Source organism: Scleropages formosus, chromosome 8 (genome assembly GCF_900964775.1).
Source record: "Scleropages formosus chromosome 8, fSclFor1.1, whole genome shotgun sequence".
NCBI lineage: Eukaryota > Metazoa > Chordata > Actinopteri > Osteoglossiformes > Osteoglossidae > Scleropages > Scleropages formosus.
Genome location: NC_041813.1, coordinates 16,569,868 through 16,683,946, shown reverse-complemented (window position 1 = coordinate 16,683,946; position 114,079 = coordinate 16,569,868). Strand labels below are relative to the sequence as shown.

The 114,079-nt window shown below is 44.6% G+C and overlaps 7 protein-coding genes across 9 annotated transcripts in view; 4 read left to right on the top strand and 3 right to left on the bottom strand.

The window, feature by feature from the left end:
• Positions 1–1,957: 1,957 nt before the first annotated feature.
• On the bottom strand, positions 1,958–6,843 carry qtrt1 (queuine tRNA-ribosyltransferase 1). Of its 2 annotated transcripts, none has more exons than XM_018754606.2 (9): positions 5,850–6,843; positions 5,708–5,776; positions 5,254–5,392; positions 4,922–5,116; positions 4,197–4,335; positions 4,038–4,113; positions 3,707–3,816; positions 3,079–3,163; positions 1,958–2,934 (listed from the first exon to the last, which is right to left on the bottom strand). In XM_018754606.2, exons 1-9 carry the CDS (start codon positions 6,210–6,212, stop codon positions 2,782–2,784), a joined length of 1,329 nt encoding a protein of 442 aa, XP_018610122.2. In that variant the 5' UTR covers positions 6,213–6,843; the 3' UTR covers positions 1,958–2,781. The 2 variants fall into 2 exon arrangements, with proteins under 2 accessions (XP_018610122.2, XP_018610123.2); XM_018754607.2 differs by having other exon boundaries at positions 1,959–2,934; positions 5,943–6,843.
• Positions 6,844–10,515: 3,672 nt separating this feature from the next.
• LOC108935749 (dynamin-2) lies at positions 10,516–34,481 on the top strand. Of its 2 annotated transcripts, XM_018754591.2 has the most exons (21): positions 10,516–10,962; positions 17,973–18,046; positions 18,193–18,342; positions 18,539–18,742; positions 18,842–18,940; positions 19,069–19,229; positions 19,483–19,625; positions 19,734–19,869; positions 20,035–20,102; positions 20,467–20,605; positions 22,392–22,478; positions 22,610–22,680; positions 24,599–24,650; positions 25,562–25,573; positions 28,487–28,597; positions 28,855–28,964; positions 29,126–29,237; positions 29,799–29,963; positions 30,199–30,425; positions 30,524–30,763; positions 31,019–34,481. In XM_018754591.2, exons 1-21 carry the CDS (start codon positions 10,802–10,804, stop codon positions 31,086–31,088), a joined length of 2,592 nt encoding a protein of 863 aa, XP_018610107.1. In that variant the 5' UTR covers positions 10,516–10,801; the 3' UTR covers positions 31,089–34,481. The 2 variants fall into 2 exon arrangements, with proteins under 2 accessions (XP_018610107.1, XP_018610108.1); XM_018754592.2 differs by lacking the exon at positions 25,562–25,573.
• A 622-nt stretch (positions 34,482–35,103) lies between these two features.
• On the bottom strand, positions 35,104–37,840 carry LOC108935775 (transmembrane emp24 domain-containing protein 1-like). Its single transcript, XM_018754636.2, has 4 exons — positions 37,506–37,840; positions 36,170–36,267; positions 35,871–36,057; positions 35,104–35,774 (listed from the first exon to the last, which is right to left on the bottom strand). The coding sequence occupies exons 1-4, from the start codon at positions 37,692–37,694 to the stop codon at positions 35,556–35,558; spliced, it is 693 nt and encodes a 230-aa protein (XP_018610152.1). The 5' UTR covers positions 37,695–37,840; the 3' UTR covers positions 35,104–35,555.
• A 6,200-nt stretch (positions 37,841–44,040) lies between these two features.
• tnfsf14 (TNF superfamily member 14) lies at positions 44,041–52,534 on the top strand. The gene is made up of 5 exons (XM_018754632.1): positions 44,041–44,082; positions 47,380–47,588; positions 49,885–49,924; positions 50,534–50,608; positions 51,339–52,534. The coding sequence occupies exons 2-5, from the start codon at positions 47,382–47,384 to the stop codon at positions 51,737–51,739; spliced, it is 723 nt and encodes a 240-aa protein (XP_018610148.1). The 5' UTR covers positions 44,041–44,082; positions 47,380–47,381; the 3' UTR covers positions 51,740–52,534.
• A 10,503-nt stretch (positions 52,535–63,037) lies between these two features.
• Positions 63,038–65,596, bottom strand: LOC114911046 (uncharacterized). Its single transcript, XM_029253998.1, has 3 exons — positions 65,280–65,596; positions 64,807–64,840; positions 63,038–64,283 (listed from the first exon to the last, which is right to left on the bottom strand). The coding sequence occupies exons 1-3, from the start codon at positions 65,466–65,468 to the stop codon at positions 63,883–63,885; spliced, it is 624 nt and encodes a 207-aa protein (XP_029109831.1). The 5' UTR covers positions 65,469–65,596; the 3' UTR covers positions 63,038–63,882.
• Positions 65,597–72,547: 6,951 nt separating this feature from the next.
• ppap2d (phosphatidic acid phosphatase type 2D) lies at positions 72,548–87,202 on the top strand. Its single transcript, XM_018754629.2, has 6 exons — positions 72,548–73,125; positions 84,336–84,493; positions 84,689–84,972; positions 85,297–85,354; positions 85,797–85,973; positions 86,112–87,202. Exons 1-6 carry the CDS (start codon positions 73,008–73,010, stop codon positions 86,214–86,216), a joined length of 900 nt encoding a protein of 299 aa, XP_018610145.2. The 5' UTR covers positions 72,548–73,007; the 3' UTR covers positions 86,217–87,202.
• Positions 87,203–111,878: 24,676 nt separating this feature from the next.
• LOC108935774 (uncharacterized) overlaps positions 111,879–114,079 on the top strand; it is a 5,070-nt gene continuing 2,869 nt past the window's right edge. The window contains exons 1-3 of the mRNA XM_018754633.2: positions 111,879–111,982; positions 112,681–112,805; positions 113,352–113,441. Of these exons, the coding sequence (XP_018610149.2) occupies positions 111,910–111,982; positions 112,681–112,805; positions 113,352–113,441 (288 nt within the window). The 5' untranslated portion in view covers positions 111,879–111,909. The remainder of the gene's footprint in view (positions 111,983–112,680; positions 112,806–113,351; positions 113,442–114,079) is intronic.

Genomic DNA, 114,079 nt, shown 5'->3' with positions numbered 1-114,079 from the left:
AACAGCAGTGCTGAGAGGAAAAGGGAACCCGAAGCTGTCCTTTCAAACTCTATGTATTACTAAATACAATATCGATTAACAGCTGGCACTTAACCCCTCCTTTTCCCTCACTATCCGCGCTCCCTTGTGGCCGTGCACGGAAGCATCATCCAGCTCTAACGACCTGCACGTCCTGCAAATAAAGCATTCATTGCACAGTGCCTTGCAAAAGTATTCGAGCCCCCTGAAAGTCAGCACTATTTTCTGTATTTAAAATGATACATTCAAATGTTCTCCCAATCAATATTTTCAATGAGATCTATTTTACGCTAATAGTCCAATTCAAAAGCCAAAATGAGTTATTTATCCTCCAATATTAAAAGTAAAATGGAAACACTGAAATGTGCTTCTTGCCATAAGTAAGTATTCAAACGCCTGTGCTCCAAAACTTTAAAGTGGCAAATTGTTCCAAAACAAGACATTTATTTACCTCTTATTTGGACATAACTGAATAATTACTTTCTACCAGTGAGCAATTAAAGGTCACATTTTCTAGATGTAAGAATCACTCTGTACAGAGGTCGTTAGCCAGGCAATGAACACGAAGCCTAAAAAGAGCATACCATGCAAGCAAGAGATCATGTGATCCAAATGCAGAAGCCAGGAAAATAGTACAAAGAAGTGTCAAAGTGCTTGGATGTCTCAGTGAGCACTACTGGATCCATCATCTTAAAATGGAAGGTGTATCACACTATGCAGCTGCAGTGTAAACCAGTCCATCTGTCAAAACATGGCACCCAAGCAAGACATAAACTGGTAAAGGAAGCAACAAAGATGCCAGCCATCATTTTGAAGAAACTACAGAAGTCAGTTGCTGAAATTGGGGTACATGTACATGAGTCCAGAATATCAAGAGCTCTCCATAACATTGGCCTATTTGAGAGGGTGCAAGAAAAATGCCATTGTTCAACAATATTACATTAATTCATTTAGCTGATGCTTTTCTCCAAAGAGACTTACAATGTTAAGCGACTTATAATTACTTCACCATTTATACAGCTATGTAATTTTACTAGCAGTTTAGTATAAGCACTTTACTCAAGAGTACTAGAAATGAAGGTGGAATTTGAACTGGCAAACTTTGGCTACAAAGTCAGCAGCTCTAATCACTACACTACCAGCTATCCCTAGAAAAGGTACATCTGCAGTTTAGCACAATGCATGGAGACTCAGCTAGGATGTGGGAAAAGGTGTTGAGGTCAGCTAAAGCCAACATAGAACTTTCCACCAAAATTCAAAGCACTATGTATAACTCAAACCTAACACTGCCCATGACTCAAAAACCCCATCCCTACTGTGAAGTACGGTGGTGGCAGTATAATGATGTGGGGATGCTTTTCATCTGCAGGGAGTATGAATCTTAATATGTATGGAACTAAATACAGCAACTGAGCGCTAGGAAGAGATTTACCTTCTAAGCAACAACCCCAAGAACAAGGCAACATTGCAGTAGCTCAAAAACAAAAAAGTGAATGTCCTAAAATGACTTACCGAAAGTCCTGATCTCAACCCCACTGAGAATCTGTGGGACTTTGTAAAAATTGCAGTCTAAAAGCACCATTCTTCTATCCTGAATGCTCTGCAGAAAATATGCTGTGAAGAATGGGACAAAATGACTCCTGCGTAGCATGCAAAACAGTTTCGATGTACCCCAAAAGCCTAATGGGTATTTTGGAGAAAAAGGAGGCTTAGTTAAATATTGCATGAAGGTTGAATACTTATGCAAGCACCATTTCTCTAGTTTTTATTAAAAGATCAAAAAAATCTTTTGACAAATTATTTACTTTGAAAATAAAGTATTAGAAACTTAGGTTCATAATAAAAATAATTATTAAAAGAATATGTGTATGTATCTTTTAAAAAAAAAAAAATGGTACCAACTTTCCAGAAAACTGAATACTTCTGTAAAGCACTGTATATTGTATATCCTAGGAGAACACTTTTCTTGCTTTTTCTGCTCATAATCAACTGATGCCTACGTAGAGAATAATCTCTAGGACACCTATTTAACCTAAAATTTATTTTAGCAAAATAAAATTGTAACAATTTACAAAAGCATAACACTTACATACTCATGGTTGCACATCCTTGATGAAAAGTTAAACTGAGAGGTACAGTATAGTACTTACATCGATTAAGAACACCACACCTAGGTAGACTTATTCTCAAGTAAAATTTAATTCTGTGACTGTTTAAATGGTGAAGCTATGATGTACCACATCCTTTGATCCACACTAACACATTTCCAGCTGAAAATGGAAAGGTGAAATAAGGCTTTTCAAAGCAGGTATTTTCAAATGCCCTGGCTGGTCAGGTAACCATGGCAACAATGCCACATGCCCAAATTATTACTGAAAGGAGTGGTGGCCCTGTGAAACTGCTGTGTCGTTAAGTCAGAATTAACCTTGGAAAAAATAATTTCAGCAAACACTGACTTTACATATTCAAAACATTATATCATAAAACCAGACAAGAGCTTTTTAATAGGAGCACTTCTGCAATTCAGCTGTAAAAAATACAAGTGGGAAAAAAAAAAAAGAAATGAGATAAATAACCAACATGCAGACACAGAAACTGTGAGGCTCTGTGCCTGCTGAAAAATCCCTGGTAAGAATTCTTTAAAATACATTAATATAAAGTTTAAAAAGAGAAGTCGGTCCTTTAGAGCTGCCAGTGGCCCCAGCCAGCGCTTCCCCCTCCACCCAATGCAGTTGGTCCTCTGTGTTCCTGGTGTATCACAGTTCAGTTCAGAGTGATGCCGACAGAGGCCAGGGCGTCCACGGCCCAGCGGGGATACTGCTCCCGTGAAGGAAACATGCGGTCCATGAACGCCCGCACAAACTGGGGGAAGCACCCGTCGATAATGCTTTGGCGCACGGACTGCATCAAGGAGAGCTGGGAAGGTGGACACACGCACATACCAGTGAGACCACATCTTTGCACGCACACACACACATACATACATATATATTATATATATATATATACACACACACACACAAAAGATGACACCAGTCATATTCTCTCCAACACACACACCTGGTACGAGATGTTGTGGATGGTGATGTGGTGCAAGGCTGCTGTATCACACTTCAAGAGTGCATGAAGGTATGCTCGGCTGTGCCTAGGGAAGCAAGACAGAAACACAATAAGGAAGCGACACAATCGCCTAAAGAAGTAAACTTCCAGGCAGCACAGTGCAGGTTCAAATCCCAGAAAAAGTACAAATGACATAGGCTCCTAATTCCAATCAGCATTTACAGTATATACAGATTTACTCATTTAGCCGATGCTTTTCTCCAAAGCACCTTACAGCATTAAGCTACTTACGGTAACTTACCCATTGATACAGCAGGGTCCTTTTTAGTGGAGCAATCAGGATAAGTACCTTGAGCAAGGGTACTAGAGTAAGAAGAGGGACTCAACCCTAGACCATTTAAGTTCTAAATGCAGCTTCTCCAACTACTATGCCACCTGCTGCCCCTTTACGGAATAATCATTCTGTTCCACAAAATATGTATAATTGTAAATGAATTTTTCCCCAAACTGGTCTCGGTGGACTGTGTTGTAGCTGATGTGTGTTTCTAGCAAGTTCCTAATTGTTTTACATAAATAACCACTGCCAGCTGACTGCACCCCAACAGGGAGCTGCTGCAGTTCTGCTCACCTCCTGCAGGTGGGGCACGTGCACTCTGGGTCTATGGGCTGGAAGTCCTTGGCATACTGCTTGTGTTTGAGCTGCAGGGAACCCCAGGGAACCAGAGCAGAGCCGAACCTCTGGGGGGATCAGCACAGACATCACAGGCTGCGTTACAATCAGGGTGCTGATCCACACACACACACACACACACACACACACACACACGCAGGCTGCAGGTATTGACTCTGCCCCCTTACACACCAACATGGACGCTGAGTGAGAAACTACTGCACTGGATATAGCTGCAGGGTATGGAGGACAGTGAACCCACACAGGCATAGGCAAGTGAAGTGCTTACCGCGGTGCGGGTGGGGAAGACACAGTCAAACATGTCACAGCCCAGGGCCACGCACACCACCAAGTCCACGGCATAGCTGGAAGACAGGTGGTGAGAAGCACTCAGCGCTACCTGCTATGATGTTGTAAAGCTACTCGTGTTTGGGGAGGGACCTCATACCCGACACCCATCAGGTAGCGTGGTTTTTCCCGGGGAAGGTGGTCTGTGCTCAGTGTCACCATCTTCCAGAAGTCATCCTTCTCCTCACCACCGCTTAGGCCTCCAATGGCGAAACCGGGAACATCCCGCTTTGTCATCTCTGAAGGGAGAGGAAATCACTGCTCAGCTGAGTGCTGCTCTGATATTATTCACCCATCACACATTATCAGCAACCACTGATCCAGCGCAGGGTCACTGTGGTCTGGACCCTATCTTGGAAGCATAGGGTGTGAGGCAGGATGCAGCCTGGTTAGGATGCCAGTCCATCAAAGGGCAATCACTCACTTTCTCACTCGCACAGAGGCACAACTTCACCTGAAACATACTTCTTTGGACTGTGGGAGGACACAAGAGTGAACAGAGGAACATGCAAAAAGCACACAAACTGAGTTGGATTCGAACCAGGTCCAAAAAACACACAGACCAGAAATTGTGAGGCAGCAGTGATTTCTGCTGAACCTCCATGCAGCCCTTGCTCTCATATCACAACCTAACTTATAACGGTGTAGTTGATCTTAGAAGTTCACCAGCACTGTGGATCACTAAACACCTTCGCTGGTAAGTTGGGACTCCGAACACTGCCAGGGACTGGACTCGTGTGTGAATATATAGCAAGGATTGAACGACATGATGAAGACGGTGCCTGATTGCAGCTCCAACATCATGAAGTCCAGGCGTGCTCTCACCTTCCAAACAGATGTGCCGCAGCTCTGAGTTCAGGCCGCCTTGGATGATGGCAAACAGATTCTGGCTCTCAGGGTTTCTGTTGGCGGCAATGCAGCGATCAAGCCAGCGGATCGAGCGCCTCATGGCCTCCTCGACACGGGGTCCCGTCACAGTGCTGCTCACCACGTCGTCCAGTTGCATCATGATGTCCGAGCCTGCGAGCACAGACAGCCAACCCGTGGGCGCAAACTCAGAGTTGACCACTCTCTGACCACACAGACAAGACCGCAAGCGCGGGTAACCAGGCGACAAGCCACTGACTTTCTGACTGGGCCACTGCAATCATCCTCACCAAGGCTGTTCTGGATGGCGATGGATTGTTCTGGGCTGAGCAGGATCTCCTTGTTGTCATAAGGAGAGCGAAACTTCACTCCTTCCTCCGTCACCTGGGACAGCTCCACCAAGGACACCATCTGGAAGCCCCCGCTGTCCTGCTCCCAGAAGGGGAAGAGTGGGATCAGGAAACATCACATCACCAAAGCGACATTGACCACTTCTCATGCAACATCAACACATGATATGGTCAGTATTGTACAGTGCTACTGTAGATTTGTACAATTCCCTTCAGGACCAATGAAGATTTTATGTTATATTTCCATCCATCTATCCATAATAACAATGTGTCCCATAGCAGCAAATCACACACTTGCACTGATCACGCTGGTGGTCCCAAGATTTCAGCTCCTCCTCTGTATGTCCGATGCAACCTTCACTGTTTCAAGGTGACTGAGTCTCTTACATCTTACCGTCAGCAGACTGCGCCTCCAGTTCATGAAGCCGTGTAACCCCTTGGCCTTCTCGATCAGCTCAGGACCCTGCAGAGGGGGACCATTATGAAGGCAGTCATGAAATCAGCGCAGACGCAGAGGACATTCTGTGTATCGTTACCACGGTGATGACGAGAGCACATCCATGATCCATCCTGTGCTCTCTTTGTTCAGCCTGTCTGAAACTTCCCAGAAGTGTTGCAGACCCGCTCACCGGCCTCATCCCGAGGTGGTACGTGTTGCCCAGGCAGATCTGGCAACCCAAATTCTCCAGCTGCTCCGCCGTGACTCCCTTCATGGTGCCCTGTGTGCCCACGGGCATGAACACCGGCGTGTTCACCGTGCAGTGCGGCAGGGTCATGTCGCACGCTCGGGCTTTGCTGACCGGACATTCGGCCAGGATGCGAAGCACCAAAGGAGCACCGGCGATTGCTCCTCTACTGGCTGAATTCATTTCGGCTTCCCCAACCGTGGAAGCAGCCATATTGGAGGCGGAAAACCACGTGGAACGACAGTAACCGGGAGGAAACGGTGAATGTGCGCATGCGCGTAATTACTGTATGTAAAGAGGCGGAAGAGTGGCTGTACTCGTTTCTCTTTTGTTTGGATTTCACAATGTGATAGAGATGACGATAGGTGCAATATAATTAACCTTGTCTTTTTATTAGCCAAATATTACATACATAAGTGTAAATTTTGTAACTCAAAGCCTTTCTTTCCCCCCGTTTGTAAAAGAGCACTGAGTAATAGCTGAGTAAGAACGCTGTGTAAGTAATGTGTGTTGACAGAAATTACTACAGAATAAAAGTAATCCAAATGCTATTAAAATATTTTCAAATAAACATATGAATCTGAAACGACCACGAACGTAATTTAATAACGCTCGTGCGCGCACAGCCACCTTTACTTCCTGTCCGCATCATGCGCGGATCATGGATACTCTGTGACTGCACTCAAAAATCACGTGTCTGCCTCCAAATCGCTGCTTCTGTCGATGCGTTGCGCTCTTTCTGTTGTTCCAAGATGTCCGTCGCTTAGGGGAAAAGCGTCCACTAAATGAAAAGACACTTTTAAGTGTATGCGAACGGCGGCTTTTCTTTTAATGAGTCGCAGTTTTGCGCATGCGGACAATGTGTTTGTTTGTTTATTTAAACAAACTTTATTGACAAAAGGCAGTAATTACAAAAGTCAGGATAATAAGAAAACACGGAAGCAGTTCCAAATATTAAAACAAACAACAATGCCAGGACGAATAAAGAAAACAACATTTAAAAAATAAGTAAATACACAAATTAAAAAGAAATATAAAAACTAACATGTACAGAAATAGATGAAATAAAAACTCACTTGACTTAAAAAAAGTAAATAAAGACTCATTCCTCACCAATGAGGTAAGATGTCAGTAGAAGCTCAGTTCTCACACCTTGGGGTTTTTACAAAGTAGAATACAGAGCCGGTCCCTTTTCACATATGTGCACCTTATTTCTTTGATTTAGGACAGAGGTTATTGAAAATGAATGTTTAGATAGTAGTGATATTATATTGCTAAAAAGAGCGGAGAGAAGGGAACCAAGGTAATATCCCAACTCGCCTTTCTTATCCTCCCATGAAAACCTACTTGATGATGATGGAAAGAAAAAGTACATAGATTTACAAAATGAATATTTATCGTTTCAAAGAGCCTTCCCTTTTGTTATACTCTATCATGAAGACGGATATAACAGCGAGAGCAAAATTCATCTTATTTCTTCAGGTTAGAAAAATGTAATTCTCGGAGCTCTACCAAGCAAATGAATATTGACAGTGAGAAAACAATCAAAAAAGATATCCTTGTCCTGTGTGGAATTCAAAAGTAACCTTTATAGATCTAGATGCACTGAAGAATGGACCCTTATTCCTGCATTTAGTTAAATATTGCAGAAGTATTGTAGAAGATGACAATAAGGCTTGCAGTAATGTTATTACTTGTTATATTACTGCAATAATGTTATTTAGATAAGGTAAAAAACTGTATAATGGTCTTGAAGAATAATAATGGTCCAGGAAATGATGGAATGACATCTGAATTCTATGAAATGTTCTCTGAACAACTCGTTCCCTTTTTGCTCCAAGTTATCTTGAAAATGTACAAAACGGCACTTTCACCAACTATGATGCAAGGTATTATTACTTTCACCCCTGAAGAAAGATTTAGCTTCTTTAAAAAAACTGGCACACTATTTAAGTTTACTCAGTAATGATAACATACTTATACCCTCCATATTTGCTAAAAAGTATTAAGATGTTTTAGCTTAATATTACAGATGAAACACAAAACTTCTTCTTGAGATCATGGCATATTGCTAATAATGTCACATTAGTACTGGATTTCAATCCAATCCACTTGTCCTGAGGAGGGTCAGGTTGAATCAGAGCCTATCCCGGAATCACTAAACACAATGCTTAGAGGGGTACACCATGGATGAGACAGTTAGTATTAGATTTATTGTATGATAATGAGGGGGGCGCGGTGGCACAGTGGGTTTGACCGGGTCCTGCTCTCTGGTGGGTCTGGGATTCGGGTCCCACTTGGGGTGCCTTGCGACAGACTGGCGTCCCGTCCTGGGTGTGTACCCTCCCCCTCCAGCCTTTTGCCCTGTGTTGCTGGACTTGGGCTTCGGCTCTCCGCGACCCCTCATGGAACAAGCGGTTTCAGACTGTGTGTGTGTGTGTGTGTGTGTGTGTGTGTGTGTGTTACAGACGATGATAACTACCTTATCTTTTTAGATTTTTATAAGGCTTCTGATTTGTTGAAGCCGAAACTGATTTTGAAAGCATTTGAAAAATGGGGCTTTTGAACTTTTTCTACAATACTATCAATATTTTATACTGTACAAGAAGTACAATAGTTGTATTAACCTGAAATACAGTACACCCCTAAGATTCAGTCCATATTGTAGGATTATACAGTGCTGTCCAGTCTCCCCAAGTCTTTTTGTGTTCTGTCTTAACTTGTTACAACCCACATAATAGAGAGTAAATTACAGGGTATATTTATTGCCATCTAAGAGATCCTTACCAACCAAAACATCAGGGCTTCACTAAATATCAACAAATCTGAACTAATGGCTATCAAATGTCATGCAGTGTCCTATATATGTGATGTTCCAGAAAATGAGTAACAGTAATTGTATTGGAGGTAACTGGGTGTAACTATAAGGAAAGATGACAGTGTAAAATGTTCCTTAAATTTAAACCCAATAATTGAAAAAACCCTTTCAAAATCAAAGTTAAAGTCCTGGTTACAAAGACATCTGACATTAGGAGGAAGAATTCCACTAATAAAAGCAGAAGGCGCAACTAGGCCAACATTCACGGCCCTTTCTGTGCATATCAATAATGCCAAAACTGGCCAAAACAACTAAGATCCTGTTCAATTTTGTATCGAAGAACAGGTCACATTATGTTTGGAAAAAATCTGTTGCAATGAACACAAATGCATGTGGTGGTATGAATTTCCTTGACTCTAAAACCACACCTTCAGGATAAACTGGCTCAGTTCCTTAATATTCCTTTATCTGGAATCTCAACACACAGTATATTTTTTCTGAGATAGGTGGCCTCAGAATTCTTTTTATGTCTAATTACACTGCTCATAAAATCGCCACTAAACTGTGCCGTTCCCATAAGCAGATGCTCTTAGCCTGGTCTCTATCGAACAAACATAACTTCTAACCTAGTATATAACAGAAAGAACATGGTCTCTAGAGGATTAATTATAAGAATATATGGAAGGAAATAAGTTGATGGCTTTGTTCTTCTCAAATAAATATGCCAGGATTTTCAGTGGTTTAATCTAAAAAGTTTCCTATTCAACAAAGATGGTATTTAAATTGAGATCAAGATAATTTACGGATTGAAATTGTATTTGGGATGTGCGCCCCCTAGTGGTGAAACCGGTTTCATCATTCATTCGAACCCTAACGGCAGGACAATTTATATTTTGACCCTTGACCTCTGCTGGAGGAAGCCTGAAAACTAATACCTCGGCTACAGTTTCAATGGCTGCAGAAAGCAGAAATACTCCAGGTAAGAAGAGCAGTGCGAAACGCACACACGTGAACCTGCTTAATATATCGTGGGCAACCAAAACCAGAATGCAACAAGGCTTCATTTACAGCGGTTCGCACGGGAAGCGATTATTTCGGGCTGCTTGTGATGATGTACACTGTGTATATATTTACTTACCAGAACTGTGAGCAAACATTCCCCAAGCAGTTAACAGTTGCGATCACTTTCAAATACACTCAGTAATTTAACTGAGTTTTGAGGGCTCACTCTTCACGGAACTTCAATTTCGTAAATGTGTAATTTTAAAGTAATATAATCTAGTTTTCTAGATTTCTACTTTGATTGTTTAGTGTAACCAGAAAAAGATAACAGCCGGAAAGTATGCACTGTGACACTATAAATGGAATAATTGTAAGTGACGCAAAACGGAACGAAGTCCAGTGACCAAACAGAACGACGTCACCTACACACTTCAATGGAAAGCGGTGGGAACAAGGAAGCGTTAGACTTTGATTGACACTTAAAATGTCCATTGAGAATAACTCTTAACCTCCACCTCTCGATACTCACGACCACGCCCTTTCTCCAAAGAAGGCGCTTGAGCTCAAAACTGACCAATGAAATCCCAGATTACGTAGAGAGGCAGCAAAACCGACCAATGAATGCTCTGATATTGGTTGACAGAGGGTTTGGCCACCAGCGGAGGTCGGTGTCGTCCGGCCGGATGGTGGAAGTTTTGTTTAGTGAGTTCCCCCCCTCCCCCCTATTATCCGTTTGTTTGAAGTGTAGTTTTGTTTTGCTCTCCCGGTGAAGAGCCGTCATCCTGTAGTTTTGTCTGCAACTAAATCATTCCCGTTGGCACTATTCGTCTTCTTTGACAGAAATTGGAGTAATCTTTAGGTTGAGAGGGAAGCGTTGAAGACTAGTATATTAATACCCGCGTTCGCGACTCGAGCAGATCCGAAATCGCCGCGCCGGTTTGATACGCCACGGTGGACCGGGCGAGCCCCGTAAAGCCGAGCCATGGGGAACCGAGGGATGGAAGATCTGATTCCCCTCATTAACAGACTCCAGGATGCGTTCAGCTCCATCGGACAGAGCTGCAATCTGGACCTACCGCAGATCGCCGTTGTGGGTGGACAGAGTGCCGGAAAGAGTTCCGTACTCGAGAACTTCGTCGGCAGGTATCTCTTTCACTTAGCATGTTTATTTATCAGTGTATTAACTAAATACTCAACAGACGACACCACCAGGTTATTTCGTGTCGTTATTCTGCGGAGATGCCCCGTTCCAGTACTACTTTGTCACTATCGTGTATTCGATGTCTGTTTCCTAGTTTTCAGTTGGTCTTTTTCCGTAACCCGGCCGCCATTCACGGATGTTAGTTACGCACTTGTCGCAGGTGCACGACGGGAGTGCGGACTCTGCGTACGCAAAGAGCGTAAGCAATGTAGCTGGACGAGCACAATGGGCGGTATTGAGTCTTCCTCTGCGATGGTGAGCTTTCAAAAACGGGCTTAAAATAGTCTTTTAGTTTTAAGAAACAACTTATTATGTATGGTTATGTTTTACAGAAGACTGTTAAAAAATTGGATGTCCTCGTTGTCCTGATTCCTAATTGGTTCGTTTAGTAATCAGCATGGGACCCATAATGCACTGCGCTCTGCTGCTCCCCCCCCCCGTGTATTAATCATTACCCTAATAAAGATGAAAGCTTTGGACCATTAAGCATGTTCCCCTGTTGCTTTCAGAGTCAGTTCTGCAGTGCCTGCCTGTATTGTTGCTGGTGTTATTAATTTGGATTAATTTTTTTTTTTTTTCACAGGCACCAATACAGTGTTAATCAACTTTACAGCATTTAGCCAGCAGGGTAGGTTTTACACGATCAGTTCAGTGTCAATGCCTTTATTAAAAGTTTTACAACATTAAACAGGATTGAAGTAGGGACTGTTGTATTCTAAGGTAAAACCCCTAACTAGTATGCAGCCTGCTGCCCCTTTGTTCTTATCTCATGTGTGAGAGAATACTAACCTCTTTCTCATGGGTACCCAAACACACACACTCCAATGTAAAGTCATATCGAGATGCTTGTAGTATAACACTCAAGCCGCACACCTACATAGTTTTCCGTTGTGCTGAGAGAGAGAGAGAGAGAGAGAGAGAGAACAGGTTTGTGCACAGTCTGAAGGTGTGATTTGCGACATACTTCCCTCCTGCTCCCCTCTGTTGTTGTTCTGAGACCTCAGTATTTCTGTAAATTCACCCTTGTGCCTCTGTCCTGTGCAGTTATGGGTTTCTCTGCAGGTTATTCAGTTTATGCAGGTAACTCGGGCCACGGGTTTAAAGTGTACTGTAGTCCTGGAGCCGCATGGAATCGCGTGCTGTGGTGCGGGCCAGGTGTGTACAGGGAATTGTCAGCTGTCATTAAAAATTGCAGTCAGCCTCCTGAGAGAAGAAGCTCCCTTTGAACTGAAACATATTCCTCAGAATATGAATTTCACCTGAATGTGCCTTTGGAATCTTGGCTCATCCCTGAAATTGTTTACTTCTTTAATTAGATTTTTGGCTGTATTAGTTTTATTTAGATCCCTGCAGGCCAAATTTCCGTCTGGGACCCAGATGGTTTAGCATGTCAGTACTAGTTTTAGCATGTGGGGGATTCCCAAAAAAGTCTTTCTCAAGTCTTTACATAAATCACCTTTTGCCGTAGCTGTTTTGAAGGGAACTGATGGAGCATTTTAAGGAATCTTTTGTCTGTTGCAGTACGGTCCCCTTTTAGAAAGCGCTACAGGCTGGACTGATATTGAGAAAGCAGCACCGTGGAGAGCAGCACAAAACCTTGGATTGCTTTAGCCATCCAGCTGTGTGTCTGAATGCTGCATGTTACGGAAGTATTTGTGGATGTTGGCACAGATGATGTGGTAACTCCGGTTTGTGCAGAGGGATCAGGATCAGCAATAATGGATTCAAGTCTTTCGAGAAATTCAAGCTGTGGGTGAAAAATGTGAGGATTTTTCAGGTTCTCCTGGTCGTTTCCTTCAACCCCTCCAGCGTGGCAAATTTGGAGCCGGTTGAGCTCGTGAGATCAGGAGTCACGATTACATTTCCTTAGAGCACTGAAACTGCAAGATATCCCTTGAGCTGTGCTTCGAGCCATTGTAACTTGTTTGTAGAAGTGGCTTTCTAATCTAATCAGCGGTAGCTGTGGGGACGTATCCTGAGTCAGCAGACAGCAAAGTATTCTGTCTGCCTGCGTGTGTGCGCTTACGTGCGGGGCCTGCTCTGGATTTTTGTCTTCTGTGTGGGCACTGTATTCAAGTTTCTCTTTTTATGCTTGTGTGTGCATGTGTGTACTTATGCTGCTCATGATGCAAGGCATAAGAGTTAAGGTGGTGTTGTAATCTGACCGCTGTTCCCAGCAGTTCCCCCGAAGCAGGCCGAGTCTGGACCCTGGGTCTGCCCTCAGTTCTACGTTGCTGACGGTGGCTGGAGATGATTGTTGAGGGGTTGTTTTTAAGTGCTCTACAAAATCAAAACCTGTTTCTGGAGGGAGCTGCTTATTCAGAGGTTTGGCTCCAGCCCACTTGTAAACTATAACCTTTTTTTCGTTGCTGGATTTATAGTGAAGGAGTGTCGTAATGTTCTCAAGGTTACACGATCATGACTTCTAATGGGACTTCCAAGTCACAAGCATGATGCCAGTAACACATTTACCCAATACACACATTTACCTTGTACTGCCTGGTAAGCAAGATGCTTTATAAAAAGACACTAAAAGAGAGAACATGCAAACTGCTTCTAGGACCAAAACAAGTTTTTATTTCATAATGTGTGGGTTTTTTTTCTTTTTAAATAGTATCCACAACCCAGATGAACAACTTATTTTTCTTAGGTGAAAGGAGAAAAACTGGGATGAAGTAAATGTGTTTTGTGTGCATAGTGGGTATAGTGTATTGTGGGCCTAGAGGGAGACTGAGTTTCTGGAGGAACGGATGTATAATAGATGTTGGCCTGTTCCATCATTAATAATTTAGGTGATTCTAGCCATCTCTTTTCACTGGAACTGTGCAACCACGCGTGTACCCAGTTCAGAAGTAAAACATGCAAAATGAAGTGAATGTAACTTGGTGGTATAATCGTTGACACACAGTTCCTCTCTATGCCTATGTGCTCACCATATGGGAAGATTTACACTTAAGAAAAATGTCAGCCCTGCAGACAGAGCTTTGTCCCAATTGCATATATAGTTGGCAAAAAAAAGCTTTATGGTCATGTATTAAGCAGATTTTGGGGCATCCCTTTGTTCTGATTTGACTGGAATCTCAAGAGAATCTATTAAAGTTCAGGGGTTCATTTTGTTTTGTAAATTTTTTTTATGTGGTGCCACCCTGTTCACATCACCTGTCATAATTCTTGCAGTTGTGATCTTGACATGTTACACTTGCATGTACTTTCTCTTTTTTGTCACTGTCATGTTGTTTCTTGTAGTTCATCTTCACAGATTTTTGTCCGTGTAGGACACTCTTCAGGTCTGTTTTAGTTTTGTCTCGTCACTGCAGCTCCCTGAAAAAAGCAGAAGTTTGCAGGCTACAGTCAATTTTTTTTGGCCTCTGAAGTGTATTTCCTCTGTCGTGTTCAACTTACTCGCCCTTGTTCTTAGACATGAGTCATGGCTTGCAGGGACATTGAACTAAGTATTCCTAAAACATTGACTGAAAATTCTGCATTTGCACACATTTCAAAGGAGCTTCTTTGAGATTTTTGTCTCGTAGATGCTCGTTTATTCTTGCAAATTTCAAGTAATGCTTAAAACCTTGTTCTTACATCTTAGTTTACATTAATTTTTGCTGGTTAGTTTAAAAAAAAAACTGAAGTGAGAAGCAATGACTTATTGCTACTGTTAACTGCAGGAATCCCTCGACTTCTGAAATTAATGCATTCCTGGAAACGGTACTGCTGAAGAAATTTAAAATAGTGGAAGCCTGTTTCCCATTATTGTAACTGGGAACACACATTCAGCATACGCAGAATGAGATATTACATTGTGTGTGTATGTATCAATGGCTGTACACAAGGCCGAGTTCCACCAACCTCACCACCTTGTGCATAAAGCCCCAGAAAAAACCTCAGGCGATTCCATCATACGTCCCCATGACTCAAGACCAAGCCCTGTAATCTCCTCCCCCAACCACCACATCAACTGACAGGGTACAACATGGGTGTTTCGTTGAGGTTAAGTGGACACCTCCGTTCATCAGTGTTTCGTTGAGTTAGGCTTACGATACCTCAGGAAGACTCAATAGTGAAGTACGGCATTCCAGACCCACCCCCTTCCACACACAGGAAACGCACCAGTTGCACAATCCCAAACTATCCCATTCAACACCATCACACCTCCATCCATACTACCAAAAAGCTGCCCACCGTTGCAAGCCCTATCCAGCCAACCTTACTGAAATGTTACGAGCTACCCGCTGACCTGCAACCCTAACTACCCTGCTCTGTCATTCATAACCATGACTAGCCTTCTCAGCAGCCTCAGAGAGCTCCTTCGCTTGCAACTCAAACACAAACTCTTCCTCCTCCCGCCGTCTAGCAAAAGGTACCGAAACATTCGGGCCCTTACGGCCAGACTGTGTAATAGTTTCTTCCGCCAAGCCATCAGACTCCTCAGTGCTCAGGGACTGGCTGGACTGACACTGGAACTTGCGCACTGGTCAGTCCTGAGCTGTCCGTTATTGTGCCTGTGGTCCCGTTTTTAGTAATTGTTGTAATGTCTTGGGCTGTTGTGCACGTGTTCAAGACTTGTACATTTATGTAGTCTGTGTCGGTAACTCTGTGTTGTTTTATGTAGTACCATGGTCCTGGAGGAACGTTGTTTTGTTTCACTGTATACTGTACCAGCTGTATATGGCTGAAATGACAATAAAGCCTCTCGACTCTTGGCTTGACTCTTGAACCTTAGCAAGCAGCCTCTAGCATCAAATTCCACCAGGCGTGATGTAGCTGATTTAGCCACAAACCCCCTAACTCCTTCTTCTACTGGTCTCACGTGAGCTTACCATCCGCAGTCCCTTGCTTCCGCCACCAAATCTGCTTTCATTTTCTATTCAAATGCCTCTGCTGTAGCATCCTTGGATGGCACTGTTAACTCTGTAAAGTTCACGATCCATTTGCTCTTGCAATATAACACCATGTCAAGTCGCAATGTAGTAACTACAATAGCCTGTGGCACCTGGAACTGCTTGCCCACATCAGCCAACAACTTCCAGCCTCCTGCCTTACCCCATGTACCAAGACACGGTCCGCTCTTGTAGCACGTTACTTTCTACCTCCCGCACAAAAGCAAACTTACTATTTACATCACCAATGGGGAAAAAAATTCACCGTAATATGCTTGCTTTCAGAAATTCCACCTACACACCTGGTTACGGTGCCAAATATAATGTGCCAAACTAACATTACAAACAGAGAAAATGTGTTTCAGCGTTCCAACACTGTAATGTTTTTCCAACCCATCCAAAAACCCACTTAAGTTGTCCCAGATATCCCCGGAACAGTGTAAAATACCGATAAAACATGATTTCAGCACAACGTGAAACACTTAGGTTTGGTTATTTAGCAGGCGCTTTTCTCCAAAGCAACGCACATCTCAAAAGCAATACAGAAGTGCAGTTATACCTGTTACCTTTACTGCCCTACTTCCGGACTGCGCTTGGAAACCGTCAGTTTTCTGTCTCGCCGAAAACTCTTGCGCTGGAGGTACTGAGCACTGCTGCTAAAATGTGAATACACTCCACAACATCACTTGCTAAACTTTTTTTTTTTTTTGCCACTTGTTCTGTTGTCTCCGCAATCATTCAATTAAATAACACACCCATTATGGTTGACAGGCATTCCTGTGGAATTTCATACACTTTCCAAAATGCCCCACTCTTAAATCACCACAGGTGGGACATCTGGTAGTGTAGTGGTTGTAGCTACTGCCTTCGGACCTGAAGGTTGCAGGTTCGATTCCCACTTCTGGCTGTAGTACCCTTGAGCAAGGTACTTGCCCTGGAATTGCTCCAGTAAAATTACCCAGCGGTATAAATGGGTGGATAATTGTAAATTCCTTATCATTGTAAGTGACTTTGGAGAAAAGCATCAGCTAAATAAATAAATGTGATGTAAACTCTCACATTCCTAACATGCCAATTACAATAATTACTGCACTTCTAATTCACTTGCATGAGGCATGAATTTCAAATTTTTTTGTACATGTTTCACACCACCCAGGCACTGCGAGAAAGCAATGCTACTCGCTGTACCACCGTGCTGCCCCACACTTTGGATAAGTTTTCTTTTACTGTTCTTTTCATTTGTTGTCCCATTACTCTGAAACTGCCATTATACCAAAATATCAGATAAAGGGAGTTTGTATGTCTCGGGATACCTGTATTCTATTCTGAAAATAATCTGCACCGCTGTGCAGCAGGGAAGTTTTGAATAAAGGAAAAAAAGTCATTGAGTGTCAGTGGCGACTGTGCCAGCATCCTGTGGCATATTTTGCTTCTATTTCATGTTTTCTGAAACATCACCGATACAACCAGCTATGGTTTTTGACCACCGGATCTCTTTGGCATTTATGTGACTTATTTCCTGTATGTCTTTCCTCATGCAATTGTGCATGTTTTCTTTAGCTTTTATGAAGTAGGGTAGTCTAGATTAGGTAAGCCTGTCAAGGTTGATATTTGCCTTTTCACCTTGAAGCCTGATAATTCCTTAGTGCTAACACACCCTTGTGACTCACCTGCACCACACCCAGTGTGCTTGTACTTTATAGTGTCACCTGAGCTTTGCACCAGCTCACAGAGCACATTGTTGGTGCAGCTACCTGTGCTGAAGTGTAGTTACTGGTCACAAGCGTTGCAAGGTAACCTCTATAAAACAATGAAGACCCACCCATCAGTGATCTTGTCCTCTGCACCCAAGCACCGTAGTGGTGACGAGTATTGTCCATGCACTAATGAACCAACTGTGTTATGTTTACTTTGGGTTGACATGTTTGATCTTGTCTTATGAGGTTGATGGCTGTGTTGCAGATTGGCATCTAGACACATCACTTAGCTCTTAGGGTATTTGTGGTTCCTCTTTGCTCATGAGAAGTCACAGACCAATTCCTCAGTGGTGTCTGTTTCTGTTTCCTCTCTAGGGACTTCCTTCCTCGAGGATCAGGCATCGTCACCCGAAGACCCCTTATCCTCCAGCTGATCAACAATAAAGCAGGTGGGTTCTTCAAGTGTGAACCTCTGTTGCTGTGTTGGTTTTTTTTTCTTGCAAAGTGCAGGTTCATGTACACACTGGCCTCTTCAGATGAATGTGTTTCTTGTAATTTTTTTTGTCCCACTGTGCTTGTCCGTATCCCTCTGTAGAATATGCCGAGTTTCTGCATTGCAAAGGGCGAAAGTTTGTGGACTTCGAGGAAGTGCGGCAGGAAATTGAGGCGGAGACAGATAGGATTACAGGATCCAATAAGGGCATCTCTCCCATTCCTATCAATCTGAGGGTCTACTCCCCACATGGTACTACACGCATGTCTCCTCTTTATCAAGCAGCCTTAAGGTGTTCTTCACACATCAGAGAACACACACTGCTACCAGCCTGAACAGTAGTAGTCACTGTCACATATGGTTGTTGACATACATTTTATTCAATTATCCTTATTCTGTAATGCTCTTAGTTTTTCACCATTCTAATTACATTCCACTCTGCCACCAGTGTTGAACCTGACACTCATTGACCTACCGGGGATGACTAAGGTTGCTGTGGGAGATCAGCCTCAAGACATTGAGCAACAGATCAGGGACATGGTGCTACAGTTTATCACAAAGGAGAGCTGCCTGATCTTGGCTGTGACACCTGCTAACACTGACCTGGCCAACTCTGACGCTCTCAAGGTTGCCAAAGAGGTTGACCCACAGGGTAGGTCCTACAAGTAATGGAGATATTATGTATATCTCAACCGTTAGGTGATGGTTTGGAGCAGAACGTTTCAGTATTTTTTTTTTAAATCCTACCCAGGCTTGCGCACAATTGGTGTAATTACAAAGTTGGACCTTATGGATGAGGGGACTGATGCCAGGGAGATCCTGGAGAACAAGTTGTTGCCACTACGCAGGGGTAAGATGGTTACACATCTGCTTGTTTCCACAAATACAAATGCATATACAAGGTCCCCTAAGCTGCCTGTCGTGTGTGTGTGTATATATATAATATTCATGCTTCATTTTGATTGTTTTATCTTTCAGGCTACATTGGGGTGGTGAACCGCAGTCAGAAGGACATTGATGGGAGGAAAGATATTCGTGCAGCCCTGGCAGCAGAGAGGAAGTTCTTCTTGTCACACCCAGCCTATAGGCACATGGCTGACCGCATGGGTACCCCACATCTGCAGAAGACACTGAATCAGGTAAGGTGGAGGTTGGTCCACTGCTCTGTTGGTTCCCTGGCTAAGTTTGGAATTGCTGTTGTAGGTCATGCAAATGTAGAACAGTAAACATCTATGTCAAAAGGTTAAAAATGCATAACTCTGGGCTAAGGAAGTGTAGGGAAATGAGTATTTGCTAGGAAACAGATTTAGTATAATGCTGACTATCCCAAAGTCATCTTGCCTTTTCCTTACTGCTTTGCTCTGCTTTTCACTGCCCTTATTGTCTCTGTAGCAACTTACGAACCACATCAGGGATACTCTGCCAGGGCTCCGGAGCAAGTTGCAGAGCCAGCTTCTATCTCTGGAGAAGGAGGTGGAGGAGTACAAGAATTTTCGGCCCGATGATCCCACACGCAAAACCAAAGCCCTGCTGCAGTAAGTAGTGCTAGAGTACAGGTATCTCTGACTTGTTGAGTCGGCTCTCTGGTGTCAACCAAGTTTACTTAGTAGGCTAAAGGTATCTGTGTGATGACTGCTTCCCAGGATGGTGCAGCAGTTTGGCGTGGACTTTGAGAAGCGCATTGAGGGCTCTGGCAACCAGGTGGACACTGTGGAGCTTTCAGGCGGAGCCAGGATTAATCGCATCTTCCATGAGCGTTTCCCATTTGAGCTTGTCAAGGTACTCATCGCTGCAGCACTGGGTAGACTTGATAGCACTGTACTCCAACCACACATGGCTGAATCTGTGAAATCACAAGTCCTTCAAAAAAATAGTTTTTATTTATTTTTAAATTTACTTTATAAATGATCCAGACTTCAACTGCTGTCTTATTGTCTCATTCAGATTGTTTTTGATGAGAAGGAACTGAGACGTGAGATCAGCCACGCCATCAAGAACGTCCATGGTGTGAGGCAAGTCATGGGCAAATATCTGAGAAACCTGTTACTGAGATCTCTGAACAGAGGCCTCAGTGGCTATCTCTTCATTCCCCCATTTGTTTCTGCCAGCCCTCCAGTCTCTTTTCATACCTCTTTCTGAGTATTACACTAATATGTTGTTGATGTATCATGTGGAAAACGTAACACACAGTTGATATTTCTTGTTACCGCAAATGTTTAAAAGTCTGCATTCACTCAGAAAATGTTTCTTCTGTTTTTGTGAAATATTAACGTCTCATTCTTTTTCATTTCTCCAACCCTATACCGGCACTTCCCCTTACCCACTCCTTAACCTTACTCTTTGTGAATCTGTGTACACATGCGCATGTCTGTGTAGAACGGGGCTTTTCACTCCTGACATGGCGTTTGAGGTCATCGTGAAAAAGCAGGTCATTAAGCTGAAGGAGCCCTGCCTGAAATGCATTGATCTGGTCGTTCAGGAGCTCATCAACACGGTCAGGCAGTGCACCGACAAGGTACTTCTGGAAGGGAGTGCTCCTGTGAGGGAGGGAGCAGATGGGGGCAGCACTGTCCCAGAACACAAAGTGAAGTGGGTCAGAATGCATGTCATTGGTTGAATTACATTTACTGGTAAATTTTAGTCACCATAGTAACATACACTCAGTGTGTTGGCAGAGCTGGTGTCACCCAGTACAGAGATGGGTACAGTGCACCCTCTGTCTGTTCTCTCCCAGTCCACCTCCCTCAGCCTTCTGTATGCTGGTGTCATGTTTTGGGGTGCTGTAATTATAGATGAGGCACTTTCTGGAACTTCTCCGTGCAGTGTCACTTTCTCACAAAAGAGCTGCAGGTTCCCGGGTTCCATCATTCCCAGGAACCTATGGCTTGTCGTCTGGTTTGATTCTTTCCTCACCTGATACTGGAAAAGCTGCCCGCCTTATCTGAATGTCTTGTCTTGAATTTCACTTGCTCTTCTTCCTGTCCTATCTCTCTCAAATTTTCGACCCTGTCCACTTTTCAACCCTTACCTTTCTTTACGATCCGCGTTGCTTCAGAACGGGCCTGTTCACTCCTGACCTGGCCTTCGAGGCCATGGTGAAAAAGCAGATCCTCAACCTGAAAGCTCCCAGTTTGAAATGCGTGGACCTAGTCGCGTCCGAGCTTCACACGCTCGTTGGGAAGTGCGTCGCCAAGGTAAAGGAAAGCACGGAGGTGCTGGAAACAGGAGGAAGAGAGAACATCCTTCCTCCCATCCAAAGTGTGTAGCGTGAAATTTCTTTGTAGCTGCACTCCCAGCTCCCTATAATACCATTTCCACTCCATGGGGCATTTGTGTCTCTGGGTGCGGTAATTCTCCATCTCTCTCTGTTGAAGATGCCACTACCCATTTCAGAACAACCACCTCTTTAAATATGGCTTTGGGTCACAACCCTTTTTTTATTTTTATTTTTAATTGTGTTTGACACAAAAGTACTTCCTTGAGTGTGGTAATCCCTATAATTTTAATCTGGGAACTCCTATTTGAAGAAAATGGTACATGTACAGTGTGGAACTGAACAGGGTTTTTGGAGAGGTGGTATTCTGTTGGTGTTTTGACATTGCTTGATTCAGAATGTAGGTCTTGTCAAGTCATTTCCACAATGGTGCCCCCCTCCCTCCACCCGCTATAAATATTTGTTCATTTGTATTTTTTGAGTGGTCACAGCCAGTTAAATGCTATGAACATAGCTGGAGAAGCAGCTACAGCAGAGCCTTAGAGTCCCGTAGGAGTTCAGGAGCCTTCCACAGTGGTAGTTATGGCATGAGAAACACCTTTCGCTTGTTTTAGAGGCAGTAGCAATTTTAATGACGCTCACAATTTTTCTCAGTATATCCGCATAGTGATCTGCTGTGGATCTGCTACCCTTACCACTTTCAGTACTCAAAATTCAGTGCTAAAATCCTAGCCTTCAGAATAAATTCATCTCACTGTCATCTCAGAATGGCGGTTTACACCCATACCTTCTTACCTGAAGTTATGTAGTTTAGCAGCATCGATCCTTGTTTCCTGTTAGACTTTACTGTACTACTCGTACTACCTGTTCAAAACCAGCCTTCTCTGAGATGACAATGTTTACTCCTTTACACTGTCTTCCACATAACCTGCACTCTTTTACCTCTCTTCTCAGTGTGTCTGACCGTGCCTGTGATAGAAAGATGGCTTCTGGATGTGTGTTGTTTCTTGGTTTCTATCTACCTGTCTGTTTTTGTAAAAACTCTCAAGAGACAGTACGTGCAGTGGTGTCGATTTGTCCCCCGCAGCTGGGTTCTTACCCCCGACTGAGAGAGGAGACCGAGAGGATTGTCAGCACTTACATCCGAGAACGTGAGGGGAAGACCAAGGACCAGGTGAGAGTGGAGCCCAGCATAGGATTGCAAAGCTTGCTTTTTACCTATTAACGTGTTTAAATTTGTTTTTGTGTGTGTAAATAACTGTGATCTGTTTTGCACTGCAATACAAAAAATTCTTTCTTCAACAGATCCTGCTTTTGATTGACATTGAGCTGTCTTACATCAACACAAACCATGAAGACTTCATTGGCTTTGCCAAGTATGTGAACTTCCGCCCTCTGCCTTTCTAGCACATGGCTGAGAGTGCTCCAGGGTGCCCCACTAATTCCCCTGCCCCTGAATCTTGATTAATCCTGCACACACATTTTTTGTTTTTAAACGTTATTAGGGTGCGTGTGGGGTGTGGAATGCGGCATCACTACTTAGCCCATCACCATCACTGTTGCCCAGAGAGGATCTAGGAACCACCCAGCCCTACCCTTGTCCAACAGGCCAACCCACCACTAACATTATTCCTGCTGCCGTTTACTGGGTCACATGATGTAGTCCTTTCTAACCTCCTGTGGATCTTTAGGCAAGAGTACAACTGCAAAATATGTAGTGATAGATGGGTACCAGGTTATGATCTGGCAAATGTTGCTGCGTAGCACTCTACTTCCTTCACATGAAGCTTGTTATGCTAATATACACGCTTCCCACAATGCCCAGTTAGTAACCTGGCACTCCAGTTGAGTGAGGACCGAGCGTGTAGAGCCCTGAATTCCTTTGGTGTTGTCTTATCTTTAAGCGGTTGATAGAATACAAACTCCACTGGAGACCAGACCTATATAGTTAGTGCATACAGCCAAAATTGGAAGGGATTGTGATTGTTGCATTTACAGCTGTTTGTGTGGTTCCATAAGAATTTGTGGAATTCATTCAGAGCTCATCTGTAAATCCTATTAGAGCTCTGAACTGTAGCTGTATGCATGAGCGTTGTGCTTGGTGCATCTGAAACAACAATGTCTGGAATGCACTCGTGGCTTCCAATCGGAGCATGTTCTTCTCGCCATGGGTTGTGTTATAGGCTGCTCAGAGGTGTGGAGAGCTCTTCTACTAACTGTTTGGAAGCCCAGGTCTTTAGAGGCAACCAATCCGGTTTGCTCTTAAGCCAATCAGAATTTTTCCTTCCAGCTTGACGTAATGCTAAGCTGTTGGCTCAAACATGCTAGTGCATTTGTTAATGTAAAGGGGCTCGGTTTTTGTAGATGTTATTGCTGAGCAATGAATGGCTAAAATTGCACACAACTGATTACAGTTTGTTTGGATATAACATAGTTGGCTAGCTAACAGGAATGATGTTCAGTCTGCATCTTAATTTTAATAGCGCAGCTTTACTATAGAGTCCCTCGGCATTGTTTCTGTATTCAGCATATTGTCCAGTTTGTGCTTGAGTAGTGTTGTGTTCATGGTATTTTATTCCTGTGTGACTACTGTTATGTTTCTTCATACTTGCTCACACTGGGAAGCTGCACCTGCCTGTAGATTAGTGAGGATGATATTGGAGAAGACGGCTGCGGACAGCATCGTGTCACACAGGGGTGTGAGACAGGCCGCGGGAAGGAACCGCATGTCCTCCTTGCTGCCTTCTAACAGCGCGTTTTCCGAAGCATGCATGTGGTGATTCAGGCGTCCTGGCTTTCTCTTCGAGACCGTTTTGTGTACGTGTCGGCTCATTCGGCTGGCCCGTGGTTTCTCTTTTGCATGGAGGAGCAGCCGTTTCCTACACAAGGCAACGTTCAAGCGTTAACCGTTTTCGTGGCGTCACTTTCAGTCTTGACTTCAGGAGGATGGACGACAGTCCGCCATCAGGGTACAGCAACAACAGGTGGGCTGCGAGAGACTCGCCCCTGCCCCCGCCCCTACCCCCATACTTTACCTTTCAGCCTTCACTTACAAGGGAAACACTGCTGTGACCCATCTGTCACCATTAGCCCCCAGTCGTGCTTAGAGGTGCACTTTTATCATTTTATTATTTTTATGGTCTGTAACGTCATGGTGTATATTAATGTGCTGAGCTCGACAGTGCAGCTATGATTTTTGGTTTGCCATTAAAGTTCTTACTTTTAGGAATATGATTAACCCTTAGGTCAGTCTTACAGACACTCTTATCTGTAACTCTTTTCTTCCACCAACAGTGCCCAACAGAGGAATGCGCACATCAACAAGAAGCGGGCCATTCCGAATCAGGTACCCTCCTCACGTCTCACGTCACCTTTTCACCCACGCACTTACATGGTTGCAAGGTAGATCCCACCCCCCTCTCTTACCTCACACCAGTTTGTCCCTTAACCCTCTGTGGTCAATTCAGACACTCCTTTCCTTGTTCATCTCCTACCAAAACAGGTTGTCTTCAGTGTTTGATCCCTCCCCCACTACTGAACACACTGCCCTGTCTAGCAGAGTTCCAGCGCTACATTGCCTGCAGGCAGCTCGATGACAGTGGAGTTCTCATTTCAAAAAGTGTCTTTGTCCCTCTCCTTTCTTTTGTGTTACTGAGTTCCTCAAAGCCTCTGTTCCAGCCTGATAGAGAGAGAATATAGAAACCCCTGGTACATTTTGAGGGTAACCCAGGTATAACTCCTGTTCACACTTTCAGTGAACTGGGATCATGGACAGTGAGGCTGTGTCCCTCCCAGTCTTTCTGCATGGACACATGCAAGCATGTCCCACACGTTTTTATATGATACATTTCTGCATGCAACACATCACATGGCATGATTTTACATGATAGTGTATTCAGCGTATTTTCTGCTGTTTTTGGTTAGATTTAACGGCAAGCTTGCTTTTTATTGCATTTCTTCAGTGTGCATGAGATGAAGCGAATGAAAAGACCAGTGTGAGATAACAGGCCTGAAATGCACAATTAATCTAATTGCATGTACCTTTTCTGTTGCTCTCTTGTTGCTGTCTTTCTCCTCCATTTGTTATATTCCCTCTATATATGTTTATTTCCCCCTCCTCTGTTTTTGTCCCTTTCTGTCTTTGTTCTTCACACCATCTCTTGCTTGCCCATCTCTTTCCTTCTTCCTTGTAATTTAAATTGCTTGACTACACCCTCTCCCTATACCTCCCTACCCTCTCCCTACCTCCCTTTACAGGGTGAGATTTTGGTGAGTACCCACAATCCCCTTTGTCCATTACTGTCCTTGTTAGTTGCTAATTCCCAGCAGCAGGGCAGCTGGGGGGGTCACGTTGTCAGGGAACTGAGGCCAAATGGACAGCTACCACAGATCATCAGTTTACAAGGAGCCATTCAGGGTGGCCAGAAAGCCTAGTTCTAGTGCTACTTCGGTCTTACTGTCCCTGCTCTCATTTATTTGTTCCTGTGTATTGTCCTGCAGCACTGGGGGCTGACAGAGCAGGAAGATGAGCAGGTATAGCCTTGGTCAGCCTGTAAAAACAGATTGCAGATGTATCTAAACTGAGGCTCAGTTGTTATCTTGATGGTGCAGTTTTTTCTGACATTACCAGTAATTGGAAACGGTGTGCTCTGTAATTGCCTTGTGTGAAATTGTCCTAACAAGTTAGTAATTTATGGAATTTGACCTGTCGCTCTAAAATTCCTGACATTTCAAACTCACAACTTCTGCAGACATTTTCATCAATTTCCCCCCACTTGATTTATCTCTAAATAATGTAACAAGGTTTCCAAAAGTATGCACTAAGGATGATATAAACAAGTGACATCGTCTGTAAAAATGTAAGTGAAAGTGAAAAAACAGTGAACCCTTGTGACTCTATCTGCTGGTGGAGTGTGGTATTACCGTGGCCTCAGTTCTGCGTAGGAAGCCACCCCAGCTGGCCTAGGCGGGTATCCCATGTCAGAGTTTGCCTTGTGGAGAGCCATCCTGATTGAAACAAGGAGGATGGGGTTGCTAAATCGGGGAGGTGAACCTAAATTTAGTAATTTCGTTAATTTCTGTGCGAATGTCTGTCTGTCTTCAGTATGGTCTTTGCATGCATGTATGTATCTGTATCTGTACCCCCTTATTTTTAAGCAGTCAGAATCTTTTCACGATTGAATGAATGAAATTTCAACAGAGGCAAAAATTGTGTTCTGATGATCAATAACTTTTGATGACTAGCCAAGACTGATCAGCTCAGCTGCTACATGACGACTCCTATTTCCTTCACTCTGTCTGATTTGCACATATTTGGGCTGAAGATGATAGGAATCACACCTGAGTTTGGTCCTTTCTGAGTCCTGCCTGATTTCCCTAAGAAAAATAGACATCGCTGGTGATGCTGAGTTGTCTCACTCCAAGAGATCGAAACAGACATCTGTGTTCAGTTTAACTGCTTCTTCTTGATCTGGGTGTGCTGCTGTCCTTGTTCCAGGGTCACTCTAACAAGTCACAGTAGTGTAGTGACAAGACATTCTCTCTTCCATCCCCTGAAGAAACTGGTCTGTTACTCCCAGCCAGCCTTCTGTTTAGACCACGGGAATTTCTTCCTCAGTGAATAAGTAGCAGCCCTCCCAACCCTTGGGATCATTTAAGGTCACAGTGATCTTCTCTTCATGAGCTTGTTTTTTCCTATGGTTAGTTTTAGGACACTACTATGATAAAGTGTGTGCTGAGTTCCAGGAAAGTGTTTGTGGGAGGAGAGCCGATGTGGAGTCGTTTCAGCGCAAAAGCAGTTTCATCCCAGTGTTGAAATGTGTTCTGCTGCAAGGCCAAGAGTGGGGGATTTGGTTAGCAATCATATTCACCCTTACTATGAGACCAAAAATTCATATCTTGTCTTTTTTTTTTAAAACATTTTTCCAAATTCTGGGGCAATTAACAGTCTAATTATTTCAGCTGACCTTGTTGGAGAATATTCGCTTTTTTTAGTATTGGTTTAATTTCCCATTAATTGCCTGACAGTGTCCCCTCGCATCTTCCGTCGCAGTTTCCCACTGGGCAGAGTTATAGCTGCATATAAAAGTGGTCTTGTCCTGTCTCTCTTGTGTGTGAAAGCTGGCTCATTTCGGACTGTCTGTAGGATTCACGCGTTTCCCTCACAAGGCAAACTTTTGGCTCTGTGTTCTTTTTTGTCCCCCTCCTTCTTCCATTTGGATTTCTTTCAGGATAAGGAGAGAATCCTGGATCTGCTTTGAAATAAAATGCGTGCATCAACTTTGTGAGCTAAAGATCCAGACTTGTTTAGAACTGGTTGTTCTTTCCTTAGAATCCTCATTTTTCTCCATCCAGAAATGACACACCCAGTTGACTCATCAGCTTTATTTAGTCTCTTTCTCTCCCCTTTATTCCCACCCCGAGTCTACAGTGTGCCTCCAGTCAGCCTCACTAACTCCGCCTGTCCTCTAACACCCTGTAGGCTAGCTTCTACTGACCTCAGTGTTCAGTGTCACTGACTGCCGTCCACTAATCTCAAGTTGTGGACCACCTGGACTGGGTGGAGCTGCTTGGCCTGCCACCTTAGTGCTCAGCCAGTGTCATTTATGTTGACAAATAAAAATAATAAAGTTTGGCATTTTTGTTGCGTTTTGTGTTTCTTGCTGTACTGAATGGAATGGCCCCAGTTTGTTTTTAGAATATTAAACCTTGAGGATAAGACATGGGGAAATGCAGTTATTTTGATTTGGAACCTTTTTATTATGTTGTATGGTGAACATAGGTTTGTATAGAGTGTGATTTAGCTGTGAGCTGAACTATGCAAGACCTGCAAACCACTTCGCAGAAAGTTAAGACTTTTATAGTAGTTTCTAGGGAATGACTGCATGATCTGAAGAACATTCAGTATCAGCAGGCCATGCTTGTGTGAGGCCCTTGATCCACAGTGACCCGGTGGTGAGTTTGTCCTGGTAAGAGAAGAATTGGTAGGTGAGTGAGTCCTGGTCTCTCTGCACCAGCTGTCTTGTCCAGAAAGGAGAGGTGAGCTAGCCACCAGCGTCCAGGACAGTTTTTATCCTCCAGTTTGAGTTTTGGGGAGAAGCCCAGGATGTAGAGGTTCTAGAATTTCTTTGAGTCCAAATGTCTGGTCTCAACCCCACCCTCCATTCCACCCTCTCTGAACAGGTGATCCGGAAAGGCTGGCTCACCCTCAACATCAGCATCATGAAGGGCGGCTCCAAGGAGTACTGGTTCGTGCTTACAGCCGAGTCACTGTCCTGGTACAAGGACGAGGAGGTGCGATGGGATGCCATTGGTCTGCCTTAGAGCTGCACTTATATTAAGTTTAGTGCCTTAACTGCTAGTAGAAGTCAACCGATTGTAGAACATTCTCCTATTTAAATACTTCATGTCCTTGAACAAAGTAAAATTACAGCATCTTCCCACTTGAATGTACAAGCTTGGAAGTGGCTGCGATAGCTGGGGCCACATGTCCTATGTTTCATTGTACCTGTGTGCGTAACCCTGCGCATCCTGGTTATGTTTATTTCTAGGAGAAGGAGAAGAAATACATGCTGCCCCTGGACAACCTGAAGCTAAGGGATGTGGAGAAGGGCTTTATGTCTTCCAAGCATGTCTTTGGCATCTTCAACACAGAGCAGAGGTCAGGCAGCGTGTGTGGGTACACTTGATGGGATTAGGATTGTTTCTTCATGACCACTTAATGAAATGTACTGTTAAGTAGCATCGATAAGAGGCTGTGTCATGCATGTTGGAGTGTGCACCTTCGAGTTCTACCAGTGTGTCTGCTGTTCACGAGTGCAGGAATGTTTACAAGGACCTGCGGCAGATCGAGCTGGCCTGCGAGTCCCAAGAGGATGTGGATAGCTGGAAAGCTTCCTTCCTTAGAGCGGGAGTGTACCCTGAAAAAGACCAGGTTAGTTAGTCAGAAATGCTCAAAAATGACTTGGGTATGTTTGCATTTTTAACGCGTTTCTCTAAAGTTGTTTACAGTGATGAGCTGCTTGCAATGATTTAGCCTTTTATATTGCTGAATAAATTTTACTGGACCAATTTAGGGTAAGTATCTTAATCAGGGGCACAACAACAGTAGGTGGGACTCAAACCTGCTACTTTGGGATTTGAGTTGGCAGCTCCAGCTACTGTGCTACACATCTAGTATGTGGCTATAAATACCAGACTGTTCAACAACAATTCTGCTGTGGTACCCTGTGGTACCCTGCGTATGAAAGTTGTCTTGTCCTGTCGCTCTTGTGCGTGTGTTCCAAGGCACAGTGAAAATTACCCTGCTGCATAAATGGGTAAATTACTAACTAGCTTCGTGTGCAAACCCAACATTGTAAGTCAGTTTGGAGAAAAGCGTAAGATAAATGAGTAAGTAATTCAGTTATCTCAATGTGCAACCACAAACCCATCATATAATTCAAGTCCAGTTCCATAACCACTCTGCCATCTGCTGGCCCTGTTTTCCCACCAGGTCGAGAACGATGAATCTGTCCCAGTGGATACCTTCTCCATGGACCCTCAGCTGGAACGGCAAGTGGAAACCATCCGTAACCTTGTGGACTCCTATATTGGCATTGTCAACAAGACCATCCGCGACCTCATGCCCAAGACGATTATGCACCTCATGATCAACAGTGTGAGTGCACGGCCCAGCATGCAGCGGGAATGGGAAGTTCTCCTTCCACAGGCTAGGGGAATGTGATACTGATTTTATGTTGAAGCCACTGTGGAAGACCAAAGTGATTCATGATCCTAGTAGAAGTGTTCCTTATCCAACTCTTCCTGTGGAGAATCTCTGCCTTTCCTCCCACTTCATCTCTTCTTTCCTCAATCCTCCCCTCATATTTCACTCTGTCCCCCCCCGGCTTTAGGCGAAGGACTTTATCCACTCAGAGCTGCTGGCCTACCTGTATTCCTCGGGCGACCAGAATGCATTAATGGAGGAGTCTGCAGACCAGGCTCAGCGACGAGATGATATGTTGCGGATGTACCATGCGCTGAAGGAAGCACTGCAGATCATCGGTGACATCAGCACGAGCACCGTGTCAGCGCCTGTGCCCCCGCCTGTCAATGACAGCTGGTTACAGAGGGATCCCAGGTGAGGCAAGAGGACACTGCAGTGCACATACACAGGCCAAAAAAACAACATTCAGCCTTAGCAGTATCCTAATGTGGGATCGGTTTCTCTCTCTCCAGCCCTACCCCCCAGCGCAGACCAGCAGCCGCAGCCCCGCCTCCCAGCCGACCGCCTGCAGTGAGGGGTCCCACCCCGGGACCTCCTCTGAACCCCAGTCCAGCATTTGTGGCACCTCCCATCCCCTCACGCCCAGGGCAGCCAGCCAACCCTTTTGGCAACCAGGATCCGTTTGGCGCTCCCCCACTGATCCCATCTCGGCCTGCCCGTGTTCCCCCAGGTGTGCCCCCCGGCGTCCCCAGGTGAGTTTGCTGCCACCCTGTTCAGGACACACAAAACCAGGTGTTAGTGCTTTTTGTTTCAGTGTTGGTTTGCTCATCTGTTGACCTCAGAGCTTACACCATTCATCAGGGTGATGACTTCCTTTTAATTTGTTTTCTTATTAGTTTTTCTCTTTTGTTATTTTCACTGTCCTCCACTCTTTTACTTTTTTCTTCTTTTCCATCCCTCCATCTATCCCTCCTTCACATCTCACTGCTCTCTTCTCTCCCTTACAGCCGAAGACCGCCTGGTGCTCCTCTCCGTCCCACCATAATCCGCCCCTCCGAGCCCTCCTTACTAGACTAAGCCTGAGGGCAAAGGGTGGGGCTGGGGTGCTGAGACAGAGGGGCTCATAGGTAGATGGGGATACTAACCACACACACACACACACACACAGAAGCATAGAAGCAAGCAAGCTCTCACCCTGCCATGGGGTTGATGAGAAGCTACCTGTTCACACCTGAGGTTTTTATTTCCTGCAAAACAGATGAACTCTGCAGGTGTTTTTAAAACATGTCTCAAGTTAATCAGTGATGAGCAGACCCCTTACTGAGACAGCCTCCAGCACCATCTGAGCTCACACCCAAAGGGCCAGTCTTGCCGTTTTTTTTCTTGACTTTTTTTTTTTTCCCCTAACTTGATTCAAACTGGAAATAGAATTTATTATTTTGTTACTATGGTGATGAATTTTTTTTCCTTCATTTACATTTGAGGGAGTGTGTACTTTTTAACTGTATTTAGCTTTAAAAACTTACTTAAACTCACCTGACGTTGTAAGATAAATTAATGGAGTCGAGGGACAGAGAGATGCATAGTTTGGTTTTTGTCTGCTTGCTACTGACCTCTCATGGACACCCCTTACAAAGACAGTGGGTCTCTTCCAATCATGCTAATACCCACATCACGCGAACCTCCCACTTGGGAAGAGTTCAGTCTGCACTGCCGATCAGTTGGGGGCTTGAACAAAGTTTCAGTTGTGAATAACTGTCAAGCGATTTGGTTGCATTCGGAGAAAACCCCCAACAGTCAAGGATAAAGACTGAACCTGGTAGGGGCTCGGAGGGGTGAACACAAAAAGGGCTTTAGCTACGCAAAAAGCAGTTACTCGAATGCCACCCTGCATAATGTGTCCCTTTATGAACTGTTTGGGAAAACAACGAAGCACTCCAGCCTATTTAACATTTTCCCGCAAGATTCTAACCTCCAAGAGCCTTCAGAGAAGAACGTGTTTGTGTTGGTAGGCAGACATACAAGTCTACAGAACATCAACACGGTAAAATGTTACTAATGAATTGTTAGTGTGTTCTGGGCACCTTGTTGCCTTTCACATAGCCCTCCTCAGAACTGTAACTTTACACCAGTGAATGCCAAGGGCCTTCGAGTCAAAGTGCTGGATGCAGAGGAGTCGAGGTTGGAGCTACAGTGCTTCATTGGATCCCAGCCCCCTTCAGCTGGTTGGGAAAAGAAAATTATTACATGAAAGGAATGAAAACGGGGGAAAGTGGACACCTCTTTGCAAGATACAAAATTAACTACTGTGACTGTTCCTTCTTTGCTGCTTGTGTCCTGCCAGGATACAGGGAGTCCCGAAGTTTCTGTAACTCTCCCAGCTTGCAGTTTTTGATTTTTCTGGGTTTTTTCCCCTGAAAAGAAGAACTCTTGTTAGGTCCTCTGGCTTTGGAAGGCCCAGCCACAACGCTCACAGGGGGAGGAATCCACCTCCTGGGTGGTCTGCACCAGGTCCTGCCTTTTGTGGTCCCGGCCAGTAACTGTCATAAAGTTACTCTCTCCCGAACGCCAGAGGCAGTATTTTGTTTTGTTCCCCGTTTCCATGTCATAGCATCCCAAAACCTTGGCTTCTGGGGATAGAAGTTAGTCTGTGGACTGTGGCTCAGCCTTCCTTGACTTGAATCTGTAGTCTGTTTGACCATGTTTCTGATTTGGGGTTTGGGATGGGAATTTGAGGGAGTGGCTGAATTCTGGTTGTTTTCCCTTTTTTCATTTAATTATGATATATGGGGGTGGGGAGGGCTGTACATCCTGCTCAGAGACTTTGTGTGGAGTCATAACTGGGCCTTTATGAGGCGATGGCGGAGGAGTGAAAGCAGTCTCAGAGAGACCTGCAGGAACTTCTCTCAAAACCACACAGACTCAATGCGATGGATCATAGCTGGTCTGGCCAGGGGCAAAAGGCTAGAATTCAGCACACTTCCAGATATTGCCTGTAACAGTAGAAAACCTTACTCAGGGTTGAATATAGAGGTTCTGTGTGAATTACCTTTCCTTCCTACCCTGTAGACCACATGCACTCCTTGACTTCTGTTAAGTGCCTCTTGCTCTGATGGGAATTTAATAAATAAGAGAACTTAAAACAAGAGCATTAATAAAAGGCGACATGTATAATAAAGGGACTATTTTTGGTGGTTGGTGTCTGATCTGTGTCTTCCTACATGGTTTTTCTCTTTGCCCACTTATGTGGCATCACTACTTTCTGCTGTGTTCATTTCCCTCCATTCAAAAGCCCCTCACACCACAGCCTCATAACACCTGAGCAAGGTAAATGCAGAGATCTGATTGGCTGAACCTGGATCTCATTTCCATGGCATTGAAGAGACAAGGCTTTTGGATGGTTGTGGAGCTTGGCTAAAGGGTCACATTCTTCAGTTCCTTGTTTATCGTCTGTCGAGACAGACCTTGCTTAATCACTGCTTAACTAAGCAATAAATAAGCATAACTGTAGGTTTGGAGACTGTAGAATAACGTGATGGAGTTCTGAAGGTGCCGTAGTGGTTAGAGCCACTGCCTTTGGACATGAAGGACCCAGGTTTACATTCCACCTCTTGCTACTGTACTCCTGCAAAATATAATTACTCTGAAGTTCCTGCAGTAAAAATTGCTTTGGAGTTCCTTTAGTGTCAACTAAATAATGTAATGTACTGGTGCCTGTGAGCCACTATCAAACATTACAGAACTCCCCTACATTGTGCAAAGATGAGTGTCATGTTAAATATGCTTTAGCAGCTGCATAGATATTGCAATGCTGCTAAATATTTTGTGCAGAGCATTTTTCCAGTGTGCTTGCTGTAGACTTTTCACTGAATCAGCTTTGCAGCTGTCTCAGACCCAGCCAGTTGGATGTGGAGTCACACAGATTTTTTTTATTAGATAGCCAGTGCAAGCCCCTGCTTACCCTTTGTTACTCGCATATTTCACCATCATGTAATTATCCCTCGTCCGGCCACCATGTTATACTGCTCAGTGCTGCTTTGGTGCTCCAAAGATGCTAAATGATTTGTCCTTTTATTGTGAGCAGACGTCCTGGCCCTCGGAACAAGTGGTGAATGGACCAACCCACCCTACAAGCTAACTATCAGATGAAGACAAAAGGGCCAAAACCCAGGAACACACATTTTCAGATTTTAAAAAGCAGAGCAAGTCAGAGGAGAGTTTAAGTTTTTGTGCATTGCAGCGGACTTAAACTTACCCGATACCAACCTAGTAGACATTTAAAACAATCAGGGATGTGTTCCTCAAAATTTTAATATGCAGTTTCTTTTGATTTTTAGTTACAAAAGTGTCAGGTTTCATGTGTGCAGTCACCTTAGGGTTGTGCTATGTATTCACTGTGCATTCCAGTATCATAGTAAACCTTAATTGTAACAATTGTATATGCTTATTAAATGCCAATTTGCAACTACAGTTCTTACAAGACAACTTTTCTAATGCTTCCTAATATCTGAGGTCAAGTCCAAATTAACATATACATCCTGCTTTTTTTTGCTGCATGTTAAAGTGGAAATAACATTTGGAATCAAAAGGTGCAAAGCCACATACTGCCATGTCGACTCCCAGAAGTGAGTAGTACTGTTCACCACCTGGGGGTAAAATACAAAGAAATTTATTACATCTGTCAGAGAAAAAAAAAAAAAAAAAAAAAAAAAGTATGACTGCCTAAATTAAGCAACCAGGGGGAGGGGAATAAATATCAGCACAACTGTTCAAGTTCAGAGGTAGTTAGCTCTGGAAATGTACTTTACAATTTACCACTTTTAAGTGACACTTCTACTTTTGGAGGAAAAAAGGAAAAGTGTGCAAGTATAGTATAATTTACTTTTAAGCAATTAATTTCACAATATGTGGTTATATACTAAGAACTAGTGTAATGTTATAACACAATTCTCTCCAGTTTTATTAAAAATATTTACTACTCAAGCTCATGCCAAATCACTACACAATTTTTCATATATAATTTTAATCACAAGGCTGAAGCCATACATTTAGAAAACATTTAAAAAGTACCCTTCAGTTCCTAGTAAAAATTCAGTTTGTCACCAACAAAAGGAAGGAGAAAATTTTCAGTCCATTACAATCAAGAAGAGCACACAGGCACTTAAAGACAATCATCTTAAAGATGGCAGGGATTAACCGAGAACCCTGGGTGAGAGAGGTAAACAAGATAGTTATCAGTTAACTATGGATTTAAGGGAACCGATGGAGGTAAATAAAAGGCACGTCAAGGCAGCAACTACAGGTTGTCAAGAGCGCACTGGGATGTATGAAAGCGGACAGAATCCAGTTAAAGTCACGTAGGTTTAGCAAAGGAAGGGGACACTGGTGCAGGCAGTTTATCAGGGTTCATGGGTTCAACAATGGGAGTGAAGAGGAGGCCTTCAAGTGCGACGGTCACATTTTTCACATTATCCACTGCCTTGCTTAACCTGTCAGAGACTTCTAGGCTCCACACAGAGTCCTGCTGCCTGTTGCTGGAAGGCGCTACGTGCGAACTCTCCTCCTGTCATCAAAGAGGCGCCGCACGGTGTACACTTGCGTGAATGCCACGCCCAGCATGACCAGCATGTTAATACAGGACCAGAAGGAGACACGCCACAGATTGTCCTCCAGCAGGTTGCGGTCTCGCGCTTCAAATGCTCGTAGCATAGTTTGCATCTGGCGGCTGCGCTCCAGGCGCCGGTGGACCGACTCTATAGACTCCTGGACAGAGGAAGGTTTGAGAGAATGACCAATGAGACCGGGATGAGATCAAAAGAAAAGAACAAAGTTTTAAAGGTGGCGGTGTGGTGCTCTTACTCGGATGTCCTCCAGCTTGTATTCCAACAGGCTCTCGGGTTCTGCCATGGCAGCCCAGTCATCTTCCTCACTGGTGTCTCCTGCCTGCCCCTCCAGAATCACCTCGAAGAAGACCATCTTCTCTGAGAACCTGCTGAAGGTGTTGTCAAAGCATACTTGGTAGTCGCCGTCCTCTGTGGGCTCCACCCTGGTTACAGGACAGGCGCAGTCATAAGTCGGGTTACTCTGAGGCACAGGCAAACCAATGGGACAGAGGTGTGAGCCTACTGGATTTTATACTTGTTGGGGGGAGCACTCACGTGTGTATGCCATCAGACTTGCGAAACTCAGAGATCAGCATGTATCCATGGGGGGAGGTGATGGTGAAGTCCACATCCATACCTGCCCCTGCAATCACCTGGACAATGACAGGACTGTTTACAGACCAAAGCATTTCTCCATCACACAAAAAGAGGAAAGAAAGAAGGATTTTTTTTTTGCACATACTGGCCTTTTCAGAAACAGCCTTGATGCATCTACTATCAGCATTATTGCTCACTGTATTCAGTTACTACTTTCATTCCCAGTTTGTACATCTGCTCAGGCTTCATGAAGCATCTTTCATTTAGACCACACACTGCACAGGATAGACTGGAGATACTGGACTGCAGTGCCCAGAAGTACAAGAACATTCTCCACTGTGACTGAATTGGAGTGTGACCTCAGTCTCTGGGGCCAAATACAGATCATGCGGAAGAGTGTCCTCAGCTGTTCCTGCAGGTTGGACACAGCCAACAGCAACATCTCACAACATGGGTCATAAGCACCTTGCTCAAGGGTGTTATAGCTGAAGGTGGGAATTGAACCTGCAACCTTTGGGACCAACGATAGTAGCTCTAAGCTTTGTAACAATAGGAAATATTGTTATATGCTGTAACTGTTGCAACAGCTGCCAGTTTTAGAGTGTGCACCAGGAGAAAGCTAGCTCAGACAACATGAGTGTGTAAGTATTCCAAGTTCATTAAAAACAGTCATAGAGAACTGGGATTGTCTGTCTTAAGAAAAAGACAGAATAAAACAAGCATATAGACTACCAGGTGCCCCTTTTAAAAATAACTCCTTGGTTAAAGTTGCAAAGAATTCTAACAATAATAGAATTGCAAAATAGTTTCACCATGACCACTGATGTCTGTTTTTAGCACCCTGATTAAAGGCGCGTATATACTGACAGCGACGACTGTTGACACTACGCAAGATACGTAATTACGTCATTTTATTCGATAGACACAACGCGGTCTGCGCGCGGTCATGATGTCGATGAGGGGCGGGGCCTTGCCGTCCCGCAGTTTCACTGTCGTGGCAAATTCACATTCGTACAAACTTCGGAAAAACAACTTAAAGCAAAAGCAAGTTTAAAAGGGAAGCGCTACAGTGTGTCCTGCAAGTTCATAATGAAAATATGTGCCTTTAAGAAGTCCCTAGTACATACATGTCAGTCACTAATGAGAAATTAAGAAGTAATAATGAACGTTGAGACACGACGCTGCACGCGACACTGACCCGACGTCACACCTCTTCCCCCGGCTGCCGTTCTGAGCTAGGCCAAGAGGTATTTTTCATCCTGAACGACCCCTGACCCAGTATGTGTATTTTTACCTGGTATTCCACCTCCATCGAGCCGTTCTTCGCTGCTGTTTGATAGAAACATTCTCTCCTTCCGGCAGGCAACAAAAAGGTGAATTCCGAATCCTGCTGGCTCTGTGCAAACCCTGTTATTACATCAAAATACAAGACGAAAACCGCTGCTACACAGCCGCAACTCGTTCTCCTTTTGTTGACACCCATCTAAAAGAACGTATGGCAGACTGCTTAACCAGCGCCAGCGGACATTGAAACCTGTCAAAGCGGATAGCAACCGCCTAGCTAGTTTTAAGTTAGTGACTTCCTATTGTACTCTTTTGAACTTTCACGGTTCATGATTGGCCGCTGAGTTTATCGTGATTGGAGAGTTTCTACTGTCAATCAAGACGTATACGCCTCTGATTTGTATATTGTAGAAGCAATTTATATACCTCGGAAAGAGCAACTTCCGCTTTCTCTTGTAAACTCTCCTGTACTTGCACAACTCATGATGGTTATGATTGGAGGATGTCTGGTGTCAATCAAGTAAAACACGCCTCCGTTCATACTGTGATTAGCATACGGTAGAAACGAAGAGCGGTACGGGTACAGTTTATGCACGTTTCTGAATGCCCTTGATATTTCAGAATTCATTAATGATCCCCATGCTTATTGTAACTGTTGAACGGTTCTGTCAATCGTATAAGACACACCCCCATTTTTCCTGTAATTTGCATACGATGGAGATTAAAGGAAAGCTGCACACATGATGGGCCGTTCCGAGCGAAGTAATTATGCAAAACAAGGAAGAAATAGTGTGGGTAGTTTGTCTCTCAGGTAATATTAAACGTATTAAAAGTGCTAGTTAATGAAATAGATGAGTTTCTCACCGAAAATGTGTTGTTTTGTATTTTACATCTCGAGAAAGCACTAGTCTCAAAGAGACGTTAGAGTTTATATTTGTATACTATTTTTGGCATGGTAGGATTGTTTGCTCATTTCTAATAATATTGCGCGCAGAGTTTATGTCAGAACTTGAACACATAAAATACGCCAGATAATCAACGTCCCTAGATGGCGCTGTGGATGAAGAAATAAAACAGCATTGACTGATTGAGCGGCCCTTACCGTAAAAGCCTTACCGTATAATACGGATTTTGCGCACAGATAAACCATGGTTTCATGGATCTTGACTGCATGAAGTCTTTATTTTCTATGTCGAGTGCTGTTTATGGGAGGCGCAGCTCCTGGGTAGTGCGAGAGATCGTGTGTTTGATCCCAGTGGCGTCATTTGGGGTGCGGGGGGTGCGGACCGCACCGGGTGACACCATCAGAGGGGGTGACACCAAAACGACTGTCTATAAAATTTTAGTTTCAGTAGAAATGTATTATTTTTAATAAAAATATCCCTGTAGTTATTCATAACAACAAAAACATTTTTTGGAAGCCCAGCTTACACGTATTAATATACCTACAAGGAGAAAACTCAGTGCTAATTTACTTTTCGAACCTCCTAATGCACTTCGGTCACAGCTGTCATTATTACCCAATTGCACTCGCGCTTGGAGCGCGGTTTCGCCTGTATTGGCTATGCCGTGACGCGTGTTTTTCCCCGGCTTCCGTGGGTTTCCTCCTGGGACTCCGGTTTCCTCTCGCAGTCCAAAGGCATACAGTTCAGGCGGATTGCTGACGCTGAATTGTTCCTTAGAGTGTGACTGAGTGAGTGAGCGAGCGAGTGACTGTGCGGCTACCCTGCTGCGATGTGCTGGTATCCCGCCCAGGGTGTATTCCCCCTCAGTGTGGCGCCCAAGCGGCTGGTGAACTGGATGGATGGATCAATGGAGTGCTCTTTTCTTTACTACCTGCATTAAAGATTAACATATGCTCTGCGTTTAATAATTTTGAACATTACCTTTTATGACATGCTGTTTATTTGATTTTTTTTTTTTTTCCTCATGGCCAGTTTGGATTTTATGCTTGTCCAGTTTGCACATTTTGTGCAATAAAATAATATTTACTGGACAAGATGGTACCCCGTACTCTCTTAAATGGAGATTTTAACGTGGCTAAGAAATAATCATATAATGACTTAGATGATTCGTGTAACAGCTCTTGTTTGAAATACAATAAATTCCTTATGTTTAATGGCGATTTACAAGAAAGCCCCGACTCACTTGGAGCTCTCCTTAAGGAATCTGTTAAACATTCAAGATAACAGGACAAAATGTTGTACCCCATCCGCACGTTACAATGGCTGTACACAAGGACCCAGTCGAACCAACCTCACCACGAAGCCACACAGAACGACATCCAACATTTCCAGCATACACCTACGTGACTTCTGATCAAGAAGCTTAATTTCCCTCCGTAACCAACACAATAACAGGGTACCAACATGGGTATATCATTGAGGTTTTCAAGTGGGCTTCTCTCTTTATCAGTGTTTCATTGGCCCATGACGCCTCCGAACAGTGCAGTCTGGCGTCCCAAACTCCCCCTCCACACTTGTTAGATACCCTTCACCCTCAACGGATACCGCAACCCCACATGCTCAACTACCCCAGTTAAACCACAGATGATGGAAATTTTGTCTTTAAAATGTTTCTTCCCTTATGATCTTAGCATCAAGTGCAACACAAGGCGCCTACTGCGCTTGTAGAAAAGTGCTAAGGAGGCGGATGAAGGAAAGACCCATTTCAAGAAGCAGAAGAAGACAGGAAGTGTCATGTGCATCTTTGCAAACACCAGAAGGAAATTCTTTTCCCCTTGTGGGGCGGAGCACGGTGGCGCCTGGTTTCCAGGTGTCACGGAATTCGTTGATGGGGGAACAGGTTTCAGAAAGGGACCCTTGATCGGGATTGGAAACTTCCTCAGCCCGAAATAGACTCTCGTAGCTATAATGAATAAGTGGAGGTGGATGCTACTTTCATATTAGAGACATGGTGGTTTGGATTCTTTTTAAGTTTTCAGTAAAAGTGTGTATGTGAATTAATGTGTTGATTTTATGCCTATTGTACATGAGTAGAGCCTTGCCATGGTGTTACAAAAGTCTACTGAAGAAGGCTGACTCAGAAGCTCATAGCGTGCTGATCCCAATTCATCTTAGTAACTCCCCACTTCTTCACAGCTCTCTTCCTCTCTCTTAAGTGTATTTTTTAACAACTCTGAAGAAAACCGTCACGGTTTAAGAGTACTGTATAGTCAGCATCTAATGACTGACATTAAACGATACTGTTTAACAGTGTAGAAAAATGGTGTTGTGCAAGATCCCAGGATTTTGAGGTCACTTACAAAACCAGAGCAATCACAAATGATATTTTTCAGGATAATTTTTCTCATTTTTTTCTTTGAAATCTCCCTGTGGCATGTGACTTAAGTTCAGTCTCTTTCCAAACTGTGCTGCTGACGCCCAGCCCCAGACTTGTAGGTTTGGATCTGGGACCAGGTGTGTCCATGTCAAGAGTCTACATGTTCTCTGTTGAATTCCTCCTGCAGCTCAGTGATATATTAAGCTGAATTACCATCTTAGAACTTGCATGCTTATGTAGTTCCTAACTTGTTCTGCTTACAGTACCTTCTGACTTTATGTCCTTTGCTTCCAGCTTTAATGTCAAAGTTCTGGGAATGTAACTGAATAAGCAAGAACTATAAATACATTGACTGGTCTTCTAGACTCCCAGTTTCCTCTGTACTGCAGAAATTCTATCTCAGGATGATTTCCGTGTTATTTTGGGGCACCCTAGAGTAACAAGAAAAATGCACACGTTTGCTGTTGTTGGGTCTTCACTCGGTCTGTTTGGTGGCTCAGAAGATCGTCTCGCTAGTTGTTTTGATACGAAGTGTGACATCAGCAAATGAAACCTCGGAAGCAGGCCACACACACATTTTCAGAACCGCTTGTCCCACACGGGGTCACGGGGAACCGGAGCCTAACCCGGCAACTCAGGGCATAAGGCTGGAGGGGGAGGGGACACACCCAGGACGGGACGCCAGTCTGTCACAAGGCACCCCAAGCGGGACTCGAACCCCAGACCCACCAGAGAGCAGGACCGTGGTCCAACCCACTGCACCACTGCACCACCACACCCCCTGGAAGCAGACCACTGAAATTTATTTTTGTATGTTTTCTCATGTGTCAAGCACCATGTAACATGCCCTCCCAGAACCTTGAGGGTTAAGATGTTGCCTAAACATGAACGTGACCTTCCACTGCGTTGTAGTTTCACCTAGGTGTGAAATCTTGCAGAGCCCAGCTTCAAAAGGATGTGGACCCTTATAGTGACTCAGAGCAAGTTTTTTTTTAAAGACCAAGTAGATGGACAAAAAAAGAGTTCCACTGAGGAAAAAATTAGTGGTCATGACAGTAACGGTGACTAAATGTAGTATTATGATGCAGCACCACAAGCAATAAAGTTTGAGTACACTGTACACCCAATTAAATGTGGGCAAAGTTTTGGACCGCATGAATCCGCTTTGTGTTGAATTTACATATTTCAACATTTATTTTATTTATTCATTCATTCATTTAACAGACACTTTTCTCCAAAGCGATGTACATCTCATTGAAAATACAATGTGTGCATTACATTAACAGAGAGACACTTAAATATACATGTGTGATTCTAAAGTACAGTTAATTTACTTTCCACCATATGAACCAATGTACATCACAGGAGTAGCTCCATAAAAGTTTTTCCGAATATTGACAATTCCTAATTACAACCCTAATTTTTTTTTTAAAATAAACATTTACATTACATTACATGAGTAGCTGTGTGAAGGTTTATCCATTGTTCAACAGATATGATTTCAAAGTTATAGAGCATGAACCTTTACGTGAACTTTAGAGATCATGGGAGAAGTGAGTTCGGAAGAGGTGAGTTTTAAGACCCTTTTTAAATGTGGACAGAGATTCAGTAGTTCTGAGTGACGGGGGAAGGTCGTTCCACCACACCGGAGCCAGAACCTAAGACCTTCATGCTTTTTCTTTAGGACCTTTCATGCGTGGGACCACCAAGCTGGCAAAGGTGGAGGAGCATAACAGTCTGGTTGGGGTGTAGTCAATGATCAACTCTTGTAAATATCTGGGAGCTGTTCCATTGATGGTTTCGTAGGCCATAACCAGAGTCTTCACTTTGATTCAGGCAGCTGTTGGAAGCCAGTGCAGAAAGACGAGGAGGAGAAATGCACGGGAACACTTCGGCAAGTCAAAAACAACTCGTGCAGCATCAACTCGTTCTTTATCAACGCAAACGTTAACTTACTGATGTTTCATGTTTTATGGAAATCAAAAGGAAAGAAAATATAAAATTTTAACACACACAGTGGCCTTTAAAAATAAAGTGAATTTGATTTTATTTGACTGTATTTCTAAATGACTCAAAGTTGCTGTATTTGTCCAATACGAAGGCAAGTGAAGTGACTCTCAGAGCTGCTCTCTGGTGGGTCCAGGGTTTGAGTCCCGCTTGGGGTGCCTTGCGGCGGACTGGCGTCCCGTCCTGGGTGTGTCCCCTCCCCCTCCAGCATTGCGTCCTGTGTTGCTGGGTTAGGCTCCGGCTCCCCCCAACCCCGCTCGGGACAAGCAGTTTCAACCACTGTGTGTGTGAAGTGACGATGACTGGAACAAAAGGAATAGTGGCAACATAAAGCTTATTCAGAGCACATTATGTTACAGGTAGAAAATGCCTAGTCACTCAGAGAGGCGTTTGATAAATTTAAACAGTTAAACATTCACTAAACCGGTAAATGCACTGGAACAAATTGTAAATAGATTAAATTTTAACTTTTAACAGCTTTTAATTGATTCCTTGTTATAGTGAACTGTGTTCATCAAGTCTGCACTGTATTCATAATAACATAGCATCAATCTCGATGTGTTGCACCTCCATTTATGATGCGTTTCTGAAAGCTTATTAAGCCATATCTGACCTATTTTTGAATAAGTGTTAGTGAAACGTTTTTTTTCTTTCCTTGACCATTTTTTTGTGGTTGAGTGTCAGGGGCCTCCCCTTCCTGCTTTGTTGGTAAATTGTCATATCCCCTGAACAGGGACCTAGTTTTGAGCGGCTTCTACTCCTCTGTGCCAAAGAGGCGGGCGACACCCATTCCTTTGAGTGGGTGAAATGTCTGAGGTTTTCTCCAACTTGCTGCTCGCACACCTCCACGGAGATGGGTGCCTGTATGCCCTGCGGGTGTAATGTGTTGAAAAACGCTTCTCAGCGCATGTGTTACTTTGCATGATTTAATGTGCAACCTATGGTGTGATATGAACAAGGTGTTTGACTATTTTCAGCCCACATGGGTTTGGGTTGCCATTGTGCAAGGCAAGTCAGTTGGGTAATTGGTCAGAAAAATGAGAAACACAAAAATAAGCTTTTACTGTTTGACACAGAGAAGGCCTCCTTTTCATCCTATCACTTAAATGCTCCCAACACAAATTTTTAATGACAGAAGTAACTTTTCTATTTGTTGGACGAGGTGATGTGTTCCCTGATTGAAAAATTTCTGCTCCAAGTATTCTTTGTTGATTTTTTTTTTTTTTTTTTCTTCAGTCAGCAAGATTTATGCGCTGACGTATGGATTTTTACTGCTGACCTTCCATTGTTTAGTAATGGTAAGTGACAAAATTCAGTTTGAGTCGCATTGTTTTTAGGGAGCACTCTTCTCAGCAGAGTGATGCAGGGCGCTGAAGAATAAAGGCAGGAAAGTCACACAGAGGTCATAATGTGAGGCATTGTGATGTGCAATTCAGATTAGGATCGATGACAAGAAAACGAAAAAAAAACTCCCAGTCACAGCAAAGAGGAAAATAAACCTCTGGAGATCCAAGTTCCAGTGGCAGTCCTCCCCTCCTGGGCATCCTAATGTGGTTACAGGAGTCCTGTATAGGCATGACTGTAGTTAAAAGACCAGTGCAAGGCTACACAGAGCCATGTCTTCTGTCTGTGGAGACAGAAGTCCACGTCCAGGTGGTTGATCCATTGGGGGATCGCGAGTGGTCATTCATTCCCGACACCAGGAGGCATCTGGAGGGCGTTGGTAAATTGGCTCTACTGTTGGCTTCCCAGGGTATTCAAGTGTTCTCAAGAATGCTGTGATTTTCCCGGGGATATAGGAAGAGACAGAACATCTGGCATCCAGAGTATTCATGGTCAACTACTGGAAAGCTAAAAATGGGTTTTCAACCTAGATTTGGAAATGGCAACAGATGGGGTGCATTTTGTGGAAGAGGGCAGTGTGTTACGTACTTCAGGCACTTGTTGTCCAATCCAGAAAGCACTTTAATCTGGAGATATTCCTCAGGCGGAGGAAAAAAGAAAACAAGAATGATTGCTCCGGTTCGAAGAATACATCAGGAATCCTGATGCAACATTAAAATGTCGCGCTTAACTGAGAGACTTTGCTGTTGGGTATTTTAAGCCCCAGCAACACGATCTGTTTCATGTTCATTAGAAGAAAGATAATTAGTGCTTTTCCAGCCTCTAATGTTGTCAAGGCAGCGCAACAAATGCATCATAGCGAGCCAGTTTGATGGCTTGACGGACAAGTAGAGTTGTGTAAAATCAACACAGGAGTTGAAATCAGTTTTATTTTTACAAGGGATATATCAGCTAATGGTGGTGTATATAAAGAGGCCAGCAGTGGCCTCAACACTGAACCCAGAGGTATGCCATATATGACTGGAGAAGTTGGTGTTTGGTGAGCTTGCTTTGAGATGGAGGTGGTCTCGGTTGTGTCAGACACATTGAACAAGGTGTAGGTTCGGGCCTCATCGTGGGAGAAGTGTGTCAGCATCAGCACTGTGGGCAGGGCAGCCGTCAGGTGGGTTTTCCTTATTTCTTATTTTCTTGCCTCTCCTTTCCAAAAACCCCCTATGATGTGTTGGGCTGATAATATATAGTCACTCTCGAGTGCTCTGAAACAAATCTGAACTCTTCCTCTTTGTTAATCAACAAATTAATTTATTTAGTCTTTAAACTCTACATTTTCTGACTCGATGATCCATGTTGGCTTTGCCAGAGCAGTACGAGTGGCTGTGTTCTATTTCATAGAGGTTCTGCCACGGCACACTATCACTTGGCTCATTACTAACTGCAGGATGCGGTAGATTTCATCCTGATGACCTTTATAGGTGCGGTTTTGCAGACCACCACACCAGCAGTTGTCACACTGGTTATAGTGAAAAGGTCAGCAGCTTCCAGCTGTGGTGGAGACAGGGGCTGTCCAGCAACACATTAAACCTTGTTAACTATCCATCCATCGTAAACAACCGCTTGTCCCGAGCGGGGTCGCGGCAAGCCGGAGCCTAACCCAACAACACAGAGCGCAAGGCCGGAGGGGGAGGGGACACACCTAGGATGGGGCGCCAGTCCATTGCAAGGCACCCCAAGTGGGACTCAAATTCTAGACCCACCAAAGAGTAGGACCTGGCCAAGCCCGCTGCACCACCATGCCCCTAGTGTGCTGACAGGATGTGATTAATTTAGGTCTGTGACTCTCCAGCGAGTCTAATACAAACCAGTATCCTATCCTGTGTAGACAGTGAGATGGTGACACAGCAGGTAGCACTGGTGCCGCACAGCTCCAGGCTGTGGGTTCGCCCATGGTTTTGAATTCAGCTCAGTCTGTGTGGAGTCCGCATGTTCCCTCCGTGCTCATTTGCATTTCCGTTCACAGTCCATGACGTGTTTCAGACGGAGAGGTGACTCTAAATTGCCCCGAGTGAGTGAGGGAATGAGTGTGTGTTGCATTCCTCTGTTGTGAGGGTGGGTAGATAGTAGTTAGTTAGTCAAAGGCATCAACTGAATATGTGATGATGATAATAATAATGATATCACATCTCGGTCACAGTCAACTGCAGCAAATTTATCCTTGAATAATGGTGCTACATACATCAGAAAATGTACTGCTCTGTATGTATGTATAGTTTATGTTAATAAGGGGTGAGCAGCTATTATACCTTTAAGCAAGGCATGTTAGCATTTAAAATATTGGAACACTGAAACAAATGAAAGTTTCTTGAGCAGGAATATGTTGTTTCTGAAGAAAACTTTGAGTAAATTCTGAAATTAGAGACATCTTGAAATACTGTAGGCATAAGGTGCTGGTTCGAATCACAAGAGGTTTCGTGCTTTTGTACGCCTGGGCAAAATGTGTGATATGAGTTGATTTAGTGGGGTCTTCCAGTGCTACCAGTATTTGTGGTAAAGCATATTTTCTCCTGGACTAATGAAGTTTTTACTAGTTCTGAAGTTGCGGCGTGTGTGAGTTGCTTCGGTTTGAAAAAAAACTTTTTTTTTCTCCGTTTTAAGGCCCCGTGTACTGCGCCGTGTCACACGGGAAGGGTAATGCAGTTGTTTCTTTCAGGTTCTACAGCGGAGTTGACGGAGTCTTCTGTGTGCATCTTTCATTTTCGTGACCCCCGAGCAAATGTTGTGCAACTGAAAAAAGACTGAGAAGATGAACGAGAGATAGAGGAAGTGTCAGTGCGGTACCTACGCGCCGCGGGGTAGTGGGATGGTTATAATAAACGAGACACACGCTCACACGCAGACCTGTGCTTAGGGGTCCTCCTTCTCACACCCGTGTAGACGCAGCAAAAGACTTGACAGCTGAATTCAAGAGGGAGCGAGACAAATCGAGATTCTTTTCTGTTTTCTTTTTTCTGATCAGAAATTTTCTCACATTTGCTTGTGTTTTTGTGCCTCTTTTTGAGAACTTTTGGCCTTCGAGTTGAGCCTCTCTGCGGGTGGAAGAAGCACGTTTTCTCCTTTTTCTGTTGCATGTGCGGCCTGCCTGAGCGTAGCGTCGACCCGTGTGCTTGGCCCCAGAGTGTTGTTGCTCTACGTTGCTCTACCTCAACAGCCAACGGCCTAGCAGTCACCTCTCGGCTCCATCCTGGACCTCACAGGCATGACCTCCGGCATGGGAGACGGCGGGTTGGCCTACCCACCTGTGTTCGTGGTGGACAGTCAGGCTCGCTACCTGCCACCCCCCGGACCTCGTCCGTACCAGAAGAGCCCCAGACAGACCCTGCTATATCTGCTGGTGACTTTGGCACTTGTCGGCATGGCTGTGGAAGCCTGTTTCATCTACCATCTCTACCAACAGGGAACCACGGTGAGTAACTCCAAGCTGGAGTCCCACCGGAGCCCCTGGGATAAGCTCTGCCGCTCTCTGCCATGTGCCAATAATGAGCGATGCATCAGTGGTTGCCTCTAATACTGCCTTGAAGACATACATAGTTAAACATCTTCCTCACAATACATGGGGTTTTTCTGTCTTTTATGCACTTGCAAAGTTTACACATTTTTGGTGTGTATTCATCTGAAAAACTAATATGGATCTGTGAATATGCATAGATTATATTTTTTGCAGAACAGCAGTTTGGTTCTTCTTGTAATCATTGTGTCGACAGTTCATCTGAATAGAAAAAAATATCAGTCTAAATTTAAAATTTAAAACTTTCACCGAGGTGAAAGTTCTAAAAGGACATATAGTGCTACTTGAAAGTTTGTGATCCCCCTGTGTCCCTTAGATTTACCATGGAATTATTCATTGTAATGAGAATCAGTCATTCTGATCTTACATGGCAGATGTGTTATTATCAATTCCATATGTTGTTTTAGGGGAAATCATGTGTGCAGTAGAAAAAAATGAAGTATTGCAGTTGTAAAACTAAGTGAACCTCAAGTTGCATTGGTTAAACTAAGTATGTAAGTAGAATCAGGTAAATCATAATCATTTCTTAATTTTTTCAGTTTATTGCAAGGTAGTATGCAGAAATAATCACCATACTTTCAAGCGGAACTCTACATATATATATATATATATATATATATATAGAGGATAGTCTGCACATAAGTGACATAATTCATGGTATGTAAAAATGCATTCATATTGCTGAAAAGGATGACAATGAGCTCCACAAAAGAGGACTCTTGGACTTAAATTATTTTGAGTGACTTTAGATTCTGATCAAAATCGTTCAAGGTACACAGGACAAGATGTTATACACCATGCGTGTATTACAATGGCCGTACAACCGTTAACTGAAACTTGGACCGATTCCCTCTTTAATTAGCATTAATCAGCAGGGGTTTAGTTCTATGGTCAGTCAGGTCTGAACACCCAAAATACCACAGAGGAAGGAAAAACCGTTTTGTCGACTCTGAACGAATAGAATGTTTCCTCTTGAGAAAGGGAATGGAAACCGCTAGTGGTCAGCGAGGCTGGGAGTCTGTTTTCCTAGAGCTTCGAACCCAGATCAGCGCTTCCTCTTTCCCACCTCCATCATAGCAGCTGCCAACGTGAGGAACAAGTGATCCATGGTCCACATTCCTGAAAACAGTTCCATCTTAGGATTTACACTGGTTGCCAGTGTAAAAATAGCCCATTTGAACATGTAACGTTTGTAAAAACAAGTATTGTGCAGTATTTTCACATGCCTTTCTAACAGAAACTGATTTAATCATAGCGAGAGAAATTGAAAGTGGAGGTTAAGGTGCACGTCTTGGAACCACAATCTGCAACGTGAGTCACTGAGCAGTTTCCAGCTGTTGCATTTTAATGGGGTTCTGAGCAAAGGCATAACCTATTACCTGTATGCAAAATACCATAGGCATGTTGCATACTGCATTTACTCTCTGTCTTTAGTGCTTTTCCAGGTTGCACAGCTTGATGAAAGTGCAGTCATCTCAGGTCAAACTGCTGTTCAGCTCACTCTCTTGTACAGTTTGAAAATGATTGTGATCACACACATCTGAGAGACCCAAGTTTCCACTCTGATGTCTGAAACTCCTTAAGCTCCACCCCTGCCGTCATTCTATTGTCGGACCCAGCAAAGCTGTGGCAATTTTGCCATGGACTCCGGAACGTGACCATTACTCCGTGAAGCTCTGGGCCCCTCCAGCAGCACTTCCCTTTTTCTGTGTGACCTAGGATGCGAAATCAGCTGCGGGAAGTGTGATTTACTCTGGCCCTCCAAACACAGTGGCATAAAGGGAACAACAAATACACGTTCAAGCCTTTATAGCACATGCCCACCCTCTGCCCCTCAGAACGGCTGAATCCCTTTGGTCTTTCAGCAATGAGTGCACTGCTCTCCTTATCTCCTAACTGCTACCTACATTTACATCAGACCATCTGTCATGATTGTTTTTGTATCTCCTGTCTGACACTTATAGGCAGCTACTTGTGTAACGTGTGCCAGCAGAAATGGTAGTATCAAATCAACCGTGCTTTGATAAACCCATGTCTATCTAAAACTCTTCATTTCTCCTGAGATGTGTTTCTGTTTATCCTTGAGACGCCCGTCGCTTTTGCGTCTGCTAAGAGGATAAATGTAAATGTGGACATGCCAACATTGCCATCACTTCCATCCACAGCCTAAGTGTAATGGTTTCTGTTTGTTCAGGTGCAGAAGGACACCATGAAAGCAGAGAAGTCCACGCAAGGTATGTCAGGCTTCCATCTCCACTAAATCCACACGTCCACACGTCTACCTTGACGTGTGTGTGGTTGTGTGTCTCCTCTGTGCTATTTTCCACAACTTGCTAGCACACTAGTTAAAACACCGGAAATCTGTGTGTCTTGCAAGAGGTTGGGTGCTGTAGGCTACCCTTTAACAAGGAACTCAACCTGAAACACCCCTCTTTTGCTGAGCGATAGGAAAATAATAACTATAGTTTCAACACACTTATCTTGCACTCTGGTGAAAACTCATGAAAGGTATGAAAACTCTCTTGAAAGGTATAAAAACATTCCTGTCCTCTGCCAGGCGTCCCTTTCCCTTGGTCTTGGTTTGATGTACATGTTAGAATGAATTCTAGTTGCGCACTGATGCACTTGACTGAAGCGATGACGGTGTTAACCAAGCTAATTTGCTGGTATCCCTCAGCTCTGAAGTTTTTGCTGGGATCCCTCAGCGCTGAAGTTTTTCAGCTGGGCAACCCCAAAACCGTACACTCCTCCATAACCAAGAGCAAACACCTTTGTTCTGTAGCAGAATGAGCTCCTCAACGCTACAGCTAAGCATCAACCTTGTACCGTTTCATTTCCGACAGATTTAAGTGACGTTGAAGTCCCCTCGAAAAATAAAGCGGCCATGAACCCCCCCATGCCTTCCGCACACTTAACAGGTAAGACATTTTTCTCACGACTGCAGTTAGCGTACTTGTAAAAGACATAAAAGTAAGTCTAACCGAGCCCTCTTAGGTGTGTGTAAAAGGAGGGGGTGTGTTATTTAAACATTTGTGACATTATATATGGACTTGTACAACCAGATACACGTATACAATTACCAAGTGGTATGTGAAAGTTACTTTTGATACCAAAATGCTATGCTTTGTGAATGTTAATTTTGTTTGCGACTGGAGCTGTTTTTCCTGTTCGTAGAGGGAGCGATCACAGTATGTCAGAATTATTCATTTGCATAGGTATTTAGTGACCTTGTTTTGCCTTCGGGTTCTTGAGTAGGGGACAAGAATAGGTGCAGATGTGATAACATGACTGTGCAAGCGTGAGCGAGTGTGCGGTGCGCGAGCCTCTCAGAAGTGCCTTCTTTCGGAGCCTTTCAAGGACGGATGGCTCATTTCTGTTTTCTAAGGGCCTTTGAGGTGGCCTGGGGTGCGGAGAAATAAAGGGCGCTCGCAGCTCCGCCCACATCAGGCCAGTGGGGGGGGGGGGGGGTATGGGGGATGCAAACTTAGAGTCGTGGAGTGAGGGGGGCCTTGCAATGTCACTATGAGTCTTACATTCTGTCTTTGCGGTCGAGGCAGGCGGTAAATGGAAACGCCTTAGCTTAACGTGTCGAAAAGGGCGCTCTGCAAACTGACGGTGTTCTGTTTGCTTTTGCTGCTGACATTCAAGGCAGCTCACACCTCCCAAAAGATGACGGGATTCTGATTTGGGACACAGACGGAGGAGATTCGTTCATCCATGAGATGGACCACATTGCGGGCAAGCTCTACATCAAGAAGGAGGGATTCTACTTCATCTATTCCAAGGTCTTCTTTGCCGAGACGCCTGTTAAGGTGTTTGCCCACACGGTCATGAAGAACAGCCCTCGACTTCCTGGAACCAACCAGGAGGTGATGCGGTCCCGGAGGTACCCGGGCCAGACCAAGGACCTCTCTGGTGTGCACAACAGCTATCTGGGAGGGGTCTTCCTCCTGCATGAGGGTGAGGCCATCTTCGTGGTGGTTCAGAACCACACCTTGCTCCGGAGGCAGATCCCTGCCGACAACTTCTTTGGAGCCTACATGATATAGGTGGGGAACCAGTAAGAGGGTCTGGAAATACCCTGGCAGTGGAATTTTTTTTAAGCATCAAAATCTTAAGCATGTGGGACACTGCGGAACAAGGCAGTGTGTCGTTCTGTAAAGGACCATCAGAACGAAACATGAAAATGAATACTTTAGTGGTCTCAGTGCTGGTGGGATTGACACCAAGTAATAAGTGTGAGTCTCAGCAGCAGCTCTTTTCAAGGCCTGCTTGCCGCATGCAGGCTTTGCTTGGGCTTCCGGAAAATTCTGACTTTTCCCTAAAGGCAGGGCATTGCACGTGCTGCATTCTGGGCTGTGGGGATGAAGGTTTCAGCACCCAGAGGGACATTAATTAATTCTTCCACCGGATACCACGATGCCAGCTGTTGTGTGGACATCCAGTTGTATGGGTGGACTGTAGACTGTATTTAAGAAAATAAGTGCAGCCCTAGTTAGGAGTTTCTGCTTTATCAATAAAATGATTGCACTTTTATAACTCATTCATAACTTTATTTGTAAACATAAATTCAAAAGGCAAATGATCTGAAAATCGGACTTTAGGCTTTAATCGGTCTAAGATTTGTGCAATACAGCAGGGTGTCAGACTGTACTGTAAAAGGTGTGAACGTTGACAAGACGTAAAAATGACTAAAAGGAAAGTTACGACTGACATCCTGTTTAACGAAATTCATCAATATATTGTAATTTGAGGTTGAAATTCACAAGAATAAAAATGCTCGTAAAATAATTGTGCCTGCTACTGCAGCTTTATTAAATTCAAATAAATATATAATATGCTTGCCAACCATTTCTGTCCATTTTTGACCATAAACACACTTTATAAAGACATATACATGTTTAGCAAAGTAAATATTAAATCAATAAAATCTGTTTTTATTTCAGTAAACTAAAAAAGCAGCAATAACAAATATAAAAACATTGAAATTGTCATAAGTATTAAATATTTTCACACAGCTCTGTAATTTACATTTATTCACTTAGTAGATGCTTTTCTCCAAAGCAACTCACAATGAACTCTATGTAGTCTTATCAGCCCACACATCTTATTCACCAAGGTGACTTACACTGCTAGATACACTACTTACAATGGGTCACTCATCCATACATCAGTAGAACACACTCTCTGTGTCACACACTATGGGTGGGCCTGAACAGCGTGTCTTTGGACTGTGGGAGGAAACCAGAGCACCCAGAGGAAACCCACACAGACATGGGGAGAACATGCAAACTCCATACAGACTGAGCGGGGCTCAAACCCACATCCTCTCATACAACCACTGTGAGCCACCCAGCATGCCGATCTTTTTACAACAGCTGTATTCGCTGCAGTAAATATTACTACTGTGGAAGAAATTCAACATAACTCAAACAAAGGACCCTAGAGAGGAGAGAATATCTTACTTTATTTCACCCCAGTAGGAGGGATAGTTCCTTGTCACCTGTGTCAGGGTCTAGGGAGTCTCCCTGAGCATCCACACACACACTTTCTGAACCACTTCTCCCATTTGAGGTTGCAGGGAGCCAGAGCCTAACCCGGCAACACAGGGCATAGGGGGACACACTCAGGACAGGACGCCAGTCTGTCACAAGGCACCCCAAGCGGGACTCGAACCCCAGACCCACCGGAGAGCAGGACCCGGTCCAACCCACTGCGCCACCGCATCCCCCCTGAGCATCTAATACACACATATTATATAGTTCCAAAATCACATGTTACATATATGATAACATTTCTCATCGGCTTTCTTTCTGCGTGATCAACACGTGCTCAGCTCATGCATGCTTCTAATTTGTTACTTACCTACTACATTTCCTGTAGGCTACAGTAAGTTATGCGTATCGTACAGCAGGAACCCTACACCCCTTGAGCTTATCGCTCAGCCTGCCAACATTATTTATTTTCTTGTTTTTCAGTGTCAGCCAGTGTCGGTTACCCCTTAGAGTTGTGGGTGCAGTTTCGGGACATTCCCGATCCTTGCGCAATAGGCCTTCTGCAGCAGTTAAGAAGACCTCAGTTGTACATTCAATGCAATCATTCCCACTACATGTTCTTATTTTTCTCTCACACTACCCATTGGAAAAATACATTTTTGAATTATTTCTAAATATTTCCTCGTTATACTCTGCTTGAGGAGGGCGTGGTAGCGCAGTGGGTTGGACCGGGTCCTGCTCTCCGGTAGGTCTGGGGTTCGAGTCCCACTTGGGGTGCCTTGTGATGGACTGGTGTCCCGTCCTGGGTGTGTCCCCTCCGGCCTTGTGCCCTGAGTTGCCGGGTAGGCTCCGGTTCCCCACAATCCTGTATTGGACATGCAGTTCAGAAAGTGTGTGTGTATTCTGATTGACCTGTTCAACTGACGATCACTTAGATGTTCAGTGAGAAAGGTGGTCAACTTGGCTATTAGCTAACAATGGAAAATGTCCCCAACCAGAACTTTTGGCTTTTTAATATTTTCACTTGTATTAGATATGTAATAAATGTGAAGTATTTCATGTAAGCAGTCCCTCCCCTCCCCCCAAAGATACAGATGTTGAGATATACATGTAAATACACAAACTCATAAATTCACATTTATTTTAAGTGGAGGATTTCCTGTCTGCATCCTCTGTGCGGGTTTAGTGGGGTCATTTTCTCACTGCACTGTAGTCGTCTCAGACTTTCTCTCAAGCCTCTCCTTCCACGAAGCAGCACACAACTGGTGCAACTGAAGATGCTCCGAAAGTACCACAAGCATACCACCACACAAAGATTTTTACGAAGGCCACCTGCGCGAAGGAGAGATGGGCGCACGTTTACAGCCGAGCACAGAACATGTCATCTGAGGTTCTCGAGAACGTCTTGGCCTAAGGATTCCAAGAAACGCGAGCCCCCTTTTCGCTCCTGTGGCTTAGCAAGTGGCCGCAGTCGCTTTCTCCACCCACGCCCGCACATCACTTGCTGCGCTCACTCCGCTGCACCAAAAAATGCCGCTTGGAAGGCCAGCTACACAGCTGGTGAAAATCACGAGTCCCCCATGAGCGAAGGAGCTTACAGGAAGGCCATGAGGCAGCACCCAGTGGGACTTGCCAACAAAGAGGCGGACGGATGTTAAAGATTTACTCTGTTAAATGCGCGTCGGTTAAGGGAGATCGTTTTGATCTTTGAATTCCGAGAGTGGAACTCGTAAGCAGGAATTTGACGCTCAAATAGCCGGAATTCCCTGCTGGGACCACTTGATCGCAGTGAGTTCAGATGAACTGTCATGGGGGCCAGTTGACTCTTACTGTCTAAAAAAAAGTGTATGACTGCACTGTAAACAGACTTTGCACCGTAGTTACGAGTCATCGATTCACAGCTAAAAGCTGCACTGATTTGTTTATACACATTCATTTAGCAGATGCTTTTTTTTTTCTGAAGCGAGTTACACCTCAAGGCAGACAAAGACGCATTCCACTACAGACAAAGAGCTTTAGATACGGAAGTGACGATCAAAACTGGACTTGCTTTTTCGGTGCAACCATTTTTTTTCCGGCACACGTTCTGCAGCTGCCTGTAGTTGAGGGTGAAGTGGGAAGTACGTAGATGATTATGACAGTTGACGTAGAATTTAAGCAGCAGTTAGAAGATCAGGAGAGAAGTGGGTCTGAAAGAGATGTGTTTTGAGAGCCTTTTTAAACGCCGGAAGGGATTCAGCAGGGGTGTCGTCCTCATCGAAGAGGATGTTATGACATGGCTTGGTTAGAAAGTTCCTAGCAACGGCTCGTAGTTTTTGCTGTCCACATTCATTAACGTAGTAAAAGTGTGTCACCCACAGCAAATCGGGGCCAAACCATTTTTTCTGCTCCTAGACGTAGACCAGACTCAACGGAAGGAAATATTGCTATGCAAAGATTTTTTTTTTTTTTTTTTTTAACACCATTGATTTTTTGTCCTTGTAACCAGTTTACATTTATTCATTTAGCTGATGCTTTTCACCAAAGCAAGTCGTAATGGTAAGGTCACAATTACTGCATGCTTACAATTTACCCATTTATACAGCAGGGTAGTTTTTACCGGAGCAACTTAACCTACATACCTTGCTCAAGGGCACGGTAGTTACAGGTCAGGATTGAGCCTGTGACCTTTAGGTCTAAAAGCAGTAGCTCTAACCCCTACACTATCAGCAATCCTTGAGAGCTCACTCTTAACAATGAACAAAGCATATATAACTGTCTCTTTTTAACAACCCCCTTCCCCATCCCAACCCGCTTAGGACTAACAAAATAAAGCACAACCTTTAAGAGAGAAAATTTACATGCATGCAAATAAATACACACACACATTTTCAGAACCGCTTGTCCCATACAGGGTTGCGGGGAACTGGAGCCTACCCAGTAACACAGGGTGTAAGGCCAGAGGGGGAGGGGACACACCCAGGACAGGACGCCAACTCATCACAAGGCACCCCAAGCGGGACTCAAACCCCAGACCCACCGGAAAGCAGGACTGTGGTCCAACCTACTGCGCCACCGCACCCCCCTGCATATAAATACATATATGTAAACAAACACACATGCATATACATACATACACAAAGATATTTCTAATCTTATACAATTTGATGATCAACAAAGAATTTAAGTTGATCATCAGATTGTATATGATTCACTTTTATGACATGTCAGTTATGTTATTCTACTTATTTTTCTACTGAAAAGACTACTTTCTCTCATTGTTTTGTAATCTACATGAATTTTTGAGCATAAAGGTTGTTTGATAACAACCTGATAATCTATTCCATCAGACCTGAGCAGATGAATTGATAAAACTCACAGAAACAGTGAGTCAGTCTGCTGTTGGTTAGGTGTGTGATTTAGTACTGCAAGGTACTCTGTGTTCTCATTTACTTTTCTTAATTTATCCTTTCAACTGTGCTGTATAGGTACTTTTCCCATTTCCAGTTCTACCTCTGTTTGCTGCTTTTTCATATTAAATTTGATCAGACCTTTTTGTCAGTTCCAGTAGGATATGAATGAAGCCGGAAAGAGAAAAAGTAACTCTAGTTTAGTTTTATGTATTTCTTAGGTAGGGGGGTGCAGTGGCGCAGTGGGTGGGTCTGGGGTTCGAGTCCCGCTTGGGGTGCCTTGTGATGGACTGGCGTCCCGTCCTGGGTGTGTCCCCTCCCCCTCTGGCCTTACGCCCTGTGTTACCGGGTTGGCTCTGGTTCCCCGCGACCCCATATGGGACAAGCAGTTCTGAAAATGTGTGTGTGTGTGTGTATTTCTTAGGTGTGGAACAATCTGCAACTTTAGCTGCTGTTACAGTATCATCGTGGAGGAATTTCGGCCCACTCCTCCATGTAGAACTGCTTCAGCTCAACACTATATGCAGATTTTAGAACATGAACAGAGGTTTTCAGATCTTGTCACATCATCTCAGATTCAGGTCAGGTCTTTGATACTCACTTATTTGTATGTTTAGGATCATTCCTTGCTGCATGATCCAACTTCATTTTAGCGTCAACTCTTCGGCTGATGGCCTGACATTGTCTTTAATAATTTTCTAATGCAAAGAGGACTTAATGGTTCTGTTAATGATAGCAAGGCACCCAGGTCCCATGGAAGCAGAATATTCCCGGACCATTTCACTTCCGCCACCACTTGACTGAAATTCTATTAATGGTTTTCCAAAGGTTTTACTTTTGATTCATCAGTCCACAGAATATCTTTGCAGAACTTTTGACAAACTTGTAAACCTGTTTTTTCAAGTTACTATTTTCTGTGTTTGTTTTGTAATCATATGGGGGGTGGGGTGGCTCGGGGGGTGGGCCGGATCCTGCTCTCTGGTGGGTCTGGGGTTCGAGTCCCGCTTGGGGTGCCTTGCGGCGGACTGGCGTCCCGTCCTGGGTGTATCCCTTCCCCCTCCGGCTTTATGCCCTGTGTTGCTGGGTAGGCTCTGTGACCCTGTATGGGACAAGCGGTTCCGAAAATGTCTGTGTGTTTTGTAATCTACGTGAATTTTTGTGCACAAAGATTGTTTGATGATCGGGGCCAATGGACTTTCTCCATTTGATGTGTGGCTCTGACCATGGTTCGATTGAGATTCTGAGCCTTATAAATGCCAGTATATTACTTGTTACCCTGATATTTTCAGTCACCCGCCTCAATTCAGTAAATTCAGTGTCACAACTCGATAGCACAGCATTTTCATTATTATTAACAATGATCTAGTTTACATTTACAATTACATTTATTCATTTTGCAGATGCTCTTCTCCAAAGCAACGTACATCCCATAGAAAATACAATTTGTGCATTACATTAGGAGAAAGAGACATAGCTGCAGATGTGTGATTCTTAAATACAGATAGATTGTTTCCTTCACCATATGCACCGATGTTCATCACATAAGAGCTGCATAAAACTTTACCAGAATATCACCGATTCCTAATCACCTTCCTAGTAGGTTTTTTTGAGATACATATAAACATTTATGTTACATTGCAGGAGTGGCTCTGTAAAGGATTGATCTGAGTATGATCATGAACATTTATACCTTGTATGAATTTAAGAGATCATGGGGGAAGTGAGTCTGGAAGAGATGAGTTTTAAAACCCTTTTTAAAAGTGGACAAAGATTCAACAATTCTGAGCAAGAGAGGGAGGTCATTCCACCACAACGGAGCCAGACCCAAGAACCTCCGTGCTTTACCTTTCATGTGTGGAACCACCAAGCGAGCAGATGTGGAAGAGTGTAGCAGTCTGGTTGGGGTGTAGCAAATGATCAAGTCTTGTAAATATCTGGAAGCAGTTCTACAGTATTGATGCATTTGTAGGCCATTACCAGGGTCTTAAATTTGATCCAGGCAGCTATAGGAAGCAATGAATAGAGGAAATACATAGGAACATTTTGGCAAATCAAACACTCGTGGAGCAGCGTTCTATATCAGCTGCAGAGGTTTGATGGCAGTAGCGGGAAGGCCACACATGAGAGAGTTGTAGTAGTCCAGACAGGATGTCATCGTGGCCTGGACAAGTAGTTGTGCAGAGTTAGTTGCGAGGCAGTTGGGCAGAGCCACTTGCGAGATAAGGATGGATCCTGTGGATATTATGCAGGATGTATCTGCAGGACCGGGTTGTGACTTCGATGTGCTGAGAGAAAGATAGACTTGAGTCAATTATCACTCAGCCAAGGAAGTAGGCAAAATGAGTCAGTTGCCCAGTTTGATCAACAGATCATGACTGGAAGACAGGTCAGAAGAAGTGTACAATCTCTGTTTTGTAGAGGTTGGGTTGTAGGTGGTGATTACTTGACAGCTAAGCTAGGGGCAGCTGGTAGTATAGTGGCTAGAGCTGGTGCCTTTAGACCCAAAGTTTGCAAGGTTGAGTCCCACCTCCAGCTGTGGTACTCCTGAGCAAGGTACTTACCAAAAATGACCCATTAGTGTCTATGGCTGAACAACATAAGTTGCTTAATATTTTAAGTGTCTTTGAAGAAAAGCATAAATGTAGATGAAGCTTCTTAAAATAATTTTTCCATATACAGCTCGGTAGTGTTTAGTGTATTTCAATTTAGGGTAAGTACCGTGATCATGTGCACTACAGAAATGGTACAGGAGTGGCATTCAGACATTTTTTAGTAACACTACATGGCATTTCTAAGCAGCATAGTGTCTGTGTGGTTTGCACAGTGAAAAATAGAGGCAGCTGTCTTATGAACTTCAGAGTTAAACACCGAGTATGTCTTGATCCAGGGTGTACTCTGTCTCACATTCCAGTCCCCCATGACCCTGCACTGGACAAGCAGTGATTGATAATGGAGGAATGAATGGAAAGGCAAGCTCCAAAAAAAGTCTTTGAGCCAACACACACACACACACACACACACACACATTTTCAGAACCGCTCATCCCATACAGGGTCACGGGGAAGCAGAGCCAACCCGGGAACACAGGGCGTAAGGCCGGAGGGGGAGGGGACACACCCAGGACGGGACGCCAGGCCGTCGCAAGGCACCCCAAGCGGGACTCAAACTCCAGACCCACCGGAGAGCAGGACTGTGGTCCAACCCACTGCGCCACCGCACCCCCTTGAGCCAACACATCTGTGTTATTATTATCATTCTTAAAAATACCTTGTATTTTAATAAATATAACATTATGTTTTTTTGTCCAGGATACAGTTTCTTCCCCAGAAGAAATAATGACAATATGACCACTTCCAAATGGGAATTTGCCTAATAGAGTGATTTGAGAGGCATGAATTCAGAATTACAGGGGGTGTGGTGGTGCAGCGGGTTTGGCCGGGTCCTGTTCTTTGGTGGGTCTGGGGTTCGAGTCCTGCTTGGAGTGCCTTGTGATGGAGTGGCATCCCATCCTAGGTGTGTCCCCTGTCCTCCCCGCCCTGTGTTGCTGGGTTAGGCTCCGGTTCACCACGACCCTGCTTGGGACAAGCAGTGTGTGTGTGTGTGTGTGTGTGTGTGAATTCAGGGTTAACCCCATTATATGAGAAATGGGAAGTAATATGACCCAGTGTTATAGAGTCTGAACTGCTGTGGCTTGTAGGTCTGTGGTGAAATTAACCAGATCTGATCAAGGTCCTATGCATGCTGGTCATTTAAATTGTGTAGGATGTACTGTATTTAAAATAGACTCTATACAGGGCAAAAAAGAAAGATGGGAGACACTGCCCCCTAGTGTACAGGGTAGGATCCTCAGCCCCCCATACAGATACTGTGTAGGTGTCTCACTATTAAGCAGAACATGAGCATGAACAGTTGAGTCATGGAGCAGTTGAAGAGAAGTGTGATGAACTAAGTGTTAAGGAAAGAAACCGAAAGTTTCTGCAATACACAGGAAATTGCTGTGATGCACTCATGCTACATGTGACGGAGAAGGAAGGACAACTCTTTGGAAGTTTGTGTCATGTGGGAGTTTGTGTGCTTGGGTGGAGAAGTCTCAGCAAAAAAAAATTGGCAAAACTCTTTTATTGCCCGTCTCACTGATTACTTATCAGTTGCTTATTTGTCCGTTACTTATTCATAACTTTTTATCACTTACCAACTGAATAACATGACTTTTTAATTACCCTTTACTTATTTATTACTTATCAATGACTTATCCATGACTAACTGATCACTCACCCATTAATCCCCTTGATTTATCTATAACTTTTCATGAATTACCCATGTGTTAACCATCATTTATGGATTACATATCTATTTAGCTCAGTCTTCTGCAGTGCAATGGCATGTTCGTATGACATCTGTTCTCTTTTTTCCCTGCAACAGAACTGGTTGATGATCCATTTAGCTGAACAACAGTGAATGAATTATGCTGAGCTCTGTGTATTGTGCAATAACCTGCCAACTGGACAGATTTTGAGAACAGATTTTTTTCTTTAACTAAACCAAAATGCTGTTTGTTTTTAGGTTCCCAATGCAAAAGATTCCATAAGTCACTATTGTTTTCAGTCAGCAGAAAGAAATAAAAGAGTATTAGTGAAAATGATACATAAAGAAAGGGCTGGTGAGCTAGAAGAGATGGCAGTGACGTGCTGTTACGAGAACAAGAAGATACGATCGCAGAACGCTAAGCCTGATGGAACTCGTCGTCCTGTGATGGTGATTTCTGCCAAATAGGAGAGTTGTGGTCACACAGCGATGTCGTGTCAGTAGCCGAGGTAGGCATTGTGAAGATTGAGACCGCGGTTCTGCAGTTTCGATATTTCTCATCTTCACAGATATGAAGTGTGAATTCAAAGCCATCTTTTAAAATCAAGTTACCATCTTTTATGTGATAGAGGAAAGAAATTAGAACAGAAACATTATGCTTTACTAGAATAGCTTGCTTTCCACTTCTCCAGCTGACCAGAGCCTAGAGCCCCGAATAGATAGTTTTACCCCATCCTTACGAGGGCAATGTATTCCTGAAAAACCCTACAAGCCGCAAATCCTCCTAAACCGATGATGCCATTACCCTTAATTTCAGAAATAAAAATTGTATGTGTTCCTGAGCCCCATAAATGACACTCATCTATAGTAATATAGCAACAAAACTCATTTCAGGAGAATCAGTAACTCTGAATTGCCCTCAGTGTGTGTGTGTGTGTGTGTTTGCGTTGCATTGCTGTGCTGCTGACACAAGGCATAAAGCCAAAAACTGTGTCTAACCCCGTCTGAAGGTCTGGATCTCCCGGGTCTGGCCGACCAGCACACCAGATGTTGGATCCAGTTCGTCACCAAGTGCTTCTCAGTTAACAGCTCCTGCCCTTCTCTTCAGCTGAGTGTCCACAACATATGGCCTGAGCTGGGATGACACAACAACCACAAAGTCAGTCACTGACTTTGGCCCAAGGTGCTCTGGTATGAGGTACACATTTTGTGTTTGGATGTGGTGTTGATGGCACAGAAGTCCAGTAACAATTCACTGACTTTAGGCTGACTATACCTGGTTGGTACTTTTGCACGTGAACCATCTCAGACGTTACACATTTCCAGAGCCAGTTTCCATTGACGGGGTCCAGTCCGTCTAGGCTCGTGCCACTCGGCATTCCATCCAACCCCCACCATTCACTGTCCATCTAGTGAACCCACGAGCTGTGGGTTCCCCAGCCACTCAGAATCACCAGTTCTCCCAAAACACGTGTCTTTGGGCTGTGGGATGAAACCATAACATCTGGAGGAAACCCATGAGAAAATGCTAACTACTCACAAACTGAGCTGGATTTGAACCACATCCAAACCCACAGCCCATGAGCTACCAAGCAACAATTAGAAGAATGAAACTGATCAATTTGGTCTTAATGCTTGCTCTGCACGCCCTTGTTGCCTCACACCTAACTAAGGTCAGTGCTGTCCTCGTAAAGATGCTTCACACTTTGTGCAGGTTTAGGACACGGAAAACGTCGGACAAATTTGAACCTGGTTTACATAAAAAGGCATCTGCAGGCATGTGAGCTTCACGGAGCAATGTGGGGGAGTCATGATCATACATACCCCCAAGGAAACTTCTGGAGAAGATGAAGTGAGAAACATTAAAACTGTGCTGTATGTATATTCGTACTGTGGACAACACGTGTGACCCCTTACTCATTTCTGTCAGTCGTAAGTGTGTTTTTTTATTGTTTTATCAAAAACTGGTGCTTGTAACAGTTCTTGTTATACTTATTTTATAGTGCTATAATCTGTTGTACAGTATGTCTTGTTGTAGCTGCATGAATATTTGCAAATTCAATGGAGCTGGTCAATCTGAACGGTTTCATTTGTTATACAAAATCATTTTTATTCTACTTTCTTCGACAGTTTGAACATTTGACCGAGGAAAGATCTGGACAAACCGAAAAAAAAAACGTTCACACTCATTGTGGGTAAGAGACAAGGAGAGGCACACAGATTCATACAGCCTTGAACCTCGCCCACATGAACACATTTAAGAATTGTTCATCAACAATCACAACAACAATACAATAATAATAATAATAATAATAATAATAATAATAATAATAAATAATGAATGCAAGAAGACATTGTAGAGAGAGTGGAAACTCTTCTGAATGGCCTAGCCATAGCCAAGTCCACATTCCTCAGGACTCTCCGTGTCAGCTGTAATATCGCCTGGTAAACAAGGAGTCCAAACAAACAAAGAAAGAAACATGGAGGAGAAGCACGAAGCTGACAACCACGTTTGCTCTCTCTGCAGTAGCAGCAGAGATAACAACATCACTGATGTGTCCGAGCCCTGAGTGTTAGTTACGCTAAAGTGCTTACAGTATTCATAACGTTTTTTTTTCCACCGTAGTGCTCTGTGCAAATACTTCAAAAATGTGAAGACATAGAAAACAGAACATATATAATATAAAAATAAATACTTGAAGTGTATAAAAATAGAAAATGGTTTTACAGTCAGTCAGGTGTACGGAGGTGGCCAGAAGAGGTGCTCAGCATCCTCTCCTGGCGACGTGTGGTGCTGTGCTCCTTGGAGACACAGGCAGCATCATTGTTCTCACGTGTTTCTGCGGAAACAATCCATTCTGCTACAATATTCGTCAAGCGACAGCTGACGGGACAGGGAGCCTCCCGTTTCTGTAACTGTTGGCTGGTCTGTGATCATCTTTCTCTGTCGACCCCAGCACGCTGCGTCCCTCGGTGTTCCGGTCCTTCCGGGGCCTCGCTTCTTCAGGCTGTCGACGAGTCCACCGGCACCAGCCCAAATCTGGTGCTGTCCCGTTCCAGTTTCCAGCGCTGAGAGTCGCCCTTCACCTTCATATTGATCAACAGCCGCTGGTTTCCGCGCAGCATCACCGCGGCCAAGCACCGGTGCACTTTCTGGCAGGGATGGCTTGCAGGGAGCTCCATCCTGCACTCCAGCTTGGTACTGTGCATGTCATTCACACTGACCGCAACGGAGGTCTGCCCACAGCCCCCCTGGGCCTCATGGGGGCAGCGCACTCCCAGGTTCAGGTACATCAGGTACATGCCGCTGTGCATGACCTCCAGGGCGTGGATTTCCTCTGAGTAGTTGAACCTGCTGCCAAGGTTCTTCGCTGTCCACCTTAGGGTTATATTACTCAAATGACCTGAGGGGGGCGACAGAGAGCTGCCTTTACTGGCACATTCACGAAGAACAGAACTGCAGGTAAAGCCTGTGAATCGGGAAGTCATTCTTATCATCACTCTGATTAAAACAATGTAACCTTCATACTTCTGTCTTTGTCTGCCCAAAGCTACATCAGATTTGTGTTTAGCCCGCTTTTCAACGAACGCTTCCGAAAACTAACAAGAATTTACGTCCTCTCACTGAAAATAAAAGCCTTAGAGAGTTTTACACGTAACTATCTGCAACAGCTAATAATCTGCAGTAAATCAGATGTTGAGAGATTTAAATCCCGCTGCCAGTAAATGTTACTGCGGTGTTTTGCTGTGTCTGTAATAAAACCAAGAGGTGCAGCTCCGACGAGACCGAGACACACAGGAAAGCAATTTAATGATGCACGTTTTGCCTCTCGCCAGCTTTACCTCTTCGTGCATATTTAATAGTTTATTATATATCCCAGGCATGTTATTAACCCTTGAGAGGAACAAGCAAAACAAGATACTCACTATGAGCAATTTCCAGATGTGCAGAGCTCTGCACCTGAGAAAAGATGAAAAGACAGGTGTTAAATTCGCAGTGTCACACATTAATATAATATAATAATATAATATGCCCCAGCAGTCTTCTTTAATTAGAGCGGATACTGTCACGAATAAATTCTCTATTGTTAAATGAATTGCGTAACGTAGTATATAATTGCGTTATAATTAGTATACATTTCGCTTTCTTCATTTTTCTTACCGTACAAGTATGAGCCAGGATCGACACTGACTTGGCGCCCCGAAACACTTCAGAGCTACTTTTTAAGCACCAACTTAAACGCTAAAACTTAAGTTTACAACAAGGCCGAACTTCTAGTTACTTAAGTTAACCCCTCCATCCGTCCGCCCGCCCGCCCGTGACGCGACGCCTCCCTTAATTTTAGCACCCCAGCCAGCCGCATTTGGACCATTGGAGCGGTACCGCCGCTTGCGCTTACCTTCTTTTCCCAAAGCTTATCCAGCTCGCCCTGGATCCCGAGCGCGAGGAGGGTCACCGCGAGGGAGACCCCCAGCACGCAGACGAAAAGCGCGCCCACTGAGGCGAGCAGGCACGTGCGGAGCCGCGCGCCGCGGCTGCTGGCCGACGCCGCCGGCGGGTGCAGCGCTTCCACATCCATGGCGGTCATCGCCGGCACGGAATGATAATGAAGCAAAAAGGATGAAGACGAAGGAGGGCGATGAGCGCAGGGTTCCCGAGTGACGGCGGAACGGAACGCGGCTGTGCTCGTTCCCGGCCATGGCGCTGGCAGCCGCCCTTTATACGGTGAGAAAGAGGAAACTTCGAGCGGAGCGGAGCGAAGCGGCGACCCGCCCCTGCGCGTCAAGGCGTCCTTTTCCGACACGCCGGGTGAGGAAAGGGAGGCGAAAATAACAGTGAACGCGCTCAGAGAAAGCGAGATAGACACAGGGAAATTACCCAACAACAACAATAATAATAATAATAATAATAATAATAATGATGATGATGATGATGATGATGATGATGATGATGATAATAATAATAATAGACTTAGAGTCCCTTCGCCCTTTTATAAGAAATAATAATAAATTTGATAGATTAAGAATATTCAATATAGTAAATAACAGCGTAGGTCAATAAATGATCCCATCTATAAAATACATTATATATATTGATAAATAGAGATAATGACAGTGTACTTTAATGTGCTACATTTGGTGTAATTAAAAGTAATTTTATATATAATGATTACAATACACACACACATTTTCAGAACCGCTTGTCCCATACGGGGTCACGGGGAACCGGAGCCTAACCCGGCAACTCAGGGCGTAAGGCTGGAGGGGGAGGGGACACACCCAGGACGGGACGCCAGTCCGTCGCAAGGCACCCCAAGCGGGACTCGAACCCCAGACCCACCGGAGAGCAGGACTGTGGTCCAACCCACTGCGCCACCGCACCCCCTGATTACAATACATTTATACTTTATTTTTTAGTGATTCGCTTGTCTACCAATCCGTTTTGTGCCTTTTTTTTTTTGATAGACTAAGAGTGCAGATTGAATATTGGCCACAGAAACTTTTGGTCCCGCCCAGTATGTAATAGAATGTATCCAGTGATACACTATAGGCTTAAGTTGTCCTTTATCAGCTGTTTTTTTTTTTTGGGAACCTTTTTCATTCTTGTTCTTTGTTGATTTTGTTTTGATGAGTTCCATTAATTTGAATGCCTTCATGTGTGTGTGTCTGTGAGAGAGAGAGAGAGAGAGAGAGGGAGAGAGAGAGAGAGAGAGAGAATGGCCCTGTCTGTTACGTGACATCCTGTATGGAAGACACCCCACTGTATGCCCCCGTTTCCACAGACTGGTTCCAGACCCATTCCTGACAGCCTCTAAGGGTCTGACTTCCCCTTGTAATTGCCCAGAAGGGGGTAGAAGGAGTGAAAAAGAAACCGTGGGGATCAGCCCTGCTGACATCTGCTTCCCTTATGAAAGAAACTGAGATCAATCCCGCAGATGGAATTTTTCTTTTCGCTCTCTGTCATGCTTTTAGTGATCGGAGGGCCACGGAGGGTGAAACCTCGCAGGGGGGAGGAGAGGGAGAGTGACAGAGAGGAGGAGCATTATAGTACATCATTACAAAAAGGAACTAATGTAATGACCACTTAAACATAGGTTTGTGTGGGTGGGGGAATGTGTTCTACAGCGAGAAAACACTGAGAGGTTTGTTTTGGCCATCAGTCCTCATGACATCTTAATGTTTCTGGATAACACCCTGTCTGTATTGCAGACACAAGCACAAGTGTCATTACATCCCAGCACTCAGAGAGCTGTTATATTTACCTTTATTCATTTAGCTGATGCTTTTCTCTAAAGTACCTTACAGTGTTAAGGTTACAATTATTTACCCATTTATACAGGTGGGTAATTTTAGGGGAGAAATTCAGGATAAGTGCCTTACTGAAGGTGAGAATCAAACCTACAACCTTTGGATCTAAAGGCAGTAATTCTAACCACTACACTACCAGCTGCCCCATTATCCTGCTGCCCTACTGTCCTGCTGCCCAGTAGTGTAGTGGTAATTAATGGCAAGTAATCAATAATTAACCTGACATGAGTTTGGGGGGGGCGGGGTTGTGGTGGCACAGTGGCGCAGTGGGTTTGGCCAGGGCTTGCTCTCTGGTGGGTGTGGGATTTGAGGCCTGCTTGGAGTGCCTCGTGATGGACTGGTGTCCTGTCCTGGCTGTATCTACTCCCCCTCAACCTTGTGCCTTGTTGCTGGGTTTGGCCCTGTCTCACTGCAACCCTGCTTGGGTCAAGCAGTTTCAGTTGCGTGTGTGCGTGTGTGTGTGTGTGTGTGTGTGTGTGTGTTTCAGGTTACTATAGTTATGAGTGTTTGTGTAATTACTCTGTGATGGACTGGCATCCCCTTCAAGGTGGACCTAGGCTTGATGGAGAAAATGTGTGTGTTTGCCTGATGTTATTAGGACTCAAAGTGACAGGAGGGTTCAGCCAAAGAAGACAACTGGAAGTATTGCCCTTTCAGCCTGATGGACCTCATTCCTCTTTCAGGGCTAGCACTCCATCTCAGGGCTAGTACTCATCCCACTTCTGCCACCAGTGCAACGGACAACTCAGAGAGAACTGAGGCTTTGTGCCCGTACTGCACTTTGTGATACAAGAATAAAAAAGCCAAAATTCAAACCTTGTCTCCCCGAGTTGTCCGTCATCATAATATAAAGAGTTTTCATAATGTGAATACCCTTACACTTAAATGTAAAGAGGCTTTAATGTTATCAACTGAAAATTATTTAACATCAAATATTGGTCACTAACAATAAACAGAGTGAAAAACAGGCTGTGATCTTCTGAATTTTATTTCATTGAAACTAAAAACCAGCCTTTGCCGTTTGCTTCTAGGATAGAATCTGGACCACTGGGACCCTGCTTTGAAATGAATTGAACTGAACTGAACTGAAGTGGGGGGTGTGGTGGCGCAGGGGGTTGGACCACAGTCCTGCTCTCCGGGGGGTCTGGGGTTTGAGTCCCGCTTGGGGTGCCTTGCAACAGACTGGGGTCCCGTCCTGGGTGTATCCCCTCCCCCTCCAGCCTTACACCCTGTGTTACTGGGTAGGCTCCAGTTCCCCGCGACCCCGTATGGGATAAGAGGTTCTGAAAATGTGTGTGTGTGTGTGTGTGTGTGTGTGTGTGTGTGTGTGTGTGTGTGTGTGTGTGTGTGTGTGTGTGTGTGTGTGTGTGTGTGTGTGTGAACTGAACTGAACCGAACCGAATTGAATTAAAGACCTTATTGTCATGTATGGCTGTGCAATACAACAAAATTATAGTGATATTCCATGAGTTCTTTAAACAACAATATAAAACTCCAACACTTAGGTATAAAAAAGTGGCTAGTGGTAATGGATGAATATTGTGAAAAGTGCATTGACTGACCCTTTTCAGGACAATGTCGGTATACTATCTATCTTATACCTTTCATCTAGCTTTTTTTGCTCTTTCAATATTCCTCCCCATTAAACGAGGGAAATAACATTATAACAAATATATGAATAAATAAGCAAAAATTTCTAGATTACCTGCTGCAAGGCTTTTACTGGGAAAATCCCTTTCATTCCTTTGTTTAAAGTTCATTAAGCGGCCACCGCTTCACCCACAAAGTCCAGGTCACTCATATTTGGGATATGAGCCCGTAACCATTCCTGTCGAGTGACGTGGTAATTTCATCATGAAAAAATTTTGGTGGAATCAGATAGATGGGCAGCCTGGGAAGAATCTGTCCCCCACCAGGCTAGTGCAGAACCCATAGGTGTGTGTCTGCGGTTTTGTGTGTTTATGTACGTACGTGTGTACGTGTGTATGTACGCATGCGCGCCCCCTGTCAGAAGGCCACAGTGGAGAGGGGATGCAGGTGTTTTCCACCATTCCTGATACACCTTAAAAAAAAAAAACGGTAGTGAAAGAGAAATCACAAGTACGGTCATCTGTATTTCAGAAATGCGGGTATTGCCTCTTCTAACTAACACTTTGTATGATCCATGACATTTTAGCGTTGCCGTCTTAGCAGAAAATCCGGTGAAAAACAAAAGGGGGTAATACATCTGCCCCTCATTAAGCAAAAGAGTGTTTTATTGCTCATCTGTACCTGTCTGTTCCTCTGCCTTGCAGATGGTACTTTTAACCATGGTAAATGAGCAGATGGGAGGGGTGTTAGGCTGTGCCCCACTGAATTGTTCTCATTACAAGGGCTGCGGAAGGCGCTCATCCGCTCTGTTGGAACATCCTGTACTGTCTGATGCCCTACAATTTACCTGTTTATTAATATCACCTATATAGTCACTTATTTGTGAATGTGTGCGGCTATGGTGCATGTGTGTGTGAGAGAGTGTGTGTGGGTGAGTGAGTTTGCGTCACCATGGAGTACCCATCTCTCGGTGACCTGGCAAGGGGAACTGTTCGCCGCACAGTTAAAGACGTATGAGGTGAGACGCCGCCCTCACGGTACCGGCCCCGGGGCGCCAGGAGTGACATCACAGGGCTCCTGTACCCATAACACCCCTCACTTGTGAGGAGTGACGGGCCACCGAGGGTGCTGTGACGTTGTTTTCTCTGAACCCGTCTGATGAGGGCAGGAAGATCCTGACTCAGACACCTCAAACTGCAAGAGGGCCTTCGTTTAGCTGGGGTTCCATCTGAAGAGCGATAATGTCTCTGTTTGAGTTCCAAATTTGCCACCTTGCCAGTAATTCGCTTCTTGCCTCATTCATTCACTCGCCAATTTACCCACTTTCCGAAGACGCTTCTCAAAATAGCCGCCCACGCAAAGCCTTTGCCGTGTTCCTCTGCGCCTGCAGGCCTTTTAAAATAGGGAACAAAAACTACTCGCTTTTCAAAACATGTCCAGTTCCTTTTTGGGGAATCTTGGCTTAGAAAGTCCAAATGTCAGCGTGCGCTGAGCGGGATGTATGTGATTGGTGGAGAAGACAGGTTTCCAGGTGATGTCACAGCGAGGGGAAAGGTTGCCCCCGGCGGAGTGTCCCTCGGCGGACTGTAAATGACAGCAGGCAGGGCTTTTCTGCTCCGCTCAGGTGTCTCGGCCCGAGAGGGACACGGACGGACACACACACACACACACACACACATACACACACACCCTGGTCCAGAAGCAAGGAGGCCACCACACACACACACACACACACACACACACACACACACTTACACATAGCCCCCTATAAGCAGCACAGCTCTCGAGGGAAATGAACATAGCTCAACTTGAGATGTCAGACATGATCAAATGGCCAAGGACGAGGTCGCCCTGAACACACTCCCCACCAATCTGAGCGTCACACTCTTCTGTGGTCATTTGTGTCTTGCAACGGATCGCCCCCTAGTGGAAAGACCAATAGGTGCAGTTGTTTTTAAATTTGACAGTTGTAAAATATATGACATAAATATACATATTATATCTACTTTTTAAAGAATTGCACGGTGGTCAAATGAATGTATCTTCAAGGTTGTAGGTTTACTGTTTTTTGCGGACGGTGGAGGGGTTTGCAATTGTTTCAATGATTAGGTCAAATGCAGCAGTTTTTGTATTACTTAAAAAAAAAAAAACCGGTAGGAGTTTGAATTTTCAACACGTATGTAGTAACGAGCAACTATTTCAGTGAAATATGTCTTGCCTTCTGTGCTAAGGGAAGGAAAAGCGCAATCCTTTCAGTGCGTTTACTTCCTGCCCAGAAAACCCAAAAAAAAAAAATATATAAAAAGTACAGGAGGTACAAAAAGCAGCTGGTGTTTGTCGCCACCTAGTGGTCATGTGACATACATATTCGAACACTGGTTGTGTGTGTGTGTGTGTGTGTGTGTGTTGGCCGTTTAAACAGAACCTGTGGTTTTACAGTGGATGAGCAATAACAGAATTTTCTCCATGGGGATTGAACAAACAGACATGTGGTAATAAAGAGCAAACTGAGCTATGGTCTCTGGAAAAGGCAGCCCTTTGCTCCGATATAACTTATTAATAATGCCCACAGTTTAAAAACAATATCAATTAATCATCGGTAATGAATGCAGATTTTTTCTCCACACGTTCATCGGGTAGATGAGCAACAGGGGATGATGGTGGTCAAAGGCACTGAGGTCTAACCCGAAGACCTCCATTGCGAATCCTTGCAGCCCACTGCTGGAAAAGGTCAGAAAAACTGATTAAAGGGCGATTAAGTGCTGCCAACAACCCTGGGAAATGAGTGGGCATTTTGACCATTTTAGTACTTGCTCTCTGCTTTGATTTTTTTTCCTGCTGTCGGTTAATCTGGCCCTGCATCTACACCAGGTACAGGTATGAAATGTAATTTTAAACCCCAGTTTAAGCCATGTCACAATGAGGAGGCCCATCAGGCTACGCTGCTCATACCAGCATTGAGGGCTGCTGTCATTAGGGGCATTAATATCCCCCGCAGGGTGTGTGTCCTCCAAAACACACTTCGATTTCCACTAACGTTCATCATCCAGAAGCAGCATTTCCACATGGATGACGGTGTTTGTCCTATCACTTCGGTGCACTCTCTTCACACTGAGTCTTTACACTGACACTGTTCTTTCTCCTCTTTATACAGTGGATAATACTTTTTATTTTATGCGTTTCCTGTCACCGCTAGTGAGGAATTTCTCATCAGACATTCACTTGCTGGAGGATCCTGTTGTTTTCTTGTCAATACTTTCCGATATTGAATACCACAAGGGATTGTTCATTTTAATTCAGTGTCCACCTCAGTAGGGAAGCAGAGTCCCCTGACCTGAAAAAAAAGTAACTGCGAGGTTTAGGCTGAAATAAAAAGAGGGAAAAAGAAGAAGAGAAAACTCATGGGAAAAGCTGGAGATATTTTTTCTTTCGCTTTCCCGTCGTTAGAGTCCTTTCAGCTTCTCAGGTGACCAAATGCGCAGGTCTCCAACCCTGGGCTTGTTGGCTCAAAACCCCACTGCAGCTACTCATGAAGGTGAGTAGTGAGAACACAGCCCGCTGATCAAGTGCCAAAAATGGGTCCGATACTATAGTTTCTTCGGACAAAACCGCGAGTTTCAATCACAGCCACGACTCTCATCTCGAGCTTCCGCCACGAACGGGAGCGGGACTCGAACCGCTAAACGAGCTGGAAAAAAGCGCAAGGAATCGTAATAAATGAGCAAAGACACAGTCGCGCAGTTTCGCAGCACTTTAAAGGCGGAGTTCTTTGCCTTTGCTCTCGGGGCCAGACTCGGGAGCGCGCACACGCGCGTCCCAGGGGGGTCACGCCAGGAGGCTCGGGGGCGGACGTTGACGTGTGCGCGCCGACCGGGCGGGCTGGTAGATGAGAGCTGACAGGTAAGAAGAGGCAGAAGCGATCTGCGCGCAGAAGAACGAGTGTGTGCGCGCGCGTGTGTGTGTGCGTGTGGACACAGAGTGTGTCCGGCGGGACTCCACCGCGCACGGGGACTCGTACGGTGACACCGCGGACGCATGGGGGAGCTTCGGAGGACCTCGGTGCTGCTTCCATCCGCGGACTGCTGAGCGCTCCACTTCATCATCATCACCGCCTTCTTCATCCGATCGTCATCATCGTCACTGCTGTCCGATGCCCATCCCGGAGCCACCCGTGTAGAGCCGCTGCCCGTCCGGACTTGTGAGTTACCCCCCTGCGAGCCGGGGGTTCCATGGAGAAGCAAGCCTCCGCCGCCCCCCTGCGGCTCGAACCGGGCGCGCGCGACATGCCCCCGCTGTGCAGCCGCGGCAGGATGCTGGTGGGATTGGACCTGCTGTGCCTCGTCCTCGGTGAGCGCGCGCGCACACACATCTTCAAGTCTTCATCATCATCATCATCATCTCACTCATTATCGTTATTTCACTTAGACCTTGTTTTATGATTTATCATCACTTCACTCACATTTATTTGCTGGTCGTTATTCACTCATTATTATTATTATCATATTCATCATAATCACGTGAAACCATCGCTGTTGAATCCATCCTTTTCGTTCGTCATTGGTACAGCACAGTCTCTTACTTTCTTGATTCTTCTTTGCGTTTATTTATGACTTCATTCAAGCTTTGTTTTATTCATCATTATGTGCTAGCTGTTCTTGTGCTGCCGTCGATCTTGTCTCCGTTTATGAATATTTACTCTGTGTGTGTGTGTGTGGCGGAGGGTTGGCCGGGTCCTGCTCTCTGGTGGGTCTGGGGTTCGAGTCCCGCTTGGGGTGCCTTGCGATGGACTGGCGTCCCGTCCTGGGTGTGCCCCCTCCCCCTCCAGCATTGCGCCCTGTGTTGCCGGGTTAGGCTCCGGCTCCCCGCGACCCCATATGGGACAAGCGCTTTCAGACAGTGTGTTGTGTGTGTGTGTGTGTGTGTGTGTGTGTGTAATATTGCTGCACTCATCTGAAAACTTGGAGCCCTACAGATGATGCTCTCTCTAAAAGTTACCCAGCAGTTCGTACCAGGCCAAGTGTCTTAACTTGTTCATGTGTTTGACCAACTTTCTGAGAACTTCTCCACGTGTTCTTCCAGAGTGTCCTGCCTGTGGTTTATCCCTGCATGTCGTCCTTCCTTCCTGTCCTCTGCTGCTCTGAGGGACAGTCTGAACATCTCAGAGGTTTCGCTCTGTTGACGGAGGCTCCATTTTCCCCGTTGTTTTTTTTCCCTTGGTTGTACTTGTGCTTTTGGGTGAACTTTCTGTATTGGTCTGGTAATTAAGGAGAAGAACGCAAGGCATGTGCTGCTGGGACCTGGTCCACGGGGCCCCAAACGCCCGCACTGCATTCTAATGAAATGAGAACCCCTCGACCCCCCTTTTCATGCAGAGAAGTCTTTACACACGAGGTCCGCAGGCTCCCAGCACGTGGTGAGGTCCTGCAGACCAGCTGGCTTGAGTGTCCAGGGCCGGGGCAGGCGGGCGGGGAGAATTCTCCGGTTCCCATGACAACTGCCGTTCTCAAGGAAAGTTGAAGCCCAGGGAATTACGGGCCACACAAATAAATAATACTCTGTGTTCGGAAATCAAATTTCAGCTTTGTTCACGTTGTTCTTCTCCCTCTTAAAACCCTTCTAGGGGGAGATTGTTTTTGGGAACTTTTCTGCCCAGTTATGTAAGATAATTAAGTAAGTCGGAGGAAGAAAACAGAGCCAGATTGTTGAGCATGGTTTCATGAGAACAGAAGCGTGCAAGGAGAAAGGGGTACCCCTCTGTTTTGGGAAGAGCCCAACCGAGTGAGAGCGCTGTACCATACGGGATGTGTTGCCTGGAGTGTACGGGTTCTCAAAGACAACCCAAGGAGTCGTATGTAGAGAATCTTTCAGAGCAAAGTTGAACTGAGCAAGCAAGTCGTTGAGCGCAATTGACCGGCTCTCGAGTTGTGTACAGTGCATGCACGTCTCGCTGCTTGACAGGTTACATAAACCTCGGACGGCGCGAAACCCGTCCAGGCAGCCAGGCAGGTCCCCCCCCTCACATTGGCGGTAACCGGCAGAGTCGTGCTCCACAATACAAACACAAAGCCGCATGTGGGTTCACTTTTTCCTCTCACATGGCAGCCTGGGTGCCCGAGGCTACGGCATTGTCTCTCGAGTGCAAGTTGCTGAAGAAAGTGAGGTTGGCCTGGAAATTTGGAAGTTTTTCGGCTCTCTGTGTTGCCCTGTTGAGGAGAGGACTTCAGAAAAATAATCTGAATTCCAACTGAAGTTTTGATGGCGACATAGAGAAAAAAACTCAGTTTATGTCACAAGCTTCCTTTTCCAGAACATCTTCATACTGAGTGAACCTTTGAGTGTTCCTCTGAGCACAAGTAGGTTGACTCAGATCCTAAGGAAGTGTGCTTGTGATGTTTTAAGGAAGTTGTGTGAAATTTTAAGGCATTTTAGATTCAACCCGAAGAGCATGATCTAACTAACAGTAACTCTTAACAAACAACTAACAGTATATGGTTGCAGTGCAGCAAGAGAGAACTTTCATGACTGGTTCATGTCAGGACCTCATTGTAGAAGTGTTACTGAGAAGCTCATAGAGACCAACAGAGGGCTTGTTGAGAATGGCTTTGTCCTTCAAAGAACATTCTACCTCGTGGACCCCAGATGGGCTTCTTGGTTGTTAACCCTTAACTGTGGTCCTCCTGTAGGCCCTTTAGTTGACTCTTGCTATTGACTTTGCTTTTAGGATGCAATGTGAAGCTCTTCAACCCTAGATCCATGACTTGCAGGTTCAAAGTGGAGTTTCATTACTGTAGAGGCCATGACAAAAAAACCAGTAGTTGGGCATCCGTGTTTATGTCCCAGTATCAAACCCAGATCACATATTGGTGGTGCAGTTTGTTAGACTGGTGAGAGTTATGTTGCGAAAGGGATGTGTAGGCCAGTGGCCTTGGCCGTGATGATCACGTCATCTACCCGAGCCCCCTCTTCCTGCATTTCCACCACCCTCCCATCATGGGTAGCAGTGCTCAGAGGAGCTGTTTAGTCACCGTGACGTGATGTTCACAGGAAGTGCTACTCGGGTCATGTACGTGACATCAGTAATCCCGTGTTGCCAAAGCATTGCTGCACTTTACGGAAAATAAGCCAAGTCATCGGCACAGGGTCACCTTCCCCTTGTTAAAACACTGTAAAGCGCTGTAATTCATAGCCACTGGAGCTCTGGCACCGCGGTATCCTTCACCTAGATCCACAGAGCGAGGTCAGCTGGTTAGAGAGACGTGTCCTACATTGGGCTGTACGCTGTGGCGGGAAGGTGCGAGATGATCTCTCTCCTGGGGACTTGAGCTGCAAGGAGACTGCAGTGAGGGCAGACAAGAAATCCCAGGCAGTCAGCTATGGTTAACAGTCATTGCTGCAACTGCAGTGTTCTGGTCAGCTTTCATAACTCCAGTACGGTCAAGTTTCGATGCTTCTTATCCCGCTGTTTCTCTGCAGCACTTCCAATTTTCCAGCCGCCACCAGTCGCAAGCGTGTAAGAGAAAACTGTGTACACAGCACGGGGAGTCGGTGCGTTGCCAAAAACCACCTGCTAAGCTGGGATCACAGAGGCTTTAAGCGGGAGGCGTCTCCGGACACCTCTCAGTCTGCGTGTGTGTATGTGTCTCTGAGTGTGTGCAACATAGTCCATCCCCTTGAGGCCCACCAGCAAGAGCTGGGAAACAACCTGGTCCATCTTGAGATGTCAGAGGTCATCTGTTAATTTGTATGTACATCCAGCAACGTGCTGAGACACGCTCGGCAACCGTGGCCCCTGTGACCAGACAGCGACCCCTCTCAGTGTTCATGCTTTAGGTATCACTTGCATCAGCCTCGAGGGGACAAATTCTGCTTTGCTGTCAGTGTCCATAACTATTTACCACATTTTTTTTTTTTTTCCCCCTAATTACAGAATTTGAAGCTGTGTTTTTAGCCTGTCATTTGCAGCGATAAACATAAAAGCCCGCGATCCTCGTTCGCGCTTAAAAGGAAGGTAATTATGAAGGTGGGCATACGATCTCCTCGAGAAAGCTGGCAGCTGTAGAATCCGTGCAGCGTCTTGATGGGCTGGCGGACTCCGCCAGGGCCAGAAATTTAGGCTTCAGAGAGAAAGATGCAGCGGATATGAACGTGCAGACGGCTGGAAACTGCAGGCCCTGCGCAAGTGAGCAGGTGAGGGAAGTGGTATTGGTGGGCGCGGTATCGGCCTTAGACGTAGGGGGACCTTAAAGGCCCACGTTCTCCCGCTTCCCCCAACTCCACTTCCCTGACCTTATCGAATGCACTTTAGTTTGCGGAGTGTCCTGAGCAGGAGGGTGCCATTGTTACTGCGGAGAGGGGCATTGTGATGGGTGTGTACCTCTGTGTTCGTCGAATGCTGGCATCGAAAGCTGTTGAGTGAGGGAGAAGACACGCTGTGGCACGTCTGGTGTCTGGGGTCTGGAATGTCGGAACGGGAGACAGTGTGTGTGTGTGTGTGTGTGCGTGTGTCTCTAAGCGCTTGCATGTGCGCACACGCACACACACCAGCAGTCCATTCACCAAAATTCCGCACATGCTGGCATCATTGGGATATCGGGAGGCATCTGAAAAAAAGATTCTGGAAGACAAGCTTTCTGTTTTTTAATGAATTATCAGCTTGGGCCCGACAAATTTCGCTATCTTTTGAAGCACGTTGTAAGTGTAAGAGGGTTCCTTCCTGCCGTGTGCATGCATATGGGCCCACGCCACATGCACGCGCTTGCTCAGCCACACGCCCTCACCAGTGGAACAGAATGCCAAGAGAGATTGTGAATGGAATGTGTGTTTCCCACCTCCAGGATGATGTTTAATGACTCCATGACTGGTTTGACCCCCCTCTGAGAAATGGCCATTTTGTTCTCCCGTAGGGCTTTACTCTGAATTTGTATTCCAAACACAACCTGTAAACATGACAACATGGGTAAATCCTGCACCGATTGATTAAAATATAATGGAAGGAAGGAGTGATGTTGACCTGAGTGGACAGGCCCTGACTGTCATCGGAGAGACGTTTGCCCCAGGCACCCTGTACATTAACCTACATGCTGAGCTGGGTCACTGCAACTGTCCTGCACCGTGATTGGCTGTCTCCTTCCCTAATGTGAATAATAAACCGTAATTAGAATTGTCCTGCACTGTGATTGGCTGTCTCCTTCCCTAATGTGAATAATAAACCGTAATTAGAATTGTGCTGCACTGCGATTGGCTGTCTCCTTCCCTAATGTGCATAATGAATAGCAATTAGAATTTTCCTGCACTGTGACTGGCTGTCTCCTTCCCTAATGTGAATAATAAACAGTAATTACAATTGTCCTGCACTGTGGTTAGCTGTCTCCTTCCCTAATCTGAGTAGTAAACCATAATTCGAATTGTCCTGCACTGTGACTGGCTGTCTCCTTTCCTCATTAAAATAATCGATCCAGTTATGGCAAACCTGCCATGTGGTTTTCTCCTGCCACAGTGTAAGAGAAAGCAAGTGGGAAGGTCACAGTGAGGATCAAACTTGTAAACGGTCACCGTAACACCGCTCAGCGGCCCCAGCAGAGACCCGCAGGTGACTTTGTGCCGGTCTCTCTAGGGGTCCTTACTTACATGCCCTTTGAATGTGCTGCTTTTACTGCCCCACCATTGGATGCAGATGTTTATAAGATCCAGTCAATACCTCTGATATCTGTCCGCATGGCTTGGCAGCGCTGAGGTGAGCGTAACGCTGCCTGCTGTCGATTACAGCCCTCGTGATTCAGGGCTGCCTGAGCCGTGCTGCTTGAAGCATTTGACTTCTAAGTGTGTGTGATCATGGTTCACATAGCCAAGGGAGTGTGGGAAACACACACGGAGACGCTGTCTCTGCGGGTCACCAGTGACTTGTTCTGTGTGGGAATTTCAAAGGGAAACCATTTAGTGCGGTCATTAATACCATCTGACGGACCCCTTAGAGACCAATTCACAAGCACTCTTAGGCTGGACGTGGGGTTAAGCTCTCGGTACAGTTGGGACTAGAAAAATGCTCTATTTAAATCTCCATCTAGGATAATGAGAGAATGCGCTCTTAGGCGCCTTTGGTTTTTGTGTTTCTTGGGAAGGAGCTGGTTGCGTGGGTCTGCGTGTGGGTGCGTGTGTGGGAATTTTGGTGCTTATGTGTGATGGTCTACCTGATCCACCTGCTCCAGATGTGAATGTTGGATCCGATCCAGGCGATCCAAGGGTTGTTTTTTGTTCCCGACCGTCTGTCTCTGTTTGTCTTTCCTGTGGAGACGAGGCCACGAAAACGGCGGGGCCATCAAAACAGCACAGCAGCAAGAACAATGGAGGGGGGAGGGACTGAGCTCAGCCTTCCTTCTCACCTGGTTGGATTCCTCTACACACACACACACACACACGCACACACTCATCACCAAGGCTCTTTGTGGAGAAAATGCAAGAGTAAGTTAGTAAGTTAGGTGTCATTTCTGCGCATGGAAATAATTCAGTGTTGGACGTAGCTCGGTGTAGGTGAGAAGCTGCGGTCCGTCTGCTTTCTGGACACCATAACCTCGGCCCTCTCCCATGTCTGTGTGTATGTGTTGTTCTGCTTTCCTTTTCCTTGTGAAGACTCTTCTAAAAATCTTCTCGCAAGGACGGCAAACCCTGCAAATTATACTTTGTAGCGCCATCCACAGAATGTTTTTAAGGGTGTACTCACACTTTTTTATCTCCTTTTTTACTATGCATTTTCATGTTCTTTCTAATTTTACTGGTATGGAGTTGGGGATAATTGTTTTAATATTTGAAAACTCAAACAAGGACAGGATACAAAGTTGTGTGTGCATGCACGTGTGTCTTGTCATGTCACACTTCACTCCTTATAGAAGGTATCTCCTTGTGGCCAAATGTGGGCAGAACAAAAGGAGACTGATATCAACCCTTATCGCCCTGTCTGGCTCACACTCGCACAGTCGCACAGACACAACTGCCATCGCCAGGCGTCCCGCTGCTGAAACTCAGCCGTCACGTCTCATTCAAGTTCTGGCGTTTGCTCAGGAAATGCGGACTAAACTGAATCCAAGGGCGGCATCTCGTACCGAGGGTCTGATAAGCAACGTGTGGTGAGAGCAGTGAATCGTGGAGGCGGCCTTTGCTCACCGGGTAAAAGGTGGTGGACCCTCACCCTGAGGGAGGTGGACTCACTCATGCCAACCCCGGTGAACCAAATGTCGAAAAGCTGATTGTCTCGAGAGCTCAGCGTTGGAGGAGGAAAGGCAGTGAGTCCTGCCTCCTTCAAAAGTCCACGTTTAAAGAGAGCCTGTGCTCGCAGCAGCAGCGTCACGGGTTCTATGTCTGGGTGAAGTTCTCGAGCTCTGCCTTGAGCCCAGAGATTTGCTTCCAGCCCAGGCTGTAGAGAAGGTCCACATGTCTGCTACACAAACGCACCACCTGTAGCCCCTCTGCCTGTTTCCCGTACCCCCCACCCGAAACCCTTCACCGCAATGTGACCTTCATGCATGACAAATATACGTTTAATTTACCGAAAAGGCTGGAGAAAAAACAAGTGCGCTTCTTTCTCTTCTTTGGGCTGCCCCTTTTTTTTTTCTTTCCTTGCTTCTCTCCTGGCCCACTGTGGTAAATGAGTAACCTGTAGGCCAGCAGATGGTGGAAATCCCCCCCCACCCCACACCATCTTTTTCCTTTACCCGCTTTTCTTGGTTACGCTAAAGGGCAGCATGATGGGGACTATCCAGTGTTGCCAAAGCGTCCTGATGTATCACAAAATGTTAAAAACTCCCCACCCCCATCTTTGATCCAGTTGCCTCTTAGATACGTGACCGGCATGTGGCATGCTGGGAGAAGGAACTATATGGGCACCGTGTAAGAAACAGCCTCTCTGTCTCAGTGGCGTCTCCCAGCAGGGACCCTTGATTCACCTGGCAGGATAACATCTCAGCTGGGTGGCCAGAAGGTACCAGGTTCGAACTACAGAGGGAGTTGCGATGCCTTGCACTCAATTCTCGCAGAATGTTCTCGTCCTGGTTGCCTGTCCCAACACCCTGTTTATAGCGGCAATAAACTGTGTCAGGAAGTAGTTCTAGCGCTCTCGCTCACTTGGTCCGCTTCTCCTTGCCAGTATATAAAATGCAAATTTCTCATTAAGAGTTAATGGTGGGGGCGTGGTGGCGCAGTGGGTTGGACTGGGTCCTGCTCTCTGGTAGGTCTGGGGTTCGAGTCCTGCTTGGGGTGCCTTGTGACGGACTGGCGTCCCGTCCTGGGTGTGTCCCCTCTGGCCTTATGCCCTGTGTTGCCGGGTAGGCTCCGGTTCTCCGTGACCCCGTATGGGACAAGCAGTTCAGAAAGTGTGTGTGTGTGTGTGAGTTAATGGTTTCAGTTTGGTGGCCCTAATTGTGTTGCGCCATCGTACTCTTTCGGCAGATCTTCAGCCAAAGTGTTGCCCAGGAGCTGAATTTATTATGTCCTCTGGCACCGCAAACCCTCAGCGTGGCCAGAGAAGATCCCTTGCCGCATCGCTTCAGATCTGGATCTCGTTTTCCCACATCCTCATTCCCACTCTTTTTCTGAGATTCTGCCCCTCCGCGCGCTTTGCTGGCATGGGCCGCACTGCTGTGTGGTCTCACCAAGTACAGTACTTAAGGTTACACCCTCGCAGCAAAACAATAATTATGGAATTTGCCAAACCAACAGCAACAACAACATTAATAATAATAATAATAATAATAATAATAATAATAGTAGTTGCTGTCATTGTTAGTTACACAGTCGCTTTTTTCCAGCTTATTATGTGCATTTTCTTGTGTGTTTATCCCCCTGGATGCAGTGCTGTATCTTTAAGCCAAAGGGGCTGCTTCTTATCGTCTCTTTGATTTCAGAAACATTGGAAAATGCGCCTCGGGGTCTTCCGGGGCTTTTGGAGGAACTGTGCAGCTGGCCGACCGTTTGCCAGAGACAGAACTTTGCCAACAACTGTTGCAAAACGCAGCGTGTTGTAAATGAGAAAAAGCTGGAACACACATACATTTTAAAAGCTGTAATTTCATAGCGCTTGCAGGTATTTGAAAATGCCACCAAATGCATGATGTGTGCACAGATGGTGTGTGAGATAACTGCTGTGATGTACTGGCGTCCTGTCCAGGGTGTATCCTGCTCACACCGACTTTCCAGGATAGGACTATTATGACCCCACACTGGGCAAGTAGTTACTGAAGGTGGGTGGGTGACATATTAATTGTATATACATACGTGTATACAGTATATCAACATATTTATTGGGGAGATGTTTACAAGTGACAGGTGGTGCAGTGGGTTTGACTGGGTCCTGCGCTCCGGTGGGTCTGGGGTTCGAGTCCCGCTTGGGGTGCCTTGCGATGGACTGGCATCCTGTCCTGGGTGTGCCCCCTCCCCCTCCAGCCTTATGCCCCGTGTTGCTGGGTTAGGCTGCAACCCCTGCATGGAAGAAGCAGTTTCAGACAGTGTGTGTTTAAAAGTGCTCCAAGATGTACTCTTTTTCAACTATATAAATGTAATTGAACACCCACATACTGAGTCACTGACTGACTGGCTTTTAATGAGCTGTATGTGAAATCTGGATGATCAATTGAGGAAAAAACCTCGTGGGCACTTGTTGATTTTCTCCACACTCATTGACCACAGTGACCAAACTAGTCAGCAATCATTAACCATACCCTCCAAATGTAACCGATGCCTAATCTACGACCGCGGGGTCAGTGCTGCGTTTCCTGTTGGCCTGGCAGCTCCCTGTGTCAGCGAGGGGAACTCTGGGAAGGGCGAACGTGGCACCGGTCTGCTGCTGTGAGCCGAACATTTGGACTCAAGGTTTTGTCAAGGCGCCTGTCTGAGGAGCGGTGCGGTCGTGATCTTCGAGAACTGAAGAACATGGCAGTGATGTTGTTATTCTTATTATTATACTTATTAGCAGTTGCAGTGAGGATTTTTCAGGTTGCTGTACCAGAAACATGTATATCTGGAAGGAACCCAAAAAACTTTGAACTTACATTCATCAGCCCAAGATAACAGCCCTTGCCCTGATACTGAACCTGTCACACATTCCGCTCAGTAACAGCAGTAGAAGACGCTCTTAGGTGTCGAGCTTTTGCGACCTGAAGAAAAGCTGTCATGTTGTAACCGAGAGCGCTGTGCTGGTGTATGACTCCAGACAGTCAGAGGTCCAAGATAAGAGATGTTTACTGGATCACGCCACCCGTAGCCTCTGATCCTCCGTGTGTCCGACCCCTGGGCGCCCTGACTCTAACTTCCTGGAACAGATCTGCGATGAGTTGAGACCAGCTTCTCCCTCGCTGCGGTTTAGCATTCTCCCAGCAGAAACACTTACATAAGTGGAAACTTGCAGGATCGATTGAGGTGCGTTGCTCAAGCATGCAGCGGCAATCCGTCTACCTGTGCTCTTGACATGTAAGACCTCGCAACCTCCCCCACATCGTCCCCCTCCTGGGCAGAGAGCCCAGGGGTACTTTCGCAGAGTATCTGAAGTAGGGGTGTACGAGGCAGCGAATGAACTGCCGCCCCTCAGTAACCTTGAGCGCCTGGGCTAGCCTAAGGTGACTGGCCGTGCGAAGCGCAGCGCGCGTCTCGCCATCGCACTGCTGCAGGTCGTTGAGTGACCCCTGGTGAAGCAGAAATCGAGTCAGCGGAGCGAGGGAGAAAGCGAAGCGAGACGCCGAGGCTGTTTTGTCTAAAACCCGAGACCTTTAAGGCTGCTTCGTGTTCAGTGGTTGGTGCGGCCAACCGGGAAGTGACATTGAATTAGTTATAATAGGTAACCAATTGAGTTGTTCTGGTTTGTACCGCAACCTGGGTAAATATTTATCTCCTTCGTAAAGGAGAGCCTGATACACACACACTCACCGCACCTCACACTCCTCCTCTTCTCTGCTACACTCCAGGGCCTTTCTCTAGTAGATATGGGGCTCCTGGTCTTTGGCAGCTTTGGTCTTATTCACCTTCCTGCTTCTGCAGGGGAATTCTGGGTACTCATTGCTATCGGGACAGCTTCTGAGCCACCCGAATGTTCATTTTCTTCCTCCGCCCCTTCGTTTCTACTTTTGTGCTCTTTCGCTTCTTACCCCTTTTCTCCTCCGCTTAAGTTCTCTACCACCCCTCTTCCCCACCCCTGGTTCGACCTCCTCCACCAGAGCTATGTGAGGAATGCTGGATCCCAGGGCTGGGCCTTGGTACCTGTCCACAGCCTGGAGCATGTAGAACTCCTCAGGAATGAAAGACCCGTCGTTCTTATCATGCAAAGCAGAACTTTGCAGGTGGTGCCGAAGGTGGGACCCTGATACGGGTGAGGTTGTGTGCGGAGAGGGCGGGGCCACGGATAATGATGTCGGGACAAGTTTGAGCATGGGCGTCCGAGTGTCTCCTGCCCCACATGCAGGCACATGTTTTCCCAGAATACTCAGAAAGCAACACCATTTCCCCTCTCCCTGTTACCGTGACAACAGGGAAAGTGCCTCTCTAATGGTGCATGGCTCTTCTCTCTGTCTCTCCAACAGTGTCCATCCCCTTCTTTGTCTGCGAGCTGAAGGCCGTGACGCCCTACAAGAGGGGCTTCTTCTGCGGGGACACCAGTATCACTTACCCGTTTATGGAGAGTGAGGCCATCCCAGACAGCGTGCTCATCTCTGGAGGCATCATTATCACGGGGCTCACGGTACAACAGTTATGTTCACATACCTTCGTGAGATGATGCTCTGTCAAAATCCGTCTTCTGCTTCCCCAACAACCAAGAAATTCCACATCTTGAAGATCGAGTTAAACCTGATGCTGTGTCAGTTCTCCTCTCAATGACATGATCTTTCAAAGGTGAACCAAGATCAAGATTCCGTTTTCTTCCACCCCTTCCCAGATTGCACTTGGCGAGTGCTACCGCGTGCGCTTGGGTTGCGTCCGCTCTCGTGCCTTCGTGAGGAACCTCTACGTGTCCAGCCTGTACAAGGAGCTGGGCAGCTTCTTGTTTGGCTGCTGCGTGGGCCAGTCGCTCACCAACATGGCCAAGCTCAGTGTGGGGCGCCTGCGTCCCCACTTCCTCTCCGTCTGCAACGTCACCTACACCTCGCTTGGCTGCACGCCTGGCGCCTACATCCCTCAAGTCACCTGCAACCAGTCTATCAAGATGGTTGAGGAGGCTAGGTCAGTGCATTTAATCCAGCATTATTACCAGTCTTAGTAATATATAATTAGGCATTACATATACATTATAATTATATTGTATATTATATATAGCACAGATTTGGTAAAGGTGATGCTAGAAAGTGCTAGAAGACTGCAGTTGGAATATAAATGTCAGGGCTTTCGTCAGGTTCCTGTGTTGGCCTTATAGGATATCTTCATTACAAATAAACATCTTGGGGGCATCTTGGAGATAATTATGTTGGCACTGGGTGAAATTTAATATGTGCTCATACTGAGAGGGTGTGCGTTTGTGATAATTTATCAGTTTTTTTGATCTGTCAGGAAATCCTTCTTCTCGGGACATGCGTCCTTCGCCATGTACACCTTGCTGTACCTGGCGGTAAGTCTAATCTGTTTATGTCACTTTTCTAACCTGACACGCAGAAAGCATGCACACCTGCACGTAGCTCTACCTGACACCAGTCGCCTTCACAGGTACCGTCAGGATACACACAGATATGTACAGAGAGTCGCCTGCACACTTGTAGTGAGATAATTTTTCACATTCCTGTACGCGCACACATCCCCACTCCTGGGCGAACCGGCATCTGGCTGTTGCGGCTCAGTGTTAGCACCGGTGCAGACGCTCGAAAACACAGCGCTTGGTTTCGAAAACACAGTGTTGTGGTCCCGCTCATCTCATCATACACGCTAACGCATGCACGTATACAAGTGGAGACCGTGACACTTATTTGAAATAATGCACGAGCCAGACTGTTAGCATTACACACCATGTGACCGGCGATCCTCCCACTTCCGTTCCCCTCACCCCCGACCCCTAGTTCTACCTGCAGGCGCGGCTGACGTGGAGAGGGGCCCGGCTGCTGCGACCGCTCCTCCAGTTCTTTCTAGTGCTGCTGGCGGTCTACACCGGACTGACGCGCATCTCAGACTACCGACACCACCCCACCGACGTGCTGACGGGCTTTCTGCAGGGGGCCCTAACAGCATACTGGGTGGTAAGGGTTCTTCTGGCTGCCCTGTGTCAGCATGCATCTGGTTGCATGTGTGCGTCTCTAGACTGCCCTGCTGATGTTTATGTGCAGTATTGGCTAGTCTCAGAACCCTCTGCGTCTTTCTGTGTGTGTCTCTTGCAGGCGTTCCACATCTCGTCCATGTTTAAGAACTGCCAGGTAGACCTTTCGCCTGCCGTCCTGTCGCCTGCCGAGAGCCCCCTATCCAGCCAGCAGACTGACTGCTAGCGCCCCCAAGAGAGCGAAGCCGGGTGAGGAACGGCGAAATGGGAGCCAATGGAAGATGGACTGAAGGAGAACTGCGTGGCACATGGAGAGGCCGGACCGCCAGTGGTTTGTCCATCACGAAGGGACATGCTCTTTGTTGCCCTTGTGAGTGCTGCACCGTTTATGTCTGAACCCTTTCCTGCGAGAACAGATGTCCGAAGACTAATTCCAAGTACCAGTTCCAAGTCTCACATTTGTCCGGTGATAGATGTTTGTACATATTTGTCTCCTTTAGCTGATGCTGCTAATAATTACTCGTTTGGTAATAGATGTGAATGATGGGGGACACGAGTGGCCCCCTCCACTAGTATTTGGTCTGGTGCTGTGAAAGTCTGAGACCTGACCACAATCTTTCACCCTCAACCTTTCAACTCCCATTAGTGTAAAAAGGAATGACATCCAATGGCTCCTTGTCCTGACCTTCTTAACTGTTGGACCGTATGTTGGCTTGACCGAACCGTGAAATCATTTGTCATCCTGGCGTTTTTGGGTTGGTCAGTTAACATAGAAGGTTTAAGTAAGGTTTGGGGGGGGCGTTATGTTGTCCAGTGGAATTCCTGCAGAAAAAACGAAGCAACTAATTTCTATGTTTTATAACTGGATTGACTGACGCCAAGCTAACAGTCAGTCCCTAAGATTCGGCTCGACGTGTAAAAAGTGTAAAATCGAGCCTCGTGCATGCAACACTTGAGCGTGAAGACAAACGCCGTTGTACCTCCTTCCATTATTCAGAACTGAATTCAGATATGGGTTTGCTTGTCGTTTGTTAAAAAACCTGGAAGCACGGTGGCACAGTAAGTAGTGCTGGTGCCTCACAGCTCCTGGGCTGTCGGTTTAGACATGGGATTGAAAAAGCTCCCTGTGTATGTCTGGGTTTCATCTCACAGCCCAAAGACATGTGTTTCAGATGAACTGGTCACTCTACATTGTTCATTGTGTGAGTGTGTGTGTGTGTGTGTGTGTGTGTGTGTGTGTGTGTGTGTTCTCGTGATTGAGCTGTATGGACTAGCTCTGGACCACCGCGACCCTGCATGGGACAAGCAGTTATTAATAATGGATGAACACTGAAAAGCCACTGTGCCTAAATGAACCACTTCTTCCCCACCTCCGTGGGTGGAGCTATGACTGAATATGACCTCTGATCTTCCATTCCTGCCATGTGACCTACAGCCATGACACACAGTGTAAGTTCTCACTGAAAGCACTTACATGTTTTCCACCTATAACTGCTACTACATGCTACTTCTTTAAAGAATGTTTGTCCTTGTTTTGTCTCTGTTTACTTGAAGATTGATGTTTATATTGAAAAGAATGTAAATAATCCTTTGTAAACCAACTAAAATTACGCAAGTATTAATACGTCCTTTTTTCCTTTGAAAAATCACATTTGTATGTTTTTTTTTTTTTTTTTCCTCCTCCTAATGGGGTACACTGTGTATTTTTTTTTTTTTTTTTTTTTTTGTGGTAATGACTAGTGACTGAGCCAGCTTATTAAAATGTCAGATTGATATTTATCACTTCACTGTTTTGCTTTGTTTGGTTTCTTTACTCTAGGAAACACAAATGAGGAAAATAACCACTGTACTCATAAAGCCAAATAAATAAAATTAACATTGACACTTTTATCATTAGCAAGTGTTTTTCATGTTGGTCTTCTTGCTAAAAATGTTCTGGAATAGTCTTTGTGTGTCTGCTTTATAGCTTTGGCACTCTTCCATCCAGGTGGTCTCCCTTCCAATGAGTTTTAGAGATGAGGCTGAAGGTCGTTGTGATACTGCCTGTTTTTGGGGATCTTGCCCTGAGTTGCTGGTCTCCCTGGATTCTTCCTAGATCCTTATTTGAGCACTTATTTCAGGTGTTACACTGTGATCATGTGTTCGGGCAGATGTTTGGTGTACTTTCCATCTTGGCTTAGAGTCCTTTGAAGGGCTCGCAGCCTCACTGTTGAGTAAGGCTGTTGAACCCTTTTGGCAGGGACTCTTCTGAGCAAAAAAGAGGCAGAAAACAGCACACACGGGAATGTGAACGTTATAAATATATGTTTTTTGTGATTGACAGTTGGATGTAGGCAAGTGTTTGGTATAAGACTCCGCACCTGAGAACATCAGTTTGCAAATTATACAAACTCCAATTACAGTATATCGTGATTTCCAACGGCAAGGTATTCCAAGGATTTGAAATTCACTAAAATTTGCCAGTTAATAACCAGGAAGTATTAGCCATACCACTGAAGGATGGTGAAAAAGTCCTGCTCCTTCACAAAGGACACATACACAGAAGGTTGAAATGCCCTCTGTGTGTCCTACTGAAGTACAATGAGAAGAGAAGAGGAAGTGAGGGGAAGAGGTTTATGGTTCCTGGCTGTGACCCTTTTGGTGGGAGGTGCTTTCTTCCCGTGTGATGTGGCACCCTCCTGGACAAACCCTCCCTTTCTCCTGTGTGGTGCAGCTGGCAAGGTGCCTGAACTTGACACCTGCTGCCATGGCAACCAGGGTGCCAGGTAGGGGATGGCAATTGCAGGTGTGGCAATGGGGGCCTCAGGAGGGGGCTGTAGGCACAGGTACTGCAGGTAAACATCCAGTGCCAGTTTGCTCCAGCCTCAAATATGCAACAGAAACACAGATCCATATGGACTTACCCCTCACCTTAGCCGCCCACTTTATTTTAGTGTAAAAGAACAAACGAGTGTTAAGTGGTTCTTTTCTGTCTATGTGTTCACCCATGAGGATTTGCCAAGACTCATTAGATAAGAACAGAAAAAAGAGAGCAAGCCTAGAATAACTCCTTGCAGGCAAATGGAAGCTGCGGGCAGTGATTGGGATCAGACGCCCACCCCCCACCCAGCCAACACCAAGCCACGTAGCCCTCGACACACCTGCATTCCAGGCAGCCCTACACTGCCCACCTCGAACACCTCAGAACACACCTGTGCAGTGCCTGGTCCGTATCAGATGGGCACGATGAGGAGGGGTAGCCTCAGATGCACCAGCAGAAGATGCGTGCCACAGATAGCCACGGTAAAGTACAGTAACAGGAGACGGGAATCCGGGAAGGATGTTACTGGAGCAGCTTGGCCCCGTTTGGTATGTAACACCTTTCACAGTTAATACTGTCCAAAGGGAGCAGAAAAAAAACAAATGAAGGAAACTTCTTTCTCACAGTTGGGTGTATAATTTCAAAAGAAGCCCGGTTTTATTGTCCTGTTCACCTGTTGGAATAAATACTATTGTTAAGAGGGCCTAATTCAGAGACTCACCCCTATGTGTGTGTACTGGACCACACCCTAGCCTTAAATGAACCCCTTATCCAAGTGTTCACTCCCTCGCTCCAGCAAACTTCACCTAACACAGGTTTAAAAACACACACACACACATCAGATGGTGAGGTGAGGGTACAGCTGAGCATGTGAAACACTATAGTGGCTTTTGCCCACTACCACCCCCCTTCCTCTTGGGGATCTCGCTGAGACCCCCTTCTGAGACCAACTTTTAAAAGGCACGCCAAGCAGGTCAAAAGAGAACCGTCACCATGCTTCGCATGCTGTCACAGACATGCACTGTCCCCGCATACTGTCTCCCCAGATGGAGGGGTTAGCATGCCAACACAGTGGCACTGAAGGCCTGGCATCCATTCGGTGCAGAAGACAGGAAGGAAATACTGTAAATAATATCAATGCAGTGCATTTATATACACGCTACAACAATTAAAGCTCTCACGTAACACCTTTAGCAACAGCTTGATCTCCACTGGACCACAGTAGCTGTGTCTCACTGCAGTTGAGTCAGACTCAACTTATTTAAAATATAATATAATATATATAATAATATTAGAAAATAATATACCATTATTTTAATTAATACCAATGTCACGCCCTCCACCTCGGCAATGAGCAACACCTGCCGCTGACTAGGGTCCTGGCACATAAAAGAACAGCCCGGACCTCAGGAAGATGCAGAACCTCGTTCAGACTTACTCTTTGCTCTTGCTTATTGGATTGTTTGCTTACCTCTTCCCTGACCGCCCTGTCCATGTTCCTGTTCCTCAAGCCTCCTTCTCCTGACTCTCCTCACCCTCTTCGTCTCCCTCGACCCATCGCCTGATCTTCGACTCACGGTCTTCGGATTCTCCTCGTAACAATGTCTGCTCCTCGGTGACCTTCGCTAGTTTCCTGACCGCAACTCTTGGATCATCCCCTCATCCTGTGCACATCTGCGCTGCACTTGGGTCTGATGAGCCACTTCCCGGACAGAATCATGACAACCAGTAACACATTTTCCTGTTGAACACAAAGAAATCATTTGGACAGTAATATTGCACATCAGGTGCCACTTTCTGTCACTTATGCCATATTTTAAGCACAAAAAATGGGACAGTTCAGTTGCTATGAAGTGAAAATGACAGAGTTAGCAGTTTATGAAGTCCCTGCTTGATGGACTTCAACTCAATGCAGAGTTCATTTCACTCTCTGAGGTCATTTAGTGCCACAGATGTTACCTTGTGATATCTGTAGTATGCAGTTCAGCAATTTAAAATCACGTCTAAGCGACGGAAATGGATATTTGCCATGCACAGATGCACGAGGGTCTTGCATCAGCTGAAGGAATGTTACCAAACATCAGCATGACCTGCTATGCGGTTGCAGATAAAACAACGTGTTTATTCGATTGAGTCCTGAACGTGCGTGTCCACGACGCAAAGCACAAATGGAAAAAAATGCAGCTATTTAGAGAACAGACGTGACTGAGACACACTGGAAGATACCTGTCGAAGCGTAGCTCCTCCTGCAGGAAGACCTGCCCTGGGATTGTGTGTGTTGCCAGCTGCGTCACAGCGACACATGGAGTGACCTGGCTGGACCTGTTTATGAGTGAGGATATCCTGAGAGATACCAGCAAGAGAGCAGGTTCGGGCATCTGATAAGGATGCCCCCTGGGCACCTCCCTTTGGAGGTATACCAGGCACGGCCAACTGGGACGAGGCCTGGAGGTCGGCCCAGGACCCGCTGGAGGGATTATATCTCACAGTTGGCATGGGAACGGATGGGGATCCCCCAGGTTGAGCTGGAGGAAGTTGCGGGGGACAGGGGCGGCTGGGCCTCTCTGCTCTCCCTGTTGCCACCGCGACCCTTTTAGGACAAATGGGACAGAAGGATGGATGGATGGATGGATGGATGGATGGATGGATGGATGGATGGATGGATGGATTTCCTCCACCTTCTCCAGCTCAGTTCTGGCTCTGGTTTCTAAGACATGGGACCAGGCGGTTAATGTGCAATCCCTCAGCCCTGGAACTGACAAAGGCAGTGTTTCCATGCTCGGTCCTGGAAGGACTGGGGTGGGGGCTTGGGGAGGGGGTCATCACACGCTTCCTGGATGAATCACAGTCTCAGGACATCTCAACAAGCCATAACTACACCCAGACTAACCCAACACAATCTACAGCCCTTTATGAGTCTTGTAGGCTCTTCTGAAGTGTGCCCTGCTGAAAAGGAGAAAGGCTGTGCGTGTGAGTGTGTGTGAGTCCTTTAAGGAAGAAGTTGGCATGGTGTGATGTTGCCGGGCAAGTTCAAAGAAGCCCAGAGTTATTGTGGCTTAGTTTGTGAGTTATTGCTAAGCGTCCAAGCCGGAAGGCTGACCTTTGCGGCACGGCTTCTGTTTCAGACATTGCGCTCCAGGAGTCGGCTACAGGTCTACAGCCAGGCGGCTGTGCGATCAAAGCGGGCCTCCTGGACATCATGTTCTCGACTCCCTTCCAGCTCCAGTCCACATCAATAATCGCTACTTTGTTCGGTCAAAAAGCAAAACACTGATTATATTAAAGGGGTCTTTAATAGCCGTCTTACAGGCTTTTCTCCCCTTTTAAGTCTTCTGCCACACGTTTCACACACTGCTTGCAGATGTATGATGCAGCTATGGAAAAAAAAAAAAAACCTCTGACTTGCTGATACTCATTCTTTGGCGGAAATTCTTCTGTTTTCCACCCTTGTGGTAAAGAACCTTACTTCTGAATTTCACACAAATGGAAAGAAACTGAATATGTCATCTCGGCAGAACCAGTACGATTGGTGTATGTGAAATGGGTGGGACAGTATGGAGGGTAACGTAGAAATTCGATAGAGATCCCAGACGCTCTCGCAACCGGATGTAACCAGAGCCCACTTTTTTTCTTTTTTTTTTTTGCTTGTTTTTGCCAAATGAAAGATCTTTCCCAGTCTCTCGAGGCCTTCGCCTCTGCATGAAGCTACGCTGGTGCTCAGCGTTCCTCCGGTCTCTGTCTCAAATATTCGCATTCTGTGACAGTAAATAACTCACAGAGGATGGGCTGTTGTTCCTAAGTGATTGACTGTTAATGAATGCATCAAAAGTGTAAACATTATATGATAGGTGAACTTCCTTCCTGGAATTTGGTCCCTATGTGTCTTTTTTTCATACTTTGGTTGGAAAATTGAAGCTTATGTTTCCACGTTCTTCCATGAGTACCTTTACTTGGATTTGCTTTCACCTGTATTGTTCTATGATGTTCTACATCGACAGGGTGTTTCTTCCATCTGTTCTCTGTTATATTGATGTTGTCATATTGCAGTTTTGCTCCTTTTATGAAATTCTGCAGAAGCTACATGGTGTGATTTTTTTCATCTTTGCTCTCGGAGTTATTTCATACAACATCTTTGTACGAGCGGATCTTCTGGATTTCATTTGGGAACTTAATCCTGATTTATTTACTTTGGTTGGTCCATTAATGTGAGTAAGTCATGGTGAACTGATTCTTTTCTCTTAGTGTCTTTAAACTGGTTCATCCCTACATGGAACAGTTAGTTAAGAGTATTTTTTCAACAGCTCAGACACATTGTGTCCCAGCTGTAGGGATGGGGTGACCTGATAGATGAATGGAAAAAAAAAGCAGTTGGGACAAAAAAAACTGAATTTCTATTTCATCATGACTTTGAGGTGGAGAAGAGAAGGAACACGTGCGATTATATGATGCGAGATCCTACACTATTGAGAACATTGCACTTCCTGTGCCCTCCCAAAGCCGTGATTCACTGCGATCAGTCTCCAATACAGGATGGTACCAGAGCAAACAGAATCGGGTGACGCAAGGTGCTACAAAATCCATGATGATTTTCCCAAATCTGCAGCGTATCATATTTGTTGTATGGGTAGGGAGCAGGTAAGGACTCACACGGGAACAGGACGTGAGTCCCCACAGGAAATGAGCAGGTGCTGATCAGGACCTTCTATGGGACAGGCGTACGTGTCTCAGTGCTTAGTCAGACTCCTTGCTCATAACAGCCGGCTCAGCATGCCACATTCCTCTCCCAGGAACAACTGTGGGAAAAATGTATTTTTAGGAAGTAAGAGTGTCCTCATTGCCTCTGCTGCTGATGGAGGGCGGAGACAATGTGTGTAAAACACCCCCTACCCTGCCTATCTCTCATTCCCAACTGGTGGACAATAAAGTTCTGTACAGGTCTAAGCTTGAAGGAAAGCAGCCTCTGCAGAGAATGTGAAGCAGGGCTTCTTCTAGTGACTATGCCCACTGACTGGTCCTCCCACCCCAGTGAACTGCCTGGTGGTATTATGGGCAAGGTGGCACACCATCTGGGTTATGGAGATGGTGGGACTCCAGCTGCATATGGGGTATGGACATGATGGCATTGCAGGTTACTGCGGTGCAATTCCATACAAACCAGAAACTTAAGTGCACTTGTACTCCAGTGATCATTCTCTCTCTACTGCGGTGTTTTACTCCCCTCTTGTGGTGAACTGCAATCTAAAGAGATGTTTTAAAAAGTTGTGCTCTTTTCAGCAAGGGGGTGTGGTGGCACAGTGGGTTTGTCCTGTGCCTGCCCTCTGGTGGGTCTGGGGTTTGAGTCCTGCTTGGGGTACCTTGAAACGGACTGGCGTCCTGGTGTGTCCCCTCCAGCCTTATGTCCTGTGTTACCAGGCTAGGCTCTGGCTTGCCATAACCCTGCTTGGGACAAGTGGTTTCAGTCAATGTGTGTGTGATAATTAGCAGTTTGTTCCTTTCTGCCCCTAGGTTGCAGCCTGCGAAGGGTGTAATTCAGTTCCAGTAGAGCAGGACTTTTGCTTTTTGAGTAGCTGCTATTACATCATAATAAGTAGAATGCAAAGTTATAGCATCATTGCTCTTCTGTGGTTCATTCCATGCTTCTACTTAACTGAAAGTAGCTGGTTCTAATCCCACCCATGGATACAATCTCTTAAAACAAATTTTTTCTTCATACAATGTAGAACTTATATGTTTAAATCAGTCTTTCTCTGTGGCTCAGCTTTTTAAATATCTCATGTGTATGTCTGTTTTGTATTTATTTGTCTTTTTATACTGTAATGTAGAAGTATTTTATGTGTTTTGAAGGATGCATGTATATGATATGATGACTTTGGTTGAGCTGCTATTGGGGGACAATCCTTTTGTGGGTATGTTGGTGTGGGGAAGACATGGGTCAGTTATATTTTTTGAAGCCAGAAACGGGATTGTTATGGGAAAGACTCTGTCTTGACAATGTATTTTATGTAATGGCTGTTTAGTAATTTTGTTGACCAACTGTAGGAAAATGGTTTTGGGTTTGTTTGATTGTGGATTTTTAATGTTTGTTTTGGTTGTGTGTATTATTGATAACTTTATTAAATAAAGTTTGGGGGAAAAAAAAAATCTGCTTTTGGGCCAAAGGTTGCTGGTTCAGTCATGCTTCAGTCATGAAGTAGAACAATGGAACTACTGTTCTGTGACTCACTTGTTACAGATATGTATAACTCAAGAGAGTAATTACTAACAAGTTCTTCTTGTTGAGCATCGCTTCCCTACAACAAGACCTGAGCAGGCCGGCCAGATGTTACAGAAGCACCCTATGCTGACAGAAGATGATGACCAACTGCCATGATGGAGGAGACGTACCTTGCTGAACTGGGAAATCAAGCCACTATGCAGCAACAATGCCATCATTACCTGTAAACTGACTAAGAATTCTTATTTAATCTAGAATGCCCAAGAGGGGTAGGCAGTCACTGGCACTTGGACCCCCAGAGTTTTTTTCCTTCTTTCATTTGGGAGTTTTCTGTTCCTTTCCTCCATGGCCAGTAGGCATACATATAGCTCTATAAAAGCATTGATAATGTATTACACTAGTCTGTAGTCTGTAGTCAACTGTCTTCTTTGTTTCTTTGTCTGATGTATTTGTTTCTTTGCATTATGCCTGTTTTCAAGTGCTCTGTGTCACTGCATGAGAAGAGTGCTCTATAAAAACAAATTGAATTGAAGGTTGGTAGTTCAATGCCACAAAATGTCTGATTTTACTTTTATAATAAATTATGTCCTAGTAAGTAGAACTTGTTTAAAATATTTGACAGCGTACCTCTTTGGTAGCAACATGATTTAAATGTGATTTACACACATGAATTGATTGTACTGGAAGCTTTGCTTTTTTAATAACTTCTTTAATGATAAGAAAAGCTAAAGCATGTGATATCCTTCCCAGACTATTGCTCGCATTATAAAAGACCTTTACCGATCAGTTAAAGGTTTTTGGTGCAATCCCTATAAAGCAGAATTTTTCTACTCATAATGAGCAGAATTAAAATGTTTCATACCATTGATTGTTTATGGCATTACAACTCACTCATTAAAAATAATATAACTTATATAATTATAAGATATTTATTTATTTATTTTTATTTTTATAGTGCGCTCTTCTCACGCAGTGACACAGAGCGCTTTAACACCCAGAAAGAAAAACATACAAACAAAGAAGACAATTGACTAATGGCTGCCATAATGAAGAACTTATTACAGAGCTATAAGTATACCTACTGGCCACTGGGGAAAGGAACAAAAACTCCCAAGTGAAGGTTGAGGGAGAAAAAACCTCTGGGGATCCACGGGCCAGTGGTTGTCCACCCCTCCTGGGCATTCTAGAAAGTAACAATTTGTAAGCCAGTGTGTAACAAGTAATAATGACAATGTTGGTAAATGGCATCTTGGATCCCCAGCTCGGCATGGAACGTCTCGATGGTCATGGCAGATGGACATCATCCTCTGTCAGCATGGGGTCTGTCACTACTGGCCAGCCTCCTCAACTCTTATGTAGCGAGGTAGTGCTCAACGAGAAGATAGAACAGAGTTAGTAATTTGTTACTTAAGTAAATTTAATATGCATTTTTATAAAGGTGATAAACAACCAAGGCAGGTCGAGTTACATTAAGAGGTGGAATGCCTGAGTGAACATGTAAGTCTTTAGTCGGGATTTGAAAACATAAACAGATGGGGCATTTCTGAGAGTAACTGGCAGCCTTTTCCACAGTTTAGGTGCTCTATAACTAAAGGCGCGACCTCCTACTGAGGTCTTATTGATCACAGGTACTTTAAGGTAACCTGCATCTAATGAACGGAGATATCGTCCTGGGATATAAAAATTGATGATTTCACAAAGGTAAGCCAGAGCAATGCCATGTATTGCCTTATAGGTCAAAAGTAGGATTTTATAATCAACTATAAGCGACCGGGAGCCAATGCAATGATTTAAGTACCGGTGTTATATGGCCAAACTTCCTAGTTCTAGTGACAATTCTCACAGCAGCATTTTGTACTAACTGTAGCCTGGATACAGTCTGGTATGGACAACCCGAGAATAAAGCATTACAGTAAACCAGCTTGCTGGAAACAAAAGCATGAACCAGTTTCTACAAAGGAATCGCCGCATTTTAGCTATGCTTCTTAATTGAAGGAAGCAGGACTTAGTCAAAGCATTTACATGCAATACAAATGACAGCTTTCCATCCAGCAGGACACCCAAATCCTTGACACAATCCGTATGCTTGAAGGTAATACCATTTGTTGTACAGATTGGCGTGATTATGTAAAGAGTCTTGGCATCACCACCCACCACAAGTACCTCTGTTTTACTGGCATTTAGAGATAAAAATTATTGCTCATCCATGATTTTATACTGGTTAAACAATTAGCTAACGACACCACATGTGATGGATCATCAGGCTTGAGCGATACATAAAGCTGTGTGTCATTGGCATACGAATGAAAATTCACATTGTGTTTGCGAATAATGTCACCCAATGGTAACATATAAAGTGAGAACAGTAATGGACCCAACGCAGAGCTCTGTGGCATACCATGCTGAACCGTAGTAGAGATGGAGGGGGTGCAGTCGTCAGATTTCAATACAAATTATTCACGGTTAGCTAAATACGATTCAAACCACTTCAGAACGGTACCTCTTAGTCCAACCAGGTTTCCAAGTCTACTCAGTAGGATACTACAGTCTACAGTATCAAATGCAGCACTCAGGTCTAGTAACATAAGAACAGAGATCTGACCAGCATCAGAAGAAATGAGAATATCATTAACAACACGTGTAAGTGCCGTTTCAGTGCTGTGACCAGTGCGGAAACCAGACTGAAATTTTTCAGAAATATATTAATGATGATTAAGATATTTTACAATTTGGGAGGCTACAGTTTTTCTAGAATTTTGGATAAAAACGGTAGATTGGAGATTGGTCTATAATTACATGGGTTATCACAGTCCAGATCCTATTTCTTTAGTAGGGGTCTATTAACGGCAATTTTAAGAGCTTTTGGAACACAGCCATTTAGTAAGGACGTATTAACAATATTAACAATAGGTTCTGCAAGCGCGGAAACTGTGGCTTTCAGTAATTTAGTGGGGATTGGGTCTAAAGGATAGGTAGTACTTTTCATAGAGCGAATTAGGACGGTAATTTCCTCTACAGTTATTACGTCGAAGCTACTGAGATGGTGCGGACAACTAATATTATCGTCAGAAGCGCTTATGTTTGCTAAAACCAAACTAGAGGGCACTATGGATTTGCGGATATTCTCTAAATATTCTAAATATTCTCTAGATATAACGATACTTATATCGTTATAGGTATAACTTGAAGTTTGCAGGTTCAATTTCCTCCCACAGAGCTAATTTAATAGTTTATGAAACTTGCTGAAAGTCTTCGACACACACACACACTAAGCAGAACTATTAACAACTTCCAGTTTAGTATAATGGCTACAGTAAATGTTTATTTTACTGAGTGGCTGCAGGTTCAAGTCCTTCCTCCAGACTTTGTTTAATATTTTTTTAAACTTGCTAATAGTCTCTTCCTCAAACACGCCATAAGCAAAGCTATTTACAAGATCCAATTAAGCAGAGTGGATAAAGTACATAGTTGACTAATGAAAGGTTGCAGGTTAAAGCCCCTCATACAGACTTTATTTTTTTTTTATTTGCTCAAAGTCTCTTCTACACAAATGCCATAAGGAAAGGTAGTTACAAGCTCGGTTTAGTACAGTGGATAAAGTAGCATAATACTTAGCTAAAAAGTTGCAGGTTCTACTTCCTCTCATAGACAAATTAATATTTTTTTAAACTTGCTGAAAACCTCTTCCACACACACACCAGAAGTGTCAACAAGTTCCTGGTTAGCACAGTGGGTAAAATAAGTGGTTCTTTAACCAAAAACTTTCCAGTTAAAGCACTGCAACAAAAAAGTCTTCCTGCATGCAGAAACTACCCTTCTTATTCCTTTTAAAGGACATCCATAAGGTTTGAACAACTAGCTTCTGAGGAGCAGTGGGCTGCAGCGAGTTAAGAGGTTAGGTGGCTCACCTCAAGGGCCAAAGGCACAGACAGTATCTCATCAAACACTGAAAGTGGTTACTGAAGCACCACAAAGGGTGCCACATGAGTTGGACTAAAACCTTGCATGGGACACGGGGTGCTGGCCAGAAAATGCTCCCTGAGAGGTTTGGTGGTTAACCTCAAGAACAAGTACTCAGACCCCAATGTGGATCACCAAATACTGAGAGTAGAACCTCATGTAGCATGAAAGCAACTGGAGCGGTTGCAGGGATTGAAACGCTGAAGGACACAGGCTAGAAGGGCCATGGGGATGTACACCAGGATGGGTTAGGTGTACAAAGGGCCATGGGAACATCTAAGGATTTTTTAAAATTTATTTCAAAATATAATGAAAAAACACTCCAAAGATTCAGCAAGATGCCGGCAAAAATACCATCAATAAAATACTGAATGTTGTTACTGTGGCTGCCTGTTTACATGCATTTCAATTTGTACTGTTACACTGTTCATTTTGGTCCATTATTTCACTTAACTTTTTCTGTTTGAACCAGGTTGGGTGCCAGGGGAAGGCCTACCGGTATCCATGTTTGTCATTAACTATTAACATTTACTTATTAAAAAAGTATGACAAGTACATGCAGTTGGAGGTTAAAAGTAAACACATTTATTGCCATTTTTAAAAATCATTTCTGTAATTTAACATTTCAGCAATTTAACATCTTTGTTGTGCTGGTTAGCCTGTATTGCAAACCAGGAGGAATGAACCATTCGGGGTATTTCTAGGTGGGAGTCCTTGGGCACAACCAACTTGGCAGGGGTGTTTTATTGTGTAATGGGATAAATGTTTTTATATTTTGTAAGATAGGGATATTTATAACAGACAAATGTTTTGTATGCTTTGTATGTTTTTATATTTATGTTGGGTGTTGTTTTCAGGGAATATTTATTTTGGAATTAGTTGTTGAGGCTGTTATGGTGTAGCTAGAAGGGCGGAGTTACTAGAATAAAAGGTTGTATTAGGTCACTAGTGAGGGACACACAATGGGAGAGCTGTGTATTGCTGTTGGTGCACGGGGTTTAAGCCCATGGCTTATATGCCTTATCTCCTTTTGTAACTCAGAGTTTGTTTTTTGTATCTGGCTTCAGTTAAAGTGTTTTATTATTGAAGATCATCTTTTTGAGTAAAGAAAAATAAACATTTTCGGTCCAACTACTTTGGTTCTCCACTGCTGCCTCCATCTGTCATCCATAACCTCTCAGTAGCCTTCAAAGAATTTCCACATATTTGTTAAATCCTAATAAATACTATGACAAATGAAACACCTCCACATCTGGAATACAACATATTATATTTAGAGTAAAGGACGTCACCACGTGGCACTCGACTGGTAGAGTGCTTGTGCTCTGCACACAGCCAGTTTTGCTGCCACAGGAGCGAAGCAGAATGCCAGAGGAGAGCAAGAAAACACTCATTATAGACTGTCAAATGTCCATAGAAAGGTAGACCTCCCTCTGCAGGACTAACTGACTGCCTCTGCTGGATTGTATTATCCACCCCAGCCTGGAGTGTGTTTATCTATTTACCATTTTCCTTCAGTAACAGCTGTTGGGATTAAGGGTAGAGCTTCTGAATTCCTTTCAACCTTTTAGAAGGATCATATCTCTTTCAGACTCACTTCTCTCCTGATCTCCTAAATTCTCCATAAACTTGCACTACATTATCTGTCACTGATACCTTTGTATTTCCTGTCAGGATCACTGGCAGATACTGGTATAATGTGAGCTAGAAAAAATGGTGGTGTCAGACTATGGCTGTGCTTCGACAATCGCATGTCTGCATCCATATCCCTCTATTGCCGGAATACACTTGTTTGCTCAGAGTTTGTCAGCTAGAGAAAATTGTCTGCTAAAAGAATAAATGTGCATGCGCATCATTTTTACTCTGTTGAGGTTTATTGTAATTTGAATTTCCTTCGAAGTTCGGACTCTCAAACCAAGAACGGTGACAGTGCAGCTGTTTGGCAGCAGCATAACAAGCAGTACAACAAACACGGTGAGTTGAGGACTCAACCGGCTAACCTCAGGGTTGTGTCTTTGAACCCTGTGGGGGGAGCAGTATGGTACACTATGGCAGCGATGACTCTCAGAACCCAATTAACTGCAAGAAGATTTAACAAGAAAGTGTTTGCAGAGAAACTCAATGTAAAGGAGCCTCCTTGCTTCAGAAAAAGCACATTTCTGGGACACACACAACCACTGATCTCAGTCCAGTAATCTCTCTGTCTCTTTTACACACACTCTCCTACTTTGCCGAAGAGAAGGACGATGCTCTTAGGGCATAAAGACCTCGTCTTCCACACTCCAACACAATCAGCGGAAACCATACAGGAGCTCATTAACACACCTGAATTCAGGAAACAGTAATGTCACATTTCATTTCTGTTCCCGCAACCGCTGACCAAACACAGTGCAATGTGTTGACATGCACGTGTGTGGTTGTGTGTTAGAGTGGCTCAATCAGTAAAAATCTTTAGTGACAAGTTGAAGCGTCTTAGTCTCATCTTTCTTCTCACTGGAGAATCTCGTGCACTTAAGTTATTGGATGAAATTTTCCTATACGTGGGTCTGGTGTTTGAGTCTTGCTTGGGGTGCCTTGCGGTGGACTGGCGTCCCATCCTGGGTGTGTCCCCTCCCCCTCCAGCCTTGAGTACTTTGTTGCCGGGTTAGATTCTGGCTCGCCTCGACCCTGCTCGGAACAAGCGGTTTCAGACAGTGTGTGTTTGTGTGTGTGTGTGTTTGTGTGTGTGTGCTTCAGTAGTTCGATTCAATTCAAGAGTTTATTGTCATTTGTACAGTAAACAGTTTGTTACACCATACAATGAGATTCTTACTCTGTGAATCCTCTCAGCAGCCTATGACATAAATTATAAGGACATAAGGAAAGAAAAAACACAAGAAAAACACAAGGAGAACAGAGGGCGTAAATCACGAATTTACAAAAATTCCTATTAGTGCAAGGTCACAAATTACAAAAATTACTAAAATCACTATTAGTGCAAAAATCCAAGAAACGAGGTTATATGTGTATATAAAGTGTGCAGTGAGCGATGTAAACGTGGAAGTCGTACATGTACAAAGTCCTGCAGAGGTAGATTGGGTCTATTCGCAGTTGGGGGGGTGTGTATTTGCGTACACAAGGTATGCGGAGGTAGTCTGTGGTCTCTGATGATATTGGCATTGTGGATGTGTATGTGTGCGTAAGAGGGATGGGGGGGTAGTTGACACCTCTCAGGCTCAGAGGGTGAACTGTGTCTGCTGTGATGGGTGGAGAGGCAGTGGATGGGTGTTGTTCACAAGCCTGATGGCCTGTGGGTAAAAACTATTTTTCAACCTTGAGGTTCTGGCTTTAAACACTCCTGTAGCGTCTGCCTGATGGTAAGGGTGTGAAAAGGCTGTGCTGGGGATGACTGTTGTCCTTGATGATGTTAATGGCTCTCCTAATGGTTCTGGCCTGGTATAGGCTCTCCAGTGATGGTAAGGACGTTCCAGTGATGGTTCGAGCAGCTTTCACCACTCGCTGTAGCGCCTTACGATCCTGTACGGTGCAGCTTCCAAACCACACTGTGATAGAGCTGGTGAGGACGCTCTTGATCGCACACCTATAGAAGCTTCTGAGGATTCGGCTTGGCATGCCAAATTTCCTCAGCCTTCTCAAGAAATGCAGACGCTGACGTGATTTCTTGACCAGGTGTGTTGTGTTGTGAGACCAGGTGAGATCTTCAGTAATGTGAACACCCAGGAATCTGAAGCTGCTCACCCTCTCCACCTGGAAGAGATTACACCCGGAAATTTCCACGACCTTACAAAAATTTTGGCGTGACCCCAACTACCCTATCAACCAAGCTTTTAATGTGGTTAACACTGACTAAGAACCCTTCTCGAGGGTAAAAACACCTACGGCTGCAACCTTCCGGTTAATGCCATGGCAGATGAAACCGAACTGCTGTGTGTGGTATGCTATTGTGTTTGTTAAACAAACACACACACACACACACATTTTCAGAACCACTTGTCCCATACGGGGTCCCGGAGCCCACCCGGTAACACAGGGCGTAAGGCCGGAGGGGGAGGGGACACAACCAGGACAGGAAGCCAGTCCCTCGCAAGGCACCCCAAGCAGGACTCAAACCCCAGACCCACCAGAGAGCAGGACTGTGGCCCAACCCACTGCGCCACCGCACCACCACGTTTGTTAAATATTCATAACTTTTTCTTTTTTCTATAGTCAGCACCCTTGGTTGTTAAAATGACTGCTTGGGAGAAACTAAACTGATTTCAATTAAAAAGAATGCAGGCTTTTTAAGAATTAAAAAGGATGTTACATCACAGGAAAAGCGTGTAAAGCAGGAAGAAGGCAAGGCCAGACCGCTCTTCCTATGTTGATAAAGCTATGAGAAGAGTAGCTTTGACAATGCTGAAGGTTTGTGTGTTGCTCTTATTTGCAACCCAGATTATTCAAGGTAAGAATTTGTTTTACTAAGATCAAACTACGTATTTGCATTCTGTTAGCTATCTGGTCTTTTTTTTTTAATCGTTCTCTGTGAGTTCTAAGATAGGCCTCTCGTGTTGCTCGTACGCTTGCCCGCTCTGCGATCTCGATCTGATTTTCATTCTCGGTCATTCTTAAAGATTAGCAGAGGTTTTTTGGCAAAATGACAGATTATCTCATTGTTTAATTCACTGCACTTTGCCATCCAGATGAGATTTTTCTGCATCATGCACTTGCGTGAATAGCTGGCCTTATGCCTGTCCACGTTATTCATTAACAACGGTGAAGTAATATCATTTACTGGAATCCTGTACATTTAATTATCTTGCCTCTGTTCCAAGAGCCTTGAGAATAAAAAAATCTTACATGCAAAATACACCTTTTATATGGTATATATTTACACAATTTACGCTGTATTGGGGGTGTGGTGGCACAGCAGGTTCGACCTGGTCCTGCTTTCTGGTGGGTCTGGGGTTCGAGTCCTGCTTGGGGTGCCTTGCGATGGACTGGCGTCCCGTCCTGGGTGTCTCCCCTCCCCCTCAAGCCTTACGCCCCGTGTTGCAGGGTTAGGTTCTGGTTTGCTGCGACCCCGCTTGGAACAAGCTGTGTGTGTTATGCTGTATTTTTTTACAATATGTATTAGAGGTATGTCAATAGCAGTTAAAAGACTGTAATGCTATGTTTCCCTTATGATGGCCCTCTGCTTACTCCTCAGGTTACACTGCTGTGGAAAACCGGACAATTGTGGTCTCTTGCCCGAAGCAAAAGGGGAAGTCAGGCTACGTGTTCTGTCATGGAAATCATAGCGATGTCAGGAGAAACAACTTACTCAGTGAGGAATGGGAAATTGAGGTATCAGACATGTCCTTTTACACTCTCTACTTGTTACGCACTTGGAATAGTTCCAGTAAAACAACTTATTATTGTCAGTAATTTGTTATCACCACCCAGTTCAGCGTTCACGTGTCACTATTTCACCTGCTCTGTTTATGATTTCCCTCACATTCTTTGCTCTTGCAAAAAGTTGGTAATTGCAAGCAAAGAAACCACAAGTTTGTGAAAATGAATACTTGATCTGAGAAACAACAAAAGTTAGTCTCTTTTATGGTCAAAAACAAAAATGTGGGGGAGAATCTAAGCAACTTCATTGACCTTTATTCACCTCAATACATACTACAAATAAACAGGAATGAAAGAATTTAATTTGTCATAAACTTAATATCAGTAACTGCTTGTTCAGTGCAGGGCTGTAGTGGTACGGAGCCTATCCAAGAAGCACAGGGTACTAGGGTAGGCAGGGTACACCCTGGATGGGATGCCAGTCCCTTGCAGAGTAGCCACACACAAACACACACTAAGGACAATTTAGAGACACCAATTCACCTGAAACACATTTGGATTGTGAGAGGAAACAAGAGCATCTAAAGGAAACTCAAACAAATACAAGGAGAACACACAAACTCGGAGAGCGAATGAGAATTGAACCGTCTTTCGATCACACAGTTAGGTGCCACGTGGGACCATTGCAAAAGGCCATGTCACCCCTGTGCTCTCAAAGCGAAAGTGGAAGAGCAAGTGCTCGCAGGAAGCAGGATTAAAACAGTAATATTAGGTAGTGATGGCTGATTTAACTAATGGCAATTCACTGTTTCCTTCTCATGGTCCACAGATCTAGGTCCAAGAAAACATGCCGAAGACCCTGAGAAGCAGTTTAACATTCTGGAAATATTGTTGTCAAAGATTGCTGAAATTGCCATACTTGTGTTTGCAGGGTTTCCCGATGGCACATATCGATTATTACCCTTTTGTGAAGAACTTTAACCAGACAGTGGTGAATAATGTGACCATGGGATGCATCACGCTTTTGCAATGTCGGAACGTCAACTTCAAGGCAATTCTGAAAGCCGGGAGGCTGATACAGGTAATGGACTCACTCCCCAACATGCTGGCCAGTCAGAAAGAAACATATATTAATAACAAAGTCTACCAGTACCCTTGCACGGCAGAAAAGGTTACTTTATTACTCCCTTTGTGTCATTTTACACCAATTACAGCCCGTTATTACATTTATGTAAAAGCACAAAATGCTGCATATTGATATGCTTACTTTTGCATAGTGCTGGTCAATTATGACAAAATCATGATATTTCCAGAAGGCTGTTTTCTCCCAGTCAAATACTGATTGAGTTTCCTCTGTAACCATACATTTCAACTGCTCTTTCAGGAGGAGAGGGTGAGCTTTGTCACTGAAGGTAAGCAACCTTAGTCTGGACTGCAGAGCAACAGGTATGAGGAATACATTGTGGAGTAATGAAGACCTTCTTGTCTTTCTCCCTCAGTCATGCATCATCATGGAGAAGAATCTGTAGTGTCAAACTTCTGGATTATTGGTGAGAAGTCCCAGAATTTGCCCAGGCTACATTTGTCCTGGAATTGCTCAACACCATCAGCAATAGTGTGTTCTAAGACACCCCGAGCAGTGGGGGTGTGTGGATCTGACTGGTACTGATGGACTGAGACTTCTTAAGAAGTCAATGCCCATTGAATTATTTTATCTAGTTGACACTTTTCTCCAAAGTCAGTTAGAATTGTAAAATACTTTATTTACCATTTATGCAGCTTGGTAATTTTCACTGTATCAATCCAGGATAAGTACCTTGATAAAAGGTGCTTGAACCTGAACCCTTTGAGTAGAAGGTGGCAGCTCTAACCACTACACTACCTACTGGACAAATGGGGACAGCAGCTATAGTTATGATTACAGCTGCCACAATGGAATCAAAGGTCCCTGGTTTGAATCGATGGTCCCATTGTATTACCCTTGCTCAAGGTACTTACCCAGAACTCACACGAACATTGTCTGAAACCGCTTCTCCAGAGCAGGGTCGTGGCAAACCAGAGCCTAAACCGACAACACAGGGTGCAAGGCTCGAGGGGAAGGGGGCACACCCCGGACGGGACGCCAGTCTGCCGCAAGGCACCCCAAGTAGGACTTGAGCCCCAGACCCGCCAGAGAGCGGGACCCGGCCAAGCCCGCTATACCACCGAGCCCCCCTCCATAATCAGAACCGTGCCATTAAATTTACACAGCTGCAAAAATGGGTTTCATGGGTTGTATACAAGCTAAGTTGCTTTGGATAAAAGCATCGGGTAAATTAATAAATGGTAATTAAGAATATGAGTCAAAAAGATAGGTTCTGCTGTTGTACCCTTGAAAAAAGTTCTTAGCCCTAATTTCTGCAGTGAAATATTCAATGGTAGGATGTCCAATAGTTACAAAACTGTAAAACACCTTAGGAAAAGGCTTCATCTGCAGAACAAGCACAACGATTATTACTGTTACAACCCTGGTATAGTTCACGTACATCCCATGGTATATGGTATTTGAGTTCCCAGGTCTGAAGTGAGATGAGGGTGTGTTTATTGGTCTCACCACCATCTCCATATTGGTACAGGTCTCATTGTGTCCTTTGTCCTCTCTGGCATCTTCATTCTGATAGTGGTGACATGCCTGTGTAGGAGAAAAAGGTCAGTATCAACACTAGTTTTGTAGAATGCTCTGAGTCACAGTGGTACTGATGGAGCCAAGTGGTGATGATCCCAGTTGGTTGACCTGTGGAACATCATCTCCTTGTCCATAGGAGGTCAGAAGAGGAGGCTTCAGCTTATAACCACTACGCTGCCGCCCTACCCTGGGATGAGGAGCAGCTGTGAATGTCTTGCACTGGGTGAGTCTGACAACTGACAGGGGGTTGACAATGCTACTGTGTTTGCCTGTAGAGCAGCTGGAAATGGACTGGTTAGAGCCGATGTTGCTGGATATGGCGGTCACAGGTTTGAATCTTACCTACTGCTGTAGTGCCTTTGAGCAAGGTACCTGCCCTAAATCCTTTAAACACCACACACACACACACACAGAGTCTGAAACCGCTTGTCCTAACCGGGGCTGCGTTGAACAGGAGCCTTACCCACCAACACAGTGCACGAGGCTGGAGGGGGAGGGGACACACCCAGGATGGGATGCCAGTCCATCACGAGGAACCCCGAGTGGGAATCAAACCCCAGACCTGCTAGAGAGCGAACCCCTGCACCCCCACTCCTTTAAGCACCTAACCTCATAAATAGGTGAATTGTTGTAAGTCACTTTGGAGAAAAGCATCAGCTAAATAAATAAATGTAAAGCTTACCTGAGGGATCTGCACCGTAGTACTCTGGCTAATCCCTGCATTTCTCAACATTATATGACTACTTGCTTGAAGATAAATTTAAATGACGGTTTATTATTATCTGCCTTAGACTAGTATATATCTTATATCTCTGGGGCATTTTATTCTTAAATTTGTTATAATATACCATACACTTTCTAACTACAGATATCCTCCAACATACAAGATTAAATCCATTTTACTATGGGTAAGACTAGTTGAAAACAACTTTAAAATCCCAAAAGCCTTGAATTTAGAGTGCTGACTGATATTAAGATGATTTCTGTTTTGATTAATTCACTAAATGAGCTGTTCATTCCAGTACAGTCAAATAACTAAAATTATGGCCATCCAATCACACTGAGACATCATTTATGGTAATTTTACCATCGCAGTAAAACAATTTGTTTATGACATAATGTCAGTAAAATAGTATTTTATTTTTCACCATTTCACCATAAACATTACTGTGTTAACTATGTATATTACTCATTATTGCAGTGCTTGGGCTACTCGGTTCCCTTTTAACAATTAGCTGTGGAACACGAGTGCTGGGTAATGTGTTCGTCCAACCTGAGTTCAGCGTTAGTGTGTTTCAAGGTTCAGGTATCAATTAAAAGAAATGGAAGTAACAAACAGTCCTTTAACAGAGCTCTAATGCATTCACTGTAAGACCTACTAAATCAAACATTTAACTGATGAACACAGTTTTATAATTTTCATTATAACAGTTCATTACCCTCATCCATCCATTATCAACAGCTGTTTCTCCAGGGCGCACACACACACACACACACACACACACACACCCACACACTAAGAGCAATTGTTCAGGCACTATGACCTTAATCGTCTCTCTTTCCTTTCTCTTGCAGGCTGAAAGAACATGAAGCTGAACGCCATGGTGGACATGTGCAGCCTAACATAACCAGTGTTTTTCAGCGGGGTAATATCCTCCAAAGGGGATGTGCGAAGGATTATAAGGAAAAAATAGTTATACAATATAGAAATTTTCCATTATGTAAATTTATATGAACAAAGATAAATTGTGAAACATTTATACATACTATTAGAAATAGTATTATATAACACTTATATATTAAGAATATCATTAATTTTATAATTCATACATACAACTATGCGTGTATTTTACAAGGTCAGTGACAATAAGACGTAATATACTGCGCTAAAATATTATATATTTTTTATTAGTATATACAGTACGAGAGGGGCGCAGTGGTGTGGTGGGTTGGACCAGGTCCTGCTCTCCGGTGGGTCTGGGGTTAGAGTCCCGCTTGGGGTGCCCTGCGGTGGACTGGCGTCCCATCCTGGGTGTGTCCCCTCCCCCTCTGGCCTTACGCCCTGTGTTGCCGGCTAGGCACCGGTTCCCCAGGACCCCGTATGGGACAAGCAGTTCAGAAAATGTGTATGTGTATCTATACAGTACTGTGCAAAAATTCTAGGCACTTAAGGGAAAAAGCTGTAAAGTGAGAATGCTTCCAAAAATAATTCTCTTAATTAATAAACTTCCTACAAAGCTTAGTAACCATCATCATCAACAATGCTTCACCTGGTGGGCTTGGCCGGGTCTCGCTCTCTGGCGGTCCTGGGGTTCGAGTCCCGCTTGGGGTGCCTTACGATGGACTGGCGTCCTATCCTGGGTGTGGCCCCTGCTCCTCCAGCCTTGCACCCTGTGTTGCTGGGTTAGGCTGTGGTTTGCTGTGACCCTGCTTGGGATAAGTGGTGTGTGTGTGTGTGTGTGTGTGTGTACTTTCTTTCTTTAACATCAAGCAAAACCCTTACTGTAATACTGTAACTTTTGCAAAATGAATGCTTGGAAATCTGAAAGACGCTCTTTCCCATTGACACTAATGCAGAAGACATTAAATAACCATATAAAACAAATATTTCTGTGAAATACCTAAGTGCCCAAGACTTTTGCACAGTACTGTTCGATGGAATCTAGACACAGTATGTTCTTCCATCCCTCTCAAAAATGAGACCAGATAAACTTATGTGTCAGAAATGTCATTAATATAGTAATTAATATATAAAGTATAAATATATTACTAACTATATAATAATAATCATAGTACTATTCATACTATTATTACATATGATGGCTATTATTTTTAAGAAAGCTGTTCTGAATTCAAATGTGCAACCAGTCATCCAACACAGTAAGACCTAGAGAGACCTCACTAAATGCAGTTTTGTTGTGGAAACAGCACTGTAGTCACTAAGGCCTTTGACTGAGCAACACATGATACGTCTCCACCAGCAATCCTTTATATGTCTGGCAAAGAATACGGATTTTATGTTGCATTTGTGTAACATATTTGTCAGCTCCGAAGCCAGGAGGTATGATTTGGACCCAAGTGCGGGTATTTTTATTTCCATAACAATCACAGGAGCAGACAAAATCGGTGGTTGGGGACAGGCGTGGGTTTTCTGATTGTAAGATTCCGCACCTGATACCAGGATGGCACTGTCTTTATACCTGGCCGGGCTGATTGGTACCAGGTGCTGTCGTTGCGCTTGCGGGCGTTGAGCGTGACAATATTTTACTTATTGTTATTTTAAATTTAGATTCACTGGGTAATTTTACTTAGGATAAGACTAATTTTTCCCTAATCATCCTTTTCTGAATTAAAAATTTGTTACTCATGATTCTCTCAGAGTAATCCATAACCCCAATTAATTTAATTTCTTGATTTTGAGTGGAACTCTTCTTCATATCTCTTTTATAAACGTGTTGTTGGTGAAATTTGCTTTTGTTTGCTCTGAGTTTTCTGTTGCTCTGAATAAATACACCTGCTAAATGAAAATTATAAACATATTTATGTGAGTGGAGTTTTTTTTGCTTTTTTCCTATCAATTGACAGTACAGACAGAGATCCGGCTGTCTGACTTCAGGCCATATTGTGATAACCAGGATACTGATGAAGGACAAATAGAATCAAAATAAAATATATTAAAATGTTAAATTATGTATCCATGTTCTCGTCATTGATTTGTTTTTAAATAAATATTGTTCAGCCTTGTATGTACAGCTCAAGGTAAGGTTGATGGATTCTCAACTGTACTTACATTAACAGAGGTCAGTATTATAAACAGGTACGTACATACATCCTGTACATACATAGTCAGATAGATGAATTAAAAGTGGGTTCAAGAGATTATTCCAGACTATTACAATTTCAACATGTGATATCCACACTGATGGAGATCTAACAAAAATAAACAAGCTAGAGGGTAAAGACAAGGAGAGCTCTGACTCTGGAGCTTATGTGGCCAAGACAGTAAAAAAAATCTTCTATAATTTAGCAGCATTTCAAAATATTTTTTGCAATGTATATCTTAGAATCCAAGACACCAGTCAAGGGAGTTGCAAGGGATCTGACAGTGAAAGACCAGGCTGCCTCGTGCATGGATGACCTACGAAAATAGTTATATGAACATACATGAACAAAAATAAGTCCATTGCATGGTGGGACATGGTTGTTGGGACAGGAAATATGGCAGGGTTTTGCTTCTCTCGCATCACAGCAGTCAGTTATGATGTGGATATGCATTCAGGATGTTGTCGAATTATGGTTCCTGATGGTGAAGGACATATGAAATATATATACCACGAAATTTCATTACAATATAACAAAAACTGTTTCAAGTAATTTGTATACAGTATATTGCTTAATATATATACAATACACACAATTACACATATATGTGGTGGCACAGCTGGTTTGGCCTGTGCCTGCTCTCTGGTGGGTTTGGGGTTTGAGTCCTGCTTGGGGTGCCTTGTGATGGACTGGCATCCCATCCTGGGTGTGGCCCCTCCCCCTCTAGCCTTACCCCCTGTGTTGCTGGGTTAGTTTCTGGCTTGCCACAACCCTGCTTGGGACAAGCAGCTTACGTGTGTACAGTATATACTGTAAACTGGATATATACGAATGTGTGCTGTCCTCTGATTTAGGGAGACACATCCATGTAGACCTATAGAGAGAAAACGTGTCAAACCTGCAAAACACCTTCATTAGTTATTCTCAGGATGTGAAAACCACAGGCCTCCTCCCACCGTCACTAGACACATCATTCTACAGCTGGCTGCAGAGCCGCCTCGAATACAACGTAAGAAAAGGGTGGATCCCTGATGAAAACGTGTGACACTTTTTGACTCGGAAGAAGAGACTTTCATCTTGATATCAGTTCCTGTCATGCGCCATTTACAATGCGAGCGGTAGGCCATTTGCTGCAGCGAAGACGAACTATGGATAAAAATGTAAAACTTTTATTTTTTATGTTTTATTTCATAAGTAAAAACAATCTCCCTGGACTATGTGGTAAGGAAATATTTTGCGAATATTTGTTAGTCTCACGCAACAAGTTGCCTGAATGTTTGGTCTTCCATTCAGCCTTTGTCTGAGATTTATACAGCTCTACACAATTTGTGGTATGAACAAACGTGAGGATATAATTTTTTCTTCTGCTTTACTGAGAAATTTCGAGGTAAACCCACTACAAAGAAAGTTATAGATGTTTGCAAGAATTATAATTTTCACAACTCTGTGTAATTTAGAATCAACAATCTCAACAGCGGAGCAGGAACAACAAGGGTTTGCAAGTCCTTGTACTGATATATCTTACATATATTTGTAATAAAGTAGTGAATTTGTGGACCAGCTGTTCTGCTGTATGCGCTGATCTGAGCTGTAAGAACTTGTGGGTGATCATGACCTCCTTCCGCTCTTGGGGCTCCTGAAAGAGAGATCAGGAAATAAAGAACGGAGAAATCTTTTCCAAAAAGTTTTGTTACGTTTTCTGACAACTGCATTCCGTTTTTGTCTTTTTTTCCACTGAATCTTGAGGAAGTCAAACTGGCCTTGCAGCGAAAGGATTAGGGCTGAAACGGCGTTAAGGCGAGGGATTTTCTCAAATGGAGACAATGATTCATATTTTTGAAAAATGAGCCACTGGGATGGTTAGAATTCTGAATTTGAGTTCATGTTAATATCTAACACAAAGCTATTTCTTTCCTCAGACTCAGCAGTACTTATGGAAAACATTCAAATTTCATGCAAGAATTTAAAATTAAATGGAAAGTATGTTTATAACATTGGAGCACGCTGGCTCAAACATGAACTACAGCAGGAGGAATGGAGAAATGTAAGTTTTCTGATATGACTCTTCAGAAACAAGCTGTAATCTATAATGTAACCACACATAACATCAATTACACAGTTTACTCACAAAGGATCAGTAACATCACGTGAGGCTACACAAGCGACGCTGCTTACATGTCTTGGGTGCTGAAGTTGTTATATTGCTTCACTGATACTTTCAGTCAATGTGATTTAGTCTTTAATTCATTGATACACATCAGTATACTAGCTGTACTAATTCAGAGTAGAGGGGGTGCAGTGGCACAGCGGGTTTGGCCAGGGCCTGCTCTCTGATGGGTCAGGGGTTCGAGTCCTGCTTGGGGTGCCTTGCAATGGATTGGCATCCTGTCCTGGGTGTGTCCCCTCCCCCTCTGGCCTTGAGCCCTTTGTTGCCAGGTTGGGCTCTCGCTCTCCGTGACCCCGTATGGGACAAGCGGTTCAGAAAGTATGTGTAATTCAGAGTAAGCATCTTAAGCACCGTCATGGACGGGAGACAGGAAGTAGGGATTTTGACCCAAGTGCGTTTATTTTTCTTTCGGTTCAATCACAGGAACAGACAGAGAACGAAGGTCGTGGACAGGCGTTGGTCTCGCAAGGCACGGACGTTGTTTTCCAGCGTGAAGCACATCTCAGGAAGCGGGTGAGCAAACAGGGGTCAGAAGCCAGGAAAGTCAGAAACACTGAACAGGGAAGAGGGTACTGGGGATCACAAGCCGAGCAGGTAGGCAACCCTGTGCGGGTGACGGCGCTCCCTTTATACCTGGTCGTGCTGATCAGCAGCAGGTGAGGTCGCTTGGCTTGCCGATGAGCGCATGACAAGCACGGCACAAAAGTAGAGAGGAGCGTCAAACTCACTTAATTGTCCTTCTGCCTATAGGCAAGTTACACATCTAGGAGAACGAAATTCCGTTTTCTCCTTGGACCTCCGTGCCACATGAACCACACAGTGCAGTTTGTAAAAAAAGATAAATACAACAGGCGAGTGCAGAAACAAGACAAGATAGTGCAGTACGCAGGCCGCTTTCTGGCGGCAATGTACATAATATATAATATACACAGGCAATGTACACAACACATTAAAAACATTTCTGTAAAATATAAGAGTAGAGACTAGAGATGCCAGGACAGCTAGCTAGCTACAGGAGCAGCAATAAGTTAAACTGCTTAATAAGTTATTCATCATCATCATCATCTGAACTGCTTGTCCCATACGGGGTCGTGGGGAGCCGGAGCCTAACCCGGCAACACAGGGCGTAAGGCTGGAGGGGGGAGGGGACA

Coding starts and splice junctions, on each gene's coding strand:
- qtrt1 (XM_018754606.2), bottom strand. CDS start 6,212: ATGGCTGCTTCCACGGTTGGGGAAGCCGAAATGAATTCAGCCAGTAGA. Junction 5,393..5,707: donor GGAGGCGCAGTCTGCTGACG/GTAAGATGTAAG, acceptor TTCTGGGAGCAG/GACAGCGGGGGCTTCCAGAT. Junction 3,164..3,706: donor ACGTGCCCCACCTGCAGGAG/GTGAGCAGAACT, acceptor TTGCTTCCCTAG/GCACAGCCGAGCATACCTTC.
- LOC108935749 (XM_018754591.2), top strand. CDS start 10,802: ATGGGGAACCGAGGGATGGAAGATCTGATTCCCCTCATTAACAGACTC. Junction 18,343..18,538: donor GAGGGTCTACTCCCCACATG/GTACTACACGCA, acceptor CTCTGCCACCAG/TGTTGAACCTGACACTCATT. Junction 30,764..31,018: donor GTGCCCCCCGGCGTCCCCAG/GTGAGTTTGCTG, acceptor TCTCCCTTACAG/CCGAAGACCGCCTGGTGCTC.
- LOC108935775 (XM_018754636.2), bottom strand. CDS start 37,694: ATGGGTGTCAACAAAAGGAGAACGAGTTGCGGCTGTGTAGCAGCGGTT. Junction 36,268..37,505: donor CGATGGAGGTGGAATACCAG/GTAAAAATACAC, acceptor GTCATTGTCCAG/GTGATTGCAGGGGCAGGTAT. Junction 36,058..36,169: donor AAGTCTGATGGCATACACAC/GTGAGTGCTCCC, acceptor TCCTGTAACCAG/GGTGGAGCCCACAGAGGACG.
- tnfsf14 (XM_018754632.1), top strand. CDS start 47,382: ATGACCTCCGGCATGGGAGACGGCGGGTTGGCCTACCCACCTGTGTTC. Junction 47,589..49,884: donor TCTACCAACAGGGAACCACG/GTGAGTAACTCC, acceptor CTGTTTGTTCAG/GTGCAGAAGGACACCATGAA. Junction 49,925..50,533: donor AGCAGAGAAGTCCACGCAAG/GTATGTCAGGCT, acceptor CATTTCCGACAG/ATTTAAGTGACGTTGAAGTC.
- LOC114911046 (XM_029253998.1), bottom strand. CDS start 65,468: ATGACCGCCATGGATGTGGAAGCGCTGCACCCGCCGGCGGCGTCGGCC. Junction 64,841..65,279: donor ATAAGCTTTGGGAAAAGAAG/GTAAGCGCAAGC, acceptor ATCTTTTCTCAG/GTGCAGAGCTCTGCACATCT. Junction 64,284..64,806: donor ACATCTGGAAATTGCTCATA/GTGAGTATCTTG, acceptor CGCCCCCCTCAG/GTCATTTGAGTAATATAACC.
- ppap2d (XM_018754629.2), top strand. CDS start 73,008: ATGGAGAAGCAAGCCTCCGCCGCCCCCCTGCGGCTCGAACCGGGCGCG. Junction 84,973..85,296: donor AAGATGGTTGAGGAGGCTAG/GTCAGTGCATTT, acceptor TTGATCTGTCAG/GAAATCCTTCTTCTCGGGAC. Junction 85,355..85,796: donor ACACCTTGCTGTACCTGGCG/GTAAGTCTAATC, acceptor CCCGACCCCTAG/TTCTACCTGCAGGCGCGGCT.